Source organism: Capra hircus, chromosome 14 (assembly GCF_001704415.2).
Source record: "Capra hircus breed San Clemente chromosome 14, ASM170441v1, whole genome shotgun sequence".
NCBI classification, from domain to species: Eukaryota; Metazoa; Chordata; class Mammalia; order Artiodactyla; family Bovidae; genus Capra; species Capra hircus.
The window spans coordinates 18085860-18230038 of record NC_030821.1 but is presented as its reverse complement, the minus strand read 5'-3'; the positions used below and the strand labels follow the sequence as shown (position 1 = coordinate 18230038).

General features: G+C 40.1%; 1 protein-coding gene and 1 pseudogene across 1 annotated transcript; one reads left to right on the top strand and one right to left on the bottom strand.

Moving 5' to 3' along the window:
* Positions 80298 to 132583, top strand: RNF19A (ring finger protein 19A, RBR E3 ubiquitin protein ligase). The gene is made up of 10 exons (XM_018058303.1): positions 80298 to 80600; positions 104166 to 104931; positions 115647 to 115855; positions 117532 to 117676; positions 118482 to 118644; positions 121613 to 121727; positions 122208 to 122369; positions 128025 to 128238; positions 129362 to 129505; positions 130383 to 132583. The coding sequence occupies exons 2-10, from the start codon at positions 104258 to 104260 to the stop codon at positions 131071 to 131073; spliced, it is 2517 nt and encodes an 838-aa protein (XP_017913792.1). The 5' UTR covers positions 80298 to 80600; positions 104166 to 104257; the 3' UTR covers positions 131074 to 132583.
* LOC108637518 lies at positions 123337 to 125706 on the bottom strand (annotated as a pseudogene).

Sequence of the window (144179 nt, the reverse complement as noted above, 5' to 3'; positions counted from 1 at the left end):
GGCAGGCAAAATCACCCCTGGCTGAGAACCACTACCCTTGAGTATATCCTAGAGATTTGGACTTCCATTGCTCCAAGGGAGAGATTTTAAATATCTAAAGTCTAGGCCAAGAACCTCAAATGCAAATGCTTCCAGGAGCAGGCAGGTCATTTATATTGCTGAGGTAGACCAGATGTTTAAAAAATGATGTCCCCCACAAAACTGGCCAGAAATTGCCACAACACTATAAAGCAATTATCCTTTGATTAAAAAACAAATGAATGTTTAGAAACAATGCACATACTAGTACAAGAAATATTTCACTTTCCTCTTCACTGTAAGATAAGAAATAGGGCAAGTGTGATGAGTAGGCCACTGAATAGTCAACCCCAGTGTTGAGAAGCAATAGGGCTTGGTGAGGCTAGTGAGCTGGAGAGTCCATGCACAGTCTGTAGACAGAGTCTGTAGTCAGTCATTGTCATTTCATGGCCTAATGTTGTAGGGCTTTCAATTTGGGGGAAAAGGTCAGAAATTAATGTTTGTGTTTGTTTATAAAATCTCTTGATTTTTCATGCATTGCTAATTAAGTCAAAATGTTTAAAAACTTGTATGCAGATTATTGTGCCTGAACTCTGGCCTGAGATTTGCTTCCCTGCTTGGAGGCACAGAACTGGACTGACTTGAGGGAAGGAGATGGAAGCTGTGAGAGAAGGGAGGCGGTCTGGCTCCCAGAAGCACTTGACCCCAAGGAACTGGGTTCTGGAAAGACAGGGTCAAGTCCCTCCCATTTTGAGTAGCCCCTCAAAGGGAGTAATTGAATCCCTGCCAAGGCTCTCTGCATGTGTGTGGGGACCAGAATATTGAGGCCCAGACAGGTTAAATGACTTCTAGAGTTACTAGATTCCTGATTTTCAGCCCACTACTTTTTCTACCACAATGTTCAACATCACAAAATATGTACTAGTCTACCTTGTGTATGCGTTAGTACAGTCGTTATTTATTTTTTCAGTTATCATGTTCTCAGAAGCGGGCCTTTTAAAAGCATGTTTAGGAATTGAGATGTGTATATTCATACATACAATTCATGATTTTAAAGTGTATGCTTCTGTGGTTTTAGTATATTCACTGTGTGGTACAGCTACCACCACTTTCTAATTCCAGAACATTTCTATCACCCCAAAAGGAAACGCTGTACCTATTAGCAATTACTCCTCATTCTCCATTTCCTGCAGTCCCTGGCAAACAGTAATCTACTTTCTCTCTCTGTGGATTTGCCTGCTCTGGACATTGATGTAAGTGGAATCATAAGATACGTGACCTTTGTGTCTGGCTTCTGTCACTTAAATATGGTGTTTTCAAGGTTTATTCATGTGTCAGTCCTTCATTCCTTCTTATTTTATGGGCTTTCTATAGTGGATTCTAGACTGAAAGAAGAGTAAGGGTCTTTCCCGCTGAAGATTTTTTTCCTGGAGGTAGAACTTAGGCGTATCTGATCTGGGGATCTAAACATGCATTCCTTATCCAGCAGGCAATTTCATTGCATACAACCAGCCACGTGGACTTAATTTTCTCCCTCTTTGTACATACTTTCTTCTATTCAGCGGGAGAGGCCCCATCACAGGAAGCTTGCTTTCAAATTCAGCTAGGATATTGTGACCGCCTTGTCCACTCTTTAGCAATAATGTAACTCGGGGTGCAATCAGGCAAATGTTGCCCTGTAATTAATTCCCTTGCTGAAATATAATAAGAAGTCACAGAGGAAAATTCTGCTAGACATTCTGCTAATTGTGGCTGAATATAGCCCAGGGTTACTGAGTCCATTCTTCTCAGGCACAGTTCACCTAACAGAGTGCTCTGCCGAATACATACCTTGGAAGCAGATTTATTTAAGCTACAGCTATTAAATACAATTCATTCATTGCCTTGTTTCGGAACTTGGGTTGGGTTGGGGGTGGGGTGAGGTGAGGTGGGGAGGCTGGGCTTCCATTTGCTCTTTTTCAGCAGGAATTTGTTATGCTTTCCTTGTGTAATAAAATATCCCCCAAATGTGACGGTTCTATAAGTGGGAAAGCAGGAGTACCATGGAATCCATTCTAAGTTGACTTATTATTTTTCATATTTTTCAAATAAAGCCAAAGGCTTTATTTTTTAACATTCAAATCTCTTTTAACAGGTTATATTGATCACTCAGAATTTTTGGATTTTGCGATTTTTTTTTTTAATTTTCATTACTTTCTAGAAATTCCTTTACTAGCTGATTTTCAAAGTTATTTCTTGGAGTAGGTGAAATGTTTCAGAAACCAGGAAGTCTTTCCTCAGGCAAGTTCATGGATAATTTGATGTGTTTTCTTAGGGAGTTTAGGTAAGATTTTATTCAGAGTATTTGAGATAGGGAGGAAGGAGATGAGCTGGAGGCGAGTCGCTACTTGATGGCAGGACACTGGCAAAGTCCAGCATTATTTTTCTCTCAAACATGAAGTCCTGCTTACGCGTCTCATGTGAACGGAGAACGGCATGTTATGTAGAATTTTTCTTCAGGAACTCGTTGTTAAGAGGATCTACAAGCCCATCCACTCTCATGGTGCCTGTTGTTTGGTTGACCCACCGTGTTCTCTTGCCCACCTCCAATCATGACATGGTTATGTTCTCAGACTGCAGCTAGGAAAGGTCTTCCCAGGAGGCTCTAGCAGTAAATAACCCACCTGCCAATGCAGGAGACACAAGAGATGCTGGTTTGATCCCTCGGTCAGGAAGGCCTCCTGGAGGAGAGCATAGCAACCCACTTCAGTATTCTTGCCTGGAGAATCCCATGGACAGAGGAGCCTTGCAGGCTACCATCCATGGGGTCGCACAGAGTCGGACACAAATTAAAGTGACTTAGCACGCAGCAGGCGTGCACGCAGCTAGGAAAGGCCACGTGACAGTTAAATGAAGAAAGCATTTGCTTTCTTGGTAAAAGAGGAAAATGTTGTCACTGTGACCCACTTTTCCTTTTCTTCTTTCCTTGCAAGTTGTGTAATGCCTGGAGCTACAGCAGCCTTTGGGGGCCATCATCGTGTGATGATAAGGAAAGACTGAGAAAACTGCAGAAGTATTAGCATGCATCACTGAGCTGAGCTGATGAATCAACATCATTAACTGCCTCCTTCTACCCTTCGGGTGTTTGGAGAAATGCAAGCCCTGTTTGTTGAAATCATTTCTAGTCAGATTTTTGCTGCTTGAATGCACTGATCACTGATACAAACAATTTATGGAAAGAACTTTATTATCTACTCTTCTTTACTAATATTTACTCTAGCATTTCTTCCTGAATATCCATCCTCCCCCTCTTTTTCTCGCTCCTGAGGATTTCAGTACTAAAGTCTGTTTTCATTGTCCCCACAGTTTCTTCTCATGGAAAGAGAGGTTTAAATTCTCATTTTTTGCATGTGGTGGAGACAGATGTACAAAATCCATTTTGAAAGAAGTACATTTGTGGCTAGTTTTATTTTCAAAATCTAATGTGTATTGCTGCACTTTAAATAAGCATGTTTCCTGGGGCAGTTGCAACCTACACGTGACAGAACCAGTTGATATAGAAGCAGAAAGGGAAACAGTGACTGGTCTGGAAGCACAAAGCTATCTGACTATGGGCCTGGTTTGCACATGAAGACCATACTTTCAGAAACCCCTAACCTTTAGCAACCTCAAATGCTAAAAGCAAAGTGTGAAGTAACCAGAGGTGAAAAAAAAAAAAAAAAAAAAAAAAAGGAGCCTTATTATTGAACTTTGTTACAGTACTATACCTTTAATTTTTTAAAGAAATTTGTATTTCTTAGAAGAAAAAAATCCCTATTTTTAATCATTTTCAAATGAATGCCTTGAATACGTGCATCTGGTCTGTTTAAGAATGTCTGAGTAACTGACATATTGTTTTGTCTGTCAAGGATATTGTCCATTGTATCCCGTAGTTTCCTGTTTATGAGGGCCTTTGGGGAATTTTTTCTGTCTGATCATAGAACTGAGAATATTTATAGCTGAGCAATAGGTTTATTTTTATATCATGAATTGTAGTTGATTTAATTGTCAATGGGCTGCTGATTTTTGTTTTATTGGATGCTTTAAAAAAAGCTATCTATAATGTGCACAAGTCTCATAGCATTGGTTCCTTTTTTTTTTTTAATGTTAATTAGGTCAGGTGTTGATATAAAGGGCAAGAATGACTCTGGCTAGTCATGTCCCCAGTGCCTCCACTTCATGTTTCCCATTGACTCAGAACATGCAGCATTAACTAACATTGCGTGAATTTGATTCATCACTACCACCAACTTTAAGAATCTTTTACCATAATGATAATGAACACAGGTTAGTGGGCATTTAAATGAACAGTTCCAAATATATATAATCGCTTTAGCATCATGATTGAAGTCTATTTTTCATTCAGGTCAAATCCAGAATGAACGCTTCTGAATAACCTATAGGTCTCTTCCAGCCATGCCCCTTGCACCTCACGGCTCTGCCTGCTTTAATGTGTTGCTTCCAAGACTGCCTTGCTGCTCAGTGTCAAGCCTGCAGAAGAAGAAAGATCCTGGATGACGGAGCCTGGGAAAGCTTGATGGGGCAAGCTACTCATAATTCATTGGCCAAAAGTCAGCCCATGGCTACACCTAACTGCAGGAGAGCTGTGAAACCAAGTCTGGCTCTGTGCCCAGGATGAAGGGAAAGCAGGTGAGGTGAGGACTCAGCTGGTCCCTGCCACAGTGAAACATAATGAAGTAAGAGATACAGAGAGTTCTATAACCTGACGAGGGATGGAAAATTCAATTAAATCTGATCGCTTGGCGAAAAGATAGGCTACACCCCAAGGGGGACTGTAGAATTCTATGTACCCAAATCATGCGTTAAAAAATGAAAGAGGCTGTGATAAAAATAGGGTAAGGGTGAATTTGAAAGACACTCTGGGACACATGGCACACTCCCCATCTGGTGACACAGTAGGCAGAACCAATCCAGCTATGATAAGCAGCTCAGTGTGTTAACCCGCTGCTCAGATAGAATCATCCTGCAAAAAATATCCTAGTCTTATATATTTCACTGAGTCTTGTATATTTTACTGAGTCTTGTATATTTTACTGAGATGGCATAACAGTTCTCAATAACTCCATCCTGCCTGAAATGACTTTCTGCTCACTTTGGCTGGTTAAAGTGACTTTACTTCTACGGAAAAGACGTAGAAAAAGTATACAGATGAAGGCAATCAAACTTGCATTATTAATTTCTTGTTAAATTTAGGAGTAAGTTTTCTAACCATTATGATCATCTGTTTGTGTGTGTTATTTAAGGAGTTTGAAATGTTTAAGAGAATTTAACAAATTAACCTTGTGATTTTGTTTTGAAATGATAAACTGGTATCGATTTGTGATTTTCATTTAAAATAATTGAATATGTTTATAGTGTTTGAATGTTTAAGAGAATCCAATTTACAACCAGGTATAAGTTAGTTTTATTATGTTTAAGAATTAATTGATATGTAGAAAGATTTTACTTGCTAGGTTTCATAAGTGTTGCCCTGTCAGGCATTTGAAATATTTCAGAAAATCAAATATATTAAATTTGTAAGGGTAGTTGAAAAATATTTTAGGAAATTTATTTACATGTATTGTTCAATTCAGTTCAGCCACTCAGTCGTGTCTGACTCTTTGTAACCCCATGAATCACAGCACGCCAGGCCTCCCTGTCCATCACCAACTCCTGGAGTTCACTCAAACTCATGTCCATCGAGTCAGTGATGCCATCCAGCCATCTCACCCTCTGTCATCCCCTTCTCCTCCTGCCCCTAATCCCTCCCAGCATCAGAGTCTTTTCCAATGAGTCAACTCTTCGCACGAGGTGTCCAAAGTACTGGAGTTTCAGCTTTAGCATCATTTCTTCCAAAGAACACCCAGGACTGATCTCCTTCAGAATGGACTGGTTGGATCTCCTTGCAGTCCAAGGGACTCTCAAGAGTCTTCTCCAACACCACAGTTCAAAAGCATCAATTCTTCGGTGCTCAGCTTTCTTCACAATCCAACTCTCACATCCATACATGACCACTGGAAAAACCATAGCCTTGACTAGATGGACCTTTGTTGGCAAAGTAATGTCTCTGCTTTTGAATATGCTGTCTAGATTGGCCATGACTTTCCTTCCAAGGAGTAAGCATCTTTTAATTTCATGGCTGCAGTCACCATCTACAGTGATTTTTTTTTTTTTTTGTTTAGAGATGACCAATTGAGGAAATTCAATCTTTTAAAATGTATAAGTTAATCAAACACTAATCAAACAACAAAAAAGCAATGATTCACATTTTTACATAAATCACTGTATTTACAAATAGAATTTATAAGTTAGATTTACAGGTTAAGTTTGAAGGCTTAGGTAAAATAAAATTTTCAACTTTAATAAACTGAATATTAGAATAGATATTTGTAGTTCCTTTTACTCACAAATTTCTCACACTTAAATAGATAACTGATAGGAGTAAAGAAGAGGAAAACGAGAGAGCAGGAGTCATTTAATAAAAAGCAGGACCAACAACATTTAAATTTGTTTCGTTCAAAGAAAGGTGTCTAAAGTAGTCAGACTCATGGAAGCAGAGAGGAGAATAGTGGTTGCCAGGGACTGGGGGAAAGGGAAAGGGGAGCTGCATATCCAACTGGTATGAAGTCTCAGTTATGCAAGAATAAGTTCTCGGGCTTCCCTGCTGGCTACATGATGAAGAACCCACCTGCCAATGCAGGACACACGGGTTCAGTCCCTGGTCCAGGAGGATCCATCCTGCCCTGGAGCAACTAAGCTCATGGGCCACAACTACTGAGCCTGTGCTCTAGAGCTGCTGAGCCACAATTACTGAGGCCACGTGCAGCAACTGCTGAGGCCCGTGCACCCTGGACCCCATCCTTTGCAACAAGTGAGGCAGCTGCAGTGAGAAGTCCATGCACGCAACTAGGGGGAGCAGCCCCTGCTTGCCGCAACTAGAGGAAAAAAAGCCCCCACAGCAAGGCAGACCCAGCACAGTCAACAATAAACAAATAATTTTTTTAAATTAGTAAGTTCTAGACACATACCGCACAACACTATGCCTGTAGTTAGCAACACCGTTTCGTGCTCTTTGGGGAGGGTCTGCAACAGGAAGTGAACCGAGGGAGTCGACTGCTGGCGTGCGGAGCCAGAGGAGCACAGGGTGGCGATGACCGCAGAGCTGTGTTTCTGAGTGAGGACAGAGTTTCCATGAGGCTCACATTGTTGGGTTACAGTTCACTTAATTTAACAATGTAATGATGGTAATGGATTTACTTTCCTTTTGAAAACAACTCCGAGAGAGAGTTAACGTCAGGGTCATGAAGACCTGGACAAACCAATGCTCTCCTTGCTTTAGATACCCTTGGCCCTGGAGTCAAACCCAAGAGCGAAGGGATTATTATGTCTCAAGGTTAATCAGCATTAACATAATACTCTAGGATGGAATCTTCACTTTGAACATTCTTTTCATTAAGATCTAGAGAATAATTTTCTGCTATTATGTAGTTACAGCCTCTTAGCCATGCTTTTTAAAAAACACAATCATTCTCATCACACTATGGCAGAGAAAACCAGAGAAGCCCCTGTATGCAATTTCTACAAAATCTCCTTCAGGAACAGAACCCCTGGTTTTTCAGCTGGAGATATGGGTACTCAGACAACACACCTATTTCCCAGCTTCTCTTGTTAGATGTGGCCCTGTGGCTAAGTTCTGACCGGTGAGATGGGGGCAGAGGTACCATGTGGCAGCACCTGGAAGTTTTCCTTACAAAGACACCCAGTATCTGCTGTTTGTGTTCTTTTCTCCAGTCCCTCTGCCAGGACCCAGATGTGGCCATCCGGGACCTTGAGGAGACTGACCGCTCTAGGGGATGACGGAGTGGGTGGCTAAGAGGTGCCTGGGGCCTTGAGCACTTTGAAGAGCCTTCCACACTAGCCCTGGATGGCCTCACTGGACTGTCACCTGAGACAAAAATAATCTCATATTTTGTGTCAGCCCCTCTTTGGGGGTTTTCTGATACTTGTAGTCAAACTAATCATCACTAGTATAAAAAAATTAAAATTCTGTTCTATCATCTCTCACTCACCCTGTTAAAAATTTTCTTCATCTTTCCCCCTCATTCATTTCATTGTTTTCAGTTTGTCAAAGACTTTCTTTTCCAAAGACCACACTGTTTCTAACATAGCTTTCTCCCCCATTCTCCTTGGCATCCTTCTTTGATGGTGTCTGAAGCCAATGGCACCCCACTCCAGTACTCTTGCCTGGAAAATCCCATGGATGGAGGTGCCTGGTAGGCTGCAGTCCATGGGGTCGCTAAGAGTCGGACACAACTGAGCGACTTCACTTTGACTTTTCACTTTCATGCACTGGAGAAGGAAATGGCAACCCACTCAAACATTCTTGCCTAGAGAATCCCAGGGATGGGGGAGCCTGGTGGCCTGCCGTCTATGGGGTCGCACAGAGTCGAACACAACTGAAGCAACTTAGCAGCAGCAGCAGCAGCATCTGATTAAAACACGCTTGGTGGTTGAACATCCCCAGAAGCACATAGTCTCATGACTTAAAATACTCTGATAGAGATTTTTGCAGTTCAAAATTTATAGCTTATATCAGATTCACTTCCTCATTACGTTCTTCTACCCAGTCACACCAACAGCCCTTTTCCTCATCTATTCTGCAACTCAGGAAGAAGAGTCATGTCCACACATTCAGGTCAGACTACTCGGCTTATGGCCTTGGGTGTTGGAAGTGGTGGTCCTTCCCTGATTTCCTGCTCTCATAAATTTCCCAAAGCTCACTTTCTCCTTTTGTAAACACACACCTCCAATCCGTTCCCCTGATCTGTTTTTCCTCCTGTTCCTAAAGGCCATTGCCAGCTGTCATTCAACTTGCACTGAATCACAGTGCTGCCAGGTCTCCTCATTTCCAAAGTTTCCTTCAATTCAGCAGACCTTTACCGATGCACTGTCTCATGCCAAGCCCCACACTAGGCTGTGGGGATATAAAGAAGATTAAGGCATAGTTTCTGCTCTTGACAGGAAAGGTGTTTCGCTTCCTCCTTTCTTGCTGTGTACTCACCACCCCTTCAATCACTGGTCCACATGGACAGGGCCAGGTTTTCAGGGGTGGGGGCTACACCAGGTGACCCTGCTGCTCAAGCTGACAAGACATTCAGATGAACGTCTATCACGGGAAAGAGTGTAGCTCTCTCACTCCTCTGTCCTTACTTCAATAATTTTGTGTCAGAAAGGCCTAATCTGACTTTTCTTATATGCTACAGGAGAGATTTCAGAGAGAAGGCACTTGGCTTGTTGCTTTGAAACAAAATGAAACTTGGATCTAGGGCACTTGAACCAATGGACTGACTCCTATTGTTTCACACAGACAGAATTATTCAGGTATCTTGCATGGTAACCTGGTATGTAAAAGAAGGTCCATGGTCAAGGATAAAAGAGTGATAGAATAGGGTGTACCAGGTGTGCCAAGGAAATCAGGTTGAGAGGATGGGATGGAAGCTATGAAAATAAAGATCCATTAAAGGCTGTATTTCCTTTCCCCTTCCCCTACCCCTCCTGGGCTTTCAGTTCAGTTCAGTTCAGTTCAGTTGCTCAGTCGTGTCCGACTCTTTGCGACTCCATGAATCGCAGCACGCCAGGCCTCCCTGTCCATCACCATCTCCCGGAGTTCACTCAGACTCACGTCCATCGAGCTCGTGATGCCATCCAGCCATCTCATCCTCGGTCGTCCCCTTCTCCTCCTGCCCCCAATCTCTCCCAGCGTCAGAGTCTTTTCTTATGAGTCAACTCTTTGCATGAGGTATCCAAAGTACTGGAGCTTCAGCTTTAGCATCATTCCTTCCAAAGAAATCCCAGGGTTGATCTCCTTCAGAATGGACTGGTTGGATCTCCTTGCAGTCCAAGGGACTTTCAAGAGTCTTCTCCAACACCACAGTTCAAAAGCACCAATTCTTCGGCGCTCAGCCTTCTTCACAGTCCAACTCTCACATCCATACATGACCACTGGAAAAACCATAGCCTTGACTAGACGGACCTTAGTCGGCAAAGTAATGTCTCTGCTTTTGAATATGCTATCTAGGTTGGTCATAACTTTTCTTCCAAGAAGTAAGCGTCTTTTAATTTCATGGCTGCAGTCATCATCTGCAGTGATTCTGGAGCCCCAAAAAATAAAGTCTGACACCGTTTCCACTGTTTCCCCCTCTATTTCCCATGAAGTGATGGGACCGGATGCCATGATCTTCGTTTTCTGAATGTTGAGCTTTAGCCCAACTTTTTCGCTCTCCTCTTTCACTTTTATCAAGAGGCTTTTTAGCTCCTCTTCACTTTCTGCCGTAAGGGTGCTTTGATCTGGAGGAAGTATCTGTAGCTCTTCTCTGGGGAGGAAGAAGTCCATCAAGGCGTCAGTGTTAAATTTCTCTAGCTAGGCCATCTCCACATGTGGTCCCCTCTTCACAGGTGGCGCTCCTAAAGGTATCATCTTCTGGTTAACATCTGCAGTTAGCACCCACTAGGTCTGTCTGTCCTCCCTGTTAACCTAATTTGGGACTTTATTGTGCTTTTGAAATGTCTCTCTTCTTTCCTATTTTGAGTTCCGTTACAAAGTCTTCCTCTATGCACTTAGCCTTGGGAGGCACCATGCCTGATCCTGGCCTTCCCCCATCAGCCACTAAGCATGTGGGTGGGCTGGGGGCATCCAGGACAGTCCCCTCAAATGAGAACAGACAGGAAAGGGTGAAAGTCAGGGACAATTACTCCTGGAGACTTTTGAGATTTCCTGAAGTTTGTTTCTTGTTTTACTTCCCCTGCGGTTGTCTTTGGGTATGTGTGTGTATATGTATGTATATGACTCTATTTCTACTGTGCAGTGAAAGTGTTAGCAGTTCAGTCGTGTCTGACCCTTTGTGACCCCATGGACTGTGTAGCCTCTGTCCATGGAATTCTCTAGGCAAGAATACTGGAATGGGTAGCCATTCCCTTTTCCAGGGAATCTTTTCGATCCAGGGATCAAGCCTAGTCTCTCGCATCGCAGGTAGATTCTTTACTGTCTGAGCCACCAGGGTGGTGGCCTTTAAAAATAAAAATGACATTGTATGCTTGTTGCTGAAACAGCAGAGGGTGAAACTGAGGGGTGGAATTCATCCCTCGACACTATTCTGAAGGTCAGTCTCAGCCAAAACAGGGGCTCACGGTGAAGAATCATCAGAACCCTGGGAAGAAGAGGTAAGCAAGAGCCATCCTTGGGACTTGTGTTATCAGTCAGAATGGAAGGGCTGAGAAAGGACCCTGCTTGGGACCGAAAAGAGACGGTTTTCACCAAAAGAGAAGCCCAGCTCCCCAGTACTTCTGTGGCATTATAGCAAGCCTTTGACATTTCTGCACATTTGTAGAGTAAGTGAATGAGAGTCCAAGTACTCTAGAACAAGACTTTGGGGCTCTCTTCCTGGAAGCACCGCTGGGTTTCAAGTCGGAAGGCTAGGAGTCAAGTCTTGGCTCCTGAGACACCTAGCTGTGTGATCGTGAGTCTGCTCTTAAACTCTCTGGCTTCTTGGTTTCTTCCTCTGTGGGGGGTAATAATACCTGCCTGCCTCCTACCCAGTCAACAGGTATCTGCAGCATACAGTTACACTCCAGGCACCAAGCCAGACGCCTGGAGGAAGCAGCCGCTCAGAGCTTATGCTCTACTTTGAAATTGGATGTGAATAAGTAACTGTGAATGTGACATTGTCACAGTGGAAAACTTCTGGGACTTATGGGCACATTCGCCAGGGCACCTAACCTAGGCTGGGTGGTTGAGGGTGGGGTGGGGAGGGGAGTCTTCCTTGGGCAAGCAGTTTGAGCTGAGATGCAAAGGATGAATAGCAGTCAGACAGATGGAGCTAGAAGGTGAGACCTGGTCACAGGAAAGAAATAGTGGTAAGAAGGTTCAGGTAGGGAGAATGTTACCTGTTGGACCAAGAAGATGGCAGAGAAACCGGGAGTGCAGAGCTACATGGGGAATGGAAAAGACGGTGCTTAGCCTCATGGGCTGTAGTAGATGGATTCTAAGGGAGACAAAATGATATGTTAATGAAGTGTTAACATTTCTTGAGCCAAGTACTCTGGTCATCACCTTATGTGTGTCAGCTTATTATTTCCCCCAACAGCCCCAAGGTCACTATTAAATGGTGCAGACAGAATTCAAACTCAAACTCCTGGCCCCTTCCCACTATAATGTGCCTACATAAAAGCTCTGCAGACTCCAAGGCAGTATGCCAATGTCACATACGGAGAGTTTAGACCCATAAGGATTTGTTCCTCCCTAAGCTCTTTTGGATATTTCTATTTTTGAGGAAGGTGTTTCCCAAGGCCACAGAGAATGTGGGGGGGGGGGGAATGAAATCAGCTTCTGTTTAAAGAAACTTCTTTTAAAGGAACAAATGACTCTTGGTCAGGCTGTTTCTCTCTGGTCAACATCCTGGCAGGAAACTTCCAAGCACAAGAGACTTGAGAAGGAAGGAATGTTTTCTTTGCCTCTAATTTAACTTCCTGTTTTTGCTTTCAAAAATTTGCATAGATTTTCTTAAATGCTTTTAGGGAAAAGTGGGTTGTTTTTCCATCGTTTCCATGAGATGAGATTTTTGTTGGTAGAGATCAGCCATAGAAATTGCACAGGACCAGTCAGCTTGAGTTGCCTGGATGTAAACTCTGCCAGCTCCTCTCTGAAGGCTATTCTGTGCCCCTCCCTCCACCTGTTCACTTGGAAATACTCCTACCTCTGTGGTCTCGCTCGAGCCCCACATATTCCTGAGGCACACGGTCAAGCTTATTTGTTGATATGCCTGTTGTTCTACCAACTGTCAGCTCCTTGGAGGCAGGAACTATCTGACTCATCTGTCCATCCCAGTACTTACCTGGTGCATGGCACATAGCAGCCACGTCATAGCTGCTTATGGAGTGAAAGAGCAAATGATGACTGCTTGAAGGGTCGCAGCCTTGATGTAGTTAGTGCCTACTCTGGACAAGCACTGTGCCCGTGGGTTGCATACATCGTCTCATTAAAGTCCTACAAGCCTGCCATGCAGTTTCTCTTACTCCCCACCTTTCAGATAAGGCAAACCGGGGCTCAGGAAGCCAACAGTGGCGCCAGGATCCAGCTCGGGTGTTCTTTCCCATCACATCTCTTAGCCTCCTCCCTTAAAGTGGCAGATGGAGGAAGTCAGCAGCTCAGAGCGTTTGCTGATCCTAGCCAGTATGGGCGAGTGTTTAGAAGCTGTCTCTTATTTTGCTTTGAGGAAACTCCAGCAGGATGAAGTCATAGAGACAATAACTGCCTTGACTTTCTGCAATCTCTCCTAGGTGAGGCAGCGTGGAGTCAGGGAAGGAAGGAGGCTGCAGGTCCACCGGGCCAGGGTTCGAATCCTGGCTCTGTCACCGCCTGTGTGGCTCTGGCAAGGTGTTCAACAGCTCTGTGTCTCTTACAGAGGGATAACCACACCTCCCACATGGGAGCGAAGAGTGCATCAGAAGTTTCAGGTAGAGGGGTCAGGGCCCGATGAGTGCTGTGTGTGTATGGCAGCTGTCTTTAATCTGAAGATGCTGGAGAGTGCTGATGTCACCGCATCGGTGGCCGTGGCTGACCCTGTCCTCTGGCTTTAGCAAGCACAGGGCATCAGTTCAGCTCATTCCCCCGGCCTGCAACACCCTTGCCCTCACTCACTCAGATGGCTTGCTCCTCCATGAGACATCTTCCCTTACCTCCTTTAACCCAGCTGCATGGTTTGGCTGCTGTTTGTTTGTTTGGTGATTGATTGGTTTTTGGTTGGTTTGGTTGACTGGTATAAGGGGGATCTTGGAATCTTGACATAAACCAGGGGTTGACAAATTAGAATATGTAGGACAAATTTATCCCTCCCTCTGTTTTTGGCCACTAAATAACAAAGATTTTTACATTTTTAAATGGTTGAAAACATTTTTTAAGAGGATACAATTTGGGAATTTCCCTGGGGACCCAGTGGTTAAGACTCCACACTTCCAGTACAAGATGTGTGGGTTCAATCCCTGAGCGGGGAACTAAGATCCCACATGGCACACGGCACAGCCAAAAAAAATTTTTTTAAAGAGGAAAAAAAGATTAAAAGAATACCATTTTATGAAAATCACATAAAGTTCGAACTTCAATGTCCATAAAGTTTTATTGGACACAGCCATGCTCATTTGCTTACATTTTGTCTACATTTTGTTTTCTTGTTACAACAGCAGAGGTGAGTAGTTGCAACAGAGACTGTATGTACCCTAAAGCCTAAAATATTCCTATCTGGCCCTTCTTAAAAAAAAAAAAAGTTTACCCATCTCTGGTATAAGCAAACAGCAGCAGAAATACCCTACCAAACCTCATCCCCTTCCCCGTCTCCACCCTATCCCCCATACAGCCTCAGGTCAGAAACCCTTCCCCATTAACAAACTGAAAATACTCCCTGAGAACTTTACAGAGTGCATGCCATTCTTCACACGTTAATTTTACTGGACAGAATCACACCTGAGCTCAGTGCAGAGGAAAGAAAAAGAAGGTAGATGTAAATGAGGAAGAGAAAGGGAGATAAAGAAGGGAAAGTGGGGGCAGTGAGAAGGGTAAGCAGATTTATAAAGAAATATGTTCCAAACAAGAAAACCCATAAAAAGCCAGGGAAAGGGAAAAGGTTAACAGACATGTGTAAATTCCCCTCCTTTCTCTGCAATTGACACAATCCTATCATCTCTTCTTCAACAAGTTTTGACAAGATGGCAGCAAGAGGCAATAACATCAGTTAGAGAAAATGACTAATTGAGAGACTGTTGTTGACATAATCTGGTATTTATTCAACTAAGGAACTGACCAGCTGACAAAGATGAACTCAAAACTCCTAGTAAAATTTTGCTGTTGCAGTAACTGAGCTAAGGAGTCAGGTGTCTACCAGAAGTTACTGAATCCCACAAAGAAATAGTAGCAACTTCAGCAGTAAAACCTTACTGTTAAAAGATTATAATAATCAACAAGAAACACCTATAAAGAATAATAAGACAAGGATATTATTTTTGAAAATAGAAATTAAACAGTCTACACATTCACTTGATTAACATAATTCTTATTTTATTGATAGAAAGAAAACCCCCAGTGACTCAGATATGCAGATGACACCACCCTTATGGCAGAAAGTGAAGAGGAGCCAAAAAGCCTCTTGATGAAAGTGAAAGAAGAGAGTGAAAAAGTTGGCTTAAAGCTCTACATTCAGAAAACAAAGATTATGGCATCTGGTCCTATCACTTCATGGGAAATAGATGGGGAAACAGTAGAAACAGTGTCAGACTTTATTTTTTTGGGCTCCAAAATCACTGCAAATGGTGACTGCAGCCATGAAATTAAAAGACGCTTACTCCTTGGAAGAAAAGTTATGACCAACCTAGATAGCATATTCAAAAGCAGAGACATTACTTTGCCGACTAAGGTCCATATAGTCAAGGCTATGGTTTTTCCAGTAGTCATGTATGGATGTGAGAGGTGGACTGTGAAGCAGGCTGAGCGCCGAAGAATTGATGCTTTTGAACTGTGGTGTTGGAGAAGACTCTTGAAAGTCCCTGGGACTGCAAGGAGATCCAACCAGTCCATTCTGAAGGAGATCAACTCTGGGATTTCTTTGGAAGGAATGATGCTAAAGCTGAAACTCCAGTACTTTGGCCACCTCATGCGAAGAATTGACTCATTGGAAAAGACTCTGATGCTGGGAGAAATTCGGAGCAGGAGGAGAAGGGGACGACCAAGGATGAGATGGCTGGGTGGCATCACGAACTCGATGGACGTGAGTCTGAGTGAACTCCGGGAGATGGTGATGGACAGGGAGGCCTGGCGTGCTGCGATTCATGGAGTCGCAAAGAGTCGGACACGACTGAGCGACTGAGCTGAACTGAACTGAACTGATGGTAACACAAAAGAAGATCTGGTTTCATCCCTGGCACCTATGAAACTCATGGCAAAATTTCTAGACATAGACATGTGCAGTCATGCATGCTAAGCCACTTCAGTCGTGTCCAACTCTTTGCGACCCTATGAACTGTAGCCCATCAGGCTCCTCTGTCAATGGGATTCTCCAGGCAAGAATACTGGAGTGGGTTGCTGTGCCCTTCTCCAGAGGATCTTCCCAACCCAGGAATTGAACACATGTCTCTTACATCTACCTATAATGACAGGTGGGTTCTTTACTACTAGTGCCACCTGAAAAGCCCAAGCATACACATAGGGATTGTTAAAAAGCAGAATAAGTATAGCAAGACATTTCTACTTTTTAAGACAAAGACCAGAGATAAAGACCCTAAAAGCACAAGTGTTTGCCAAAGTCAAGTCTCTGAGGGCTTTGTTTTTTCCCAAGTATGCACTTGATACAGAGGAGAGATTTAATCTAAATAGAATTCACTGAGGGATGTGGAAAGCTAAAAAAGGCTCATTTTCTCACCTTCAAGGAACTTGCTAGTAATAAAAGAAGATAAAAAGGAGAAAGCAGAAAAGCAAAGCAGTACAAGCAAGAAGATACATGCACTCCAGTGTTTACCGCAGCACTATTTATATACCCAGGACATGGAAGCAACCTAAATGTCCATCAACAGATGAATGGATAAAGAAAGAGTGGTACATATATTCCACAGAATATTATTCAGCCATTACAAAGAACAGAATAATACCATTTGCAGCAACAAGACAGACCTAGAAGTTGTCGTGCTGAGTGAAGTAACTCAGACAAAGAAAGACAAATATCATATGATATCACTTATATGTGGAATATAAAAAATGGTACAAATGAACTTATCTACAAAATAGAAATAGGGGTGTAGAAAACAAACTTACAGTTACCAGGGAGGAAGCAGGGAAGGAGGGATAAATTGGAAGCTTGGGATTGACACATACTTATTACTGTGTATAAAATAGATAACTAATAAGCACCAATTGTAGAGCACGGGGAACACCACTCAGTACTCTGTAATGTCCCATACGGGAAAAGAATCAGAGTATATATAGAAACTAATTCACTTGGCAGTATATCTAAAACTAACACAGCATTGTAAATCAACCGTACCTCAGTAAAAACTATTTTTTAAAAAGGCAATACAAGCAAAAAGACGAGTACGCTGCTTGCAACCCTGTGCATGCCCCGGTTCATTCAGCACGTGCTTATGCTCAGGCTCTCCCGATCCAGAGATCCGTCATCTCCCATTTAGAAGCGTTTCTTCACAAGTTTATGCAAGACCTGTAAAAGGCACCCCAGTGGTTGATTTCTACCAATTAGATAGCAAAAGGGGGAAGAGGAAAATTAAACCCTTTCTAATCAGCGCTTCTCCAAACTGCCTAGGTCACACAAAAAGAACAAGCTAGTCCGAGAAACTGTCACAGCCGTGAGAAGCTCAAGAAGCCACAATAACTAAACGTATCACCGTGTCCTGGTGATACGGGGTCCTGGAATGGAAACAGGATATTGGGTAAAAACAAAAGAAATGCAATTAAAGTATGAACTTTGACTAATAGCGTATTAATATTGGTTGATGGTGACGAATCTATCACAGTAACAGAAGATGCTAAGACAGAAGAAAACTGCGCAGAGTCTATGGGGGCTCTGTGTGCCGGCTTCACAACTGTTCTGTAAATCTAAAACTGATCTGAAAAGTAAAGCTCATTTTCCCAAAGAAGGAATTATTCATTCAGTGAACATTTAGAAAATGACTCTGAGTCAGGCACTCTGCCATGCATCTCACTTGAAGCCTGGAATTCTGGTGAATTTGCATCCTCCAAACTTTCCGATTGTCTCATCACAGGAAAGGCTAAAGGAGTCATCTGTCCCCTTGACCTTGCAATAACCAATGTCAGTGTTTTACAGAAGACGATTAATTCACTGTGAGATTTAATGGGTGTTGCAGAGGGGGGAGCGGCAAGAGGGGTAGTCTTTGGTTCAACAAATTTCAGAAAAATTGTTGTTTAGTCACCAAGTCAAATCTGACTCTTATGCGACCCCATGAACTGTATAGCCCGCCAGGCTCCTCCATCCAAGGGATTTTCCAGGCAAGAATACTGAAGTGGGTTGCCATTTCCTTCTCCTAGATATCTTCCTGACCCAGGGATTGAACCCTTGTCTCCTTCATTGGCAGGCCAATTCTTTACTACTGAGCTATGTGGGAAACTCTCAGAAAAATTAGATTAAAGCAAATAAACACATTTGTTTATAGAACCTCTCAGAGCCTTGATTTTGCTTATGCATATTGTAACTATCCCCCCAAAATTTATATAGTGCAGCATGTCCCCAGCTTATTTGCGGTGAAACTTTCTTATTGCAGAACCCTTTTGGGGACTAACTTCCTCCTGATCATATTTTGGAAAGCACTGTGCAACCTAAAAAGAAGATTGCAATAGCTGAAAACTGCTGAAGGAGAGGCTTGGCACCATGAGTTTAGAACAAACACAATGAAAATGACCTCACCAGTCATTACTGATTCTTAATTGGTTGCCTCAGGGATCTCAAGAGCCAAAAATTTTGCCAAACTAACTGCTGAAAATTTTTCGTTGTATGCTCAAGGCCTGAAACAAGAGCCTAATGGACTGTGTATCTTGTTAAATGTAACTACATGAGGAAACTATTAACGTTAGACTCAGTTGATGTCCTCCGTGGCTAAACAAAAGGCATTTGTAACTCAATTCTTTGAAAAGTTACACAAATTTGAGTGGGCAATGAATATTTGGTCTAGATTAGTTAATGCTGAAATGAGTAAATCCTCCCTGTTTTGGGGAACAAAGACAATTCGGTCGCATATAGCTGCAGACACTCTAATGTACCTTGGACAGCTAGAATCTTAAGAACTCATATATGGAAACTGTACATTCTGTTCCTTTAGACATGCAACTTTCTGAATCTAAATTACGTTTTAATTTAACCAGTTTGGGCAGTTGTACCTCTTCTGCAGAGATTAAAATAATAATAGGCTCAGACCTGGCAGAGTTTTCTTGCAGATTTGTTTCAGAATAGATGACAGGCAATAAGACTTGAAACTTGACAACCCGGGCTTTGTTATGGGATACAGATGTAGCATTTTTACCAACCCCTGACTACTTTTAGCACAGTCCTTGAAGAACTGGAAAAATCTTGCTTGAGATGCATAAAAGTGGCAGAAAAGTAACTGTTAAGGAAACAGAAAAACTGTGGTAGTAGAATAAAGTAAGGAATCAGAACTCAGCAGAAAGAGTGATAGAGATGGAGGGTGAAAGAGATCGATTTGAATCCTAGGTCCATCCCATTGAAGCTGAGTTATCTTGGACAAGTGAATTTTCGAACTGCAGCTTCCTTATCAGAAACACGTGAACAATAATGTCACCTTTGCACAGTTCTTGTAAATAACAGAGATAGCGTCTGCAAAGTGCCTTTTACAGTACTCAACACCTACTATACCCTTGGTAAATGTTAATTCTAATGAGAAAATTCTGTGCTCAATCTTAAACAGCAGAGGGTTTAGCAAGGATTCAAGCGAGTACTGGAGCATCACCACAAAATAACTGGAAACCACATTTATAAGAAGAAGAGGAGGGAAAATTTTTTAGGCCAGCTAAAAATGAATGCTGTATGGAAAGAACAGCTTGATTTGCATCAGCAGAGGTTTTTTGGAAGGCAGGCAAGACATAAACTTTTAGCCTTTTGGCATATCTGAACTCAATTACAGTGGTTCTGCTTAAGTCACATTTGTCAAATGGGCTTCTCTGTACAAAACCTTCTAAAACCAGTACTTTCCTAGACTCAAACAAGAAAACTATTGGATCCTCAAAAATGAGACAATGAAAGGGAAGCAAGAAAATGTTTGCATATTCAAATCAGCAAAGCATTATCCTTTTCTTGGCTAACAGGGAAGCTTCTCACAGTACCACTGAGATGACTCCCTCCTTCCCTGATGCCAAAGCTGCCCAAATGTAAATACAATGATGAATAGCAGTTCCTGCAGATACAGCACCAAATGAGAGAAAGGGTGAATTTTATGGTACATGAATTATGGTATTGAATTGTAGCTCAATAAAGATGTTACTAAAAATAAATTCAGAGAATCATAAGTAGTAGATCTGCCACAATTAAGTAAAAGTAGGTTTTTCAATAACAGTTTGTTATGTTGAGTGCTTATTAAGGACCAGACTTTTTCTAAGTATTCTCCATGTATTAATTCATCTGATCCTTGCAATTACCCTGTAAGGTAAGTACTCTTAGCCCCCACAGATAAACTGGCTCGCTTCATATCACACAGTAGTAAATGGCAGAACTGGGATCAGAACTCGGGCCATCTAAATCCAGAGCCCTATTTCTTAACCAACTCGCCACTTATGATCTTAACCACCATACATACTACACCATGCTGCTTTCTTGAATATATGGAGTCCATTATTAGAACACAATTGTTTGGAATCCAATTCAAATACTACTATATATTCTAACAAATAAGTGCTGGGTAAGAGGAAATTAATATTTAACTCCATATAGCTGTATATTTGGCAGAACTAAATAATATAATCAAGAATAATCAGCCTACAGTTAAAGCCTAGTTTGACAAAATATGAGAGGTTATAAAATAGAGCAAGTCATTACAGACAAAAATCTCTTCCTCCCCGGGCTGATAGATGTTTGTCATTCTGCTGTATGCCCAGTTAAATTTTTATCAAGAAGAAAAATGATGCAATCAGAGAAGATGATAAATTACACATCTTGTAAACATTTAGTAGCCTAAACAAAGTGATTTGGCATCAAGATAAAATATAAATATCTTCAATAACCACTGATGTGTAACTGCCATTAGAATTTCATCATGTGAAAAAAAAAGGACCTTTTTCCTTTGCTTCTATTTAGTTAGTTAGTTAATTTAGTGGGGAAAATTGAAGTCTAAAGGAGAAATGAAGGAAGATTTCAATAGCATTTATTTTTTGTCTTCACAAGAGTAAAGGCATATCATCTGTTAAATGGGACACAAAAGAATAAGGTAGTAACCATTCATGCTTTATAGTAATGGTGACATTTCTTTGCTCTTTTGTTTTAAAATTAAGTTCAAGCATCCTGCTCAACTAACAGTCACAAACCTAATGTTTTGTGCCTTATAGGCTGCATGAAGCATAATCTTTTCAGAGATTGATGGTGCTGTTTATCCTAAAAGTTTCCTACATACAAGGACATATTATCACTTTCACCCTGTGCCAAGGTTTCATAGGCTACTGGGACAGCAGAGTGGAGTAAAAACTACATCAGAAGAACAGGCTAGCTGGCTTGGAGGTATACTTGGATTAGAATTCACATTATAAACAAGAGCAGTATGCCTGTGAACTTCTCTCAAGGACATGGAAAAGAAGAAAAATGGCAACAAGCTACTTACTGATTGAGCTTCTTCCTTTGCTTTCCTCCAAATCTCTCTTATCCAAAACCCCGGGCTTCATCTCCAGCGAGATGCATTTCTGATGCCTTCTGACATCTGTTCTACACTTCAGCACTCTGAGCCTTGGTCCAAGCTGCCCAGACCCATGGAGAACTCGTCGTCTTTCTACTAAGCCCCATCTCCCCATCACCACCCTCAACACATACACACAGGCACATTCTGTGCTTTTTCTTCTTCACCTCACCACTGAACTCACTTAATTCCAGGAATTTCTTATTAGCTATCTTCCTCATTCATTTATTTGATAATTTTGTTCAACCAAAATCCTCTCATTTAGAACAAGAACTATGTGCCAAACATTTCAAAAGCAACCTTTAAATGACATTTCTTCTAAGCAGTTTGGCAACTACCATGGCGAACGTGCCCATTTATATGATAACTCTGTCACACTCTCTGTCCTGGAACTAGATAGATAGAGGCTTGCAGGATCGTTGTATCCTCAAGCCCTCTGGACTCTGGTGCACAACTGGTAATACATTCGAGTTAACCTACGAAAAGACCGGTGCTGCCAAGAGCAGCTATTCTAGCTACACATCACAGCAAGAGAAAGTAAATGCACTTTGTCTCACATTTCTGAGCCATGCTGATCCAGCCGACTTTTGACTCATACTCCTTACCCAAACAAACATGGAACATTTATTCCCAACACACAACCACATACCCCACTCAACTTCGGCCAAAAAGAGGAACCCTGAAGTTCAGAATGCTAGTTTGTCATTTAATGTACTTCTCGTTAACTGTAAATTAAAATGACGTCTTAGAACATAGAGACAAGGAGACAGGTTTCGAGTCCCAGATCTGCCAAAAATCAGCTGTGACACCCTGGGCTAGCCACAGCTTTTTGGATCTAATGTCCTCATCTTTAAGATGAAAATGTTTTCAGAGGCTTCTTGAAACCATGAAATAAGGGGCCGCTGTAAGAAAGTGCTTGGAAAATGACAGAGGTCTTCAGAAATGTTGACAAACCTCTTACTGCCGTTCGAAAAACCCACAGCATCTTTTAAACCTGATTCCACGTTGATGATTCGGACCTTTAGTCTTTGCCTATCGGCACTAGAATTTAAAATCAAACTTCTCAAAAGACAGTCATGGCTGGTCTTCATTGCAGTCACTCCTGCCTCAACCCCCCTGCAATCGGCCTTCCATTCTCATGCAGCTGTACCCTGCCAAGGCAGCCACAAACTTAACTGGCCACGTCTGGGAACTTTTTTCCTTGCGCATCTACTGGTCACTTAATGCTTTCGGTCAATTTCTCTTTCTCCACCTCAGAGACACGATAACAGGGTGCTTTTTCTTGGACTTCTCAGATTCACCTTCTCAAGTTTTCTCTGCGTTGTTTTTCTCCTTCCACCTCGAGTCTGTGGCAGCCTTCCATGTCCTGACGGCCATTCACCTCGTAGCCTGCCCACTCTCTCCGCACGGCCTCACCCACCATCATGGCTTCAGTGACCACAGTCTAAGCAAGTGACCTCCATTCATAGCATCAGTCCTGATAGCCTTCCACGCCTGCTGGATGCTTCCACATGGATGGCCTACCAACCCCTTGACCTTGTCACATCTAAACCAGAACTTACTCGTTCTCCCCTGTACTGACTCTTCTTTCTGCTTTCTCTCTCCCTTATCCGTCATGTGGAGTTTAATCCCTTGATTCTGGCAGTTCTTTCCAAATACCCTGGGCCCATCCTAGTTGCTTCCTGGGCAGAGTTCTGCATCTGTCTTGTCCCCAGAGTGGGCTGTCCTTATTGTCAAAAGGGGGAAGTACACTTTTGATTTGTGACCTGGTTTATTTACATACTGGCTTTTTAAATTTCTGAGAAAAAAATCTTCTAGGTGACAAATTTCCACTAAACATGCTTTTATCCATTGTCTTAGGTGCTAGATTTGAATTTATGATGATGATTGAGAGTAAAAAGAGAGACCAAAAGATTATATAATATGTGGTTTTCATATCAGCAAACTGGGGATGATAATGTTTTTCCCCCAGGTATTCATGGCAAAGGTTTTCCAGTTTTGTAAACTTTTGTGCTGTGCTTAGTCACTTGGTTGTGTCTGGCTCTTTGTGACCCCCTGTCCTATAGCCTACCAGGCTCCTCTGTCCATGGAGATTCTCCAGGCAAGAATACTAGAGTGGGTTGGCCTGCCCTCCTCCAGGGGATCTTCCCAACCCAGGGGTGGAACCCAGGTTTCCCGCATTGCACACGGATTCTTTACCATCTGAGTCACCAGGGAAGTCTTTGTAAATTTCTACTCAATCCAAATTGACGCCTACTTCAAGTGGGGCTCCAGAGTCCAGGTCTTACAGATGGGGGTCTGTTTTACTCCTAGGTGTCTAGGGACCCAGTATCCCCCATAAAATTCATACCCAGCCGCCCACCTCAGTGTCCCTGCCTAATGAACATACCAACCCCAGTGAAGCGTTTCTTTTTTCTGCCATATGCAACCCACCCATCTGCTCTCTTGTATTTCTGGAACACCTTCCAGGTGTCTCTGCTACCATCAAACCCCTGCCTTCTGCTCCAGAGAAAAGGAACATGCCTGTAGTTCTATTCAAGAACCAGAACTTCAGATGCCCCCAAAGAACGCATGAGGGTTTGATAGGGTCATTTTGAATATGGCATTTGATGCTATTCACATTTTAACATTTGCCCCCCATTTTGTAACCCTAAAAGGTAAATCATATAACTTTCAGCCCCTCTTGATTACTAAACCATGTGCACCCTGTTTCACTTCTCCTGAAGGAGAAATTTTGGCCCACAGACCATCTCCTGCTTCCTTCTCTCCCTCCAGCTCTTCTCCCAGAGGATCTCTCCAAGCTTAATGAATAAATTCAGCCCCAGGACATTTGCCCCCTCTTTTTTAGAGTCTCCCATTACAGCTGCCTTTCACCTAAACTTTCACAACAACAACAAAATGTCGCGATACTCCAATTCATTTGCTCCCAGGAACTCTGTCCAGCAAACTGACACTGCTGAATTAACTGAAGATGCCTGTTTCTCTAATGTGTATTCTCGGACTATTGGTCCATCACTGTCGATTCCTTTGTGCTAGATTTTTATTCAGAATTGTAGGCATCACTGAGATATAGTTTATCTGCCAACAAGAAAGGAGGCTCATAGGGAAGGAAGACAGACAATCAGGAAACAGAAAAGTCCCTGTGCCGAGGTCCAGCCTCAGCAGAGTCCAGGGATATCCTCAGGATGGACGACATCGGCGAATGAAGAAAGATAAAGAGATAAGAAAGAAGGACACGAGGTGACAAAGCTTCAGTGAGCGAGGCCCGTTTACTTTATTTTCCTCAGGGCTTTTATACCCTGAGTTATACATACAGCAAGGTGAAAAATGCAGTCAACCCAACATTCCATCGGTAAGTTTTATCGATATCAGGTTCCTTCCTGCAAGAGTCTTATTTTTTGTAAATTATCTTCTGGCCCAGAGGCCTGTTGATATTTTATGACCTCTTTTTGATAAAGGTTGGTCAGCCAGAACAATAATTTTCCCTAAAAGTGTTTCTTCTTAAATTCCTAGCCTGCGTCACCCTTAAAGTACAGAGTTACATTTTTATGGAGCAAAGATTCAGCGGGTTACAGCAAAGAAAGAACTTATTAACTCAAAGTCTAATGTTGCTAATGCTGCTGCTGCTGCTGCTAAGTCACTTCAGTCATGTCCGACTCTGTGCGACCCCATAGACTGCAGCCCACCAGGCTCTGCCATCCCTGGGATTCTCCAGGCGAGAACACTGGAGTGGGTTGCCATTTCCTTCTCCATGCATGAAAGTGAAAAGTGAAAGTGAAGTCACTGAGTCGTGTCCAACTCTCAGCAACTCCATGGACTGCAGCACACCAGGCTCCTCCGTCCATGGGATTTTCCAGGCAAAAGTACTGGAGTGGGATGCCATTGCCTTCTCCTTGCTAATGCTAAGGCTATTACTTGTTTCTACCACATCCTGACTATATGCACTCCCAGGAACACAATGGATAAGGGATGTGAGAACTTGGCAGCAAGCATAGGCTCAACAGTGTTGCAAGAGTCTGGATAAACCTCCCAAGTAAGCTAGAATGCTAACAGGGGGTTTGAAACACTCCTTTCATGCCTAGGAGATTTATCAAATAGAGCCCTAAATTAACTCTTTGGTCAGGGACACCCCTCTGTTAATGTCAGAAGAGTTGATGAAAGTCATGAAAAAACAGATTCTGGTTTTGGGGTAGATGCTCGAGAAGGGGGGCCCCTCGAGGCCTGATCTCACCTCTTCCTCATGACCTTTGCCATGGGCGGGATTCTCCATGCTGGCTCCCGGCATCCCTGGATAGACTTGCTTCCCACCTGGAGAACAGCCTGAGTCAGGACAGACAATCATAAGCGGGTTAACTGGGGCACCAGCGGGATGGATCTCCTTCCATACTAATTCACAAAGATGTTTATGCCCCAGTTACCATGGGAAACATTTACTAATTTTTTTGACCTGGTTTTCAGTTTACCTTTTCTACCTGGTCTATAGCCTCCATATTCAAAAGCTCAGGGCAATTCCACTTTATTCAGGACAAGGAATGATCTTTCAGGACTACTCCTAGATGAGAGTCAGGAGCGGTGGGAAGAGTTCTCCTTTTTCCTCTCTCATCTCCCCACTCTTCCCCACACATCCCTGGGGTCCTCCTAACTGAAGTCGAATTATCCTATCAGCTCTTCAGCCTTGAGCATGGTCAGATAGGTTTTGCACTATGTTAAAATTGAAACATCATGAGAAGAGATACACATTAAATCTTATTAACTAGTCATTTACATTTTGATTAAAAAATATTTGATTGTATTTCTTTTCTTCTTTCCCACAGAGCAATTTTTAAGGAAAAAGAGCAAACGGATCATAAACACTGAGGAAGAACAAGTGTCATGGAAGAATCTAGAGTCCAAGTGCCTACATTACAATCTAACCAAAAGAAGGATCACAGGGGTTCCTTTTTTCCAGTTCTGCCACATCCCCTTCGTCCCATTTGGTCCTCAAAGGACAAATAGCTCACTGCTCTCATCACAATCTAAGACATGGGAGGAAGACAACATAAGTGGATTGCAAGTGGGGAACCAAAAAGAGATCAAGTCAGAGGTTTGGGCTGAAGCGCAATTCCCTAAGTGTAACCTTATTTTCTTATTAGCCAATAATCTGGTGCAAGTTCGTGTTTTCAACCAGTTTTTGTTGTCAGAGTTACAGAACCCAAGTGATGTACAACAAACACACAGTGGTTCTTGGGGTAAGAAGGGGAAGGAGGAAGTAGCCCAGGGGCCATCATCTTGGGACACTGAGTTTTATTTTTGATTAAAACTTGGCATAGAGATTTCTGAAATGTGAATAGAAAAACAGCCATTTCAGGACTGCAGGCAGTTTTCAGCCTTATGAACAAGGAGATCTACAGGCGAAAATCAAGGCAGGCTATATAATGTGTAGGGCCCAGTGCAAACTCAAAGTGCAGGACCATTGTTCATCAATTTGTAAAAATTCCAAAATGGTGACAGCAGAGCATTAAAACAAACACTCCTTCTAAGTACAGGCCCCTGTGGAATTGCACAGGGGACAGTCACATGGGGCCGATTCATTATTCAAATGTGGAATGTAGAACCTCTTCTCATGTGGAAATAGTTGCAGCATGATTCCAAGTAGCTAAGCTATTGTCTGTAAGCATATGACTTTCACAAAGGCGGCAAGCTAGACTGTTTGACTTAACCACCACATCCGTGAATACAGAGTAGGTGCTCACTAAATATTTGTTGGAGGAGGGGGGAAGTGAGCAAACAAACACAAAATAATTTGTGTGCAGTAAGTAGCTGCATCATTACAGATTTGCATCTGCTTTCAACTTTCCTCTGCAAGAAACTGACCCATTCATTTCAGTTCAGTCACTCAGTTGTGTCTGACTCTTTGCAGCCCCATAGACTGCAGGATGCCAGGCCTCCCTGTCCATCATTAACTCCCAGAGTTTACTCAAGCCCATGTCCATTGCGTCAGTGATGCCATCCAGCCATCTCATCCTCTGTCATCCCCTTCTTCTCCCGCCTTCAATCTTTCCCAGCATCAGGGTCTTCTCAAATGAGTCAGTTCTTTGCATCAGGTGGCCTAAGTATTGGAGTTTCAGCTTCAGCATCAGTCCTTCCAGTGAATATTCAGGACTGATTTCCTTTATGATTGACTGGTTGGATCTCCTTGTAGTCTCAAGAGTCTTCTCCAACACCACAGTTCAAAAGCATCAATTCTTTGGTGCTCAGCCTTCTTTATAGTCCAGCTCTCACATTCATACATGACTACTGGAAAAACCATAACTTTGACTAGACAGACCTTTGTTGGCAAAGTAATGTCTCTGCTTTTTAATATGCTATCTAGGTTAGTCATAGCTTTTCTTCCAAGGAGCAAGCACCTTCTAATTTCATGGCTGCAGTGACCATCTGCAGTGATTTTGGACCCCCAAAAAGCAAAGTCTGTCATTGTTTTCATTGTTTCTCTATCTATTTGCCATGAAGTGATGGGCCCAGATGCCATGATCTTTGTTTTCTGAATGTTGAGCTTTAAGCCAACTTTTTTACTTTCCTCTTTCACTTTCATCAAGAGGCTCTTTAGTTCTTCTTTGCTTTCTGCCATAAGGGTGGTGTCATCTTCATATCTGAGGTTATTGATATTTCTCCTGGCAATCTGGATTCCAGCTTGTGCTTCTTCCAGCCCAGCGTTTATCATAATGTACTCTGCATATAAGTTAAATAAGCAGGGTGACAATATACGGCCTTGACGTACTCCTTTCCCTATTTGGAACTAGTCTGTTGTTCCATGTCCAGTTCTAACTGTTGCTTCCTGACCTGCATACAGGTTTCTCAAGAGGCAGGTCAGGTGGTCTGGTATTCCCATCTCTTTCAGAATTTTCCACAGTTTATTGTGATCCACACAGTCAAAGGCTTTGGCATAGTCAATAAAGCAGAAATAGATGTTTTTCTAGAACTCTCTTGCTTTTTTAATGATCCAGCAGATGTTTGCAATTTGATCGATCTCTGGTTCCTCTGCCTTTTCTAAATCCAGCTTGAACATCTGGAAGTTCATGGTTCACATACTGTTGAAGCCTGGCTTGGAGAATTTTGAGCATTACTTTACTACCCATAAGTACAACCATTGCCCATGCTTATGGATATTCTTTAGGACACATTTACTCGAGAAAACCAAATAACTGTTCATGTTAAAGGGTTTGAGATAATCTGAGCACAGGTGGTTCTCTGGAGTTGAGAGTGTAGCCCCAGTTGGGAGCAGGCTCTTCTTATAACTCCTGAAAGGAACCCAGAGGCTTTTGTTCATCTCAACTGTTAGGAGAATCAGGAGTGGGTCTTGGGACATTAGTACAGTAACATGCTTAAGATGATGGGCACTGCAGTCAGGCTAGCTTCATTATTACCTTACAGGGCAGGTTACTTAATCTTTCAGTACCTCAGCTTTCTAGGGCATAAAATGGAGGATAGTAGACTGCTGTCTTCACGAGTCTGCTTAAAGTATCAAAGAAGTGTTATGTGTCAAGCCCTTAGAACAGTGCCTGGAACATGGTGAGTGCTATTTAAGTATTTGCTGCTTGCTATAAAGTGAAAAAGGAGAGTGAAAAAGTTGGCTTAAAGCTCAACATTCAGAAAACTAAGATCATGGCATCTGGTCTCATCACTTCATGGCAAATAGATGGGGGAAACAGTGGAAACAGTGTCAGACTTTATTTTTTGGGGCTCCAAAATCACTGCAGATGGTCACTGCAGCCATGAAATTTAAAGACACTTACTCCTTGGAAGGAAAGTTATGACCAACTTAGACAGCATATTCAAAAGCAGAGACATTACTTTGCCAACAAATGTCCGTCTAGTCAAGGCTATGGTTTTTCCAGTGGTCATGTATGGATGTGAGAGTTGGACTGTGAAGAAAGCTGAGTGCCGAAGAATTGATGCTTTTGAACTGTGGTGTTGGAGAAGACTCTTGAGAGTCCCTTGAACTGCAAGGAGGTCCAACCAGTCCATTCTAAAGGAGATCAGTCCTGGGTGTGCTTTGGAAGGAATGATGCTGAAGCTGAAACTCCAGTACTTTGGCCACCTCATGAGAAGAGTTGACTCATTGGAAAAGACTCTGATCCTGAGATGGATTGGGGGCAGGAGGAGAAGGGGATGACAGAGGATGAGATGGCTGGATGGCATCACCAACTCAATGGACATGAGTTTGGGTGAACTCCGGGAGTTGGTGATGGACAGGGAGGCCTGGTGTGCTGCAATTTATGGGGTCGCAAAGAGTCGGACATGACTGAGCGACTGAACTGAACTGAACTGAACTGATAACCCTCTTTGGAAGGACACCATCACCTATGGCAATAGTGAGGCCCCTTCACTTTGGGAAGGTCATGTACTGACTGCTATATTTAAAATGGATAACCAACAAAAACCTATTGTATAGCACATGGAACTCTGCTCAGTGTTATGTGCCAGCCTGGATGGGGGCTTGAGGGGAATAGAGGAGAAGCAATAAATATGTTTGTGTGGCTGAGTCCCTTCACTGTTCACCTGAAACTATCGCAACATTGTTAATCGGCTATACCCTAATACAAAATGTTTCTGGTATATAAAAAAATTAAAATTAAAAAAAGCATAGTGAGGCCCCTTCAAGCACCTTTTCCCAGACAGTAAACATTGATGAAGGGAGCAGGCAGAAGAGAAGCAGCAAGCTGGACGCTGCCAACTGGCAAGTGTGAATACTTCCATCCCCCTCCCCCTACCTTAATGAATTGCCCTAGATTGCCAGAGAAGGAGAGTTCTTTACTTGGTGGGGTCTTGGGGTAAGGGGATATCGCAGAGGTTGACAGACTGCAGGCACAGGAACTTCAGGCCCCAGTGCTATGATGGGTCTTGTATGTGTTTTATTAAAGGCAGAGTTGTACAGTGGGGTCACCTCAGCTTGATGATCATAAGCAAGGGTTCTGGAGTCAAAATGAATTCAAGTCCTAGTCTACCACAGGGGTCAAAGCTAATCTGACGCTGTGATTAGAACCCAGCCCTGCATCATTATCCTTTCAAAAGCCCAACGTTGAACTGTGCATTCTATATCCTCCTAATTTTCCACAGAAGACCAAGTCCATGTTTGAATAACCAGAAAAGTCTTCCATTTCTTGAGGCTGAGAAGTCTCAAGATGGACTTTACTCCCAATACATCCTCTTTCCAGGAGCCCTTGTTCAGTATATAATCGTTTTTAAAAATAATTTATTATTTTTTTAAATCTTTGGCTGCGGTGGGTCTTCACGGCTGTATAGGCTTTTCTCGAGTTGCAGCAAGTGGGGTCTACCCTCTAGCTGTGGTGGCTTCTCACCATGGTGGCTCCTCTTGCTGTGGAGTGTGGACTCTAGGGCGTGTGGGCTTCAGTAGTGGTGGGACATAGGTTCAGTAGCCGCAGCTCCCAGGCTCTAGAGCACAGGCTCAATGGTTGTGGCCCAAAGGCTTAGTTGCTCCAGGGCGTGTGGGATCTTCCCAGACCAGGGAATGGATCTGTGTCTCCTGCATTGACAGGCGTATTCTTTACCACTGAGCCACCAGGGAAACACAGCACATAACCTTAACACATAGACTCTGAACACAGCTAACCAATGTAGTTACTATTTTAATTTGCAGGGAAAAAAAAAAAAACTTGGGAGAAAATGTCATTTAATTAAAAAATAACGAAGTCTATGGATTTTACAGAAATTTTTGGAGCTATTCAAGAGCAGGAAGACTGAATGCTAAAAGCTGGGACTGGTCTTACTCTCCTAAGAGAATTAAGATCCTAAGAAGAAAACAAAATAAATGATGGTTCTTAGATGGAAGTGTTCAATTATTTCTCTGTCATTTCAAAACAAGGAGAAAGCAGATAAAATATCTTCTATATGTAATTTACATATAGCTACAAGGTATAATGAAAGCATTAGTAAGAGATGTGAAAATGCTGGATTAGGAGAGGAGAAATGATTTTAAATCTTCAGTTACCACCGATTGTGTGCGTTTTTCTGGCGTGTATTCTCCTATGATCTAGAACAGTCCTATCAAGAATGCTTCCCAAGGCTGGGGATTTCTCTCCCTGGTAGTATGGAAGGCTGAGGGCTGGACAGAGTGAGGATGCAGGTGCTTTAGTTTGCATTCTAGCACCAATCACCTGGACTGCCTGGAATACATGTCTTTTCATTCTCCATGTGGGAAACTCCTACACATCTCTCAGTACTCAGCTCAACGGCTGCCTCCTCTGGGAAGCCTTCAAGGAAAGACCCCCAGGGAAAGTCTCTGAGTTCTCATTTACTTCACTTATATCTCTTTTATAGTATTTTTGCTGTTCCATAATTTTGGTTTTTCATACTTGGTTTTCTGACTAAAGTATAAGTTTATTGAAGGCAAGCGGACCTGCTATCTTTATTTCTCGGGCACCTAGCACAGTATTTGACTGATTAAATGATTAAATTGAATGAAGGAGCTATGTCACCATAGGCAACTAAGTACTTTTTGGTATTGCATTTTCTTCATCTGTAAAAGGAAGGCATTTGTCTTTTTTCTCAAATTCCCATTCAGTTCAAATGCTCCTTGAATGTAAAATATTTAGTTACAGATGTTCCATCCAGCCCTTTTCTAGGGGGTAGGGCAGACAGAGTCACCTCTGTGATCTGCCATCTCCCCTTTGTACCCTCTCCACGCATCTGATTCCCCTACCCATCCCAGATATGACTCCTTTTCTAAAGACCCTTGCACACAGCTGCTTATCGATAGCGTCAAGGTTAAGAGCATAGATCCTGGAGACAGACTGAGAAGTGAAAGTGAAAGTCGCTCAGTCATGTCCGACTCTTTGCTACCCCATAGACTACACAGTCCATGGAATTCTCCAGGCCAGAATACTGGAGTGGATAGCCTTTCCCTTCTCCAGGGGAATCTTCCCAACCCAGGGATTGAACCCAGGTCTCCCGCATTGCAGGCAGATCCTTTACCAGCTGAGCCACAAGACAGCCTGTCTGAGTTCAAATACTGGCTCTAGCCACTTATTAACTATATGACCCTGGAAATGTTATTCAACCTCTCAGTTTCCTAATTTTAAAATAGAGATCATGATGATGATGGTGATGATAATAATAAATGACATCTACCTCACAGGGTGTCTAGGACAGCTTCTGATCAATCAGAATGGATGCCAGCCTTAAACAACCAGCACAGCTATGCTGGACATGGGACTTCACCCCCGCCGGAGTCTGTCGTGGCTGTTGACTTGTTTTAGAGAATGGGATGGGGACAGTGAAGCTTTTAGTAAAAGATACTACTGTTGATATTTTCAATAAGGCAGAGGGGGAGGCGTGATTCAAGTCAAGTCCAGGCCCTAGAACCCTAACCCCAAGACAGATTTCCAAGCACTGTTGATTTCACAGGCAATAAATAATGAGACTAGGCTGTTCTTTCTGGTTTGTGAGCAGAATATATGTCTATTTTTTATTACAAAATAATATTAGGTGATTTCTCAAGAGTTATGTTTCTCTGATTATATCTGAAACTTAAGAAATTGTTATTTTAAATAAAATATACTTAATAATAGAGTAACCTTCTCTATATTTTTTCCTATAAATTATTTCTTAAGATTCTCATAAGCCTGTGAGGTACATAGAGAAGTTATTATCTGTTCCATTAAAACAGTGATCACTAATCTATTGCATATAAGAGTGTTAAACATGTAAGATTTTTGGCAATTCTTTGGAAACTTACATGGACATTGATGAAACAGTAATATTCTCTGGAAAGGTAAGACAGTAACTCAGATTCTCCATCAATTTCCTGGAATTTAATTGTAAATCTCGGATGATATTAGAGTCTAATAACTTATATTAAATGGAGCCATAGCTTAGAAATTGCTGCTGTCACAAATAATCTATTACTTCACTTACTCCAAGAATATGAGGTAAGTGACTTTTTAAATTCATAGAGCAAAGTAGAAATAGACATGCCAAGTTCATAGATTAGATATAAAATGATATAGCAGCATCCCTTTGAAATACAAAGCTATTAAGAGCTCTGTAGACCATCTCTCCTATATGGAAATGAACGTGATGCTCAGTCACAAATTAGAATTCCACTTAACAGAATACATGGTGCAGAATGAATAATCTTCACTCAAGCAGTCGACAATTATACTCTCAATCCTCTCTCACTGTTCATTATATTACTACAGACTTGACTTTCAAGGGGAATGCTTGACAACAGTTAAAACTAACACCTTAAAAATGTGAGTTTGGGTACAGATAGAGATCTATGGAATAGATACTAATAAATAATAACTGGATCTTCTGTCTCGTATTCTAGCTAAGTGTTTATTTGCTGGTGATCTTATTTGACAAGTCCAGTGAAACAGAATTGTATCAACTCATCACTAAATGCAGTTCTTGTGATGCTTTTTTATTCCTGAGAGCAAATGAGGTAAGCAAGCTTTTTTTACTGAACAGATTGATGGAATAACATTTTGGAAAAATTATAGGGAGTAAAGAGATGGGAAATGGGGGGAAAGTCACATGGGTAAGAAAAGCCACAAGTTTTCACCACAAAACTATAAGACATAAAGGACAGTTCTTTGGGGAACTCCATAGGTCAGTTGATTCAACAACAGTGATGCATTTTCATTCCAGCAAAGGTTCCAAACTTTGGGAGTACAGGGATTTTTATGACATATGGCTCTCGGTACCAGCTGTGACAGAGAAAAAGGGCTGTTGACAGAATACGTCTGACTAAGATAATGAGATCCTTAGCTGGCTGCATCTAATAGCCTCACAGGAAATTCTAAGGTGGAAGTCAGCCAACAAGCCCATCTTCATTTGCCCTTCCCTTTGAGTTGGCACATACAGTAGACACTTACTTATTTCTCTGAAAAATTAATTCCTTTAAAAATGTTTAATGGGAGCATTTCACATGATAGTCCAGCCCGTATTTCAAATTAGGTAAAAGCTTTAAAATAACGCCTTATCTTGCTGGCTTATTACCTCCCCTGCTTATCCTCATTATCTCATGCACAGCATTATGTCATGACGACGAAACGTAGAGGGAACATTTAAGAATAGAAACCATTTGTGACGGGAGTGCAGGAGAGAAATGCCCCACAGGGAACTCTGAGTTCACATAGAGAATGATGGTTAAGTGGCTAGGATCAAGCCACAGATGGTCTCTCATCAGGAGTGTCAGGGATTGAATCATTGTGCCCTCTCCAAATCTACAGATTGAAGTCCCAACCGCCAACATGATGGAGGTGGAGCCTTTGGGAGATAATCAGGCCACTGTCGTTTGAGTCTCCATAAATAGGATCAGCGCCCTTACAAAAGAATCCAAGAAAACACTCTTGCCACTTCCTCTATGTGAGGTTACAGGGAAAAGGCTGCCCTTAAGGAGACAGTTGGGCTTCCCAGGTGATGCAGTGGTAAAGAATCCGCCCGCCAAAGCAGGAGATGCAGGATCCCTGGGTCAGGAAGATCCCCTGGAGGAGGGCATGGCAACCCACTCCAGTGTTCTTGCCCGGAGAATTCCTTGGACAGAGGAGCCTGGCCGGCTACAGTCCCTGGAGTCACAAAGAGCCAGAGACGACCGAGAAAATTAAAAATGAGACAATGAGCTCTTGAAAGTGAAAGCGTTAGTCGCTCAGTCTTTTCCGACTCTTTGCGACCCCGTGGACTGTGGTCTGTCAGGCTCCTCTGTCCATGGGATTTCCCAGGCAAGAATACTGGCGTGAGTAGCCTCTCCCTTCTCCAGGGGAATCTTCCCAACCCAGGAATTGAACCCAGGTCTCCTGCATTGCTTTCTTATCCATTCATCTGCTGACGGACATCTACGTTGCTTCCATGTCCTGACTATTATAAACAGTGCTGTGATGAACATTGGGGTACATGTGTCTCTTTCAGTTCTGGTTTCCTCGATGTGAGGTGGATGAAACTGGAGCTGATTATACAGAGTGAAGTAAGCCAGAAAGAAAAACACCAATACAGTATACTAACACATATATATGGAATTTAGAAAGATGGTAACGATAACCCTGTACGCGAGACAGCAAAAGAGACACAGAGGTACAGAACAGTCTTTTGGACTCTGTGGGAGAGGGAGAGGGTGGGATGATTTGGGAGAATGGCATTGAAACATGTATAATATCATATAAGAAATGAATCGCCAGTCTAGGTTCGATGCAGGATACAGGATGCTTTGGGCTGGTGCACTGGGATGACCCAGAGGGATGGTATGGGGAGGGAGGTGGAAGAGGGGGTTCAGGATTGGGAACACATGTACACCCGTGGCAGATTCATGTTGATGTATGGCAAAACCAATACAGTATTGTAAAGTAAAAAAAAAAAAAAGTCACTTTGATGACAATGTGGAGGACAGACTGGAAGGGAAAGACAATGGACTTTGTGATATTACATGGAAGATTCAGGAGATAGGCTGAGGGGATAGGAGTACCGGGGAAATAGATTCAGGACTAGTCCTCAGATCTTGCTCTTTCTCTCTCTGAAGTCAATATCTACCAGGTTAGTCAAATGTCTCAATCATGTCCTTTAGGGCAGTTGGCTTTCCTCCAGCCCAGGAACCAGTCCAGGATCACCTATTGTATCTGGTTACTGTCCCTTTAGTCTCCTTTAATCTTGGAAACATTTGTCACCTTTCCTTACCTTTCATAACACTGGCAGTTTTGAAAAGACCCGTACTTTTATGGACGGTTCCTTGGTTTGGGTTTGTCTGATGTTTGCTCGTGATTAGATTCAAGCCGTGCATTTCCAGCTGGACTAGCATGAGTGCCATGTCATGGCCTCCGCAGAGTCACATCTGGAGGCCACATGACGTCTGCCTGCTCCTTGCTGGTTGTTATTCGTCTTGATCGCCCGGTCAGGGTGTCTTCTGGTTACTCCGTTGAACAGTTACTACCTCCCTTTGTGACCAATAAGCAATCTGTGGGGAAATACTTTATGAGCATAAAAATGCTCTGCTGTGCAGCAAATGTCCCTCCCTGGATTTAGATTCTCTGATTATTCTTGTCCAGATCTATTTTCACCATGTTGGTTGCCAAATGGTCATTTTTCCAAAAGCTCCTTTTTTAGACTAGACATAGTGCTGCCTGAAATCTATATATATGAATATGAAATATATATATGATATATAGCTGTGGTTTTGTGACTAAATTCTCATAGAACTGCTCTGTGGGACTTCCAGAAGTCTCCTTAAAGCACAGGTGTCAGGGGTGGGGGGTGGTAGATGTTCCTCCATTGTCCTTCCTGATGCCTGCAACACAAACATGATAGCTGGAGGCCTGTCAGTCAGCTTAAACCACCTTGTGTCTTGCAAATAAAATCCTCAAACAGAGGATGCCAGAGCAGAAAGAAATTTGAGTCCCAGTTGATACCATGAAGCTTCCAACTAGCCCTGGACTGGCTATGTCCAAACTTCTGCCTTATTTAAGCCACTATTTGGGAGGATCTCTGTTATAGATGAGCAAAAGTTTCTAGCTAGATATGTACCTAGTAGTTGAATCTTTCAGAAATATGAGCTTTAAGCTTAGATGACCTTTCTGTGAACCTTGCTAGAAAAGGAATAGAAGCAGGTTATAACTAACGCTAAGACAATATATTGAGAGCAGAGATAAACCGTCTGGTTCATTTCAGTTCTCCAGCAGTTAATGGATGTTGGCACATAGTAAACAGTGAATAAATATTAGCTGAATGCAAACTACATAGAAAAAGTCCCTTTCCTAAGAAACCTCACAGTCAGATAAATAAGTAAATAAATAAGGTAGGAAGCATGGTAAAGGAATTGTTTGGGGTTTTTTTAGGGTATGCTTTTTTTTTTTCAGGTTTATTGATTAGGTGTACAGCTCTATGTGTTTTGACAAATAATATACAATCATGAGTCAACCATAATATGGAATATTTCCATCACCTCAAACAGTTGTCTTGTGTCCCCTCTCCCTACCCCTAGTCCTTAGGAACTACTGATCTGATTACTGTCCCACTAACTCTGACTTAATCAGAATATCAAGCAAATCAGGATCCTTTCATATCTGGCTTACGTCATTTAGTTTGATGCCTCTGAGAGTCATCTATGTTGTTGCATGCTTTAGAACTTCATTCCTTTTTATTCCTTTTATTGGTTCGCTGTAAAGATATACCACAATTTGTCCCATCTATTTCTTAGTTGATGAATATTACTTCTAGTTTGAGGGAATTATAAATTGAAATGCTGTAAATATTTGCATACACCGAGGCCACAGCAAATTAAACCCTACTGAAAGTGCATGAAGATTCCTTTTTTCCCTAATTCTCACCAACACTTGTCATTTGTTGTCTTTTTGATAATAGTCATTCTGACAGGTATGAGGTAATATCTTACTGGGGTTTTGACTGGTATTTCCCTGGTGATTGGTTCTGTTGAGCACCTCTTCATGTACCTGTTGACCATTTGTATGTCTTCTTCAGGAAGATGTCTTTTCAGCCCCCCATCCATATTTTAATTGAATTATTTGTGTTTTTATTTGTTTGCTTCACTATTGAATTTTGAGTTCTTTCTATATTTTGGAAATTAAGCTCTTAATCAGATACATGACTTGCAAGTATTTTCTCCCATTCAGTAGGTTACCTCTTCATTTTGCTGATCATTTCTTTTGCTGTGTGGGAGTTTAATATACTCCCATTTATTAATTTTTGCTTCCATTGTTTGTACAAATTTTGGTGTCATATTTAAAAGCTTTTTGCTGTGATCGTTATCAAGAAGTTACTGCCCTATGCTTTCAACTAGGAGTTTTATGGTTGGAGGATTTGTGTTTAAGTCTTTAATCCACTTTGAGTTAATTTTTGTAAGTGATATAAGATACAATTCAATTTCATCCTTCTGAATATGGTTGTCCTGTTTTCCCAACACCATTTATTGAAGAGACTATCCTTTCCCCATTGAATATTTCTGGCTCTCTTGTCAAATGTTAGTTGATCATATATGTACAGGTTTATTTCTGGGCTCTCGGTTCTGTTCTATTGATCTATGAGTCTATTTTTCTGCCGGTTCTGCAATGATTACTACTGGTTTGCAGTATAGTTCGAAATCAGGAAGTGTAAAATTCCTCCAGCTGTGTTCTTCTTGCTCAGGACAGCTTTGGTCTAATAAGTTTTCTATGGTTCCATACAGATTTTAGTATTGTTTTTAATATTTTTGTGGAAAATGCCATTGGAATTTTGTTAGCAGTTCCATTAAATCTATGGGTGGCTTTGGTTAGTGTGAACATTTTTACAATATTAATTCTTCTAATCTACACACATGAGATACTTTCCCAATTATTTGTGACTTTTTCCATTTCTTTCATCGAACTGATAGTCTTCCATGAACAGATCTCATCTTTTTGGTTAAATTTATTCCTAAGTATTTTATTGTTTTTGATACAACTGTGTATGGAATTATTTCTTTTTCAGAGAGTTTATTGTTCGTGTAGTATAGAAATGCAACTGATTTCTCTATGTAAATTTTGTATCCTGAAACTTTACTGAATTGATTCATTAGGTCTAATAGTTTTTTTGGTGGAGTCTTTAGGGCTTCCCTGGTGGTGCAGAGGTTAAAGTGTCTGCTTGCAACAATGTGGGAGACCTGGGTTCGATGCCTGGGTTGGGAAGATCCCCTGGAGAAGGAAATGGCAACCCACTCCAAGTATTCTTGCCTGGAGAATCCCATGGATGGAGGAGCTTTGTGGGCTACAGTCCACGGGTCGCAAAGAGTCGGACATGACTGAGCGACTTCACTTTAGGGTTTTCTTATATATAAGATTATATCATCTACAAACAAAGACAGTTTTGCTTTTTCCTTTCCAGTTTCCAGTTTCCAGCCTTTTACTTATTTTCTTTGCCTGCTTGTTCTGGTCAGGACTTCTTATGTTGAATAAGAGTGGTGAGAGGGGGCACCCTGTCTTCTGCCTGATGAAAGAGGAAAAACTTTTCATCTTTCACTGTTGAGTATACTGTTAACTGAGGGCTTGTGATATATGGTCTTTTATTATGTTGAGGTATGTTCTCATTCTGCCCACTTTGTTGAGTTTTTATCAGAAATGGTTATTGAATTTTGTCAAATGCTTTTCCTTCATCTACTGACAAGATTCTATGATTTTTATCTTCCATTTTGTTAATGCGGTGTATTCCATTGACTGATTTGTGAATATTGAACTATCTTTGCATCCCCGAAATAAATCTAACTTGATCACAGTGTATGATCCTTTTAATTATTATTGAATTTGGTTTGTTAATATTTTGTTGAGGATATTTCATCTGTGTTCATAAGGTATATTGGCCTTTAATTTTCCTTTTTCTCTTCCTTAGTTTTAGTGTCTTTTTTTTTAGGATCTTTTTTTTTTTTACTTTGCAATATTGTATTGGTTTTGCCACACATCAACATGAATCCGCCACAAGTATACACGTGTTCCCCATCCTGAACCCCCTTCCCACCTTCCTCCCCATACCATCTCTCTGGGTCATCCCAGTGCACCAGCCCAAAGCATCCAGTATCATGCATCGAACCTGGACTGGCGATTCGTTTCATATATGATATTATACATGTTTCAATGCCATTCTCCCAAATCATCCCACCCTCTCCCTCTCCCACAGAGTCCAAAAGACTGTTCTATACATCTGTGTCTCTTTTGCTATCTCGCATACAGGGCTATCGTTAACCATCTTTCTAAATTCCATATATACGCATTAGTGTACTGTATTGGTGTTTTTCTTTCTGGCTTACTTCACTCTGTATAATAGGCTCCCATTTCATCCACCTCATTAGAACTGATTCAAATGTATTCTTTTTAATGGCTGAGTAATACTCCATTGTGTATATGGACCACAGCTTTCTTATCCTGATGGACATCTAGGTTGCTTCCAGCACCCTGAATGCGCCCGATCTCGGCTCATCTCAGAAGTTTTGGTGTCTGTATCTGGTTTTGTTATCCTATTGGACTTGTAGGATGATTTTCCAAGTGTTTCTACCTTTTGGAATAGTTTGAGAAGCATAGGTATTAACTTGCCTTTAAGTGTTTTGTGGCATTCTCCTGTGAATTTATTTGGTCTGGACTTTACTTTGTTGGGAGCATTTTGATTGTGTATTCAATTTCATTAGTAGCAATTGATCTATTCAGATTTTCTATTAATATTTATTCCTGATTTACCATTGTAAGATTGTATGTTTCCAGGAATTTATTCATTTATTCTAGATTGTCCAGTGTGTTAGTGTATAAATATTTGTAATAGTTTCTTATCATTTGTATTTCTGTGGTGTCAGTTGTAATTTCTCTTTCATTTTTGACTTTATTTATTTGGACCCTCTCTTTTTCTTTGTGAGTTTGACTAAAGACGTCCATTTTGTTTATCTTATCCAAGAACCAGCTATTAGTTTCATTGATCTTTTCTATTGTTATTTTAGTCTCAATTTCGTTTATTTCCACTCTGATCTTTGTTATTTCCTTCCTTCTATTTTGTTCTTTTTCTGCTTCCTTCAGCTGTAAGGTTAGATTGTTTATTTGAAATTTTTCTTGTTTCCTGAGGTCAGCCTGTATTGCTATAAACATCTCTCTTAAAACTGTTTTTGCTATATTGATAGGTTTTAGAATATTGTATTTCCATTGAATACGTCTCAGGTATTTTTCATGCCCTCTTCGACTCATTTGTTGGCCTACCATTTGCTTACTAACATGTTGTTTAACCTCCATGTGTTTGTGTTTTTCCAGTTTTCTTCTTGTGATTGACTTCTGGTTTCAGACTGTTGTGGTCAAAAAAGATGCTTGATATGACTTCAATTCTTCTTAAATTTATTAAGACTTATTTTGTGACCTAACATGTGATCTGTCTTGAAGAATGTTCCATGTGTACTTGAAGAAAATGTGTGTTCTGCTCTTTGTAGGTGGAATATTATATATATATGTGTATATATATATATATATATATATATATATATATATATATGAATGTCATCTGATCTAAGGCGTCACATAAGGCCAATGTTTCTTTTTTGACTTTCTGTCTGGATGAGCTATTCATTGATGTAAGTGAGGTGTTAAAGTCCTCTACCATTATTGTATTACACCAATTTCTCCCTTTAATATTTAGTTGTTCCTATATAGGGTGCATTGATACTTATAAGCATTATATCCACTTGTTGGATTGACCCCTCTATCATTATGCAATGCCCTTCTTTTTTTTTTTTAACAGACTTTATTTTAAAGTCTATTTGTCTGATATAAGTATTGCTATCCCAGCTTTCTTTTAGTCCCTATTTGCATGAAATATTGTTTTCCATCCCTCAGCATTCAGTCTGTTTGTCTCTAGATCTGAAGTGAGTCTCTTTCAGGTGTCAAATATATGAGACATGTTTTGTTTTCTTTTGTTTAATCTATTCAGCCACCCTATTTATGTCTTTTGATTGGAGCATTTTTTCTATTTACATTCAAAGTAATTATTGATAGGTGTGTACTTATTGCCATTTTGTTCAGTGTTTTCTGGTTGTTTTTGCAGTTCTTCCTTGCTCCTTTCTTCTTCTCTTCTCGTCTTCCCTTGTGATTTGATGACTTTCTTTAGTGTTATGTTTGGATTCTTTTCTTTTTTGTGTGTGTCTATCATAGTTTCTTGGTTTTTGGTTACCATAAGGTTCATATTTAACAATCTGTGTATAGAGCAGTCTATTTTAACTGGATGGTCACTCAAGTTTAAGCACATTCTAAAAGCAGTACATGTTTACTCCCTTCATTTTATGTTTTTTGACATCATACTTTACATTTTTATTTCATGTAACAGTTATTTTAGATATATATGATTTTACTACTTTTATATTTTAACCTTTATACTGGCTTTACAGGTGGTAAATCCCCTACTTTTACTATTCATTTGCCTTTACCAATGAGATTTTTTTTCTTTCATAATTTTCTTATATCTATTTTTGGCCTTTTCTTTTTCATTTAAATAAGTGTCTTTAAAACTTTCTGTAAGGCTAGTTTGCTGCTAAGTCGCTTCAGTCATGTCCAACCCTGTGCGACCCCAGAGATGGCAGCCCACCAGGCTCTGCCATCCCTGGGATTCTCCAGGCAAGAACACTGGAGTGGGTTGCCATTTCCTTCTCCAATGCATGAAAGTGAAAAGTGAAAGAAGTCACTCAGTCATGTCCGACTCTTTGCAACCGCATGGACTGCAGCCTATCAGGCTCCTCCATCCATGGGATTTTCCAGGCAAGAGTACTGGAGTGGGGTGCCATTGCCTTCTCCAAGGCTAGTTTCAGTTCAGTTCAGTTCAGTTCAGTTGCTCAGTTGTGTCCAACTCTTTGTGACCCCATGAATTGCAGCACGCCAGGCCTCCCTGTCCATCACCAACTCCCACAGTTCACTCAGACTCTCATCCATCGAGTCAGTGATGCCATCCAGCCATCTCATCCTCGGTTGTCCCCTTCTTCTCCTGCCCCCAATCCCTCCCAGCATCAAAGTCTTTTCCAATGAGTCAACTCTTCTCATAAGGTGGCCAAAGTATTGGAGTTTCAGCTTTAGCATCATTCCTTCCAAAGAAATCCCAGGGTTGATCTCCTTCAGAATGGACTGGTTGGATCTCCTTGCAGTCCAAGGGACTCTCAAGAGTCTTCTCCAACACCATAGTTCAAAAGCATCAATTCTTCGGCGAGTTTAGTGATGATTAATTCCTTTAGATTTTGCTTGTCAGGGAAACTCTTTATCTTTCCTTCAGTTCTGAATGATAACCTTGCTGGGTAGAGTTGTAAGTTTTTTCCTTTCAGTGCTTTGAATATATCATACCAGTTCCTTCTGGCCTGTAAAGTTTCTGCTGATAAATCAGCTTACAACCTTACGGGGGTTCTCTTGTATGTAAGTAGATGTTTCTCTTTTGCAGATTTTAAGATTCTCCATATCTAACATTTTAATTATAATGTGTCTTGGTGTGGGTTTCTTTGGGTTCATCTTTTTTGAGACTCTGTTTCCATGACATAGAATGTCTCCCCTTCACCAAGTTAAAGAAGATTTTATCCATTATTTATTCAAATAGGGTTTCTGTCCCTTGCTTTCTCCTGCTTCTGGATGAGAATATTAATATGCTTGATGTTGTCCCAGGGGTCCCTTAAATTATCCTCCCTTTTAAAATTCTTCTTTCTTTTTGCTGTTCCAATTAGGTGATTCCCTCTGCCCTGTCTTCAATTAGGTGATTCCCTCTGCCCTGTCTTTGATCCATTCTTTTCCATCCCCTAGCATGTTGTTGGCTCCTTCTTGTGTATTTTTCATTTCAGTTACTGTATTCTTCAAGTCTGATTTTTTTATATATTCTATCTCTTTGTTGCAGTTCTAAGTTCATCCATTCTTCTCTTGAGTTTGATGAGCATTTTTATGGCTATTAATTTGATACCTTTATCTGGTAAATTTATCTGATATCTTTATCTGCTTATCTTTGTTTCATTTAGTTATTTTTCTAGGGTTTTATCTTGTTCTTTCTTTTTGGAAGATATTTGTTTCCTAATTTTGCCTAACTCTCTGCATTTTTTTTCCCCTATGTATCATGTATATCATCTATATCTCCCAGACTGCAAAGAGTTGGCCTTATGTAGAAGGTGTTCTGTGGAGACCACTGGTGCATGTGCCCTGTAGAGGCTGTGTGAGCCTTTCTGTTGTGTTTGGGCCACAACTGCTACCCTGCAGGTGGACTGGTAGGTGGGGCTGGCCCCCAGTGTGACCGGCTGTGAGGCCCAGCCACAACTTTTGTGAGCATGCTAGTGTACAGGGCTGAGGCAGGAGACACTTGGGAGGTTGCCAGTGTCAGCCAAGGCCACCCACCAGGTGAAGTGGGGCTCACCTCCCAGGGTGGGAGCCACTTTGGAGGGGCACTGATGCCAGCTAGGGATGTCCATCAGGTGAGGCAGAGTGAGAGTCATGTTGGAGGGGTCAGTAGGGTGGCAGTTTGGGCAGGACAGGTCCTCAGGGGAACACTGGGATGGGATGCATAGCATTAGCTAGGTTGGTTAAGAGTGACTGGAATGGTGCCTGCCAAACCAGCTAGGTGGAAGGAAAGTTTAAAAAAAAGGAGCAGCACCTGCCAGTGCTTCTTTCCCCCAGAGGAAGTTCCAGCAGATCCCTATCCCTCTGATACCTTCCTTAATATTAACCGGTGGACCGTCTCATATGACACAGATGCTTTTCAAGCTATTGCCTCTGTCCTGGGACTTGAAGCAGGTGAGTTTGTGTGTGTGCCCTTCAATAGGTAGAGTCTCAGTTTCACCCAGCCCTTCAACTCTCCCAGATGTAACCCCCACTGGTTTTCAAAGCCAGGCTTTATGCAGGCTCATGTTCTTGCTGCAGGTTCCCTGGGCTGGGGAGCCTAGTGTGGTGCTCAAATCCCTTGCTCCTTAGGGTGGACCTCCATAGTTGTGATAGCATTCCCATTTTGGGGTTGCCACACTAGGAGTATGGGTTCTAACTAGGCTGCATCTCTGCCCCTCCTACCCGTCTCATGGTGGCTTTTTCTTTAAAGTTTTAGTTATAGAAAATCTGTTTGGCTTACTCCCGGTCATTCTTAAAAAGTTGTTCTATATGTAGTTGTAGTTTTGGTGTGTCCATGGGAGGAGGTGAACTCAGGATCTTCCTATTCTGCATTTTGGTCTGAACTCAAGAAATAAACCAGAAGGAGGAAATTTGAACATATTTGGAGAAGGGGGGTGTTGGAAGTTAAGTAATATAGCAAGATTACAAAAAAGGTAGAAGGAGATTGGGAAAGGAGTTTATGAAGACAAGAATGAATTCTTTCTCCCTCTAAAACAGAAAAGAAAGAAATTAAAACAAAATGTATTGGTTTGTGGGGGTTTGGGTTACTTTAATTTTTAAATTTTTACTTGTTTATTTTATATTGGAGTAAATTTGATGTACAACAGTGTATTAGTTTCAGGTATACAACAAAGTGATTTAATTATACATGTACATATACTGTTCTTTTTAAGATTCTTTTCCCCTTTAGATTATTACAGAGTATTTAGTAGAGTTCCCTGGTCTATTCAGTAGGTCTTTGTTGATTATCTATCTATTTTGTATATAATAATGTATATATGTTAATCCTAGCTTCCTAATTTATCTCCCCTTCCTTTCCCCTTTGCTAACCATAAGTTTGTTTTTTAAGTCTGTAAATCTATTTGTTTTGTAAATAGGTTCATTTGTATATTTTTTATATTCCACATATAAGTGATATCATATGATACTTGTCTTTCTCAGTCTTAGTATGATAATCTCCAGATCCATCCATATCATTGCAAATGGCATTATTTCATTCTTTTAACGGCACAGTAATACTCCATTCTTTATCCATTCCTCTGTTGATGGACATATAGGTTGCTTTCATGTCTTAGCTATTGTAAATAATGCTGCAATGAACATTCGGATATGTGTATCTTTCTGAAGTATGGTTTTCTCTGAATATATGCCCAAGAGTGCGATTACTAGGTCATATGGCAGTTCTCTTTTTAGTTTTTAAAGGAACTTCCATACTGTTCTTCATAGTAGTTGTATGATTTATGTTCCCGCCAACAATGTAAGAAGATTCCCTTTTCTCCACACTCTCTCCAGAATTTATTGTTTGTAGACTTTTTGATGATGGCCATTCTGACTGGTGTGAAGTGATACCTCATTACAGTTTTATTTACATTAATAACATATTTGAGTTGAGCATATTTGCATGTGCTTTAGGACCATCTGTATGTCTTCTTTGGAGAAATGTCTAATTAGATTGTCTGACCATTTTTTTATTGGGTTCTTTGTTTTTCTGATATTGAGCTACATTAGTTATTTGTATATTTTGGTGATTAATCCCTTGTCAGTTGCTTCATTTGCAATATTTTCTCCCATTCTTTGGATTGTCTTTTTGTTTTGTTTGATTTCCTTTGCAGTACAAAAGCTTTTAAGTTCTGTCAGGAATATTAAGAAACAATTGCGAACAAGCAACAAAGTTTTATATGAACCATTTTCTCCTGATTATCTTCATGCTAAAGCAGAAAACAAAATTAAAACAAAATTTGTATTTGAGGTAGTGGCAAGTTATATGGTCTCACACTTCTGGCCTCCAAAGGGACACAAAATTATCTGATGAAAGGAGGACAGCAGGGGTGTAAAATAGGTTGGAGAAGAATAGATCTGGAACAGATGCTAAGGAGAATGGGAAAGAGAACTAACTAGTAACAAATGAAGAGCAAGCTAAACGGTGTTGGGACCCAAGTGAGTCTGGAAACCTTGAAATTGTAGCTGTTTCAGTTGCACAGTTGGGCAACTTTCCTTACTTCTATTGCTCAAACCAACAGTTTACAAACAATGAAGGCCAGCACAAGGAGGGACTTGGCAGTGTAAAAAGGGTGAATTCACTGAGAAATAAATGAGAAATTTAGACGGAAAAAGAGTCCATGAGGGATTCATGGATTAGGGCAAGAAGGAAAGGCTGCAGGAACTAGGGATGAAGTTGAAGAGCAAACTTCAAATCCAATGATTATTCTGTGCTTTTTGTTTATGGGATCAAATTATATATTCTATATGGCCATTAGGGTGTATTTGGTTGCAAGTAAAATCTAACCCCTCAAATGACTTTCAATAACGGGACATAACAAAAAATCTAGAACTAGGAAGCTCTGTGAGTAGTTAAATAAATGGCACAAAAGTATCAGGAATCTGGGCCAGTGTCTCTGCTCTCGTCTCCATTACTCTCACAAATTGTAAAATGGCTGCCAGAAGTCACCACAGGATTCCTGTCTTTGTAAAACGCTACCCCTAGCCAGCCTTGGTGTGATTGCTGCTGCTGTGGGTGTGGTCTCCCCCTAACACCAGATGGGGTAGGCTTCTGCTAACTATGACAACAGTGAAGAGTGGTCTGTGAGAATCACAAGTCATTATTCTTTAGAATAGCCATCAAACAAAAACTCACTACCGTCAAGTTCCCAAGTGACTGCACTAGTGCTTCAAGTATTTTTCCTAGAGATCTTTACATCAGTGCAGTAAGAGATAATTTCCCTATTTATCGGGTGTGGAAAATGAAGCCCACTGAAGGGAAAGTACTTGGCTGGGGTCACTCAGGACTTCCCCAAGTTCAAGGCAAGTGCTAATGACCCTGATGGAGGTTATGACCAAAATGCATAAAATCCTTTGAATCTTTACTAAAACATTCACCTCCTCAGGACAGCTAAATTTCTACTGTCTTTTCCCTTTATCTAAGAAAAAAGATACTTCTACCTACCTAACCTCTTGTTTTTCTCATTAATATACATCCAAATACATGGCAAATATTTCCGAAAAAATAGTTTCCATGTTAGGCCTTCCATGTACTTGACTTTCCTGACTTCAATTCACAGTCATATACTGGCTAATGCTTCTAAGTTTCCTCCATGTGCTGAACCTGGATCCTTTGTGTTTCAGCTAAACGAACATTTGAGGTTGAAAAGGGAAGTGGGCTGGTAGACCACAGTCTGCCTTACACTGTTTGGACAAATTTAACAGTTCACTGTATTTTACCTTTATTTTATTAAAAGAGTATAAAATATAGATAACAACAGTATTGATGATAGGAATAAGAAGCATTAGTCTTATAAACTTAGTATAGTTATGACAGAAAGGAGCAAATCTTCATTCTCTTCTGATGCTTTTTAGACTTCAACTGATTAATTTTTATCAAGTTGTGATAGAAAAATGCAAAATTGAGAATATGAGTAAAATGATAGAGCCATATTATCAAAGATTATATCCACACACACACACACACACACACACACACACACACACACACACACACACAGAAATAAAATCCTCCTTTCAAATATATAATTCTATTAATTAGCATTCATGCAGTTTACTCTAATTCACATTTTCACGAACTCATATGTGAAAAGGGGACTATCTACTTCTCTTTATATTCACAGTTCTCAAATCGTGTGGTCTTCTTTAAATAACTTTTCTCATTTCTTCCTAACACCCACCTTGATCCTCTTACTTTTAACAGAAGTCTAACGCTGCTGTTCCTCTATGTTTGTCTCTGACTCTTCCTCTCTGTCCTGAACTGCAACTCTCACACTTTCATTTTTTCTCTATCAGTCGCACTTGCTTTCCTTTCCCCTAAAATGTTCCTAAATGTCTCAGTGATTTTTCTTCCCAAAGTGATCCTAAGTGCCTCTAAGCAAAGAGAATAGGAATACAGTCAACATAAAGAAGTAAGAATTAGAAATAGAAATAACGTATGTGTTGGCAGTTTCTTAGTATTTTTTTTCCATGTGGATTATTTCTTATTTGTGCTCTTTAGACCATAATAACTATTAGAATTCCTCTGCCTGGCACAGTCTTGAGAATCTTGTTATAAGCACTGAATGTTGTATTAACCAATAAAATTTAGTGAACAGTGCACACAGAGGACCTAAATTCCAATTTAATATCTGCCTTTGGATAATAATTAACACCACAAGAGTTTGCTCATTTTAGACTTAGTAGAAGGAAAAACAAATCTAAATTCACAAAAAATCTGAATCATAGACCATTTTTAAAAGCTAAATTGCTGGGACTTCCCTGGTTGTCCAGTGGTTGGGAATCTGCCCGCCAGTGCAGGGGATACAAGTTCCATCCCTGGTCTGAGAAGATTCTACATGCCCTGGGGCCACTAAGTGGTCACTAGCCCATATGCAACAACTACTGAACCCAAACTCTAGAGCCCGTGCTCTGCAACAAGAGAAGCCACCACAATGAGAAGCCCGTGCACCACAATGAAGAGTACCACCCCCCCCACCCTGGCACAACTAGAGAAAACCTTTATGCAGCAGCGGAGACCCAGTGCAGCCAAAAGAAAGAAAAGCTAAACTGTTGCGTTGTTTTCCTATATCTATCCCCCGGAGAAGGGAAAGGCAACCAACTCCAGTATTCTTGCCTGGGAAATCCTATCGACGGAGGAGCCTGGAAGGCTATACAGTCCAAGGGGCAGAGAGTCAGACATGACTTAGGGACTAAACAACTTGAACTGCTAAGCAAGGTTTGCTAAGTTTTGCCTACCCTAATAACTGAATAACACTTCAGGTAGTTAGTAAGATCAGTTTAAATATAAGGACTTCCCTGGTAGTCCAGTGGTTAAGAATCTGCCTGTCAATGCATGGGACATGGGTTCGATCCCTGGTCTGGGAAGATCATACATGCCACAGTGCAGCTAAGCCCCTGTGCCACAACTGCTGAGTCCATGCTCCGAAACTCATGAAGCCCGCATGCCTAGAGCCTGTCCTCTGCAACAAGAGAAGCCACCTCAATGAGAAGCCTGAGCACCATAACAAAAGGTAGCCCTGCCTCATCGCAACTAGAGAAAGCCCTTGAGCAGCCACGAAGACCAAGGTCAGCCAAAAAAGAAAAAAACAGAAAGTAAACGTAAATAGCAAAAGTGTATATCTCCTTGAAAACCTTTCTACTTTTAAGTAGGCTAACATCCTAACCACACAGTCACAGTCTCACTTGGGACTAATTTTTTCTTGCGATAGCATTGAGAGTTATTCCTTCTAAGAATGGTTTCGCTAGAGATTTACATTTTATTTTAATCTCAAAAATTAGGGTTACATCTCTGATAAAATTAGTAAGGGTTAGAAAGGGATTCACTGAATGAAATAGCATATGTGATTTCAACTGTGAGGGACAGGGTCAAAGATTGTCATAGGTGGTATTAATCTTCAGTCTATTGCTTCTTCATTTGTCATAAGTAATTAGGTGGTACTTTATTATGTCATCAAGTTCATGGGCCTTAATTAGAAAAACAAATCTGCATTATACGGAGAATTTGTAGATTTTGAAACACTTAGATATAGCACTTGGCGGTGGCTTAGTCGCTAAGTTGCGTCCAACTCTTGCAACCCCACCAGGCTCCTCTGTCCATGGGATTTCCCAGGCAAGAATACTAAAATGGGTTGCCATTTCTTCTCCAGGGGATCCTCCTGACCTAGGTTTCAAACTTGGGTCTCCTGTGTTGCAGGCAGATTCTTTACCAACTGAGCCACCAGGGAAGCCCAGATATAGCACTTAACTGATGCCAACTCCCTCCCCCCAAATTCTTAGGGAGAAAATAAAGGAAGAGCAAAGTGCCATTCAAAACCCACAAGATTTGGAGTAAAATGACCAGTCCGTATCTGGAGCACAATGTACTGTGATTTTGGACAAGTCCTCTAACCTCCCTGAGCCTGTTTTCCAGTTGCATAATGATACTACCAACCTCAGAATGTTATTTTGAGTGTTAAGTTCAGTCATGCATAAGAAAATGTTTGAACCCTGTTTAGTAGCATTTCAAATGCTAGACTAAAACTGGAGGAATGTTTAATTTGCATTTGATTGTTTTTAAAATGAAATTGTTCTCATCTTGGTCTAAGAGAAAAATTTCCTGCAACACTTGGCATCTTTTGAAAAACTAATAATAAACTCTTCCACCCATGACTGACTCACAATCATTTTATACTTTTGTGAAAAGAAGGAAACATGGTTTCAAAAGTAGTGATTTTAGTCAAACTGTCAAATCATCCCTACTTCTGGGTCAGGAAAACGTCTCCATGTGAATGCAGTGTGGAGTTTAAAGTGGTTTTTCACTGAAACATCAACAATAATTTTAGCTATGTTGTTAAAAGTTAAATTTTCATTATGTTTGGTTTAGCATGAACTAAAGTTTTACAAAGAGTACTAGGATCATAACAGATGACGGGAAAGCACTGAAGGAAAGAATTGCTTTTGATGTATTTTGCATTTATACATGCAGGAAACCAAGACAGTGACTCTTGACTAGGCTAGATCATCTAACTCCCGATGGTGACAGGTAATATGTGTGTTGTGTGTTGAGTTGCTCAGTTGTGTCCGATTCTTTGCTATCCCACAGACTGTAGCCCATCTGGCTCCTCTGTCCATGGAATTCTCCAGGCAAGAATACTGGAGTGGATTGCCATTCCCTTCTCCAGAGGAACTTCCCAACCCAGGGATCGAACCCTGGTCTCCTACATTGCAGGCAGGTTCTTTACCATTTGAGCTACAGAGACGTTCTGATAGGTAAATCATCATCAATAAATAATTTGTTTAGTATTCACAGGACTCTAAGCACTGAATGGAGAATAACAAAGAAGGAGAAATGTAAATATGTAATAACGCATCACCTATCAGAGTTTTGAAATACAGAAATTGTGCTCAGGCTGAAATGCCAGTCACTTTCCCCTGCCAAAGTCTCCTCAGCCTGTTGCCTGCAGATTAGAAGAGCCTTCCATGAAGAGGAGCCATCCTGCCCTGCTCTCTGACCACTTAATTTGGCCAGGGACAGATTCTTGGCCCAAAGTGAGTCAATCATATTTTCAGAGATGGAAAGGCTGAATTGGAGGGTGCTGGCACTGAAGATGCGAGGTCATGAAGAGTTGTTGCCAAAATCGACAGCATGGCTGCCCAAAGCCAGTGTTACGAAGGAAAAGAAACTAAAAACTTCACAGAGAAGCAGAATAACTCATCTGCAGAGAGGAAGATGGAACAACTGTAAAACAGCTGAAGGATGAAGAGACGTTAGGGAACCAAGTAGCGAGAAGGAGGGGAGAATGAGAGAGAGAGATCTGACCGCGCTTCCTTCAGCTGGGTTCTGAATAATGTCTTAAAATAAATCTCCTTTCCTTTGTTGTGCTGTCTCCAGTGTGTTTTGGTTTCTGAGAATCAAGGGACACTTTACTAAGCCTTCACTGATTGGACTAGAGCCCAAAGTCAAAAGATAAACAAGAAAGGCACTAGAACAGTCAAATTACATTTCCAAAATACTATGGACTAAAGCTCACAAGACACTAAGAGTCTTTGATTGCTTATTTAATTTCTTATAGCAGCTTTATTAAGATAATTCACTTACTATAACACTCACCCTTCTTTAATTGTATGTTTACTTTAAATTTCTTTTAATCCCACCAATCCGAATCTCACGTCCAAGTCTACCAGTATTCTTAATAACCAGGAGAGAATGGCCAGTAGAAACAAGCACACTAGGGCAATAAAAAGTGACAGTTGACGGCATAGCAGCAAAAGAGGAAATAGAAAAACTATAAATAGGAGAACAATAATTCCAAAGAAGAAAAAAAAAATAAAAAGAGCAATCTGGGGCGTGTAGCGTGTTTTCATCAGGCCCTTCTAGTTCCGAGGAGCAGCTCAAGTTACATCTAATATTAGGGGAAGGAGTTGTAAGGAATGAAGAAAACAAGAATCTCAACCCCACAGGCCTCGTGGGAACTACCAAAGGCCAAATCACCAAGCCTTTGGAAGAACAGGCGCTGCAGCGAAGCCAGACCTCAGGAAGACTGGAACCAGGACTCCATGGAGAATCCAAGGTTACCCCAGGACTTCGGCAATGGAGTTCGCACATCGTCACCTCTATGATCAATTACCTACGGCCTCCCTTCTCCCCTCTGGCTGCGCTTGGCAGTGGCTCGCAGCTTCTCTGCTTCCCTCCAATCCACTTCCTCAACCCCTCTTTGGAATTTGTAAACTGCCAGCTCTTGACCTATGGCAACCTGCAGACTCATTCTGTTTGGCCGGCGTGGAGGCTTCACGTTTAGAATTCAAAGGTCCTAGGGTGGGGCATGAACTAGGCAGTCACCCAAATCTTTGCAAGCCCGGCTACCTTCCCCACGCCCTCTCCCCTCATTTGCATAGGCCGTCCCCCTCCTGCTGAAGGTGTCGGAGTGGGTGATTTCTGCTCTCGACCTCTTTTCTATCTCACAGCTTAGCATCACATTTGCTTCCTCGGAACTTTGGCTTATTCTACCCCATCGGCTCCCTCTGTACATCTTTTTAGCTCCCACTACTAATCAGTAATTTCCAGCTCAGATCCCCCAGAGGCAGAGATCTGAACCACAATCTCCAGTTTTGGCTAAACTTTTCCCATCGGTTCATTCTGTAGATGCTGGCCAGCCTAGAGCACGGCTGCTTTAGGATGGGAGTTGAGTCCCTTTCATCAGCGGTGACTGAAGAGTTACAAGGCCTGCAGAGAACAGAGCACAGCTGTCTGGGGCTGACACCTCAGCACGGTCCATGAGCAGATACCTATATTGGGGCTGAGGAAAAAGTGGCTGCAGTAATTGTGTGACCTAACTCTGGAAACCTTAAAAAGCCTGAGAGAATCAGGTTCCATGTAGCTTCCTTAGATACAGTCTATGACCCTCACATGGAGTCTTTAGCAGTAGTATCAGTCGCTCAGTCATGTCTGACTCTTTGCGACCCTACAGGCTGTAGCCCACCAGGTTCCTGTGTCTATGGGATTCTCCAGGCAAGAATACTGGAGTGGGTTGACATTGCCTTCTCCAGAGGATCTTCCCGACCCAAGAACTGAACCCAGGTCTCCTGCATTGCAGGTAAATTCTTTACCATCTGAGCTACAAGGAAGTCCTGTAGCTTGGAGTCTTTAAGAAAAGGTTAAATTGTGTTCAGTGTCCTCTAGCTAAGGAATCAAATGATGTGCATAGTACATTCTGGAAGCATTTCCATGGAAAATCATGAAAGTAAAAATAATGGAAGGTATTTAATGTGTATTCAGATATTTGAGAAACCTTGGATGGTTTAAAAAAAGAGAAAAAAAATAAAAACCTCATTTTTCACTGAAATAAGAATTAGTTGCCAAACTTAAGAACAAAAGCTGCAGAAAGTTTTCTAATCCTGGTTCTGCCATTTTCCAGCTAGCAAATTCTTTAGTAATTCGGTTCCTCGATTGCCTCATCTCTAAAATGAGGGTAATAAAAGTACCTGTCTTATAGAATTGTGAGGTTAAACAAAATAATCCAAATAAAACCTTTAGTGTGGGTATCTGGTGCATAGTTGGTGTTCAAAGTTAATTAATTACTGCTGCTGTTATTTTGTTCAGTTCAGTTCAGTTCATTTCAGTCGCTCAGTCGTGTCCGACTCTTTGCGACTCCATGAATTCGCAGCACGCCAGGCCTCCCTGTCTATCACCAACTCCCAGAGTTCACTCAGACTCGCATCCATCGAGTCACGGATGCAATCCAGCCATCTCATCCTCTGTTGTCCCCTTCTCCTCCTGCCCCCAATCCCTCCCAGCATCAGAGTCTTTTCCAATGAGTCAACTCTTCGCATGAGGTGGCCAAAGTACTGGAGTTTCAGCTTCAGCATCATTCCTTCCAAAGAAATCCCAGGGCTGATCTCCTTTAGAATAGACTGGTTGGATCTCCCTGCAGTCCAAGGGGACTCTCAAGAGTCTTCTCCAACACCACAGTTCAAAAGCATCAATTCTTCGGTGCTTAGCCTTCTTCACAGTCCAACTCTCACATCGATACATGACCTCAGGAAAAACCATAGCCTTGACTAGACGGACCTTAGTCGGCAAAGTAATGTCTCTGCTTTTGAATATACCATCAAGGTTGGTCATAACTTTTCTTCCAAGGAGTAAGCGTCTTTTAATTTCATGGCTGCAATCACCATCTGCAGTGATTTTGGAGCCCCCAAAAATAAAGTCTGTCACTGTTTCCACTGTTTCCACATCTACTTCCCATGAAGTGATGGGACCAGATGCCATGATCTTTGTTTTCTGAATGTTGAGCTTTAGGCCAACTTTTTCACTCTTCACTTTCACTTTCATCAAGAGGCTTTTGAGTTCCTCTTCACTTTCTGCCATTAGGGTGGTGTCATCTGCATATCTGAAGTGATTGATATTTCTCCTGGCAATCTTGATTCCAGCTTGTGTTTCTTCCAATCCAGTGTTTCTCATGATGTACTCTGCATATAAGTTAAATAAGCAGGGTGACAATATACAGCCTTGACATACTCCTTTTCCTATTTAGAACCAGTCTGTTGTTCCATGTTCAGTTCTAACTGCTGCTTCCTGACCTGAATACAGATTTCTCAAGAGGCAGGTCAGGTGGTCTGGTATTCCCATCTCTTTTTTTGACAGTTTATTGTGATCCACATAGTCAAAGGCTTTGGCATAGTCAATAAAGCAGAAATAGATGTTTTTCTGGAACTCTCTTGCTTTTTCCATGATCCAGCAGATGTTGGCAATTTGATCTCTGGTTCCTCTGCCTTTTCTAAAACCATCTTGAACATCAGGAAGTTCACGGTTCATGTACTCTTGAAGCCTGGCTTGGAGAATTTTGAGCATTACTTTACTAGCGTGTGAGATGAGTGCAATTGTGCGGTAGTTTGAGCATTCTTTGGCATTGCCTTTCTTTGGTATCGGAATGAAAACTGACCTTTTCCAGTCCTGTGGCCACTGCTGAGTTTTCCAAATTTGCTGGCATAATGAGTGCAGCACTTTGACAGCATCATCTTTCAGGATTTGAAACAGCTCAACTGGAATACCATCACCTCCACTAGCTTTGTTCGTAGCGATGCTTTCCAAGGCCCACTTGACTTCACGTTCCAGGATGTCTGGCTCTAGATTAGCGATCACACCATCATGATTATCTGGGTCGTGAAGATCTTTTTTGTACAGTTCTTCTGTGTATTCTTGCCACCTCTTCTTAATATCTTCTGCTTCTGTTGGGTCCAGACCATTTCTGTCCTTTACTGAGCCTATCTTTGCATGAAATGTTCCCTTGGTATCTCTAATTTTCTTTAAGAGATCTCTAGTCTTTCCCATTCCATTCTTTTCCTCTATTTCTTTACATTAGTAGGATTTTTATATTGGTTGAGATTTTTCTCTTTGTACATATGTATTCTATCTGACATTCTGTTTTAGCTCTGTCATATGAATTATGTATTGTATTTCCACACGAAACAAACTGCTTCAATTGACTTGCTATACTCTATAACAACAGTGGTTTGTTTGGCGGGGTGGCGCGGAGCTGGTTCTGAGCTTATTTTAACCCTATTGCTGGTCTGCTATCCAGACTAGCACTATTAGCCTATCTTGGTGCCTAGACTGAAAGGCAACCCAGGCAAGGCACCCTTCAGAGCAGGCTCCAGTCAGACAGCTGTCAATTTGAAAGTAAACACCTTTGAAAAACAACAAAGGCTAGCGCTGATGCCAAAGGATTTATCTAAAGTCAGTCTGTTTGGATTCTCTGGCCAGTTCTAAGATGACTTCCTGCCTGGAAATAAGACAGGAAAGTGCTGGAATGGGTGCACGCCAAAAGGACTGAGGCCTGAAAGAAGTAGAACTCAACACAACCGTGAGAGCTTTAGAAAAGAAATCAATGCTAGTCCCACCTTAGACCATTAAATTCTAATCCTCAGGGTTGGGGGAGAGGATAGAAGAGGGAAAGCAGCCATATTTGTTTTTTTACTTATTTATTTTTGGCTGCACTGGAGTTTGTTTATTCCTTGCTCTGTGCAGGCTTTCTCTAGTTGCAGTGAGTGGAAGCCACTGTTCTTTGTGGGGCATGGGCTTCTCATTGCAGTGGCGTCTTCTGTTGCAGAACATGCACCCTAGAGCACTCAGAGTTCAGTAGTTGTGTACAGGGCTTAGTTGTTCCACAGCTTGTGGAATCTTCCCAGACCAGGGATTGAACCCATGTCCCCTGCATTGGCAGGGGGACTCTTATCCACTGTACCACCTGTGAAGTCCTACTCAGCCTTTGTTTTAAAGCCTCTCAAATGCTTCTAAAGTGTAGCCAGGGCTGGAACGCCGCTAGTTCAGTTCAGTTCAGTCACTCAGTCGTGTCCGACTCTTTGCAACCCCATGGACTGCAGCACGCCAGTCTTCCCTGTCCATCACCAACTCCCAGAGTTTACTCAAACTCATGTCCATCAAGTCGGTGATGCCATCCAGCCATCTCATCCTCTAGGACTTCTTCTAATTGGCTTCTGCCATTGGGCAAGCCCTCCTCAGAAGACAGCCTCTGGGCAAGAACAGAGGAAAGGAGAAAAAACATTGCCCAAGGACCTGCTCATCGTTGCAGCCTCCTCAGGAGTCAGCCAGGCCTTTACCCTCTGCTGAGCACTGCATGGAAACAAAGGGAAAGGAGGCAAGAAGATCGTAATTACCACTGACTGCCTTCACAGAGCTTTCGACACAGCGGGGAAGTCAATATTAGCACTCAAGAGATGGTCGAGCGACTTCCCTGTTAGTCCAGTGGCTAAGACTCCATGCTTCCGATTCAGGGGGCATGGGTTTGTCCCTGATTGGGAAATTAGATCCCACATGCTGCAACTAACTACTACTAAGTCGCTTCAGTTGTGTCTGACTCTGTGCAACCCCATAGACGGCAGCCCACCAGGCTCCCCTGTCCCTGGGATTCTCCAGGCAAGAACACTGGAGTGGGCTGCCATTTCCTTCTCCAGTTTTCCTTTAAAATTGGAGGAAGTTACAGTTCAGTACACACAGGCAAAGAGTTCACACTTAAAGATCCCTCATGCCACAATGAAGATCGAAGATTCGTGTGCCACAACTGAGACCCCGTGCAGCCAGCGAAAGGAAGAAATAGTCACAGAACTGCAAGACATTAAATACTTTGCGGCTGTGATTGAAGGGACATGCTCTGAGAGTTCAGCCAAGGTTGAGGGGAAGGTCAAAGTGGAGGAGAAAAAAAAACCTCCTGAGAATGAATAAGACCTTGGCATGAAGGGAGCCTGGGGAAGGCAGTTACGAGAACAGAGAACAGAAGGAACAAGCCAAGGAAAGGGTACAGGGTGGCACGAACAGTGACGAGACTGCTGCACTGAGGGTGAAGGATATCCAGGGCAGTAGTAGGAAATGCACTTGGATGACTCAGGCAGAGTGAGGCCAAGTTATGGAGGGCTGGTGTACTAGGCTGAGTAATTTAAATGTTATGCAATAGGAATGCGGTCCCAACAGGAATGGGGTCTTCAGTAATGATAGGCAATGTTTTTGAGTAATCAGATGGAATATTGGAGGAGACCAGAGATAGCAAGACTAAGTAGTATTGAGGGTTACAGTTATCCTAATGTGGGAAATTAAAAACAAAAAAACAAACAAACAAAAAAAACTGAAGGCCTATTGGCCATAACAGAAACAGATGAAGAGTAAATCCTAATAATAGTTTTACAGTGTGTGCTTATTTTGACCTTTGTCAGATTATATAATATATGCACATTATATAATTTGAGAAATCACAGAAAAGTAAAAGAAAAAATGCATAATCTCTCTAAACACAAGCAACAACTTCTCTGGCATTTCTTTCTAGTTTTTCATATACTTTTATGTGATTGTGATCTCACTGTCTAAGCAATTTTGCATCCCATCTTTAATATGTGTGAGAATTTTCTACATCATTAATAGCTTTAAACTTTTATTATTGTAGCTGTGTTGCCTCTATTAATATGGATGTACTGTGATTTATCTATATGGCAATAGATTTCAATTTTTTTTTCAATTCTTCCCCTGTTAAAAAAGTGCTGTGTAGAAGTATGTCTCTATGTATTATTCTACAGATTCCTAGAAGACATTAATGAATAAAAAAAATATTTTTACTTGCTGAGAATTTCCTTTTCCAAGTATTGAACTAATTTGCACTCCTGCCAACAGAGTAGAGCAATGCTATTTTTTTACTCTAATTATCTTTCCTAATTGCTAGAGTTAAAAAAATGAAATTTAACTTGTATTTTTTAATTTGTGAAGTTGAACTTTTTATGTGCCTATTAACTGCTTATATAAACGATTTGTCCCTTCTCTTTTCCCGTCTAGAAATAGTAAGAAGGAACAAATTTTAGAATTAGCAAAATACCTAAGGATGAAAAAGAGTGAAGATTCAATGTTCTTAGTCAAAGATAAATAAGAGAAAGCAAATAAATAAATAAATAAAATGAAAGATTAGATAACAAACTAGAAAAAAAATCCACCACATGGCAGAAAACAGTCTGCTTTCAGAAAATACATAGAGCTTATACCAATCAATAGGTCAACAGTCTAACAGAAGAATGGGCAAGGACATGACAAATGGTTCTAGAGAAGGAAATACAAGTGGATTTTAAACACAAACTGATACCCAGCTTTCCTGACAATAAAATATGCAAGTTAGAATGAAAATGAGATTGCATTTTCACTTAGATTTGCAAAGGCCAAAATGTTTAATAAACAGATGTTGTCATGGAGGATATTAGACAACAGGCACTCTTCCGCTGTTAATATACTGCTAATTTATGTGATCACTTTGGGGGATAATTGGACAATAGATTTCAATGTGGAAAAGAGACATGTCCTTTGAACCAACAATTCCGCTTTTGGAATTTATCCTACAGATGATTCACAATATGCATGAAATAATATAAAACCCAAATCATCATTGCAAATTTTGTTGTAGGAGAATAATATTGGAAACAACCTAAGATATGTTCAGTTCAGTTCAGTCGCTCAGTCACGTCCGACTCTTTGTGACCCCATGAATTGCAGCACGCCAGGCCTCCCTGTCCATCACCAACTCCCGGAGTTCACCCAAACTCACGTCCATTGAGTCGGTGATGCCAACCTGCCATCTCATCCTCTGTCGTCCCCTTCTCCTCCTGCCCCCAATCCCTCCCAGCATCAGAGTCTTTTCCAATGAGTCAGCTCTTCGCATGAGGTGGCCAAAGTATTGGAGCTTCAGCTTTAGCATCATTCCTTCCAAAGAACATCCAGTACTGATCTCCTTTAGAATGGACTGGTTGGATCTCCTTGCAGTCCAAGGGACCCTCAAGAGTCTTCTCCAACACCACAGTTCAAAAGCATCAATTCTTCTCTGCTCAGCTTTCTTCACAGTCCAACACTCACATCCATACATGACTACTGGAAAAACCATAGCCTTGACTAGACGGACCCTTGTTGGCAAAGTAATGTCTCTGCTTTTGAATATGCTATCTAGGTTGGTCATAACTTTTCTTCCAAGGAGTAAGCGTCTTCTAATTTCATGGCTGCAGTCATCATCTGCAGTGATTTTGGAGCCCCCCAAAATAAACTGTGACACTGTTTCCACTGTTTCCCCATCAGTTTGCCATGAAGCGATGGGACCAGATGCCATGATCTTAGTTTTCTGAATGTTGAGCTTTAAGCCAACTTTTTCACTCTCTTCTTTCACTTTCATCAAGATGTAATACATGTTTGGACTCTGAGGGAGAGGGCAAGGGAGAGGGTGGGATGATTTGGGAGAATGGCATTGAAACATGTATACTATCATGTAAGAAACGAATCACCAGTCTATGTCCGATGCAGGATACAGGATGGTTGGGGCTAGTGCACGGGGATGTTCCAGAGAGATGATATGGGGTGGGAGGTGGAAGGGGGGTTCATGTTTGGGAACTCATGTACACCCCTGGTGGATTCATGTCAATGTATGGCAAAACCAATACAGTATTGTAAAGTAAAATAAAGTAAAAATAAAAATTTAAATTAAAAAAAGAAGTGATACATGATGTACATGAAGTATCTGTACAGTTGAATATTATGCATCCATTAAAAAGGACAATGTGCCTTTGTGGGTACTAATATAGCATTTCTCCAGGATATATTGTTGAAAAAAAGTAAGATGCAAAGACTACCACTCTGTAAAAGGGGTGAGGAGCATAGGTGTTCATTTGCTTGTATATGCAAATGAGGGAACTGAGAGAGGCCGAGAATTTTCCCTTTATCCTTTTGTTCCTTTTGAACTGTGTGTTCTCTATCTACAATGGGAAAAGGTGACTGTTAAGAGGATGACAATGGGTTTCGTACATTGTGTAAAATCAAGGTTCAAAAGGGCAGCTGCTTGGATTCTCTCCAGGTTGTGATCTGGATAAAGCTGTACTGTTAGAGTCTCTCTGGATGGTAAGCCCAAGTTCATAGTGGCTGTCAATGTTGACTTCCCTGTTGAATCATCACCATCTAGCCCAGATGGTAGGTGCTTTGTAAAAGTGTCTTAGATGACTTAAAGATTCTAAAGAATAGAAAACTGAAGCAGCCATAGAGAGAATCAGAGAGAACCATGTGAAAAAAAAACTCAGAGACAAAAGCATTTATGAGTGTAAAGAAGGTAACTTGCAAAAATGTTGCAAGGGAATCAGACTTCAGAAGGAGTGGCCCAGAGCCAGCCTGCCCCTTCCGTACCAGTGCTGTTGTAGATAGCAGGGTCAAAGCTATGGAGAGGAAGCTGGAGGGATGGGCGGGGCCAGATTGCCATGAGTCCTAGACACTGCGCAGTGGAGGGAGAAGAATGAATGAGAGAAGTCAGAAAGAAACTGAAAGCCCAGACTACTTTGGCTTCAAGAAACAGCGATCTAAACCAAAGCAGGAATTTATTGGCTTGTGTAACTGGAAAGTCCAGAGATTTGACAATATCATCAGGATATTCTTTCTCATTCTCTACTCCCCCCCTCACCCCCACTACATTTCTGTGCTGGCTTCATTCTCTTGTAGACTCTTGACACATGCTGGCTTCTGACAGCTCCAATTTTGTAATTAACAAGTAAGTGGCCCCAGTAGTTCCTAGGAATTTTAGTAAAAATCTCAGAAATTATATTTATTGGACAGCTTGAATCACTCACCCATCCCTGAAATAATCCTGTTCAAAATACTAGTAGACCAGGCAAGTGTCATATGATCACCCCTAAGGAGATCAAACCAGTCAATCCTAAAGGAAATCAGTCCTGAATGTTCGTTGGAAGGACTGATGCTGAAGCTGAAGCTCCAATACTTTGGCCACCTGATGCAAAGAACTGACTCCTTGGAGAAGACCCTGATGCTGGGAAAGATTGAAGGTGGGAGGAGAAGGGGATGACAGAGGTTGAGATGGTTGGATGGCATCACCGACTCAATGGACATGAGTTTGAGCAAGCTCCGGGAGTTGGTGATGGACAGGGAAGCCTGGCGTGCTGCAGTCCGTGGGGTTGCAAAGAGTTGGGCATGACTGAGTGACTGAACTGAACTGAACTAAAGGGTTAACGGGAGAAGGCAATGGCACCCCACTCCAGTACTCTTGCCTGGAAAATCCCATGGGCAGAGGAGCCTGGTAGGCTGCAGTCCGTGGGGTCGTGAAGAGTCAGACATGACTGAGCAACTTCACTTTCACTTTTTACTTTCATGCATTGGAGAAGGAAATGGCAACCCACTCCAGTGTTCCTGCCTGGAGAATCCCAGGGGCTGGGGGAGGCTGGTGGGCTGCCGTCCATGGGATCGCACAGAGTCGGACACGACGGAAGCGACTTAGCAGTAGAAAAGGGTTGGTTCAGTTCAGTTCAGTCGCTCAGTTGTGTCCAACTCTTTGCGACCCCATGAATTGCAGCACTCCAGGCCTCCCTGTCCATCACCATCTCCCGGAGTTCACTCAGACTCACGTCCATCGAGTCCGTGATGCCATCCAGCCGTCTCATCCTCGGTCGTCCCCTTCTCTTCCTGCCCCCAATCCTTCCCAGCATCAGAGTCTTTTCCAGTGAGTCAACTCTTTGCATGAGGTGGCCAAAGTACTGGAGTTTCAGCTTTAGCCTCATTCCTTCCAAAGAAATCCCAGGGCTGATCTCCTTCAGAATGGACTGGTTGGATCTCTTTGCAGTCCAAGGGACTCTCAAGAGTCTTCTCCAACACCACAGTTCAAAAGCATCAATTCTTTGGCGCTCAGCCTTCTTCACAGTCCAACTCTCACATCCATCAGTTCAGTTCAGTCGCTCAGTCGTGTCCGACTCTTTGTGACCCCATGAATTGCAGCACGCCAGGCCTCCCTGTTCATCACACCATTCTAATCTTATGAACTAAGAGTGAGGGAGGGGTAACTCCTCCAAAGAAATCAGGATGCTGTTTCCAAATACAAAGATGCTAAATAAGTAAAATCAATAATAGCATTCCATTCTTCAGCTCAGTTCAGTTGCTCAGTCATGTCTGACTCTGTGATCCCATGGACTGCAGCATTCCAGGCTTCCCTGTCCTTCACCAACTCCTGGAGCTTGCTCAAACTCATGTCCATTGCATGAGTGATGCCATCCAACCATCTCATTCCCTGTTGTCCCCTTCTCCTCCTGCCTTTAATTTTTCCCAGCATCAGAATCTTTTCCAAGGAGTCAGTTCTTTGCATCAGGTGGCCATTCCACTCTAGGCAAAAACAAAAGATCAAATGAATATTGTTCCATTCTTTAGAAATAAAAATTGGAAAAAAATCTTTGGATAGAGGAAAAAGTCAAGATCCTAGATGTGGTGGGGGAAATTATGGGAGCAAACTCTGGAAGAAATGGGAAGGGATAGTGTTCAGATGGAAGTATTTGTGGTAGAGAACTAATTATGGATTCCAAGGGCTGGGAAGGGTCATGGAGGCTGCCCAAAGAAGCTCCCTTAACTTCTCTTCTGGGAGCTTCTACACATAATTTAGGACCCCTTACAAGACCATTTGAATTCTACTTGAACATACTCATAATGGATAGTTCATGATTGTGGAAAGGATTTAATTTTGTTTTAATCAGATTTGATTCTTTAAAATGTCTGCTTTTCTTTGAGTTAAAATTTAGTTTTCAGTTTGCCCTCTGGATTAATGAACCTCAAGGCTACTCTTTTCATTGGACAGTCCTTTAATCATTGGGAGACACATTCCTACCCTAGTCTTTTCTCTTTCAGCCAAGCACAACCAGTTCTTTTGACCACATATCAGGCAACATGGTTTCCAGCTTTTTCTACAGCCTAATTGTCTTTCACTGGATTCATGATGATTTATATTTGTCTCTCTTTATCTTTATTGCCTCTCTTTATCTGGACACTATACTTTGTTAATACAACCTAGGATTTCATTGGCTTTTTTTTGCAACACTGTTCAAACTCACCCATTTTGAGCTTGTTACAAATGAAATCCCCAGGTCTTTTTTCTCATGAATTGTTGCCAAGTCAGGCCTTTTGTAACTATGCAAGCAGTACTGTTTTTTTTAGCCAGAAGAATGGAGCTTCCTAATTTTTTTCTTTTCAATTTCTTTTTGTTTCTTTCAGGCTCCATCCTGTTACTTCCCTGCCAAAATGCGATACTTTATAACCAGATGGTATGAGACCTATAGATCTTGCTGCAATAGAAGAGCCCTCTGGCATTCCATTCACCCAAATGGTCTTTCGGCTTATTCATGGGTCAACTCTCATGCTTGATTCCTAAATAATCTGGCTTTTATTCTTTGCTGATGCTTTGGTCATATGTTACATCATTAATAAGTGGGCAGCCTTTCTAACTCATAGCTTGTGTGTATGTGTGTGTGTGTGTGTGTGTGTGTATCAGATGATGAGCTTTGACCTGTGTTTTAGGTCAGTCACTGCCAGCTTTGTGCCAGCTGTTCTAGATGAGCAGACACTGGTCCCAGTAAGCTGACTCTCTCTCCCACATGGCCAATGAAATAGTAGCATCTAGGTCAGCTCCAGAAGGATTTATAATTACTCACATCTGGCCTGTGCTTTAAAGCAGAATTCTCAGAGCCCTAACTAACCATTACCCCAGAGCCAAACTGTCTAAGGAGCCTTTGATTCCTGATTTCTAGATGCCCCCTGGCCCCGCCCCAATCCTTACTAGAACTAAAACCCTTCTGATTCCCTTTTGAATCCCTCATCTGGTTCATAGAAGACTCTTTTCAAGGAGAAACACATCTGCTCCAGAATTTGGAAAGGCCTCCTTGATCTAATATTTGCATACCACTTAGTGTCTTAAGATGCTAATATCTATAAACTTTCTCCTATACATCACCCCAGGCGCCCTGGAATAGAGCCTTTGCATACAGACACTCCAAAGTGATCTAACATTCACCTTGTCCGTAGGACTTGAGGATTTTGACCGCTGACCTCTCCCGGATGGAGGCTAGCTCATTTTCTTTAATTCACCTCTACTGCTGTCTCACTCAGCTGGTAAAGAATCCACTTGCAACGTGAGAGACCTACGTTCAATCCTTGAGTTGGGAAGATCCCCTGGAGAAGGGAAAGGCTACCCACTCCAGTATTCTTGCCTGGAGAATTTCATGGACTGTATCGTTCACGGGATTGCAAAGAGTCAGACACGACGGAGTGCCTTTCACACTTCACTGCTCTCTTAGCCCCAACTCCGCCCTCCCAACAGCTTGAGCCTGCTTCTGCATCAGGAGATGTTAAGTCCTTGAGCCTCTGGGAAAGTGCCAGTTATGATAACTGAAGAAAATGTGACACTGAGGGTGTGGTCACAAAATGGAGTTTCTTCTCTGACCCAGAGAAGAGAAGGCGGCTACCTTGTGTCAGGACTAGATACCAGCTGCCCTTTCAGCCTGTCTCTTGTAATGCATGCATTCAGGACCCAACGCAGTCACCCTCAAAGAAGAAGGCCTGAGGTCTCAGATTCTCACTGCGGTGTAGGACCCACACTTCAGACGTTTGAAGGGCCTACCTGTTTGCCGGGATTTATTTCTGTTTTCCCACAGGTCTCTCTAATAGCTCATTGTCAGATTGTATTAACAGCAATAAAGAGAAGACATATTTGTGCTTCTGGCTCACATATTCTGTGTCCCTGAAGAAGAAATGCTGGCTTGAAGAGCAATGGTAAAGCAAAACCATCAGCGATGCTCTCATCACCTTTCTAAACTTGTTTTGTGTGATGCCTTTTTCGTATTATTTTAAAAAGGGGAACCAGATGTTTTCCTAAGGGGAAGTTTTTAACACCTTCCTTCTGAAAAATAAGGCCCTGGAATTGAGGGGCCATACACTCAGGATTTTCCAGGTTATGACCGCACTAAAGTACTAATGGATGACATTATCTATAGGAGAGAGGTTTTCATGAATCAATGCAGTAAATAGTGTGTAAGAAGTAATTACTAAATCTAACAGGAAATTTTCTAATTCCTAGGTACTGAAACAATCTTCCTTACCAATCCAAAATTAGTAGATCACAAAATTAAAATATTTTTTCTTTAGATTTGCTAGTCAGTCTAAGATTAAAAACTGAAAAACCAAGCTTTGATGTGTGGGACTTTTTCAGGATGAAATAGAAAGTACCTGGAAGAGGATCCAAACGGAATCATTTAACAAGAAGTAATGCTGACATATCTGCTGAGGAACTATTCACCAGAAACTTTAGACCGGATCCAAGAATGTCAGTCCCCTGGCTCCTATGCTGATTATCTTGGGACAGAACACAAGTTTCAAAAGAAAAAAGTGAAACACGAGATAGCATTCAGAGAAACTCTGCCAATCCTGAGTTTGAAGATATTAGCAAAAGTAGTCAGCATTTTTTTCACCAAAGTACAGCTTTATGTTTAATACAGGCTGTTTAAAGGATTTAAGAGAAATATCATTTATTTCAGAGTAAAAAAAAATTGAGAATGACGGAGAGTAAGGTCTTGGATGAGGGAAGAAGGGAATAAAATCAAGAATTCATGGGAAAGGATGTAATTGGCTCTTTTCCTGAGATAGGAGGGAAGGTGAAAAAGACTTGAATAAGAGGCAGAGAGAGAGAGCACAGAGAAAGGGAAGGTGAGAGGGTTAAAGGCTCCCTCAAGGCCTGGATGTTTGCAGTAGAGCCAGGAGGGTGGGAAGCTGCCTTTTCCTCTCTCTAGACTAAAATCTGCTCTGTTCCCTGCTGTATCGCCTGCTGCTTAGCACAGTGAGTGGCACATTACTGTGTCTCAGTTAGCCTTCGTTGAATAAAATGAATAAAAGAGTGTGGGCATTAGGCAGTTAGAACAGTGGGGCCTGCTGGGGAAAGTTATGTTAGGAATCAACCAGAAATGAATAAAGGGGTTGCTAATCTGAGGTTGGGTGGTATGCATTTGAATCGAATCTGCATTTCTCTGAAGTTCAGAAGCAAGAACAGAAAAGCAGACAGGAACGGGTGTGACCGAGAGAGTGAAATGGAAAGGGGATAAGAGGACCTAGTGTGCATGAAGGCTCCGAGGGCCAGGCTGGAAATGGGGTCAAAGGCGACAGAGAGACCGAAAGCAGCACGAGATCACCAGGGTCATGAGATCACAAATACTTCTGCATTCTTTAGGCAAAGAGACTCTTCATAACATACAGCTTTGTAACAGGCTAAGGGAATGGCAACCCACTCCAGTACTCTAGCCTGGCAAATCCCAGGGATGGAGGAGCCTGGTAGGCTGCAGTCCATGGGGTCGCTAGGAGTCAGACACGACTGAGTGACTTCACTTTCACCTCTCACTTTCATGCATTGGAGAAGGAAATGGCAACCCACTCCAGTGTTCTTGCCTGGAGAATCCCAGGGACGGGGGAGCCTGGTGGGCTGCCATCTATGGGGTCACACAGAGTCGGACACGACTGAAGCGACTTAGCAGCAAGGGTCCAACTCAAATTTTTACTTTAAGTCCTGTGAATATTCAGACAAGAATTGTGTCATATAGCCCAAATTCGTGTAGCCCAGTTTGTTCAAGTAAATGAATAAAAAAGGGAGGCGAGAAAGGAGGACATCACTGGCATCTGTTATTAAAATTATGAACTATTCATATTTTATGTGTCTATCAATGTATATAAAATTTGGATATGTGTCCCTGGTGGCTAAGAGGATAAAGCGTCTGCCTGCAATGCAAGAGACCCAGGTTTGATCCCTGGGTTGGGAAGATCCCCTGGAGAAGGAAATGGCAACCCACTCCAGTATTCTTGCCTGGAGAATTCCATGGACAGAGGAGCACGGTGGGCTACAGTCCACGGGGTCGCAAAGAGTCAGACACAACTGAGCTACTTTACTCACTCACTCACTCACTTAATAATACAAATATTAAACAGAATATTTTATAGAATATTGTATTTAATAATACAAATAATACAGACAGAAGGGAAGGGAGCAGGGCACAACCTTTGAAAGAATGACATAGCTTGAGGACATGACATTAACTGATTAGGATCACATGAGTCCAAGATGGCAGACAAGTCAACTTCCACCAGACCTTGAGCCTCAGTAACACATCAGCAAGCTAAACGACACACCCACAGGCACCATGACAGTTCCAAGGCTAACCATCAAAGACAAAAAAGTGGGCGGTGGCCCCATTCCTGGAAATCTCCACCCCTCCCCCAAAATAGTTGGAATAATTCTCTCACTCATCAGCCTATGAAGTTACCCAGCCCATAAAAGCTAACTACAGCACATTTCGAGGCCACTCTCATCTTCTGAGATGGTCTACATCCTGTCTGTGGAGTGTGTTTCTCTCTAAATAAATCCACATCTTACCTGTCACTTTGTCTCTCACTGAATTCTTTCTGCAACAATACATCAAGAACCTGAGCTTCATTAAGTCCTGAAATGAGGTGTGTGATCTCAGGTAGAAGACTGTGGGTTTTGACTAGATTTGAGTCTGGCACATGGGTTCAAGTCCCACTCTGAGGTGAATGGTTTCACATATAAACATTCCATCATAAACCTTCTGAGATACTTTCTGCACTATTGTGGTTGACAGCTGTAATTGGAAAATCTGTCGGTTCACTGAGTTCTGTTCCACCTTCTGTGTGGCAGGATGGGACCAAGAGCAAGCAAATACTGAAGTTGAAGACCCAAGGGACAGGCTGGATATGTGAAGCTACTGAGGGCAGAGTACCAGAACAAAATTTCTAGGTATAGGCATCTTGTTCAGAGCCCACGTACTAAAAGGAAAAGGCCTAGAAATGATACCATTTCACCAGGATCAAAGACTGATCCGTTAAACAGAGGGACAAATTGGCAGGTACCATATAGAAAGTAAAAATCAAAAATTACTGTGTATTTGCCTCTTTGGAAGGCCCCAGAATCAAAGCTTTTGCTCAAACCCATCAGCTGTTTAATTTCTCTGCCTTCAGTATCAAACATATTTTCCTTTCTAGGACTTTCTATTTAAAAGATGAATCTTTGGAATTAGTTTTATTGTCTCTTCCTGGAAATGTTATGTTTCTTTTAATTTTGTCTGTTTCCAATTTTGTTCATGTTTCTCTCTCTCTCTCTCTCTTTTTTTTTTTTTTTGCAAATATATATACTCGTATACTTAGGAATCTCAGGTTGGAAATTCTTCACTTATGGAATATCAATGCAAAGGTACATTAGAAGCCTAATTAAAAGAAACAATGACTCATTGTTAGATAGGAGTGAGGTGGGAGTAGAGACTGAAGGGAGAAGAGAATGAAAGGAACTTCCATTCTCCTCCAGATTTCCTAAGTCTTAAAAATGTAATGTTTCAAGGGAATCCATTGTTCATTTAAAAGGAAAACAAACACTCTACACTTGTCTCTGTTGGGTCTATAAACCAGTAAAGATTAAGATGGAGACAAAATAAATACCTCTTTGCAATTGATCATCTACTTTAGTCATACAAGTCCTTAAATTTGATGGTACTGCAACTTTATACTTCTAAAAATAGTATGTCTCAAGTATTCTTTCTAAATTCCAAAGTGCTTGCTATGAAATTATTTCTCTTCAAGTCAACGCTGAATCACAGAGAAGATCATTTAAAAGAGCTTGTGTGAAGTGTGGAATCAACATTGTACAAAATCTGTATTGGGCTCCCTCATGTTCTTGGTAAAAAGCAAATTATAATACAACTTTAGTGTGTGGCAATTTTGATTTGAACAAAGCCATCTCAAAATCACAGCACTGTAGCAACCGTTTTCCCTTCATGTCCTTGAGATACATTGTTTAAAATTTTTGCTTTTATCACAGGACATAAAACCCCTTAGAAACAGTTTGAAATTGAATACAGATCTCTGGCCCTGAGACTACAGATATTTTTCTCCCTTCCTTAGTTATCCAACTAGTTTAAGATCTTATTCTCTTTGATCATTGACAGGAGTGTTGGCTTGGCACAGTCATTTTAGCTCCAAACTTGTGATCATTATTATTTTATTTTTTTGCAGACTCCCAAGTATGAATTTCAGCAAGTTAACAAAGTTTGATTCTCCCCTTTAGCCCTAAATATCAGTTGATGCATTCAAGGTATGGTATGTCATCTCTTTTCCATCTTTTTACATCACACAGATTTTCAATTAGCTATTTTGGAGTCTAGCCACATTTGCTAGGAAATAACTGTTTAAATATGTCCTCTGCTAACATATTTCTGATGGGATTCCCCTGGCAAAGGTAGATGGGATTTTTAAAATTGGAAGCATACTAGAAACAGAATTGCTTTTGGTAATTGCTGATGAGTTTCCTGGCTAGCATACGTGGAGCTGAAGTGACAGTTCCATTGAACAGCATGAATGGCGAAAACGGTGAAAGACAGCACCTGCAAAACAGCTGTCTACTCCCAGCGAGGCTGAGTTCGGCCTTGGTTTCCTCTCCCCAGTGCTTTCTCCCTGCGTAAATGTTTGGTACCTTCTTACTTTCTGCCAAAAATACTAAGCCCAATTTGAAAGGAAAAGAAAAACTTAAAACTTGCCCAAATGGTGTTACAGAGAGGAATAAAATTTTCTTTCTTCCTTACAAATCTTCTTTACTATAACAAAGACTATCTTCAAACAAAAGCCACTGAATCCAATATCCACTCATCTTAAAATAATTAATAATACTATTGATAAGAACTAATATTTACTAGATTTGGACTATAAAGAAAGCTGAGTGCTGAAGAACTGATGTTTTTGAACTGTGGTGTTGAAGAAGACCCTTGGACTACAAGGAAATCCAACCAGTCCCTCCTTAAGGAAATCAGTCCTGAATATTCATTGGAAGGACTCATGCTCAAGCTGAAATTCAAATACTTTGGCCACCTGATGCGAAGAACTGACTTACTGGAAAAAACCCTGATGCTGGGAAAGATTGAAGGTGGGAGGAGAAGGGGATGACAGATGATGGGATGGTTGGACGGCGTCATCGACTCGATGGACATCAGTTTGAGTGAACTCCGGGAGTTGGTGATGGACAGGGAGGCCTGGTGTGCTGCAGTCCATTGGATCACAAAGAGTCAGACATGACTGAGTGACTGAACTGAACTGAATATTTACTGAGCTATTAGTAAGTGCCAGGCACAGTGGTAAATACTCTATATTTATTATTTCATTTAATGCTCCCAGAAACTCTAAGGAGATATTTTCATTGCCCTGTTTACAAAATGAGAAAACAGATATAATGGAACCTTGATCATGAGCATTTATCTGCCTCTACTAGTAATTTTAGACCTTTTGCTGGAAGGACTCTGAGAATCCAAGTGCACATGTGTTTTTTTTCACCCACTGAATATTAATACCTACAAGTATAATCAAAATGGAGGCGGGGGCTACAAGGTGAGTTACAGTACTTTCAAACCTTGAAAAGAGCATCTTCAGTAATTCTGCTTATACTTAATATACCCCAGAGAAACTCTTGCACACATGCAAAAAGAGATATGTATGAGAATGCTCACTTATATAGCAGTTAAAATGAATAAACCAGATTTTCATGTATTAACATGGATAGATCTTAAAAACAATGTTGTTTAGGAAAAAAAAGGCTGTAGAATGATATGAATTTACATACCATTTATGTTAAAAATCTGTTTAGTAAAACTTACATTTGGAAGAAAAAAACAAAATATGTTATTTGGAAGTAAGCATTTTTGTAGTAAAAGGATAAAAAATGTGAACCAGAAAAGTAGAGCTTTCAGGATAACAGTTACCTTGGGTGAGGGGTAGGTACAAAGTAGAGTTCAACTCTATAGTGTCTCATTCCTTTTGCTTTAGGAAATGATACAAATATGAGGAAATGGTAACATTTGTTCTATCAGGAGCTACATGAGTTTGTTACATTATTTTCTGAAAATTCTTTGTATTTTAAAAATAATTCCAGCAGATAGATAGGTAGCGTGATGCTGCTGTATGACACAGGGAGCTCAGCTCAGCGCTCTGTCATTACCTAGATGGGTAGATTAGGGGTGGGAGGAACACTCAAGAGGGAGGGGATATATGTATACATATAGCTGTTGTTGTACAGCAGAAACTAACACAACCCTGTAAAGCAAGTATACTCCAATTTTTAAAAATTCAAAGATTTCATCTTAAAAAACATAAATAGGTATATTCATGCTGGAAAAGGGTAGGGATCACCATATAGAACATTACCTCCATAACACATTTTTCGGAAGCAGATTTAACCAGATGCCCAGTTTATTCAAAAGTGGCTCAGTATACCATCCATAGAACAGCTAGCTTTGAGTTGTATCAATTCAGCGCAACGTCTAAACTAGTTATAAAACATATTCTTCAGTTATTTCATTAAGGTGAATTTCTTTATGTGGTTTATATTAGCTGCAAACCACAAAGAGCCAGCCCCAAAGGCCCCTGCAATATTATCAAGGCCAACAAAAAGAACAGTCATCTGGGGACTGTTATCAGCCACATGCTTCTGATCACAGACTCCTCCTTATGGTCGTCATTATTACCTGGACTGTACATCCCCAAATCTGATTTCCTGAGCTCCCCTCTTCCTCTCCCTTTCTTCATCTCTCAGAGCACAGGGTTTCACTGTGAAGGTAAACACTCCTGATTGCTGTCTAATTAGGCCACATGGTTTCCTCAGTGAGCGTTCTTCATTACACTATTTAGTATAAGGTTCTGGGTCATAGCTAAAAATATTTCAGCTTGAAAACTAATCTAGTCACTTGTTTGCTTTTGTTTGGAATCTTTTCACTTTCTAGATAATACTGTGGTTGAAAAATGCTATACTCAACATTACTTAAAGTGCCATTCATTTGTTAACATTATATTTTGTAAGTGAGAAAAACATTCTTTGTGTAGATTTGCAAATGATTCCTTCCAGTTATATAACTAGCATTCAGTACCAGTTTGCGGGCATATGTTCATACACATTTTTTCTTTTTATACCTGCCTTGTTTCAAAAAGGATAAAAGCTGGGTTACAGGTACACATAACACCTGAAAAATTAGATCCAAATTCAGTGAACAAGTGGAAACAGAGGATTTAAATCAGAAGTGAGTTAAGTATGTAAAGTGTATCCTGTTCAATCACAGACTGGAAGGATGCCACATACATAGCTCCAAGCTTCCTCACAGCCGAGCAAAATACTTTCAATCCCACAACTGGATATCCAGAAGACATAACAAATGGGTATAATAAACAAGGGAAACATGACTATACCAGGTGCTAAAACTAAAGAAAAACATTTTCCAGAGATTGTCAGTAAGTGTAAATACAGCAACAAATTTCATGGTGCTTTCTTATAAATCCCTTAATGTAGGCCCAAAGCATGATACCAAAGCAAGTTCATTAAGTAATTGGAGGGAAGAAAAGGAACTATGGCATGGGACTGGAGGATGGGAAGGTAGGAAGGTGGTAGTCTAGGCACAATTCAGGGGCTACAGCAATGCAACCGATGGTCTTGACATGAGGCTTATCACCAAGATGACCGTACAATTCATTGCCTAACCCAGAACCCTTCAAGAGTGAAAGGTGGTACTATTAATTAAGCTCACACACAGGTAGCAGGCCAGGAGTGTCCTGAGCCAACTGGGATATACAATTACACTAAGTCCTTGTCTATCATCCACTGACATCCTGCTCCCATTGCAGCCCACGACTATGGACCTAGCCAGCCAAACTAATTCTGTCCAACATGGAGTCTAACCAGCTCAAGTCATAGAGGACTCAGGGATTATGGTCCAGGTCAGCAGCACGCAGTCAGCTTGCTTAGGAGTCAGCCAAACGGGGAAAATAATCACGAAAGACTGAAGTAAGCAATGGATGATGGTGCCCTGAGAATCCAGTCTCCAACAAGTAACAGTTAAAGGAAATGGCACATTTGGATAATGGGTAGGAGGGAGAATGAATCAGGTTTCAGGTAACTGAATAGATACCACAAAGAGGAAAGAGATACAGTCCTTTCTGAAGGGCCCAACGAGAGATCTAATAGAAGAAAACTGCTTGAAGTTGGAATGTTGTCATAATGGCTGAAGCATGTAAGCTACAGTTCTCAAACATGTGATATGAATTATCTAGGGAGCTTGTTAAGAAGTAGATTCCAGGACCCCCCAGGAATCTAGCTTAGTAAGTATCCCAGGTGATTCTAGTAATGATGGTTCTGACCATCAGAGACTTTGAGAAATACCACCACAAAAACTGATTGAACAGTCCTTTGGGGAGTCTAGCCTTCCCACAAGGAAAGGTATCGGGTGGAATTTGGAGACGATACCGTGCCAGCTCCCCTGTGCAAGGTCAGGTGTAAGAGGCAGAGCAGTGGGACAGGTGGCTCACAACCACTCAGCCTTCAGCCACCCGAAGGACTTTTCCAGTGAGAGGCCTCGGTTCTCAACTTGGAAGAGAAAAGGCCCTCTCTTTCTGGATTCTCTATATGGTCCTAACAGTTAAGAGAACCACCCAAGCTGGGACACAGATGACCTCAGTTTTAAAATCCTAACAGGACTATCTCCCACTCTAGTGAGCTTCCCCTTACCTGGTAATAGTAGCTAACACTTACTGATGATTTACTGTGTGCCAAGCCCAAGTACTGTATCTGCATTTCCTCATTTAATCCTGAGAACAACACAGTGGGGTTCAGTTCAGTTCAGTCACTCAGCCGTGTCTGACTCTTTGTGATCCCATGGACTGTAGCTCGCCAGGCCTCCCTGTCCATCACCAACTCCTGGAGTTCACTCAAACTCATGTCCATTGAGTCGGTGATGACATCCAACCGTCTCATCCTCTGTCGTCCCCTCTCCTCCCGCCTTCAATCTTTCCCAGCATCAGGGTGTTTTCCAAGGAGTCAGTTCTTCGCATCAGGTAGCCAAAGTATTGGAGTTTCAGCTTGAGCATGAGTCCTTCCAATGAATATTCAGGACTGATTTCCTTTAGGATGGACTGGCTGGATCTCCTTGCAGTCCAAGTGACTCTTACAGAATAACATAGTGGGGTAGGTCCTGTTTTCACTGTTTGATGGTGGGGTGCGTTAGCAGGGCCGCTGGGAAGCACATCCTCAGGGCAGCGTGCACAGTGTGGTCTACGTTCCTGGCACTCTCTTCACAGCCTCACACACTGGGCCCCACATTGTGGGTCACAGACGTTCGGTAAGCAGCTAGAACCGAGGCTCTAAAGCCTCACTGATGAATAAAAGAAGGGAACTGTCTAAGGAGACATTTCTGTGACCCTGCCAGGAAGAAACTGAACCAATTTGGGAATCAATATATGTATTCACAAAAGGACAGGTGAGAGTGAGGAGGCAGGAAGTGGCACATTCCAGTGAATCAACTGTGTCAACTAAGAATCTCCAAGTCTTCCTGGCTGAGGTCCCAAGACTGCCTCCCCAAGCCATATTAAATGACGATGGAGAACAAAGCGCCCAGGATCCCCTTCCTGGTTGCATTTTTTCCCAATAAAACGATCCTAAAGCTGAGCTTCTTCCCTCCAAAGTCCTGTCCAGTGCTCCTACACGCTTTTATCACTCTTTGGGTCCTTGTATTACGAGTGATTTTCTATGTGTCTGTTTCCTTGCCAAATTTACAAGTTTCCTGAAAGCAGGGACAATGCTTTAACCGTGTTTGTATCTCCCACTGCCCAGGGAAGGCATGCCATGTGCACATGGCTAGGCATCATTGATTGCTTCCTTCCTCTCTTCCTTATGTGTCAGGAAATAAGCTACCTGACTTCAGAGTTTAGTGGAAAAGACCTACAAATAATAATGAGTGCTTTACACAGAAAGTTATAGATGTAAGGGTTGTTGTGGAGCCAGAGAAGATGTGCTTAGCTTAGCCTGTAAGGACCAGTGATGGTTGATATATTGAGGCAGATGGAGAGAAGGGAGGGGGTGTTCTAGGCAGAATAGATAGCAAATGCAGAGAAAAGTAGATGCTTAAGTGTCAGAGAGACAGAGAAGGAGCCGAGGGAGAAAGGAGAAAGGTTTTGTGCAAGCAGTTTTGTGTGGCTAAAGAAATTTTCACTTTGTGTCACCAATGGAGGGGGCTGGGGTAGAGGTGGGGGAAGGTTAGGAGCTCTGGAGCTGGACAGCCTGTATGGTCCAAAGTTCAGCTCTGCCATTTATCAGCTATGTAACTTTGCGCTAATGACTTAACCTCTTAAGCCTCAGATCCTCATTTGTTAATGGTATATTAATAGCACCTACCTTTTGGGACTCTTATAATTAACTGGCCTAATACTTATAAAGCACTTAAAATAGTGCCTGTCATGTAATATGTATTCAATATATAGGAGTTATTATTGTTACCTCCCTGCTCTCTCTCTCATTCCCTACTTTTACTCCATTCCAAGCAAGTCTTATCAATTCTTCCTCTAAAACAAATACCAAAACCATCCTTTTTTGTCTCCACCTTGGTCCAAAGGACTATGACTTCTTTCCTGAATTCTGGTAGTAGCTTCCTAAGAGCTCTGTTTCCATTCTAGTTCTGTTATAATCTGATCCACAAAAACAAGGACAGTGACCTTTTCCAAAGGTAAGTTGGGGGTCACTCCACTTAATCTATTGTTTTTCATCACACACTGCCCCAAATATTTAGAATTCTTATCATGATCTTAAAAGGTCTTAATAATCTGACTCCTTGCCTCTCTAAACCTACATCATATTCCCTCTCACTATACTTTAGCCTCTGTGTGTGGGTGTGTTAGTCTCTTGGTCGTGTCTGACTCTTTGCGACCCCATGGTCTACAGCCTGCCAGGCTCCTCTGCCCACGGGATTCTCCAGGCAAGAATACTGGAGTTGGTAGCCAGTCATTCCCTTCTGTAGGGGATCTTCCTGACCCAGGGATCAAACCCACATCTCCTGCATTGCAGGAGGATTCTATATTGTTTAGTTGCCTTGAACTTGGCAAGACTGTCTTGCTAGAAACTTTGCATCTGCTGTTCTCTCTGCCTTCCCCAGCCCTTAATTTGTTTCCCTCCTTATCTTGTAGAAACCAGCTCAAATGTCAGAGGAGTGGACTTTAGTTTGATACCCCAAACTGAAGTAACAAGCTCCCTGGTTTCTACATTACTCTGGTAAATTTATTTCCTTTTATGTCTTTTTTGTTATTTATTCTACCTTCCCCAAATCTGCCCCCAGAATATGTGTTCCATGAGAACAGATGCAAGACCTTTTTCATTGCTATAGTCCTACTTTCTATAATAGCAAAACCCTCTGCCTGATATACTAGGCACCTAAAAAGTATTTACTGAATTAGTACTGAATGAATTGGAAGAGAGTAGGTAAAGAAGGGAGAATGCCAAAAATTAATTATTACACTTCTTCAGTAATCCATTGAGAAATTATGAAGCCCCAGCACATGGGGTTGCAAAGAGTTGGACACGACTGAGCGACCGAACTGAACTGAACTGAACTGAGCACTGGATTTCAATCTTGGTTCTGCATTGGAATCACCTGGAGAGTTTTAAAACTTTTGAGTGCCATCCTCAGTACTCCTGATTTAATTGGTAGATGCATCCTGGACATTAGGATTTTTAAAAACTCTGCAGGAGATTCTAACATGCAGCCAAAGTTGAAACCACTGCTCCAAATGAAGAAAGGGGATATAGAAGAGAGGGTGAGTGCAGGGCTGTTTAGAACACACAATAAGCAGGACTTGATGGTTAATTATGAGTTGCAACTGATCAAAAAGAGGGTGCCTAGGAAGAATCCTAGATTTCTGGCATGGTCCTGCGTAAAAGATAGAGGCAAGAAAAAGATAGCAAATTATGTCTTGGACAGGCTAAATTTGAACTGCTTTGGGGGATTTGAGTGGAGCTTTTCAATAGATTGTTTAATAGATTTACACTTTCCTAGTGAAGAACAGGGCTTCCCTGGTGCTCAGCAATAAAGAATCCACCTGCAGTGCAGAAGATGCAGGAGACATGGGTTTGCTCCCGGGGTTGGGAAGATCCCCTAGAGGAGGAAATGGCAACCCGCTCTAATAATTCTACCCAGCAAATCCCATGGACAGAGGAGCCTGGCAGACTACAGTCCATGAGATCGTAAAAGTCAGAGACTGAGCAACTAAACAACAAGAAATGCAGGAAAAGGCATCTCCGGAAGCTGTGACAATTAGAACACAAGACCATTCCCATTCTGCAGAGCCTCTCTACTCAAAACTCCCTTCCAAGCCAATGCCCCATCTATTCTGCAATGTTGCTCAACATGTTGACATAATTACAAGAAGAATTATATAATGTGTGGGTACCATTCTGGCAGGGACAGAGTAAAAGGACAAAGTAGGTGATTAAATGGTTAATCCCACTTAGGGGACTATAAGTAGAAAAAATATGGGAAACCCTTGTAAGTTAATGATTACTCAAGAAAGCAGGTTTGCTGAACCACAAAACCAAGCAGGCTTGCCTAGCAACAAAACCATGCAGCAGAAACACTAGACAGACATCCAAAAAACAAAACAATGGTGGCATGAGAGCCACATACTGCCTAGTGAGCACAGTAAGTTAATGATCCCCAGGTCATGTTCTCTATACACATAAAAACAGCAATTTGTGCACCTAGCTTGACCATGCAGGGATAAGAAAACTCTCCTGAATAACGAGGAGGAGTTGATGATGACGGAAGCACAGCATCCACTCAGGAAAGACAAAGAAGCTCTTCTTCTCCTCCCCAGTTTTTCTTTGATTATGAAAAGTAGCCCAGTAAGTTCTCAGGGCACAGCATTTCTCATCTGCCACTTCTAAACCTCATTGGTTTTCTACACTAATAAATCACTTGTCTATCACTTTGCCTCTCAATTCTTTTCTGCGCTGAGACATAAGAACTATATAGCACCAGAGCTCTTCCGAGCCCCTGAAAGACACCGCGGTTTCAATTCTATCAATCCATTTAACTTACTATTCTTGTGCTACCTATAGGCTTAAACTATTCCACTTAATAAATTGCTGGCAGCCTTCAAATAGCACTGAAAGGAATATATAACAGCTTTAAAACATTGGATAAATGAAAACGAACATATCCATGATTACTTCAAGATTTGTGGTCAAAGATACTTAGACCTACACTGCCTAGATTGCTTAGTTTTGTAATTGGTAAACATTTACTGGGTTACCAAAGATACCAAGTACGCTCTGAAAGACGACTGCTCCTTTGTGTCTAATCGGGCACACTAAAACAAAGATTGATAGGGTGATATATTTAGTTAAGTAACAGATGGCAAAAAGACACACTGTCCAGCATGTATCACATCCCTGTTTCTCAGTATTCCAAAGAGTGACTGAATCTTGAAATCAGCTAGGAAGGAAAGGCCTGAATGTTTATTCAACTAAGAACTGATAACCAGTCATGTGGAGGTTAAAAAATTCAAAGAGGGTATGACTAGCTTTTAGGACGGGATGGACAGAAAAAGTGGATTAAAGTCATTTAGAAGGTATCAAATAGGACTGAAATGTGAATTCTGAATACTTAAGCGACTTCGTGATTACAAAGAGGTGGAAAAAAAAAAAGAGGCAAGTGGTATGTATATATTCTCCGAACTCTCACACAGGGTGTTAAATTGTGGCTAAAAAGCGCTGCTTTTAGCAGTGCCCGCGCTCTATTAAAAGAAGGTGAGAGGGGGAACTCTGAGAGGACGTTTCCTCCAGCAGAGCGAAGCAGCTCGCTGCAGCACCCCCTCCCTGCTCTCCCTGGGATTTGCCACTCTAGCAGGTGAACCGCGAGAAAACAAAAGGACTGAATAACGGCGTGCGGAACGCCGAAAGCCGGGAGGTCCCCAAGTCCATCACCTCCCTACACCTCGAGAGCGGCTTTTACGCAACCCCCCAACCCACCCCCCGACACCGGTCCTGAGACACCTGCCCCACAGCCCGGGAGAAGTCCTACGGGCTGAGGGGCAGGAAGGGCCGCTGACGGCCTCGGGCGGAGGTCAGCCAGGAGGTGGCGGGAGCGCCACACTCCCGACCACCCGAGCCGCAGGCGGGACGCTCCCGTGAGGGTAACCGGGCGAACGTGCGAGAGCGAACGCCCGCGTCCCCGCGCGTCCAGCGACGGGCCGGGGTGGGCGTGACGCCATGACGCAAGGCACGCGGGCGGCGCTCCGGGGCGGGGCGAGGCGCGGCTGGGCGGGGAGGGGGCGGGAGGAAGCAGTGGGAGGAGGGGGCGGAGACAGCGGGGGCTGAGGGAAGCGGGGCCGGGGGGAGAGAATGGCAGTTGCGGCGCTGATTCCCGGGAACCGCCGTCAAGACAGAACTGCGGAGGAGGAGTTCGGGAAAGCGGCCGTCGGGACCCCTCCTCTGCGTTCCTCCCGCCCCAGCTGAGAGGCGCCTGGGCGGCTCTGAGGAACCCTCCTCCGTGCTTCCTCTGGCCGCCGCCGCCGCCGCCGGGAGATGGGCCTGCTCGCCCGCAGCCCTGCGCCCTGCCGAGGAGTTGAAGGTACGGGCGGGTCCGGGGTGGGGTGAGGAGGGGAAGGCTGCACCCGGGAGCCGGAGGGCAGGGGCGCGGCTCCCGTTTCCGACGCGGGACTCTGCGGCCGCTCCCTGGGACGGAAATGGACTCGGAAATCCCACGGGAGAGGCGCCCCTTCTCGCGCTTCGCGCGGCAGGGCCCGGGCGGCGCCGCGGAGGGGGGTTGTTGACGGGCTGGTTGGGGGTCAGGCCTCACGCTGGATCCGCGCGTCCCCCCGGCTCGGCCCCGGCGCTGGCGGCCGCGCGGGCGGGAGGCGAGGCTTGGGATCCGCCCCGCAAGCCCTGTCCTCTTGGCCCTGGCAGTCTGGGGCGACGGCGGCCGACCCGGCGGTGTTGTGACTGGGGTGGAGGCGGCGCTCCCCTCCAGCACTTCCCCGGCCCCCCGGAGCAGGCGACGCGGAGGGCAGCAGCGGCGGGGAGGCGGGGGCGGGGGCGGAGCGCATTCCTGATGGGTGAAATCGGCTTTAACGGGACCGATTTCCGGGCCTCACTGCAAAATTCGGAGCCGGGGCCAACGCCCCCCACCCCACCCCCACCCCCCACACCCGGTGCAGCCGGGGGCCCCCCGAGGAAAAGAGAGAGGCATGCCCCGGGGAACGTTCATCCGGGGGACGGCCACCCCCTGCAAAAGCAGAAATTAAACCGACGAAAACTGGTGTGGCCTTGGGATAAAGTATGTCTTACGAGGGTTGTCTTCCAGGATTGTCTTCTTCATGCTAAACCTTGAGAGACTTCTCTGTCTTCATCCAGCAAGTAATGCCACTGTTTTTAATTTCCAGTTTTTCCTATCATTTTTATTCCCCTCTGTCGTTCACCACCCCCTTTCATTAATAGGAAGGAAAGTAAGTTTAGGGTTCATTAACCTCGCGACAAGGGCAGTAAATAAAAGAGGGAAAAGAATGGCTATATATGGGAGGAAAAAAAGATCTTATTTTTTTTTCCCCATTAGCTCTTGAAGATAGAAATATACGAACGATGCTTTATTCTGGTTAATATTTAGTATTCAAAATGTTGCTGAAAGTCCTGTTGGGTGGACGTTAGAAAGGACAGCGTTTAAATGCTGCTGCAATTTTCAAACCCAGGTGTTGGCTGCAAATGCTTGTGTTAAATGTTAGTAAACAGTGGAGGAATAAAGCAATTCTTTCCTCTGATCGGTTGCTTTAAAATGTTCCTGATTTTTCCTTTCCATTCCTTTTTTTGGGGGTTGGGGGTGGGGTAAGAACATGACTGTGTTTTTATTTATACATATGTATTTTTTATTTTAACTGAATTCCTTGACCCATTTTGTTATGTGAAGTCTGATGGTATGCCCAAGTTTCATTTTCAGTTTTGCATTAACCATCTTAATAAGCATCTTTCCACTTCGGTTTATAAGTCAAGCCATTTTTACCGTATTTGCCAGTTTATGCTTCCTTAACACCCAGCTGTCAGAACTGAATCAAAATGTAAATATTTCTATTTAGAAAATGGCGATGATCTATTGTTAACACTTCTTTTCAGATGTTCGTTGCCTGCTACTTACAATTCCATAGTAAAGATTTTTAGAGTCTTGGGACTTAATAAATGAACCAAATTATGCAACAGCAATAACAACAACAACAAAACCCCTATTTGTTAGCTTTATTCCTCTTTTTATTATTGTATACAGTGTAACTGAAATTTAAATTTCATATATCCTCAGGAACTGTTTTAATATCTTAACAAAGGGTCTTTCTGAGGAAAAATTACATTTGGCCAACTATTGTTAGTGTGTGTGCTTAGTAGCTCAGTCCTGTCGGACTGTTTGTGAGTGACCCCATGGACTGTAGCCCACCAGGCACCTCTGTCCATGGGGATTCTCCAGGCAAGAATATGGGAGTGGGTTGGTAGTTTTTCAGTATCTGTGACTTCCAGGAGGATTCCAGTAAAGTTATATTTTAAAACCGTAAGATTATCTTAGGAGTTGAAACACAACTCAATTTTTAGTCTTCAGATAGTAGCTATTTGAAATATTGGTGTTTCCTTTGGATGGTGCTTCACCTGATCATTAGAGTTTATATAAAGAACAGCCCAATTTTACTGTCTTTAGACCAGTATTGGAATTTTTAAAATTTTGGTGGTATTTATAGAATTTTTGGTGCCTTTTTACTAGATTAAATGAAACAATGTTTTTTTCCTACTTAATATGTGAAAGATGCTAAGTGTTTATTTATAAAGCTACTTCAGCATTTTAGTGGAAAATAAATAAATGCACATCACAAATTTGAAATAGAGGAAGTTGTAATATTTTTGTAGTTGTTGATTAAGACACGTGGGGTCGCCTCTCTTTAATGGGATCAGATTGAAAGATATTATTTGCATGGGGTTGTTAGATGGAATTAAATATAGGTAATTTGAATCAAACTTAACATTTGAAAGAATGTCTTGTATATTATGGCAGGTTCTGATTTTAAAGCACTTACACTTATCGCAGAAATTCTTTGGTTTCTCATCATCCCTGCCCACCCTTCCCCTACCCCTCCCCAGTTTGGAGGGCACTGAGGATTGAAATGTAGTTTCCTTAATTTTCCAAAGAGGAGAAGGAACAAATATTTGTGATAACATGTAAAAATCCTTAGTCAGGTGCTAGGCAGAAAGTAAGCTGGGGATAAATTTTGTCGCATTTATATCTGAATTGCCTTCTTCCATTTCTTCTCTACCCAGGTTATAAAGGAAATCTTAGAGAATTCTTATTTGTTTTTCTGATGTTTCTGACAAGTGACAATTGATTGTCAAACTCAGGTTGTTTTCCTGCTTACCTAGCTTTATGATCTTGTATTATTTAAGGCCCATATAAAAATTAGGCCATTTTGGACTGAAGCCCCCCCCCGCAAAAAGTTGCATTTCCAACTTTATATTTGATTGTATTTGCATTGTGTATGGCAGACTAGCACTAGTAATTTAATGATGGTCTGAAAGGACTCATGATCATATGTGAAGTACTTTAACTTAAAGGTTTGGGTTTGATCTTTTTTAAAAGCAAAATGTTATTTTACTTATGGAGATCAGCTAAATTTTCCTAGGTAATTTTTTTTTCTCCAGTCCAGAGTAATTATTATTTTTCTTTGGCCTTTTAGTTTTTAAGTTATGAGGTATCAGTTTGTATATGTAGCGTTGTATCACCTTGAAGCAGCTATATATAACCACACCTGCACAGCTAAAACCAAGGGATAGTATTCCTTTTCTAAACACATCTGTATTTCAAGTGATGGTAGATTTCAACCAAAAACATCAGTGAAATCATTTTGGGTGTTTCAAACTTGGAAACTTTGTTTCTCAATAGCTATGGTATGTTGGTAATACTTTCAGTATTAAGAAAAATTAACACTTTTTGATAAAGTAGTTTCTGCTTTCTCTTTGTAGCTGTCAATAAAACCTGAACAATTATTGTTTATTAGTAACATTTTCTTGAAAGTTATTAGCCTAGAAAACATTATACATTTTTGTCCTGTTGATGGTACCTAATATTTTGTTTTAAAAGTCATGTACTCAAGAAATGGTACTTGTTAATTTTTTTTAAATTTCTATACGATAGTTTTTTATGTGAAAGTCTTAGTAGGACAAAACCAAGAGTTGTTTAAGTCCTCAAATAAATTTGTGCGTTGAATTTTGACGCAAAATCCTCAGAAATCAGCCTGATTTGTTGAAGCTGAAAGAAAACTTTAAAACTTGGTCTTCTGTCCAAAAATCTGAACTCAGCCTCTTAAAATTATGTACACTTAACATTTTCAGCCTCTGTCCTCTCTGGAGACCCGTGAATACTTACATAATAATGTAAGTAATATATCTCAAAAATAGATGACCAATACTATAAATGTACTGATGATTCATATTTTGTGATTTTTAAGTCAGGTATTGGCATTTGCTCCCCAAATGGTGTTCTGTTATTCTTATGCATTACCATAAGTGAGATAATACATACGACATGTGTAGTGAAAGGTAAGAGATAATGTAAACTCTGTCATGGCAGGGACCATTATCTTTGTTTATTCTTTAAGTCTCAGCACTTAGCATAAGGCCTGACAGTGATAGATGTTGGGTTAAATATTTGCTAACTGGATAAAGTATGTATAATATAATTATATCATACCTATAGTAGGGATATCTAATGAAAATATAATGTAAGTCATAAAGATTTTCTTTTAGTCACATTAAAAAAGTAAAAAGAAACAGGTGAAATTAATTTTCGTAATATGTATTATTTCAAACAACATATACAAAATACCATCTCAGCATGTATTAATGAATGACTTTACATTGTTTTATTCATACTAAGTCTTTGCTCCACTATGTGGTTACACTAGACAGCATAGCTCTAGGAATATTTTGTTTGAAATGTTTGTTCCTTTGCACAGAAATCCCTTGGTCTTTTTGATACTCTTTTTCTAACATGTCTTTTGAATCCAAATACAGAACCACACGTATCATTGAATTGAAATTACTGAGTTGAACTGAAAGTCAAAATACCTGACTTCTTATGTTCATACAACTTTCTCAAAGTGACTCTGCCTCACTTTCCCTGTTTATAAAATGAGGGAGAATATGCTATCATCTATTTCATTTTATTAGTATAAATTATGTCTTTGAAGGTTCCCTGGTAGCTAATTAGTAAAGAATCCTCCTGCCAATGAAAGAGATGTGAGTTCAATCCCTGGGTTGGGAAGATTCCCTGGAGAAGGTAATGGCTACCCACTCCAAAATCCAATGGACAGAGGAGCCTGGCGGGCTACAGGCCATGGGGTTGCAAAGAGCCTGACATGACTGAGCAGCTGAGCATGTGTGTGCATGCACACACACATACACCATGTCTTTGAAACATTTAACTTCTCAGACAAGATTGTTAAAAAAGAGATTTTTTCATTGCTAGTAACTTGTCATAGCAGATCTCAGTGTAAAAACAGAAGGAAGAAGTACCCATGAGGCTACTGTATGTGGAGGTCCTGGTGACTCCCACACTGGAGTAAGTTACAGTGGATAAATCAATACAAAATGCTCGTATATTGAGTCAAGAGAGGTGACTAGGTCTACTCCAGAACAAAATATTGAACCTCTTATCTATTTAAATATTGCCTGAGCTAGTTTATCCTTCAGTTTTTTTTTATATGAATAACCAACACTTCTTATATAGGCATCCTTAAAATCATGAAATAAAGTCCTTTGGAAGTAGATGGTGGGAACTGATTACGTGCATATAAATGGGGAAGATAACTCTGTCATCACAGGATATGTACAGTATAGCACAATGACTCATTCTTTTATCTAAACTAGCGGTTGCAGTGGTTACCTGGTAAGCAATTATGCATAGCCAAATATAGCTAAGTCGAATACATAGCCAAACCGAATAGATAATCTCCTGATAGCCATATGCTTTCATTAAAAATAACGATTTATTAAAATTATAGATGAACACCCCTTAACTTTTTGCATAAACATAACACACTTTTCTGATAATTTCTGGAATCCTGCAGTAGATTGTGTGGTAGCCCTCAAAAAGGTATGTTCACATACTAACCTCTCAAACCCATGAATGACACCTTATTTGAAAAAAGACTCTTTGCAGATGTAATTAAGGATCTTGAGATGAGGAGATCATCCCAAGCTATCCAAGGGGTCCAAAATTCAATGACAAATTGCCCTTAGAAGGGAAAAGCAGAGAGAAATTACAGACAGACAAAAGAGAGGGCGATAAACAGAAGAGATGGAGATAGTTTGACCGTGGTGAGAGAAATTGGAGTGATATGGCCCCAAGCCAAGGGATGCTTGTGATCACCAGAGGCTGTAAGAGGTGAAGAACAAATTCTCTTGTGCCACCCCAAAAGGGATTATAACCCTGCTGGATTTGAGGCTTTTAGCCTCCAGATCTGTGAGAACATAAATTTCTGTTGTCTTATGTCACCCGCTCTGTGGTAATTTGTCACAGGAAACTAATATACGGTCAAAAATAAAAAGATCTGTGCTTATCTTTATTTTGTATCATTTATTGTGACTATCAGAGATTAGACAGCCCTTCCTTTGGAGTGCTAATCCATTCTTAGAAATATCAGAGGAAGTGTTTTAATACCGTCAAGTCTGAACAGGCCTAATAAATAGTTTATATTCCGTAACATACATTGTTATTGTCTCTCATGTCATTCTTCACTCCTCCTGCCAATTTGCCCCTGTTTGCTTGCTCTTGACTTTTTAAGATACAGTCTTTTATACTTAGGGGAAGGATGAAAATATAATACTGATGGGATAGACCAACAGGTTTTGTCTTACGAAGGTGTGATTCCTTCTGCCTTCCCTGTCTTCTTTACTGGATCCTCCTGTAAACCGTGTAGCTTAAGGATGGAGTGCCACAGGGCTCAGTACTTACCCTTCTTTATTTACTCCTTTGGCGAGTTCATCACTACTTGTGATTTTACACACCATCCAGGTAACAACTTTTCTCAAAATTTTATCTCTAGGCCAAACTTTTCCCTGAATTCTGTGGTTGTCATTTGGGTATTTGGATGTACATTCTCCCCTAAGATTTAAAGGGAACCCCTGCTCTTAGCTTCTCCATAAAAGTTATTCTTTTCACAGCCTCTCCATTGCAGTGGACAGCAGTTTCAGCCTTCTGGTTAATCAGGTCAGAATCCACTTGGAATCCATGTCAGTTCTGTCAGTTCTACTTTCAAGATGTCCTTTTGCCCATCATCATCTCTCTCCTAGGGTACTGCAGCCGCCTTTAAACTGTCCTCCATGTTACTATCTTTAACTCTTCTTGTTCTGTTCTTCTGCTTTATTGACGATGCCAAAGCCTTTGACTGTGTGAATCACAATAAACTGTGGAAAATTCTGAAAGAGAAATACCAGAATACCTGACCTGCCTCTTGAGAAACCTGTATGCAGGTCAGGAAGCAACAGTTAGAACTGGACATGGAACAACAGACTGGTTCCAAATAGGAAAAGGCGTACGTCAAGGCTGTATATTGTCACCCTGCTTATTTAACTTATATGCAGAGTACATCATGAGAAATTCTGGGCAAAGGAAGCACAAGCTGGATAGCAATAACCTCAGATATGCAGATGACACCGCCCTTATGGCAGAAAGTGAAGAAAACTAAAGAGCCTCTTGATGAAAGTGAAAGAGGAGCGTGAAAAAGCTGGCTTAAAGCTCAACATTCAGAAAACTAAAATCATGGCATCCAGTCCCATCACTTCATGGCAAATAGATGGGGAAACAGTGGAAACAGTGACAGACTTTATTTTTCTGGGCTCCAAAATCACTGCAGAAGGTGACTGCAGCCATGAAATTAAAAGACGCTTCCTCCTTGGAAGAGAAGTTATTACCAACCTAGTTCAGTTCAGTCGCTCAGTCATGTCTGACTCTTTGCGACCCCATGAATCGCAGCACGCCAGGCCTCCATGTCCATCACCATCTCCTAGAGTTCACCCAGACTCATGTGCATCGAGTCAGTGATGCCATCCAGCCATCTCATCCTCTGTTGTCCCCTTCTCCTCCTGCCCCCAATCCCTCCCAGCATCAGGGTCTTTTCCAATGAGTCAACTCTTCGCACGAGGTGGCCAAAGTATTGGCGTTTCAGCCTCAGCATCAGTCTATGGGTCACAGAACACCCAGAACTGGTCTCCTTTAGGACGGACTGGTTGGATCTCCTTGCAGACCAACCTAGATAGCATATTAAAAAGCAGAGACATTACTTTGCCAACAAAGGTCCATCTAGTCAAGGCTATGGTTTTTCCAGTAGTCATATATGGATGTGAGAGTTGGACTATAAAGAAAGCTGAGGGCCAAAGAATTGATGCTTTTGAACTGTAGTGTTGGAGAAGACTCTTGAAAGTCCCTGGGACTGCAAGGAGATCCAACCAGTGTATCCTAAAGGAAATCAGTCCTGAATGTTCATTGGGAGCACTGATGTTGAAGCTGAAACTCCAATACTTTGGCCATCTGATGCGAAGAGCTGACTCATTTGAAAAGACCCCGATGGCTGGGAAAGATTGAAGGCATGCGGAGAAGGGGACGACAGGGGATGAGATGGTTGGATGGCATCACCAACTCGATGCACATGTGTTTGAGTAAACCCAGGGAGTTGGTGATGGACAGGGAGGCCTGGCATGCTGCAGTCCATGGGGTCGCAAAGAGTCAGACATGACTGAGGGACTGAACTGAACTGAATTCTACTCTTAACACTAGAATTATCCTTTTAAATGACTAATATCCAGATTCTAAACTATCTTGTTTAGAAGCCCCTTAAGCCTGCTAAGTTTTCCCATCTCGCTTAGAAATAAAAGTCAGTTCTTAAAGTGGTCTGTGAAGCCCTACACAAGCTGAGCTGTCTCATATATTCCTTTCTCATTTCCCTTAGACCTCATTCTGTCCTCTGGGCTATTCCTTGAACAAATCAGGCACATTCAACCTTAAAGTCTTTGCAGTGGCTGTTGCCCTTCCCTTGGATGCTCTTCCTAGATTTCCTCATGGCTGCTGCTGCTGTTAAGTCACTTCAGTTGTGCCCGACTCTGTGCGACCCATGGACTGCATGCAGCCCACCAGGCTCCCCGGTCCTTGGGATTCTCCAGGCAAGAACGATGGAGTGGGTTGCCATTGCCTTCTCCAATGCATGAAAGTGAAAAGTGAAAGTGAAGTCGCCCAGTCGAGTCTGACTTTTTGAGACCCATGGACTGCATGCAGCGCACCAGGTTCCTCCACCCTGGGATTTTCCGGCAAGGGTACTGGAGTGGGTGCCATGGCCTTCTCTGTCCTCATGGCTAACTCCCCTCAAGTCTTTGTTTAAGTGTCATCTTCTCAGTTAGTTCTCATCACCCTTAAAAAAATTGTCGTGGGGCACTTCCCAGGTGGTCCAGTGGTTAAGAATCTTCCTGCCAGTGCAGGGGACGCAGGTTTGACCTCTGCTCCAGGAAGATCCTGCGTGCCTCAGGGCAACCTGTGTGCCACAGCTCCTGAGCCCACGCCTCACAACTAGAGAAGCTCCTGCAATGAGAAGCCTGTGCACTGCAGTTAGAGAGTAGCTCCTGCTTATTGCAACTAGAGAAAGCCCAAATGCAGCAATGGGATTTCAGCACAGCCAGAAGTAAACAGTCTTTAAAAATTGTGATCTGCACCACTCTTACATACTCTCTCGATTACCTTGACTCTGCTTAATTTTTCCCCCACATTTTCTAGCAAAGAATGACAGTAAAATATTTAGGTGACATGTTTAGAAACTGTTAACTTCTATATAAAAGTATGAAATAATTTTTAGTAGTTTATCTATAATTGCTGATCTAGGATGATTTGTGGACATGAGATGGGAGTTGGGCCTCAAAGAGTAGTAGGAGTTTAAATAAGCAGAGCAGTGCGGCATGGGTGTGTGTGCTCAGTTGTGCCTAATTCTTTGCTGACCCCATGGACTGTAGCCCACCAAGCTCCTTTGCCCATGGAATTTTCCGGGCAAGAAAATCCCTTGGGTTGCCATTTCCTACGCCAGGAGATCTTCCCAACCCAGGAATTGAACCTGCATCTCTTGCATCAGCAGGAGGCAGGGGGCTTCTTTACCACTGTGGCGCCTAAGAAGCAGAGCAAAGAGGGCAGAAGAGCGTATTCAGGCAGAGACAAAAGACATAGGAAGTGTCAATGGAGGTGAAACTGTGTTTTATTAATATATTTAACAAGTAGACCAGTTAGCTGGAGTGTGTTTTTATGTCAGAGAATGGTAAGAGACTGAGGTAAGATTGTGGAAGACTTTGAATTCCATGCAAAGTTTAAAATTCATTTATCTGTGGGAAGCAAATGGATGTTTGTAAGCAGAACTTAACAAAAAGCCAACGTGATCAGTCAGAAACGAGGTGATTAATGAAGGTCTTGTTCAAGGAAGTAAAATAGTAGAAAGAGGACTAAGAGTTTGTTCTGGCACATTAGCTGTATGGATAAATCAAGTAATCGCTAGACCAGCACTGTATAATAGATCTTTCTGCAATGATAGAAATATTCTAGACCTGCACTGTCCAGTATGGTAGTCAGTGGCCATATATAGCTATGCGTTCATGCTAAGTCGCTTCAGTCATGTCCAACTCTCTCTAACCCTGTGGACGGCAGCTGGCCAGGCTCCTCTGTCTGTGGGATTCTCCAGGAAGGAATACAGGAGTGGGTTGCCGTACCCTCTTTCTGGGGATCTTTCCAACCCAGGGACTGAACCCGCATCTCTCATGTCTCTGGTAGGCAAGTTCTTTACCACTAGCACAACCTTGGAAGGGCATGTATGGCTATAGAGCATTTGAAATATGACTAGTTTCACTGAGGAACTGGAGTTTAGTATTTTTTTTTAATTAATTTAAACTTAAATAGCCTCATATGGCTAGTGATGATGTGTTCAACTGAGTAACTCTAGACTACAGTTTTCTCTTATAAAGTTTAACATTAGATTGGAACATTAGTGTCACTAGAAGTACAGGTTCCACAATCAAATGATGTTGTTCTGAGGAACTCACGTGCGTATCTAGCAGCTTCACCTGTGTATGACTAGTATTTGTGGAACAGTTCCAGTTTGTAGCCTTTTCATTTTTTGAATCTCCATGACTTATTTGAGATTCCCTCTGTCTCTTGATTGCTGATTTTTAAATTGGGGTTTGTTTATGTTTCCTATAGCAAGATATTTATAGTAAAAATATCTAATATGTCTAATTAAATACTGTGTTGTATAATTATAGTTAAACCCATTTTGTTTCTTTTGAATTCTTAATGAGAAAGCCATAACAATGATAAACCTTTGTGATTGTTTACCTGTTGTGTAATTCTTACCTAGATTCTCCTGCTTTCTTTGAAAATACTCCCTTAGTTGTTATTCTTCTCCTATAAAATTAATAAATATTTCATTTGTATCTCAGTTCTGACTTTATTTTTGGGGGGGAAGCTCTATAAATGCAGTGTATCTGGAGCAAAATAGACACGTTTTGCTTATCGTGCCTCTTGTTTCCCAGGAGATGCTATTGCTTCTGAGAATTACTTAATAATTGGAAGAAAGTTTTAAGGATAGTTTTTAGGACTTCTACCACATAGCTCATCCAGTCTGTGCTCTACCTCATCATGTACACATGCTGTAAAATTACATATACACACAAACACACACAGAATGATTTACCCTAACCAGAGGTCTCTGCCTTCCCCACTCCTCACGTTCTTTAGGAGAAAGAGACAAATGAATTTCCAAAATTGGAGAGGCAGGATACTGCTCTTATCAATACTTTTTTAAGTAACTTACAGAAAAATTGGTTAGGACAAAATTAGCCCAAATACTTAATATTTGTAATTGTCCAAATATTAGTAGTATTTAGATTAATGATGAAACTGGTAAAATTAAGTTTGCAGTTTATTCCACTGGATTTACTAAGACCAAAGAGTATACCAACACTTTAGAGAATTTGGAGATATTTTTAAAAGAACAGAAACAAAAATTATCTCAGAAACTATTAATTGTCCACTTTTAACCCTAGAGTATGTATGTATTGGGCGTCCCAGGTGGCTCAGTGGTAAACAATTCACCTGCCAGTGCAGGAGATGCAGAGATGTGGGTTCAGTCCCTGGGTTGGGAAGATTCCCTGGAGAAGGAAATGACAACCCACTCCAGTATTCTTGCCTGGGAAATCGCGTGGCTCAGCGGGCTACAGTCCCTAGGGTTGCGAAGAGTTGGGGACGACTAGGCACACATGATGTGTGTTACAGCTGTATATGTGTTTGTCTATTAGAATCAGTCTTTTAGAACTAAGACACCTTAGACATTACCTCATCCAATCACTTTAGCTTTCAAATAAGGAAGTTGAAATTCAAAAGTATACAAACTTGACTAATATCTCAAACTAGGTTAATATCTCCCTTCTGTTGATGTATAGCAGTGAGTATTTTAACCAGTCAAAAAGACTTTTTTTTGTTTGTTTTTTTTTTTTTTGACAGCTCGGTCTTTTTTTAACCTGTTTAAAAACTTTTTTTCATGTGTCTGGGCACTCCATCACACACATCATTTTGCACTATGCTTTTCCATCCTTTTCCTTATTGCTGTGTTGTTTGCCCTTCTAAATAGTTCCTGGAAGGAGCTAGTCAAAATGTTTTATGTATTTTTTTGTTGGAAAATGGAATGAATAATGCCTTTTCTTTCTGCAGTAGTTTAAACTGTCTTTTGGGGGAGGTTTTGTGGCATATGGGAATAGTTTATTCTGAACTTTCACTTTATGTTTGTAGGAGATCATAGACATTATCTAGAGGCAGAACTCAAGGTAGTATATTTGAGTCTTGATAAGCATTCACTTTCCAGAAAACTTGCTGGAAACAATGTGCCTATGTTAATCATTTGTTGAGCTTCCTCCACCTCCCCTGTGTATAAAAGTAGTTAATTTGAATTTACTTATTCCATTTTTAATGTTAGACCACTTATTGTAGGTTTACAACTATATAAACATAAGGGTAAAAACTATATTCATCTTGGAGAAATTTATGTTCTATAATGATGTATTCCAAACTTGCAAGTGGCTAAGTATTCTGATTACATTAGACAAGCTGCTTCAGAGCCAACAGTTTGTTTCATTTTATTTCTAACCTTAAGCATGATAATCTTATTTTAAATAGCTTTATCCAATAAGTGGCTTAGTTACATTTGTATCATCTTCTCAAATATTTATAATGGCTAATATTTGTCAGGTGATTAATATGTCATACTAAGGACTTCCCTGGTGGCGCAGACAGTAAAGCGTCTGTCTACAATGCAGGAGACCCGGGTTCGATCCCTGGGTCAGGAAGATCCACTGGAGAAGGAAATGGCAATCCACTCCAGTACTATTGCCTGGAAAATCCCATGGACAGAGGAGCCTGGTAGGCTACAGTCCATGGGATCACAGGGAGTCAGACACTACTGAGCGACTTCACTTTCACTTTCACTAATATGTCATACTAGTGCTAGATTCTTTACATATTTTATTTACTCCTAGTATAATTCTGTGGACTGTAGGTTATTTGTTATTCCTACTTTACAGTGTAGTAAACTGTCTTAGTAATTTAACGCAGTGTCACACAGCTAGTGTCAGAATCTGAACTTGAACCCAAACTTTGTGACTCTGAAGTCCCATGCTTTACTCTCTGAATAAAAATAAGCTATTATTACCTTATATTTGTTTTCAGAATTTTCCTTCCAAGCTACTCTTAAGTTATTCCCTTATTTTATCTTATCTTGGGTAAGGTAGTCGTATCTGAAACAAAAAAATCCCAAGTCTTATGGCGGAATTCTATAAAAGTTAATTTTTAACTCACACAAAGAACCATGTGGGTGACTCAGGTATCCCAGTTCCTTCCATCTTGTGACTCAGCTGTCCCCAAAGACCTGCCTGGAGTCAACCACTGGAATTACTACATTCAGCCAGCTTGCGAGGAAAGGGAGAGAGCTCAAAGGATGATTGAAAGGATGATTTAGGGACTAGTTCTGGATGTGGCATGCATCATCATCCTCACATTGCATTGGCCAGAACTGGACACATGGCTGCATCTAGCTGCAAACGGAAGGAAAATGAAACAGGCTGACACTATCTCTACTTAAACACTATCTCTATTTAAAATGGAACAGCACAAAAGAAGTGAAATGTTTGATGGCCAGTGAGAAACAGTCAGCAATGGTGCTAGAAATACAACCTAAAAGCCTTTTAATTACTGGAATGTGTCCTCAGAAACATGAGCATATTATATACAGATCTAAGAAATCTGGGTTCTTGGGATAGAGATAGTGTTATTGACTTACCTTATGAGGATTGATGAACTTAAAAAAATTTTCAGTGGTAACTGCTGTTTTAAGTGAAGATGACATAATAGCTCCGTAATATCTTTATACACAGCTGTCCTTTGGTATTTGATTCCCACGAAATTAACAGAGCTTGATAAAACATTTGTGCTCAGAGATGCATTTTAAAACATAAAACCAAGCCTCCACAAGTTTGACTTTATGAGCCAGAGATTTAACTGCCAGGTGTACTAAAAATTTTCACTCTTAGGAGAAGATATCTCTACCGCATAATGTCCACAATACCCAGTTTATAATAGACAACTGCTAGACATGTGAAGAATTGGGAAAATGGGATGTCATGACCATTGACCCCAGAATGATAGCAGGCCCTAAAATCAGCAGAATTAACAGACTTGAAAGCAACTGTAATATATACAGTGACCTAAAGGGAGATGCATGATCATGATGACTGAATATAGGTGGGCAGTTTGAACAGAGAAATAGAAACTATAGAAGAATAGACAATCCAGAACTGAAAAATACAATTGAAGTAAAAATTTTACTGAATCGGTTTAGCAACAGACTGGAGAAGGCAGAGAAAAAAGTTGATGAACTCGAAGGTGGATCAATAAAAATTTGCAAATCCAGAGAATGGATAAAAATACAAAAAATGAACAGAGCCTTGGTAGAAAGAGAGAGGAGAGACAGACAGACACTAGAGTAAAAAAATATGTTAAGAAGTAATTGCCAAAAAATTAAATCAACTTGAAATTGAAGAAGTTCAATGAACCCCAGCTATGATAAATACAGAGAAAATATCATCTAGGTATATTTTGATCAGACCTGCTGAACATCAGAGATGGAAAGAAAATGTTAATACAGCCAAAGGAGAAAAAACACACATTACTACAGAGGAATTAAAATATCAGTGAATGATGACTTAATCAGAAATGATTGGTGATCAGAAGAAAATGGAATGATCTATTTTAAGTTCTGAAAGGAGAAAGTTATCAACCTGGAATTCTGTATTCAGAAAAGAATAGTCATGAAAATGAAGGTGAAATAGGACATTTTTGAAATAAACAGAACTTGAGAGAATTCATTGATAGGAAATCTGCAACATGAAGAAATGTTTAAGGAAGTTCTTCAGACTAGAGGGAAATAATATCAAGATATCAGATGAAACTTGGATCCACAAGAAGGAATAAAAAGTACCACAAATGGTAAATGTGTCAATAAATAGATTTTATCCCCAGAAAATGTTTTATAAGCATATAAAGTAATGAAAGAATTTATAGAAGAACTGGTAGATGTGATTAAATAAACATTTTAAACCTCTTTACTTTAAAAATTACAAAATTAAAGAGCAAATATTAAGAGGGAATAAATATGAAAGTTTTAAAATTGAAGAAGACCATTAATATTCCAGTGTGAAAAATGGTCAAAAACATATGAACAGATAAATCATTGAAAAAATAAAGAGGGCTGTAAGTGTGAACAAATGTTTGATTTGTTTAGTAACCAAAGAAATAGAAATGAAAGTAGCTTACTTTTTTTTCCCCACGACTTAGAAAAAGCTATTGAAATAATATAGAATGTTGATTAGAATCCAGGGAAATAAGCACCTTTCCAATTGGTGGAAGCAAAAATTGGAACAAATCAGTTTGGTTGTTTATTTCAAGAGTGTATTTTGGAGTCGCTACCACCTAGATAGCCACAAGTATTTTGGAAGTCCCTACCACCTAGATAGCAGCAAAAATTGGAACAAAATAGTTTGGTTGTTTACTTCAAGAGCGTATTTTGGTAGTCCCTACCATATAGATAGTAAGAAATTTATACACTAGAACTAGCTTATCAAATTAGGTCAGAGGTAGGTGGAAAGGAGATAATTATTCTGTAACCGGTGTTGAGAACACTGGCTAGCCATTTAGAAAAAAAATAAAACTTTGATCTCTACTTAGTTCTAACATGAAAATAAATTGAAATGGATACATGATATAAGCAGTAAACAAACAAAATATAGAAGTACCAGAAAGAAATATAAATGAATTTTTAAAATATGATCTTGAAGTGAGCAGGATTGTTCCAATAATACAGAATCCAAAAGTCATAAAGAGAAAAATATGTGAATTTGAACACACACAAACACACACACGAAAGTTTTCATTTCTACATTGGAAAATTGCCATGCAGGTTTTTCTTTAAAAAAATTTTAATATATTTGACACGTAATAGTAGAGTTCCTTTATATAAAAAAACCTTATACCAGCAGCAGAATATGAACATGTGGTTAGTTCACAGAAAGCGAAATGTGACTTATAAACATGTGAGAACCATGTTTAATACCAGATATTCATTAAAATTTTTTCTTTTATTCATCATCTTCTCTCAACCTCTCTAAGTATATATTGCTGAAGAAGTTTAATGACCTGTTATGCTTTGTAACATAAAATAGTTTTTTAATAGAATCTAAAATAGAAAGTCTTACTTCTTTATCTCCTTTCTTGACTCTCACTTGAATATGAAATAGCTTGGGCTTCAGTAGTGACCAGAATTAATGATTAATAGAAACTGTGCTGGGAGTCTCTTTACCTGCTCCCTTCTCACTTCAAACAAACAGAAACTGCTTTATACTTAGTCCTCTTTTTGTTTTCGTCAACAGTGCTAGTGTTTTGTGCTACTTTTATTACCATGTGCTAGAGGTGCTGAACTGGGGGTCAGACATCAGTAAAAGAAATTAGAATCAGAAACTGGTTACTTATAGTGTTTATCAATACAAAATTATTGGGTTTTCTCCATTTTTTTACTTCTGTGAGAAGTAATAGAAGAAACCCAATTTTAGCTAAATAATAGGCAAAAACAGATATTCCAGAGTTGAGTGGGATTTTCTCTTGGGAAGTAATTTCTTTATTGTCCTTTTCTTTTTTTTGCCCAGCCTACTTTCTGCAAAATATCGTTTAATGAGTCTTAAATCACTTAGGCATGTGGGTGCTTAGTAGATGCTACTAAAACGTTGGTGGTTGGGAGATGTTTATTGGTTGAATGTTTTAAATCTGTAATTCTTGAAGTTGTATATTTAACATGATCTTATCTATCCTATAGCACTTGCGGAGTAAAGATTCTTTTTACAGTTTAAAAAGCTGAATGTAGTAAGGTTGTATCACTTAAAAAGAACCTTACAGCAGTAACAAGCCAAAAGCAAAGATATGAACAAATCCTCAGTTCCCTTACTTCCACTTATGTGTGTCATGCATCATGATTTATTTATCCAGTGTGTCTTAGGCACCTACTGTTAAGTTACAAGTTGTGTTAGGTCCTAGAAATATAAAACTTGTCTTACATTTCATTTCAGCTAACATTTAGGATAGTGCCAAATTTTAGCCTGTTCCAGTTTCACTTTGTTGTCATAACATCTATTTGAAATAAGTGGAGATCACATATTTTGTAGTGGAGCTCACAGACTCAGGAATGGACATTATCTAAGATTTTTATAATTAGCAGTGTCTGACAAGGTCTTGACTCCCAAATTCTCTTCTTTATACATCCAGACTGAATGTTTTTATTTGCTCCTCCAGACCCGCTCCTCATCCTCCCCTTGCTTGCTCTGTGCCCCATAGAAGGCTGACTTACTCTAAGGACTGCCTCCCTTGGCTTCCTTTGTTGGTTTCTCGTTGGGTTTAGCCAGTGTGAGGCATTGGTGGATATTAGAGATCTCCAGAAGAGAGAAGCTGTATGTTTATTCTTCCGACTGCCATTGGACAGCTCCACCCCCCGCCTCTTTTTTCCAAAGGGTAACAATGGCTTTCTGAGTACTCTGCCATCACTGTTGGTTCCTTTAACCCTATCCACACCTTTGCAAATGAGCACTTCAGTTACCTCTTTGAAAATGCTTCGAGTTTTGGCCAGGATCCTAAGTGATATATACAGCTTTTCAAACATAGGCTGCTCTTTGTACGGATTTGAGCTTTCTAATTGCTCATTATCTATCCTGTGTTTATAAATTGAGCATTTAAAATCTACAACACATTTTCACTTAAAACAATATTGTAATTATTGATTAGATACTTCACCTGGAATGTTTAACTTCCATAATTTTTATGAAGTATAAAAAATAGCATTCTGCCAAACTAGATTATTTTTGATGTGTCAGTACAAAGTTACCAGCACTTATACTACATCTTTGGTTCACAAGGCTTTGGCATATGTGGTAGAAATACCAGTTGTGGACCATTCCTATTTCTCGTTGCTGTTCAGTTGCCAAGTTGTGTCCGACTCTGTGGACTGCAGCACGCCTAGCTCCCCTGTCCTCCATTATTTCCTGGAGTTTGCTCAAATGCATGTTCATTGAGTCAGAGATGCTATCTACCCATCTCATCCTCTGTCGCCCCCTTCTCCTTTTGCCTTCAATCTTTCCCTGCATTAGATCTTTTGCAGTGAGTTGGCTCTTCGCATCAGGTGGCCAAAATATTGGAGCTTCAGCATCAGTCCTTCCAATGAATATTCAGGGTTGATTTCCTTTAGGATTGACTGGTTTGATCTTGCTGTCCAAGGGACTTTCCAGGGTCTTCTTCAGCACATAATTCAAAAGCATCAATTCTTTGGTGCTGTTTTCTTTATTGTCTGACTCTCACATCCATACATGACTGCTGCAAAAACCATAGCTTTGACTATACCGACCTTTGTCGGTAAAATAATGTCTCGTTTTTATATGCTGTCTAGGTTTGTCATAACTTTTCTTTCAAGGAGCAAGCATCTTTTAATTTCATGGCTGCAGTCACCATCTGCAGTGATTTTGGAGCCCAAGTAAATAAAATCTGTCACTGTTTCCATTGTTTCCCCATATATTTGCCATGAAGTGATGGGACAAGATGCCATGATCTTAGTTTTTTAATGTTGAGTTTTTCAATAACTTACTGAAAGTTATTGATAAATAAGTTAGCTATCAATAACTCTGACTATATTATTTTTAAAAAGCTAATCCTGCAACTATTAATCTGGTATTTGTCTTGTTCCAGATCTTAGAGGAAATGTTTTCCGTTTTTCATTGTTGAAAATGTTTGCTGCGTGTTTGTCATATATGGCCTTTATTTATTATGTTGAGGTAGGTTCCTTCTGTGACCATTTTCTGAAGAGTTTTTATCAGAAATGGGTGCTGAACTTTGTCAAACACTTTTTCTGCATCTATTGAGATTATCTTATTTTTATCTTTCAACTTGTTAATATGTTGCATCACATTGATTGATTTGTATATGTTGAAGAATCCTTGCATCCCTGGAATAAACCTCACTTGGTCATGGTGTATGATCCTTCTAATGTGTCCTTGGGTTCTATTGGCAAGAATTTTGTTGAGGATTTTTGTATCTGTGTTCATCAATGATATTGGCCTGTACTTTTCTTTTTTGTGTGATGTCTTTGTCTGGGGTGATGGTGGCCTCATAGAATGGGTTTGGAAGTGTTCCTTCATGAGGTTTTTTTTGTCTTTTTTTTTTTAATGAAACTTTTATTTTTAGTACCTAAAGTAATGAAAAACAAGGAGCCTTGTTTTGGAGACCAAGCACACAGAATTCTGTTTTTAAGTGCAAGAGTTTAGCAGACTCTTTAGTATTAATGGTTCTTGATCAGTGTGTGCAACTAAATTACTGAGAACATTTGCAAAATATACAAGTTCTGGACCACATTCTCAATTTGATTGGTTAATTCTAGAGTGGAATATGGTTTTTTTTTGTTGTTTGTGGGGTTTAATTAGGGTTTTTTTAACCTGTAAGCAATAGATGCTCATGATACAATTGTAAGTTACACAGAAGGCACAAAGTGAATACTAAAGATTATTCTCCCCAATGTAGCTGCTATTAATGGTTTAATATTTTTCCAGATATTCTGTAGGTACCTGTAAACCTCTGTGGGTGCATTTTTTTTCCCACAAATACTTTCATACTATACATACTACTGTTTTGCAGTTATTATTGCTCATTCAGTGTTATAGAGAGAGATCTATTCCTTATCATTATCTGTGAGTTGTGGTTGATTCTTTTATTTTTACCAGTTCCCTGTTGGACACTTATTTCCAAGTTTTGTATGGGGTTTGTTTGCCTTGTTTTATTTCCTTCTGTTACCTAGGCTGCAGTGAGTTTCCTTGCACACTTTCTTTGCACACTTGTGTCCTTATAATTTCTGAAGGATAGATTTTACGCGTAAGATTGCTGGTCAGAGAACAGTTCCATTTCGAGTTCAGTTCAGTTCAGTCGCTCAGTCCTGTCCGACTCTCTGCGACCCCATGAATCGCAGCACGCCAGGCCTCCCTGTCCATCACCAACTCCAAGAGTTTACTCAGACTCACGTCCATCTAGTGGGTGATGCCGTCCAGCCATCTCATCCCCTGTCGTCCCCTTCTCCTCCTGCCAGCATCAGGGCCTTTTCCGGTGAGTGAGCTCAATTGGCTCCGCAGAGTCGCGCTGCCTGCTCCTCTGAACAGAGTGAGGTGCTACGTGCACGCGCTCGTCCCCCGCCCCCCCCCCCCCCGCGCCCCCCGCCGCCCCCCGGCCCCCGCCCCCAGCGTGTGAGGTGCTGTGTTGGGCGTGCGCCCCGCTTAGCCGTCAGCCTGCTGTGCACAGGATGCTGCCTGCTGTTTGAGTTTCATTTCTGGCGTGTTGAACACTGTTTCCTGTCTTCCTAATGTTTGTATTTTTTTTCCTCCAAACTCTTCCTCCTATGTCCTTGCTCATTTTACCACTGAGTTGTACATCTTTTTCTTACTAATGTGTAAAAGCCGTTTGTATACTAAAGAAAGTTGTTCATTGTTATATGTAAAATATTATTATATTTTACTAATTTATCATGTCTTCCTATTATACTTTTTACCATATAAAAATATTAAATTTTTTAGTATTCAAGTTTGTTTATTTTCCTTTAAGGCGTATTTGTTTATTTGCACACTGTTTTGGAAAGGCTTCCTCAGTGGGATCACCATATGTTCTAGTTTGTCCCCATTATTCTATTTTAAGGGCTTCCCTGGTGGCTCAGATGGTAAAGAATCTGCACACAATGCAGGAGACCTAGATTTGATCAGGAAGATCCCCTGGAGAAGGGAATGGCCACCTACTCCAGTATTCTTGTCTGGAGAATTCCAGGGACAGAGGAGCCTGGCGAGCTACAGTCCGTGAGGTGCAAAAGAGACGGACATAACTGAGCAACTAACCCACACACATCCTATTTTAAATATTAATAGCACCTTCATTCACTCTTACTAGGTTCTGACATAGATAATAAATTATGTGGGTATCAAATTTCTAAAAGTATGTTTGAAAAATTCTCCCAAGTGACCACTGGTTTAATGTTTTAAGTGATAAATTCTTAGGATCCCCAAGATAGTCTGTTTTTTGATACGTATATTGAACCCTGGAGTAGAGAAAGCATTTTGAGATGCAAGAGAAATTAATAACTGTAGAGAAGAAAATATGCAGAAAATTTTAGTCTACCATTACACTGTATTTCCCTCAGAATTAAGGGAATATGCAGCAGATGATGGGAAGGTATAAACTGTTGGACATGAATAAAGTTTGCCTGAGTGAAATGGTTTTCTAGATTTTGTGTTAGAAAAGTAAAAGTGACTTTCTTAAGAATATGTGTGACTGTCACCTCAGGGAGCTTTTTTCTTTTTTTAACCTTTAATTCTGATATAAAGATCCCCAGAAAAATGCATTAACCATGAGTCTGTAGGTCAGTGATTTATCACAAAGTGAATATACCTTTGTAACTACTGTACATGTGCTATTTCTCAAAAGGTAGCTATAGTCCTGACTTCTGAAATATATTAGAGATTAACTTTACCTGTTTTTGAACTTTATTTAAATGGAATTATACAGCACACAGGCTTCCCTGGTAGCTCAGCTGGTAAAGAATCCGCCTGCAATGCAGGAGATCTCTGTTTGATTCCTGGTTCAGGAAGCTCCCCTGGAGGAGAGCATGGCAACCCACTCCAGTATTCTTGCCTGGAGAATCCCCATGGACCGAGGAGCCTGGCGGGCTACAGCCCATGGGGTTGCAAAGGGTTGGCAGAACTAAGCAACTAAGCACAGCACATACACACACATCCTTTTATGAGAGACTCATATTTGTTTTATGAGTAGCAGTCTCTTGTTCATTTTCATTGCTTTCTGGTAGACTAGAGTGGAATGAATATACCACAATTTATTTATCCATTCTACTGTTGATAGAAATATGGGTTGTGTCCAGTGTTTGGGCTTGTTATAACTAGTGTTGCCATAAATATTGTAATGTGAGTGTTCTAATGCATGTATGCATTCATTTCTCTTGTGCATTCGTATCTAGGAGTATCAGTATGTAATAGATACTGTTACATATTGTAGTAATAGAATTTCCATATGTCCAAATTTGGTAGATACTGTTGAACAGTTTTCCAAAGTAGTTATGCCATTTTACACTCCTCTCAACAGTCCACATCTTTGCTAACACTTGGAAATGTCTTTTGGAATTTTAGCCATCCTGCCGGGTGTGCAGTGTCTTCCAGTATGGCTTTGATGTGTACAACAAATGACGTTGAGCACTTTTTCATATTCTTTTGTCAAGAGCCTGTGAACGTCCCTCACGCGTTTTTCTATTTTTCTACTTTGTCTTGATTTCTATATTCTTTATATATTCCAGTTACTGGTCCTTTATTAGTTTTATGTGGCAAATGTCTTCTCCCACTCCCTTAATACTATCTTGTGATTTTATTGTAGTCCAATTAACAGTCTTTTACAGCGGGTACTTTAGTATGTTTCATTTAAGAAATCTTTTCATTGAAATAGTCTCTTCTACTGACTGCTAGAAGTGTTAGGATTTTACTTCTCACATTTCGATCTGTTAACCATCTGGAATTGATTTTTATGGAGAGGGTTACCTATAGGTTAAGTTCCTTTCCTCAGATGGTAACCAGTAAAACAGTACTATGTTGTTTTTGTTTTGTTTTTGACAAGGCCATTCTTAATGCTCAGCAGGGTCACCTTTGACAGTAAGTCAGGTGTTCATGTGTATAAATGGGACTTTTTTCCTGGACTGTGTTTTGTTCCCCATTGGTCTTTATATCCATCTTTGTGTTGTACCACACTGTCTTCCTAGTTACTGTAACTTTATAATGAGTCATTATTTCTGCCAGTGTAAGACAGTCTGGTCCCTCTCCACATACACACTGTTCTTCAGAGTTGCATAAGCTCTTCTCAGCCCTTCATATTTGCATGTACATTTTATAGTCAGTTTTTAAAAAACTCCTAAAGACAGTGGGAATCATTGAGGTTTGAGTGTAATTAAAAAATCAGAAGTTTTATACAAGATTTTAATAATAAGGTCAACTCAAATTAGATTCTTAAGATTAAATAATATCTTTGTTATATCAGCATTGGTTTTATATCTCTTGTAGCTAACGTGCTATGTGCTAGGTCTGACTCTTTGCGACCCTATGGACTATAGCCCGCCAGGCTCCTCTGTCCATGGGATTCTCTAGGCAAAAATACTGGCGTGGGTTGCCATGCCCTCTCCAGGGGATCTTCCTCACCCAGGGATTGAACTCACGTATCATTACGTCTCCTGCATTGGCAGGCAGGTTCTTTACCACTAGCACTACCTTAAACTGGCCTTATTTTAAAAAATCAAAACCAAAAACCAGTGATTAAAGTACATACTTGTTTGACGTTTCATAGAGAGTTTGTAAGTTTATTAAAAAGACATGCACATGGTGAATACAATTAAATAATCTTGGTGTTTTGTTTTCTTCTGTTTTTCAGAACATCCATGATAAGTCTTCTATAAATTGAACTCTTTCAAGAATTCTCTGAAGGAACCAAGTAGGATTTTCTAACATCATGACTTAATCTGAATGCAAGAACAAGAAATAGATTTTATCTTTAAATATAATGAAGGGCTGTGTGTAAACACAGACCCTGACTCAATTCTAATGAGTATTTTAGACATGAGTTTACATCGGCAGATGGGTTCAGATCGAGATCTTCAATCTTCTGCTTCATCTGTGAGCTTGCCTTCAGTCAAAAAGGCACCCAAAAAAAGAAGAATTTCAATAGGCTCTCTGTTTCGGAGGAAAAAGGATAACAAACGTAAATCAAGGGAGCTGAATGGCGGGGTGGATGGAATTGCAAGTATTGAGAGTATACATTCTGAAATGTGTACTGATAAGAACTCCATTTTCTCTACAAATACCTCCTCTGACAATGGGCTGACTTCCATCAGCAAACAAGTTGGAGACTTTATAGAGTGCCCCTTGTGCCTTTTGCGGCATTCTAAAGACAGATTTCCTGAGATAATGACTTGTCATCATAGATCTTGTGTGGATTGCTTACGGCAATATCTGAGGATAGAAATTTCTGAAAGTAGAGTTAATATCAGTTGCCCAGAATGTACTGAACGGTTTAATCCCCATGATATCCGCTTGATATTAAGTGATGATGTCTTGATGGAAAAATATGAAGAATTTATGCTTAGACGGTGGCTCGTTGCAGATCCTGATTGTAGGTGGTGTCCAGCTCCAGACTGTGGGTAAGAAGGTTTTGTTTGATTTTTCTTGAATTTATTTTTTTCTCTATGGATAAAATATGAATTTTCTGTTACTTAAAAGTTTTAACATGCCAAGCAGTTAATTCACTCAATAGGCAAAAATAGATTGAGAATATACTGTGTGTCAGGTACAGTGTTAGATGTTCATTTTTATATTGTCTTTCCATCATGTATTCACATAGGCTATTTTCAGAAGAAAAGGATAAGATGGTAGAATACAGGATCTAGTCATATTGATTTTCCCCATCCACTTGGAGAATTTTTACTTGGTATAATAGATAAAATGGTCAGACATTTTGTTGGTTGCTTTTGCTGGGGGAGTTATTTGTATAAACTTAAATGACCCTTTCAAAAGGCCTCTTAATGTGTGCCACAGTATGAGTATTCCTGTAGGAATATGTAAGTACTTACTAGTCTCAAGATCTGGAGGTTATATAATACTTCATTTGCCTCAAGTTTGTGAACTACAAATATTTTCCCAATATTTAAAATAAAATACTTTTGCTTGTATCTTTGGTTATTATGGTAACAGCAGCCCCTGTTAACAGCACTTACCATGTATGGCTGTCAGGACTAGGAAGAAACAGTCATAGGCTTTTCAAGAGTAATGAAAGCCCTGAAGACTAGGTAAGATTTAGCATTCCGTTAGTAAGCCAGAGATTATAGTTAGGAGTTTGGGAAAACCCAGAACTTCCAAGATTATCTGGGTATCATCAGAGACAAGACTGGAATGTAATTTATCAAATCACTTTATCAAATGACAATTTGAGGACTCTGACTAATCAAATTCATTATAAAGCTTACTGAGCAGCAAATTTCATGTTGCATCTAGTCTATGAATCCTGTAATTTTAAATAAGAAAGTAATAATATGTTTATAGCCTGTGCAAATTCCAACCAGTTTTCCCAGGTCTCACTAGCACTTGACTATCCACCAAGGATTTCTGGGTAACATAAAGCATTACAAATATTATCTAATTATTTAACATTTTATGAGTTCATTAGTTGTGTGAAAGACTCAGAGGTACTATTCAGTATCAGATACGTATTATGATCTTCTATACTGCAGGATGCTCATACTGTAACATAAATCACAAATAATATATTAAAATACTATCTAAACTGGGCCAAAGTTGCTGTGCTTCCAGGTCTATGTAGAAGCAAACTCTGGGACCTGTGAAGGGTTAAATTCTCAAGAAAAAGATGGGAAGAAACTAGAGGTAACCTTTAAAGAAGTTGAACAAGCAGAGAACAGTTTAGGTGCGGTTATATCCCTCTTGATCCTATGGACCCCTGTAGAATAGTTTTCACTATGCAGGTGTGCACGTTCAGTAGAGTAGATTGAAGTCAATTGCAAATTTTAGGTTAAAAAAAAAGACTTATCCAAGTCATTATAGCAAATATCCCTATAGCAGGAGTTCAAATAGGGAGAAGTATATTGCATTTCATCTGGAGAAAGTGTGATTTTCTGTCTTTCATGGAACCCCAGGATAAGTTGTGCTTCACAAGTTCCTTTAAGCATTTAATACTTTAAAAGAAAATGATGTAACAAATTGAAAGGATGCTTATCTGTAACAGCCTGTGACCAGGAGAGATTGAGAGAATAAATCCAAGAGCATAAGCTTTCTGGTCACTAAATAGGTGTGTTCTCTTGTGCTGGGTTGATGGATCATGTCATCATAGAAGATAGTATCAACACTATCAGCCTGAAAGAACACAGTGAGTAGGGCTGACATAGATTTTTGCTTGTGTAAGAACTTGATCTGGGGGGAAGCATGCCAAACCAACTGGGAAAGGATTGATATTCACTATATAGAATTGTGAAAATTACCTATTTGAGGGGAAAACATTAGATTGTCACAACATATAATAAATCAAAACAAAGTCAAAACAGATTATAGAGGTAAGTTATATAAATAAAAGGAAAAAAATTAAACTATAGGAAAATATGGGTGATTGGTTAGCTCACCTACTATTATATTGATAAAGTTGAACACACATTTACCCTATAACTTAGAAGATCCATTCCTAGTTAAAGACCAGAGGGAAACTCTTTAACTTTTGTGCCAGGAGACATCTATTTAGGAGACATCTTTAAGAATGTTCTTAATAGCAAACAAACAAAAAAATATTCATTAACAGTAAAGTGGATAAAATACATTTAGTTTCATGGTTACCTCTTATGAGGAAAAAGAAGGGATATGAACTTCAAGGGATAATCAAGGAACTTCTCAAGCCACAGCTAAGTAAGGTAACAAGAGATTCTGGTTTGCCCAAGGTAGTTCCAATTCATGATTATGATGAAGTGAAGTGAACCTAGATAGTATATTCAAAAGCAGAGACATTACTTGGCCAACTAAGGTCCGTCTAGTCAAGGCTATGGTTTTTCCTGTGGTCATGTATGGATGTGAGAGGTGGACTGTAAAGAAGGCTGAGTGCCGAAGAATTGATGCTTTTGAACTGTGGTGTTGGAGAAGACTCTTGAGAGTCCCTTGGACTGCAAGGAGATCCAACCAGTCCATTCTGAAGGAGATCAGCCCTGGGTGTTCTTCGGAAGGAATGATGCTAAAGCTGAAGCTCCGGTACTTTGGCCACCTGATGTGAAGAGTTGAATCATTGGAAAAGACTCTGATGCTGGGAGGATTGGGGGCAGGAGGAGAAGGGGATGACCGAGGATGAGATGGCTGGATGGCATCACGCACTTGATGGACGTGAGTCTGAGTGAACTCTGGGAGTTGGTGATAGACAGGGAGGCCTGGCGTGCTGCGATTCATGGGGTCGCAAAGAGTTGGACACGACTGAGTGACTGAACTGGACTGAACTGAAGTGAAGTCGCTCAGTCGTGTCCGACTCTTTGTGACCCCGTGGACTGTAGCCCACCAGGCTCCTCCGTCCATGGGATTCTCCAGGCAAGAATACTGGAGTGGGTTGCCATTTCCTTCTCCAGGGTATCTTCCCGGCCCAGGGATCGAACCCAGGTCTCCCGCCTTGCTGGCAGACGCTTTAACCTCTGAGCCACCAGGGAAGCCCCATGATTATGGTACTGGTGTACATTTTAATAGCATTACCTTTCTTTTTCAGGTGTTCCAGTTAGATTGCAAATTAAATGATCACCCTACTGATACTGTTCTTAACTTGTGTGGTAGATGCAGGGGGTATTCATTTTATTATTCTTTATAAATCTTTTGATAGGTATGACTTTTCTCCATAAATTTTTAAGTATTTTGCACATTTTCTTGTTGAGACTTCATTGGTAAAAAGTAAAATGGCTTAGTATTTTCAGTATTTTGGAGAAGATGACATGAATGTTAACTCAAATATAAACTAACAAAATAATAGAAACACTTACTTTAATAGATTGTTTTATTATGAAAACCACTTGATTTGTTATATAAGTTGAACAAGAATTAGCCATGATTAATTTGGCTGTAAATTAATTTTTGGTTTTGGTGGTTGTCAGTCTTACCCACAAAAGACAAAGAAAATGCCACAGAGATTATTTTCATTTGTTTTCGCTTTATGCTAATACACTAGATTGTTGAGAGCATATTTTGTATACTTGAGTATGTTGTAGATTTTCTGGTTGTGTTATGTGGAAAAGGTCACCTTGTGACAAAATTTATACGTATGCTTTGATAACATGGAATACTGCGTGAGATCGTGCAGTATTAAAAGTTACAGTTGTACTTAGCACGAGTGTGGACAGAAACCATTTAATGTACCTATGTGCCAGGAACTGGGCATTTTTAATAATTAACAAAAGATGAAAATCTCTTTGCTCTTGGAACTTACTAAAATCTTTGGATTTGCAGAGGGAAATTTTTTTATTTAAACTACATTTATTGCTGAAATCTGGAACAGGGGATACTGATAAATATCTGGCTGTTGGCAGTTATTCATAGCAATGCTTAACCCACAGTATATGTTAGGACTACAGGCATGCTTATGCATGTTGTATTTTAATCCCTTTCATTGTATTCAATACATTATACTTAAAAGACTCTTTCCAGAAATGCTAGATGTAAAATTTTGTCTTTTCTCTTGCATTTGATGCTTATCAAAATGACCATTTTCTGTATCTGACACCAATTTTACTTCACCCTGTGAATTATTTAACACACTGAGAAATAATTCTTTTTAGCTCAGAGTAAAAAGAAAACCTGATCTGGTTTCTGTTTGAGATCTCTGAGGGTTTCTGACTTAAAATTCTTTCTACTCTTCTGAGGACCAGAGAAGATTAAGCTTGTTTAAAGGACAGTATGTATTTCTGAAAACCTCTGTTGAGAAGGGGTCTGGGGGGGCCAAACCTCTGTGGTGATCTAATCAGGGTGAAGTTAGCTGGACTGCTTCTTGAACATGCCGGTCTGTGCAAGTTCAGAGAAAAATCTGGCCGTGGCCGTCGCTGAGGAAAAGGATTGTGGTGAGGGACATGTAGGAGGAGAAGCATAAAATCTGTCTTGGATAAAAATATCTATTACCTTCTGCCTCGGAGACTTAGTTTGTACATTGTCTAGGTAAATGGCAAAAAAATTGGCATTTTGGTGTCTGTCATCACTTGTTTCAGTTGGCTAAGACTACCCTACTATTAGCACACATTATCCATGTCATCTCCTGTGACTACTTCTGACTTTACTGGGGAGCTTTGAATATGCAGGAACATGTATTATACTAGAATATAAAAAGTGATTTAATATTTGTGAGCAGGAAGACAAATACAAAAATAAAAGTGTTTTTTTCTTTATAACCACAGGTTCACCCCATGATCGATAAAGTTATTGAATGAACAAATCTGACTATATGCATTAATATAAATTGTTTATCTTAGGAACAGTTAATAAACCATTTTAAAGTAATGTGCTCAACTGTAATCAGGTTTGTGAAGCTTTGAGTGGATTTTCTGACATTTAAATGGCTCTAAATACTAACTTACTCTGGTGGAAGAAACTGTTAATAATGGATAAAAAAGAATTGCACCATGGGCTTAGGAACTAAAGAATATGTATTTTTACAGTTTTATGCTGTCTCATTCCCATCCTCTTTGGGTTTTAGCCATAACTTGCCCAACTTTCAGCATGCTGGAAATGCTTTTGTAAGCTAACCTTTTAGAAATTTTGTAACAGAAAACAGATCCAACTTTGATTTTCTCCCAAGGAAACAAATACATGTGCCTTAGAAAACAAGAACTGAGTTGATATATAAGACACAGGAGGCATATCAACTTTCTCTTACTAATTAGTCAGCTAAAGAAGTTAGCTTTAGATATGGATCCTAAATGGCTTGGTAACACCCCATCCTGAAATTAGACAGACTTCTGCAAATAGTTTGGGCAGTTCTCGACAACTGTAGACCTTCCCTGCAGCATGTACAGGAAAGCAGAACAGAAAGCATCCTATCTAGGAAAGCAGATCCTGAAAGGAGGAACCAGGAAATGAGCTCACTTTGTCTAGACTGTCTCTCAAATACATAAATTAAGTCACTCCTTTTCCACGGAATAATAATAACTTCTTGCTAGTGGAATCATGAGCCTTTTGATTTGAATGTAAAACCTGACTTTTCCCCTTAACTGGACCAACTGATTTCAGCGTTTCTGATTATATTTTTTTGTTCTTTAAAGATTTTGTTAATTAAGGCTTTGTGCTTTTGGGGAGAAGTTACCTTGGACTCCTGGATTAAAGTTTTTTCCCCCCTCATTTTTTAATTAAAACATTTATTGAGATTATTATATCTTTCTTAGGATTACATTTCATGTTAGGTATAGTTTGTTCTTCTTACTTGTTCCTTCATAAAGAATTTGCTCTAGGTGGAATATACAACCCTAGTTGGTATTCCTACTTCCTCAGTGCTTTTTTTATGGAACCTCTAGTATTGTGAAACACTCCCAGGAAATAGATGTCTTGGTCAAATAAATTTAGAAAACAGTGTTTACTATTTATGTACACAATTGGTATGTTAGTAGCATCAACACATATACACTATCGTGTGTAAAGGGGATAGTTGGGGAGAAATTGCTGTATAACACTGGGAGCCCAGTCTGGTGCTCTGTGATGACCTAGAGGGTGGGGTGAAGGTAAGGGAGGGAGGCATAAGAAGGAGGGTGTGTATGTATCATGGCTCATTCACATTGTTGCATGACAGAAACCAACACACATTGTGAAAATTAACAAAAAATAAAGAAAAAACTATCTTAGCAAATCCTATAGTAAAAAAAAAAAAAAGTACTTTAATTTTGCTCAGTGTGTCCTAACTTTACCACTGAGTTCTTTCTTAGTATGGATCACCTATAGTAATCCAACAAATAGAAAATATTTCTGAAAAAACTCTTCTGTTTCAGTTCCTTTCTCTCTTCCCCACTTTCTTCCTATCCCTCCACCCCTGCTAAGTAGAAAGGTTTAAGCATTTCAAGTAACTGGAGACCTTTAGCTGAAAAATAGAGATGGAAAGTTAAGATTTGAGTTAAATAAGGAATCATAAAAGGAAACAGAACTGTCTTCTGAACCATGGTTTGGGTACTGTATAAGCTAGAGATCTTTTAGTTGGTTAACTAATATTATTCAGTTATTTCTGTGAACTGCTGAGCGTGTTATTTTCACAAATCTTACCTAATGCACTAGAGCATTGAAAATTTTCTTTGAAGCAAATACTTTACCATTTGCTTCCATTATAATTTGAGAGTTATTTTCTAATGGAAAAAAAGCATGGCTCCCACACAATGAAAATCATCTTCAGGAGTCCTGTCATTCTGTTTTCAAAATATGTGAATGCTCGGGACATTTAATTCCTTGATATATTATACAATAAAATGATGAAATGTGCTTAACAGTTACTGTTAGGATTGAATATGTACGAAGATGGAACACTTACATAGTAAACACTCAGTAATTATTAGCATAAGAAAAACTTTCTAGACAAAATACCCTTTTATGATTATCAGAATTCACAGTCATTAAAATATTTGGTTAAAGGTAATCCTGTTTTTTTAGCAATCAGATATTAAATGTTTGACATCATAATGCTAGGACTGATTATTACTCTAACATGTCAGCTGTTAGTTTTCTCCTGATAATTACTGCATATTTTTAAATGTTCCAAATAGATAAGCACTATCTACGAGCAGTCATTTTCAACAAACTTAAGTCTCTAGACTCAAAACTATAAGAAATTTTCATCTTAAAGGAATTTATAAAGCTGTTTGAAAATTTGATTATTGAGAAGAAACTATGTTTTTGTGTCCTCACTTTTCTTGCTATAGCATGTTTTTATGGATATTTTGCTAGATTTTGGAACTTGTGAAATTTTGAAATGGCAAAATTGACATTCTGCTTTTAATTCTCCTCATCATGATGTGAAGAATTTCCAAAAAAGGCTTTTTCTTGAAAGACTATCTCTCAATAGCCTACGTCACTAATTAGAAATTGTCAGTTCTTAAAAGTTCTGCTTAGTGATATACTAGTATACTGAACAGCCTCTACAAAGGTTAGAATTATGATTTAGCCCAATTTCTGCTAAACTGCTTCATATATTTTATATATATTTGTTTGCTCAGAAAGAATATTTTCTTCCTAAATTTATCTAGTTAAAACAATCTTGACATTCATATTTACTATAAATCTGTTTCCCTGTTTAATAATTTGAAAGCTCTTAAGTTTGTATCTAAATTTGGCTTTCACAATCATCACTAAATATTACATTTTCTTCTTGCAGCACAGTGTACACTTATATACTTAAGTTGTCTAGTAAAATTTCATCATTTAAAGTAATTAGATTTCTACTGTGTTATGTCTTAGAAAGGCTTTCAGCTTTTATTTTAAAATGAATATTCACATATTAATGTTTAATCTAAATGACATATATTATTTATATGGATGTAGAAATGATAGTGGTCATTCAGTTCAGTTGCTCAGTTGTGTCTGACTCTGCGACCCCATGGACTGCAGCATGCCAGGCTTCCCTGTCCATCACCAGTTCCTGAAGCTTGCTCAGACTTATGTCCATCAAGTCGGTGATGCCATCCAACCATCTCATCCTCTAAATACAGAGGTACTAGAAATGTCACTGAAGCAGTCATTTGCTCATTTGGCCTTGTAAAAGGTCAAGGCCAAAGCTGAAGCTGTTCTTGGCTAAATACTGAGGCTAAGCCATACTTTTGTTGTTGAGTCACTAAGTCGTGTCTGACTCTTTTGTGACCCTATGGCCTGTAGCCCACCAGGCTCCTCTGTCCATGGGAATCTCCCAGAATACTGGTGTGGGTTGACATATCCTTCTCTAGGGGAATCTTCCCAACCCAAGGATCGAACTGGTGTCTCCTGCATTTGCAGGTGGATTCTTTACCATTGAGCCACCAGGGAGGCCAAACTTTAGTGAATCCCTATTAGATGTTTAAGAACTTCCCTGGTGGCTCAGACAGTAAAGCTTCTGCCTACAATGCAGGAGACCTGGGTTCAGTCCCTGGGTTGGGAAGATCTAGAGAAGGAAATGGCAACCCACTCCAGTATTCTGGCCTGGAAAATCCCATGGATGGAGGAATCTGGTAGGCTATAGTCCATGGGATCACAGAGTCGGACACGACTGAGTGACTTCACTTCATTAGATGTTTGGAAAAACTCAGTTGTAGGCAGTTTATGTGTAACTTTAATTCAAGTAATAAGTGGCAGAAGTGGAGTCTGGTAGTTTAAAATTTTCTTCTGCTTTTGTAAATTGTGATTGACTTAAAAAAATACTTGGTCTTACCATGTGCCCTGCACACACAGGTCTCCCCATTCTGTCCCTCCTCTTCTTTCCTTTTTTCAAGAAAAATTAGGGTAGAGAAGAGATTTAGAAGAGAATACCATTTTCTTTTCACCAGAATTACTACTTTTACAAAGACTGCTTAAGGTTATAACTTGGGAGAAAATAAAGAGTCTTTGAAGAATTGTTTTCTTTTTATTGAGACTGCAGTGAATAAGTCCTCAGGGAAATCTTAGAGCTCAGGGAAACAAAATTTTCCTAGATTACCCTGTGTTGATTTAAACTGCCTTAATTCATTCATGTTTGAACATGTTTATGATAGATGATGGTAATTAGAAAATGGCCTATCAGAAGTAAGTTAGAATTTAATATATAAAATTTAAGTTTAAAGGTGAGATTCTAAGGGGGCAAGAGGTCCAAAATTAGAGAAGCTTCCTTACTCTTAATATTTTGCATAATTTAATAGATTATCTTGAAATTCAATAAAAATCTCTGTTACAGCTAGTGTTTAAAAGCCCTGAAAACTCCCCTAAATTTCTAGGCAAAAATATTTGATATTTACAAAAGCCTCTTATACATAGATGACTTGTTTTCTTTCAAAGAGAACCAGAAACTCTACACTTTTTAATTGAAAGGTCTATGTAGATAATTGATAGTACTTATGTGTAGTTGTAAGAAATAATACAGAGGTATTCTGTGTATCCTTCAAACAGTTTTCCTCAATAGTATAATTTTACAAAGCTGTAAAGCAACATCACAACCAGGATATCAATATTGACACAATCTTCTTGTTTAGATTTACTTAGTTTTACTTGTACTCATTTTTGTGTATATATTTGGTTATATATCCTTGTATCACCTGTAGGTTTGTGTACCCACCATCATAGTCAAAGTATTGAACAATTCCATCACAGAAGGATCGCTCATATTAAAAGATCTTGCTTTTTAAATACATCCACCTTGCGTCTGCCCACTCCTTTCCCCCACCCCATTTCTATCTTCTGGCCACCACATACCTGTTTTCCATCTCTAAAATTTTATTTCAAAAATGTTATATAAATGGAATCATAAGTATATAACTTTTTGAGATTGACTTTTTTGACTCAGCGTAATACCCCAGAGAGATTGATCCAAGTTGTTAAGTGTATCAACACTTTTGTTTTTGAATACTATCCCATTATATATATGTATCATAGATTGTTGAACCATCATCTGTTGAAGACATCTGGGCTGTTTCCAGTTTGGAGCTATGACAGAGCTGCTCTAAACATTTGTGTATAGGCTTTTGTATAAATGTAACTTTTCACTTCTCTGGGATAAATATCTGAGAGTGCCCAGAATTTATTTAAGTCAGAAATTCTTAAAGTGCCAAAAATTTTAACTCAGAGAAGAGATATTAGTCACAAATCTGCTGTTCTCAGTCTTTTATCTACAGCAAAAAACCCACACATTTCCTGATTGAGAATTGAGAAATTAATTGGGACCAGAGACTATTTCTCCATGTATCTTAAAAACAAAAATACGAGAATTTATGCATAAATACAAGATACACACAAATGTATGAATTGGCCTCATAAGTATATAAAGAGGAAAAAAACTCTAATACCAGGGAAACTACTGTTGAGATTTTTGGTGTATTTTTAGTCTTTTCTATGTGCATACAATGCTAATTTAATAGAATTTTTATAAAATTAGGAATAGGCTTTATATACAGTTTGGTGTCCTAGTTAAAAGTTGAAAATTAAACTTTAACAATGTTTTTTAGCCATTTCTATGTCTTTTGTGAACTGTGTATTTTTTCCCATTTTTTTATTGGTGGGAAGATAGTTTTAGTTTTCATGAGTTTATGACTGTCAGCTCATGCATAAATATAAAACTTTTTCAAGAATAGCATTTAAATTGGATAATTTTTTTACTTAATGAATATCTCTTATTTTACATCACATTTTAAATCATTTTTCTTATTCTTTACAGGTATGCTGTGATAGCATTTGGATGTGCTAGCTGTCCAAAATTAACTTGCGGGCGAGAAGGCTGTGGAACAGAGTTTTGCTACCACTGTAAGCAGATTTGGCACCCCAATCAGACCTGTGATGCTGCTCGACAGGAGAGGGCTCAGAGTTTACGTCTGAGAACTATACGGTCTTCATCCATTAGTTACAGTCAGGAGTCTGGAGCAGCAGGTATTTACAGCTAACTTCTTCTAGTAAAATGTTTGACACATACAGAACACCTGTTATTTTAATTCAGAAATGCAATAAATATTCAGTCCCTCGTCTCCTTTTAATTGTGTTCTACGTGTTAGCGCTTCTGTCCCAGAAGCACTCATTTTTTTCTGTAGAAGAAAGTGGTATTGAGTTGGAAAGATTTTATTGTCCAGAAATAGAAAGGGAAAAAAAGAAGTGTCACAGATGATTTATATGACTGATAGCTGAAGGTGGTCCAAAACTGTTGTTTATAATAAAGGTGTTTTATGCAAAGCTTAGCAATTATTTTAAATACTAATATTCCTTAGAGATTATTTCTTATTGTACTAATATCACATAGTTACCCATTTTAAATAGTATTTTTTGGATCCTTTTCATTTACATGTTTTATGAAATACAGTTTTTATTTCTCAATATTACCAATTCCAGGATAAGGGATTCAAAATCATACCTTGGTGAGGAGTACACTAAGAAAACTTTGTCTTTGGCTAGAAATTTAAAGTTGCCTGGAAATCTATACATGAGCAAACATACATCATAAATCTTAAAAATTAGAAAAAGTCTGACCATCGTACATTCATAGAATTTTCACTTTTTATTGGAAATTCAGTCATTTTTAGAAAAATACTTTTTTCATTGATTATTAAAAGAAAAAACTTGGAAAATACAGAAATTTGTTAAGAAAGTAATTTATATTCCTACCAGCAGCATATTAAGAGTCATGTACTTTATGCTACTAGAAAAAGAAGTCTTTCTCAGTATTTAAAGTTGAATTTAAAATTAAATAAACTTTAAATTCAACACTTGATATTTTATATAATGGACATGGATTTTCTTGCTCGTTCACTGATTCACTTGTTTTATTTCCTTGCTTGAAGATTTTAGGGTAGAACTCCAAAGGTATTATTCATAATAATTTGTAGGTATTGTTTCAGAAGCATTTCGGGGAAGAGCCGAATATACCTGAACTGTCCTCTGTAGAATCAGCTAAAGCTATCCTGGCGTGCCTTACTGTTTATAGCCTTTAGCTACTTACGTGTGTGCTCAGTTGCTCAGTCATGCCTGACTCTTTGTGACCGCATGGCCAGGCTCCTCTGTCCATGGAATTTCCCAGGCAAGAAATTCCCACTCGAGTGGGTTGCCAGTTCCTTCTCCAGGGGAGCTTCCCAACCCAGGGATTGAACCCACATTTCCTGTTTCTCCTGCATTGCAGGCAGATTCTTTACCACTGCGTGACTGGGGAATATCTACATTTTATTTAAGTGGAGATGGTTAAAAATGTTATAGGACTTGAAGTGCTGCTCATTGAAGACAGCTGTGGGGGAAGAACAAAGACAAACCTTATATAGTTTCCAGTTTGCCTAGAGCTGCCTTTGGTTCTCATTTCTTTTTTTATTATTTTGCTATTCTTTGTTCTCATTGTTCTGCTGCTGTTTGAAAAATGTTTACAACTTGAAAATTTAATGTAAAAGTGTTCCTTTTCTTGAAAGGGGAGAAAAAAGTGCTTTATATACTGAAAATAGCAGGCTAAAGCTATCAGTTAACAAACTATACACGTTAAGAATTTTTGGCAATGCTATAGTTGATTATCTACTAGAAATTATTATTTTTAGGTAAGTTTTATATACTAAACATGTCTATTTTCCTAATAGCTGATGATATAAAACCATGTCCACGATGTGCTGCTTATATAATAAAGATGAATGATGGGAGCTGTAATCACATGACATGTGCTGTCTGTGGTTGTGAGTTTTGTTGGTTGTGTATGAAAGAAATCTCAGATTTACATTATCTAAGGTAAGCTTATAGAAGGGGCTACTTATATCTAAATATAATTTTATATTGTGAGACAAAAGGACTTTTTCTTTTGAAAAAGCATTATCCTTAGTATTACTTAAAGAGATCTATTTTATTCTAGCTACTTAAATTTAACAGGAAGCCAATTATTATGCCAGTCATTTGAGATTAATAGCTAGTCAAAAATAGGAAACGGAAATTTTTTCTTTTTTTTGTTTGGCTTTGTGTTTTGTTTTGTTTTGTTTTGGCCGTGCCACACAGCTTGTGGAATCTAGCTCCCCGACCAGGAATTGAACCTGGGTCAGTGAACTCACCAAGTCCTAACCACTGGACCTCCAGGAAATTCCTGGCTTTGTTTCTGTTAAACTAGAAAGTTAGCATTTAATATCTAATTATGCTAGGTCACAAATATTTCCATTTGATTTTCTCATATATAAATTTCCTCATTTAGGTTACAGAGTGAATTTATGATATATTCAGATAATTTTGTGTCTTAAAACAGGGATAAAATAAGCGTATTTTGCATTAATTTACTCTTCAAAGACAAACCTAAGGTTTTGAGGCCAGTGGAAGACAAGGAATGAATGTTTAATCTGAATCCCAGCTATTAGTATCCTTTTAATATAATTTATGGTGGTTCTTACCTTGATTTTTTAGCTTTTAATAAACCCAGAATTCAAAGAAAGGGGAAAAACCCCTCATTCCTAAATTTGAGAATTTTTATAGTCATTGCTGAATGTACTGTAGTCAGTTGTTACTGTGATGTTTTGCAGCAGTTACTTTACATTGTAATTTTTTCCTTTAGTCCATCAGGATGTACTTTTTGGGGGAAGAAACCCTGGAGCCGAAAGAAGAAAATATTGTGGCAGCTGGGCACACTTGTTGGTGCTCCCGTAGGAATTGCCTTAATAGCTGGCATTGCTATCCCTGCCATGATCATTGGCATTCCTGTGTATGTGGGCCGGAAGGTAAAATGCTTGACTCCTTGTTAATTTATTATCTCATCTTTAATCTTTAAATTTAAGACTGATGGTTTTGCTTTGTGTTTGTTTTGTTTTTCGTTTGTTTGAAAGACAGGTCATTTTTAGCATCTTAAATATCAAATAATTACCATTTTTTCATAAGATAATACATTTTCATTGTTTGGCAAGCTTGTATGTTTGCATGAAAAGTAGACTTACTTGAAAATTATGTGAATCTGAACACTTCAGCATATTTGCATTATAAACTTTACATATAAAATATTAAAGGATACACATCTGACATTTTTCTCATGTGTGTGTCCTTGTACATTCAGGTCTGTGAAGTTAATAGATAAATAATCTATGCCTTCAAGGCAAAAGAATAATCAGTTCCTGAGTTATTTCCACTTCAAAGGTTTTTTTCTTATTGCTATTAGTAAATATGCAGTTTCATAGATTACAGTCATTTTGTGAAAGTCTGAATGCCCAGTATTTGCACTGTCTTGAGTGATGAATTATACTTCATTAGCTAAGCAAATGATTTTTTATTGAAAGGTTAAAAGAATAATTTATGAAGTGGTTAAGAAGTTTGCTGCTCCCTAAATTAGTAGAATCTCAGAATTGAGAACTAACTTCAGAAATTATCTAATCCCAACTCCTCACCAAGCAGAACAAAGTACAGGAATATTTAAAAAGGGAGCTAACATTTGTTGAGTTTTAACTGTGTGGTAGGTGTTTTATATACTTTGACTCATTTTGACCTCAATTTATGTTAGAATATTGAAGTTTTGAAAAATTTATGTAATTTATCTTAAGTTACACAGGAAGAAGCAGAGCTAGGATTTAAACCCAGATGCCCAAATTCTTTATGTAAGATCCCTGATAAATTTCAAGCTAGCCACTTGGGTACTTCAGTAGTGGGGAAACCACCAACAGCCCATCGTGCTGTCAGGGAACTGTACTGAAAATTCTTACGTTGAGTCAGAATCCATTTTCCTTTAAATTGTTTCATTTGATTCTAGATCTGACTTTTGGAACAAAACTCAAGACAAGGCTGATCCTCTTTCGTAGAACAACCAGATTTTTTTTTTTTTTTTGGTAAGGTTCATACTTTTATAGTCAGAAATAATAGTACATGTTATTTTTTAATTAGCTCGAAACTGAGGCCAAACAGAGATATTTATGGGCCAAATGTTTATTTCAGAAGGTTTTAAGTAACTAAACTTAATTGTTAAAGTCCCAAACATAATAACAGATTTTAATTTTTCATAGAGTTGTCCAAGCAAGGTTTTGCTAAAAACAAAACTATTAAGATACTTTGAAGTAGAAGGGGAAGAGAGACTGTTGTACTGTACATACCTACAAATAATTTATAAAGGAGAGATTATTTACCTCATTGTTCAGTCTTAGGTGCAGTAACAAGTCTCCTTATTTCAAATGTGTCCTCAAATGGTTGCAAGTTGATGCATTAGTTTTCCATTGAAATCATGTTCTCTGTGGTGTTTACGGATACAGACCAGCCCAGGAAAACCTATAAAATTGATAAAGTACTTAAAAGTGAGCTTTTTTTTTTTTTTTACAATAACAAATAGAAAATGTAACACAAAATAGTAAAGCAGAAAAAATTGAGCCAGAAATTAGTAGGATGATATGATCACTGTAATTGAACATTAGTGCTTGAAGATGCGGAATTTTCTGGAAGACTCAGCTTCCTGCTTTTACAAATCTGTTCCATCAGTTTTTAGCTTTGGCTTTTTTCTGCTTCACTGCTAAGTTTTTTAGGAATGGGAGTGGCAAGGAATACTGGAGAATAATGAAAGGTGCCTTGGGAAACTTTGCCATCTCTGCCTGTATGGACTGTTCGGGAAGTATAGAGGCCCATTCCTTGAAACATACAGTCCATTCTGGAAAACAGGATTCTGACTAGAATATAGAAATGTTCCTTGTTCATGCCTTCTTTGCCCATCTTCCCACCCCAGCTTTCTCACTGTTTTAAACATCCCACATGATTCATTGTACTTTACAGCCTTCAAAATAACCACATGATAATGATAGACTATGTTGTTTCATCTGTAATATTGTTTTTAAGTCAGGTATTTTACTTTAGAGACTGCCTGTACACTTTTGAGGCTGTTTTGAATCTGTCTTGAAACAGGAGGGAATGTACTTTTATTAGTTTTAGCCCTTGGAAATCACAAGAACAAAGGTACTGAGCTATTTCCTGAAGTTCATATATCTCACAAGCAACTTCCATGGTGATATTAAGTTCTGTTTATTAGTAATACCTATACTCTGTAGAGATGCCAAGTAGATAGGACTGCTGTCCTCTGGCAGGATTATTTGTTCTTTTTGTCTCTCTGTACCCCTTATTTTGAGCTGTAAATAAGAGTCCAGGAGCCTGAGTCATTTGATAATATTTTTCTTCATAAAAAGGGATCTGAGAAAAAATTCATTCTTTTTAGTGATGTTTACTTATTAGTACTGCTTTTTAAGGTCATGTTTTTTCCTTTTTTCCAAAGACTGTGTAAACCTCTTCCAAGAACCAGTTTTTACTTAGGGATGCTTATTTAGAAGGCTGTGGAATGATACATTTGTTAGAAGTAATCCTATTGGTCAAATATCCAGCTCCTAACTATGTTGAAAATAATGTTCTTAATGTTGTCTTTGTTCAAAACATGATTTATCCTATTCCTGAATAAGATTATAAGGACTACTTTTACTCAAGACTGTTTAAAAATAAACACAAAGTAAAACCTATTAAATCACTGTTTTTTGTAAACAAATTATTAATAAAGAGCAAATGATAAGAATATGATTTAAGAACAATAATATATGTACCTTGAATTTGAACACTTAACTATGAAGTTATAAATCACTTTACACTTCCAGCAAATGTTGGTCTATTTCATTTAAATTAAATATGTAATATGATTTTTCTTTAATCCATCATCTCCATTTTTATTTTTAATTCAAGATTCACAATCGCTATGAAGGCAAGGATGTCTCAAAGCACAAACGGAATCTGGCCATAGCAGGTGGCGTGACATTGTCCGTAATCGTGTCTCCTGTTGTAGCTGCAGTAACTGTAGGTAAGAAATCCTTAAAAGTAGTTATCACCTCACATTTTATAGAATTAAAATTTTGTGGAAGAATTTTGAAAATTAGAGCATCTTATTGTTAAAGATAAGAGAGTTACTTTTATTTAGGGACAGTAAGCTGAGCCCTTAGAAAGCCTCTCATTTAGTAACCAAATTGGTTACAAGTAATATAAACTTAAGAGGCTAGCTATAGGGATAGTTGTTAAATTACTAATGGTTCCCCACCAAGAGAAAGTTTAGAGCTCTGGCACATGAAAGATTATATATATATAACCTCATATGTGTCACCTGATGGGCTAGAAGCTTTGAATCTGCTTGCATCCTTTAATAGTTGAGTAAATCTGCTTTGGTCAAGAGTTACAGACCCCTAACACTTTTCCCCTGTACACTTTGTCTTGAAAAAACTTTCTAAAATGTGTGTTTCTGTGATTTATTTTTTGGTTTGTAATGACCGATTTAATTCCTCTTTAGGTATTGGTGTTCCTATTATGTTAGCTTATGTCTATGGTGTTGTTCCAATTTCTCTCTGTCGAAGCGGAGGTTGTGGAGTCTCAGCAGGCAATGGCAAAGGAGTCAGAATTGAGTTTGATGATGAAAATGATATAAATGTTGGTGGAACAAATACAGCTGTAGGTAAGTCCTTTCAGCAAAGGAAGAAAATGTACTTACTAGTGGTAAATGGGAAGCTGTAAGTAATATGCTTTGCTCTCTTACTAGTCCTAATAGTATTCACCCAGAAGTATATCAGAGAAGAGCTGCTGAGGAAAGATTCACAGATGAAAGAGGGTGGAATGGTTCTGGGTACCTGTAACCTCCAAAAGGAATCTAGTATCTTAGAAAGTCTAGACTTTTAGTCTTTAATTTTGTGTAAAGCATTACAAATCAGTGATAAAAGGGTAGAAGAGAACTGCAGTTCATAAAAGAAGAAATGCAGATACCCGATGAGTAGAAAATACCTTCAACTTAATGTTATTCAAAGAAACAGGCATTATTTTTTTTTTAATGGATCATATAAAGGCCATCGTAGACTACCAGTAGGAGTAGAAGTTACACTTTTTAAAGTGTGGAAGTTTTTCTTAAATTCCAAAAGTTCTTATTAAAGAAGTTGTTTCATGGAAGTACAGGCATACCTTGGAGGTGTTACACATTCTGATCCAGACTACTGCAATAAAGCAAACATCACGATAAAGCAAGACATGAATTCTGGGGTTTCCCACTGCATCTAGAAGTTATGTTTATACTATAGTCTATTAAATGTGCAATAGCATTATGTCTAAAAATAAGTGTATATATCTTAATTTAAATATACTTTCGGAGAAGGCAATGGCACCCCACTCCAGTACTCTTGCCTGGAAACTCCCATAGATGGAGGAGCCTGGTAGGCTGCAGTCCATGGGGTCGCTGAGAGTTGGACACGACTGAGTGATTTGACTTTCACTTTTCACTTTCATGCATTGGAGAAGGAAATGGCAACCCACGCCAGTGTTCTTGCCTGGAGAATCCTAGGGACGGCAGAGCCTGGTGGGCTGCCATCTATGGGGTCGCACAGAGTCGGACACGACTGAAGCGACTTAGCAGCAGTAGCAGAAAATATACTTTATTGCTTAAAAAATTTTAGTCATCATGTGAGTCTTCAGCAAGTCATACTCTTTTTGCCTGTGGAGAGTCCTGCCTTGATGTTGATGGTTGCTGACTAATCAGGGTGATGGTTGCTGAAGATCGGGGTAGCTGAGGCAGTTTCTTAAAATAAGACAATAAACTTTGTAGCAATTGACTCTTCCTCTTCCCTTCCCAAATGATTTCACATGCAGTGCAGTTTGACAGCATTTTACCCACAGTAAAACTTCTTTCAGAACTGGAGTCAGTCCTCTCAAATCCTGCTCCTGCTCCATCAGCTCAGTTTATGTAATGTTCTACATCCTTTGTTGTCATTTCAGCAGTTTTCACAGCACCTTCACCATGAGTAGACTCCATCTCAGGAAGCCACTCTCTTTGCTTATCCGTAGGAAGCAGCTCCTCATTCACGAAAGTTTTATCATGAGATTGCAGCAGTTCAGTCATCTTCAGGCCCTGCTTCTAGTTCTCTTGCAATTTCCACCACATTTGCAGTTCCTTTCTCCACTGAAGTCTGCTGCTGCTGCCGCTGCTGCTGCTGCTGCTGAGTTGATTCAGTCGTGTCCGACTGCAACCCCGTAGACGGTAGCCCACCAGGCTCCCCCATCCCTGGGATTCTCCAGGCAAGAACACTGGAGTGGGTTGCCATTTCCTTCTCCCATGCATGAAAGTGAAAAGTGAAAGTGAAGTTGCTCAGTCGCCACTGAAGTCTAACCCCTCAGAATCATCCATAAGAGTTGGAATCAACTTTTTTGTTATTTCTTTACAACTCCACTTAATGTTGATATTTTGACCACTTGCCACGAATTGTGAAAGTTCTTAATGGCATCTAGAATGGTGAATCCTTTCCAGAAGGTTTTCAGTTTTCTTTGTTCAGATTCATCAGAGAAATCGTTGTTTCTGATGAATGGCATCTATAGCCTTAGAGAATGTGTTTCTTAAATCATAAAGTGTTAAAAGCTGAAATGAACCCTTGATCCATGAGCTGCAGAATGGATGTTGAGTTGGCAGGCATGAAAACATTAATCTTGTCATACATCTCCATCAGAGCTTTGGGTCACCAGATGCATTGCCAGTGAGCTAGTAATATTTTGAAAGGAATCCTTTTTTTTTCTGGGCAGTAGGACTCAATAGTGGGCTTAAAATATTCAGTAAGTTATGTTGTAAATAGATGTGCTGTCATTCAGGCTTTGTTGTTCCATTTATAAAGCACAAGCAGAGTAGATTTAGCCTAATTCCTAAGGGCCGTAGGATTTTTGGAATGGTAGATGAGCACTGACTAGCTTCAAGTCACCAGCTGCATTAGCCCCTAATAAGAGAGTCAGCCTGTCCTGTGAAGCTTTGAAGCCAGGCATTGACTTCTCTCTAGCTATGAGAGTCCTAGATCGCATCTTCTTGCAATAGGAGGTGTTTCCTCTATATTAAAAATCTATTATTTAGTATAGCCACCTTCCTTAAGTATCTTAGCTAAATCTTCTGGATAACCTGTTGCAGCTTCTACATCAGAACTTTTTGCTTCACCTTGCACTTTTATGTTACAGAGACAGCTTCTTTCCTTAAACCTCATGAACCAACACTGCTAGCTTCAAACTTTTCTTCTGCAGCTTCCTCACTTCTCTCAGTCTTTGTAGAATTAAAGGCAGGGCCTTGCTCTGGATTAGGCTTTGGCTTAAGGGAATGTGGTGGCTGGTTTGATCTTCTGTCCGAACTACTACAACTTCCTCTGTGTCGGCGATAAGGCTATGCTGCTTTCTTATCATTCATGTGTTCACTGGAGTAGGACTTTTAATTTCCTTCAAGACTGTTTCCTTTGTGTTCACAGTTTAGCTAAATGGCACAAGAGGCCTAGCCTTTCAGCCTGCTCTGACGTTCAAAGAACGTTCCTCACTAAGTTTAATCACTTCTAGCTTTTGATTTAAAGTAAGAGATGTACAGTTCTTTTCACTTAAAAACTTAAGGGCCATTGAAGGGTTTTTAATTGACCTAATTTCAATATTGTTGTGTCTTAGGAAATAGGGAAGCCAAGGAGAAGGGAGAGAGAAGGGGGAACAGCCCATCGTCAATGGAGCTGTCAGAACACACACTCATTTATCAGTTGTTAGTACATATGTGTCATATATGGGCACAGTTCATGGCACCCGAGAACAATGACAGTAGTAACATCAGAGATCATTGAGCACTGATCACTGTAACAAATACAATAATAATGAAAAAGCTTGAAATGTGACACAGAGACACCAGGTGAGCAAATGATGTTGGGAAAATGGCCCTGATAGACTTGCTCACAGCAGAGTTGCCACAAACCTTTTATTTTTTGACTTCCCTGGTGGTTCAGACGGTGAAGTGTCTGCCTACAATGCAGGAGACCAGGGTTCAATGCCTGGGTCGGGTAGATCCCCTGGAGAAGGAAATGGCAACCCACTCCAGTATTCTTACCTGGAAAATCCCATGGACAGAGGAACCTGGTAGGCTACAGTCCATGGGGTCGCAAAGAGTCTGACACAACTGAGCGACTTCACTTCTTTATTTTACTTGTGTATATATATATCTTTGAAGTGCAGTAAGCTGAGGTTTCTCTGTAATCAGGCATGTGTGCAAAGATAATGTTCTATTTCCTACCTCCCATTTTCTCTTGGACTCACTCCAATTAGATTTTGGTCCCTACCAGTCTAAAATTTCCTCTCTACCACTCCACCAAAGCAGAGTCACCAGGCACCTCCATGAAGCAAATAGAGTGGTCAGTTCTTGATTTTCATCTTACTGTGACATGATAGAGCATGCCCTCCTTCTTAAAACATTTTCTCTACTTGTCTTCTCTTATCTTGCAGCCACTCCTTCTCAGTCTTGTTTGCTGATTCATTTTCCTCTCCTAACCTCTGAATTTTGGAGTTTCCCAGGGCTCATTCTCAGATTTATCTATATTCTTTAGGTAATCTCTATTAAATAATATATATAGACAGAGGACTCTTAAATTTATATCTAGGCTAGAACTGTCCTCTGAACTTCAGTTTGTACATGTAACTCTTCTTTTTAATCTGCACTTGAGTGTCTTAATAAGAATTGCAAGCCTGACTTCTCTATAACCAAACTTCACTCTAAAACTTGTTGGCCTCTCAGTCATCCTTACCTCATTAAGTAGTTTCTTTATTCTTGCTATTGCTGTGCTAAAACCTTTACTTAAGATTACACTCCCCTTTTCATCAGCAGATTCTCCTGGTTCCTTCAATGTTTAGCCATAATTCAGCCATTTCTCACCATCTCTGTTCCACTAGTACAAACTGCTCTCTTCTTGCCTGTGTTATAGTAGTAGCCTCTTACATGATCCATTAGTTAGGTCTAACTTATGTCCAGAATTCTCTCAGTGCTTCTGACTGTACCAGGGGTGAGGGAATGGAATCCACAGCCCCTCCCATGGCCCATAAGTCCACCTGTGGTCTTTCCTGAGCTACATCTTTGAACTCTTCCCTTGTCACTCTGTTTTATACCTCCTGTCCTTGATGCTGAGATGCCAAACATACTTCCACCTCTAGGCTTTTAAACTTGAAGTTTCCTCTGCCTGGATTCCCCTTCGCCCAGATAATTCATGGCTCACTCCTTCACTTCCTTCAGAGAGGGCTTCTCTCATCACACTATACAAAACAGCAGACAGGCATGCAGGCTCACGCACACGCAGACGCACGCGCTGCTTATCACTCTCTCTGCCTTTTACTCACTCCGCTTTATTCTGATTTATTTTTCCTCATAGCATTTGTCACCATCTAATTGTATTTATTGCTCTCCCCAGTTGGAGCATAAGCCTTTTGAGGGCAAGATGTTTGTCTCTTTGATTCACTGTGTCCCAGCACTTAGAAACAGAGTTGGGTTATATAATAGGAGCTCAAATATTAGAGCAAATAAGTAAATTCTCCAGTATAAAGCATGTGAAAAAGTACTAAAAGATTGGAATATAATGGTATCAGACCTCATAATAACTTATAGACAATTGGAATTATGGAATATATTCAGAAGTCAACTTTTGACCCATTCTTACTGACCTCAAGACACCCTTACTGAAAACCATCACATAATTTTCCTCCAAAATCAGCTAAATTTTTCAACAATTAGGTTCTTTATAGAATTCTTCAGTCTTTTAGATTTTCTTCTAAAGTGCAGGCGTACTTCATTTTATTGCACTTTGTAGCTCATTACATATTTTTACAGATTGAAGAAAGTTTGTGGCAGTCCTGACTTGTCAGATGATGGTTAGCAATTTTTAGCCATAAAGAATTTTTTAAATCAATGGTATATACAATTTTTAGACATAATGCTATTGCACACTTGACCAAGTATAGTATAAACATAACTTTTATGTGACTAGGAGGACCAAAACTTCCTGATTCACTTTATTGTGTTATTTGCTTTATTACCATGGTCTGGAACCAAACCCACAGTTCCTCCAAGATATGCCTGTAGCGACCATTTAAAACTAAGGCCCAGTCCTTAATCCAGCTTGGCTCTGTGAAGTGTTTTCCTTTACTGTTAGCCCATAGTTGTCCCTGACTCCAGACATTTTTTCTATCCCTGTGTATGTTTTACCCTTTATATGAAAATGGATCCTATCTGAAAATCACGACAGACTCTTAAGGAGAGGGAAATTAATAATCACACTAATTTCTTTGAAACATTTGCATTTAGACACAACTTCGGTAGCAGAAGCAAGGCACAACCCCAGCATAGGGGAGGGAAGTGTCGGAGGCTTGACTGGCAGTCTGAGTGCGAGCGGGAGCCACATGGAGCGGATAGGAGCCATTCGGGACAACCTGAGTGAGACGGCCAGCACCATGGCGCTCGCCGGGGCCAGCATCACAGGGAGTCTGTCGGGAAGCGCCATGGGGACCTGCTTCAACAGGTGAGGAAACTGCGCACGGCTTCATTTTGCTTTGCCTGTGAACTGGTTAGCTGAGAATTTTGAACACAAAGCACGATGATTACATGTAATCCTACTGCGTCAGGGTTGAAAACAGTAAGGCTTCAAGTAAGTTTTAAGGTTTCAGAAAATGAAATTTAGTGGTAAACAGTGAATGAGGAGATCTGATGAGGTAAAAACCAAATCTTAGGGATAACATTATGCCATTTTTTTGTTCACTACACTTGTCAGATTTTATGAGTCAGTGCTGGAGCTTCCCTGGTGAACGCTGTAAAGGCAGTGATTGAGCCTGTAGTTACATCTGTGGGGGGCAGCCACAGCTGGATGTTCGGAAGTGAGACACTGGCTGAAGCCTGAGGGGACGGGTGGTGTCAGGATGTCTGGAGTGCATGGGCTGAGGCCAAAAGAGTCTGCCTGGGCCCTTTTCTGTAGTAATGGGTATTTAATTCTCACAAAGTCTTTTACCAAAAGCTACGTAGATAAGTAGGATAAGTTAAGCATTTTTATCTTCTCTTGTTTTTTCTTTAATTCACTTTTACTAGCTTTAGGGGTTTTTTAAATGTAGGGGAAAATACATGAATTAAAAGATAAATCAGTTATAGTTATTTTTAGGTAGTGTACTTTTAAACACAAACTCTTAAGTTACAGTGGTATATATTATTATTTTTTTAGGAGTCAAGTGTTAAATTTAGAACCGTTTTTAATATACAGATGCCCAGAATTTTTTGATTCATTGATCTTAGAATGGTTTTTAATGTATTCAGATTTGGTGTTTTGCACTGAAATAGGGGAAGCAGAGTGCCACACCCTAAGTGAGAATAATGGAGCATGTTTAAGTTAAAATCCTTTCTATTCTGTTTGTGTTACTCTGTAACTACCCTACTTGGCAGACAGCTAATTTTCCCGTTTTATTCGGATGACTGGTACTATTCAGTGTACTGCAGTAGAATTTGAATAATCAAATAAAAGGAAACTGAAAAAAATAATGTTTATAGTTGTCTCTAAATTAGCTTCTTGTTACTCAGTTATTTGAAGATAAGCATTCTCATAGTAGTGCTGATATTATGTATAATTTTTGTCTTTTTCTGATACCCCACTCTTTAAGGTTGGAAGTACAAGCAGATGTACAGAAAGAACGGTACAGTCTAAGTGGAGAGTCCGGCACAGTCAGCTTGGGGACAGTTAGTGACAATGCCAGCACCAAGGCAATGGCAGGATCCATTCTGAATTCCTATATCCCACTGGACAAGTAAGGAAAAAGTTGTTGTAGAGTCAAAAGTATTTTTAGATTAATTTGTATCCCTGTCATTAAGCAGAAAGTGAAAGTGAAGTTGCTCAGTCGTGTCCGACTTTTTGTGACCCCATGGACTGTAGCCTACCAGGCTCCTCCATCCATGGGATTTTCCAGGCAAGAATACTGGAGTGGGTTGCCATTTCCTTCTCCAGGAGATCTTCCCTTCCCAGGGATTGAACCTGGGTCTCCTGTACTATAGGCAGATGCTTTACTGTCTGAGCACCAGGGAAGTCAGAATTAAGGTGAATAATTGTTATCTCTTCTGTTAGGTTCTCTGAAAAATGTAAGTGGTGAGAGATGTCCAGAACAGGCAGAACCATAGAGACAGAAAGGAGATTAGTGGTTGCTTGGGGTTGAGGGGAGGGGGAGAATGGGTACTGGCTGCTAATGGTACAGGGCTTCTTTGGCGGACAATGAAAATGTTCTTGAGTTCGATCGTGGTGATGATTGGACAACTGTGAATATACTACAAACCACTGAATTGTGTACGTTAAACAGGTGAATTTATGATATGCAAATTCTCTCTCAATACAACTGTTCTGGAAAAAAAAATGGAGAAGGTAGCATAGTACCTGGAACAGTGTAAGAAGTGAGCGTAGTTGCTTTTGTTTTTTTCTTTTTTCCCCTAATTGAAGCATTGTTATAAAGACAGTTCTCTTATTTCGAGCAGCTTTTTTCCATGAGTAGGATGTATCCTGCATTAATTTGTTCTGATGCTTTTATACAGTCTTTAACATTTCACCCAGAAATCCTCCCCCTTTGATACATTTGTATTTAATTAAAAAAAAAAAAAGGAAGTCAGAAATTTATATTTGTTTCACTTATGTTCCAGAGAAGGCAACAGTATGGAGGTTCAAGTAGATATTGAATCAAAGCCATCCAAGTTCAGGCACAACAGTGGAAGCAGCAGTGTGGAGGATGGCAGTGCCACCCGAAGCCATCCTGGGGGTTCCTCCAGTGGCTTGCCTGAAGGTAAATCCAGCGCCACCAAGTGGTCCAAAGAAGCAACAGCAGGAAAGAAATCAAAAAGTGGTAAATTGAGGAAAAAGAGTAACATGAAGATAAATGAGACCCGAGAGGACATGGATGCACAGTTGTTAGAACAACAAAGCACGAACTCAAGTGAATTTGAGGCTCCATCCCTCAGTGACAGTATGCCGTCCGTAGCAGATTCCCACTCGAGTCACTTTTCTGAATTTAGTTGTTCTGACCTAGAAAGCATGAAAACTTCTTGTAGTCATGGTTCCACTGATTATCACGCCCGCTTTGCTACTGTTAACATTCTTCCTGAGGTAGAAAATGACCGACTGGAAAATTCCCCCCATCAGTGTAGCATTTCTGTGCTTACCCAAACTGCTTCATGTTCAGAAGTTCCACAGTTGAATCATATTGCAGAAGAACATGGTAACAGTGGAATAAAACCCAGTGTTGATTTATATTTTGGCAGTGCACTAAAAGAAACAAATAACAACCACTCACATCAGACAGTGGAATTACAAGTTGCAATTCAGACTGATATATAGACCTATAAATGCTGCAAAATAATTACCACTTGAAAAACCTTGTTTGGAGCTGGCTGAATTACAGATGGCTGTTTTAAGTTTCAAGTTGCCAGCAAAGGCCGGGTTACATAAGCATAATGCAGATAACGTTTTCTGTGTTCAGCAAAGCATTGTGTTTCATGTGGATCTTAATTACCAAACTATGAAATGAAAGCTTTAAAAGTGCATTATCGTAAGGACAATAATTCTTAAGAGAATTATGTTTTGTGTGTTTGCCACAAATCAGTGCTTGAAGCACGTACTTGTGTATTTAGATAGAAATTTGGCTTAATTTATAATCAATATAAAGTACTAATGCAGTTCTACAGCATTCTTATGAAGAGAACTTGAGGCTTAGGGATAAGTGGTTAGTGACATTTTATTGAAACCACTAAGGGATACTGTTTAAAGAACCTTGCAGGTTATTCTCAGTATATGATATTCTTTGTAACATTTCTGTTCATAACTGGGCATAAATTTCATTTCTTCTTCATATGCAATGTGGATATATACAGCTTAACGCAGCCCATTTGCTACCATGTGGATACTTAGACACCTTGAGCAAGATTGTGGCAGTTTTGCACAACTTTGAAATAGAAATACCTGGTACTCTATTTAGCTTGTATATTGTTGCCATCTTAGAAGACAAGTGTAAAAGTAGGTAATTAAGTATGCTGACAGCACCAAATAAGATATACAAAGCTGCGAAATAAAATTCCATTAGTTTATAAGTATTACAAAAAGTCACCTTTCCCAAGGGGAACTTTGCACCCCATTGATCCTTGGTGCCTTGGGAATAGACTGGATTTAAGGGCCTACGTGCTTGAGAGTTTTGCTGTATTGTTTTCTATAATGTCCTCCTAGTCACCTTGGATTATGTAGAAAAATACAGGATAGAGAAACATCAGTATAATTACAGTAACAATGCTGAAAAAGTATTAGCCTACCAAAGACACACTCAGGCTTTAGTGAACAACTTTACATAATAACCTCAGTTTTTAGCACATATCTTCTCCAATCATGAAATCAAAGCATGGCGCAGAGTTTGTACCAAGTACTAAGGAGGGGTCCGTGTATGGCTGGCTTTATTTTCCCTTGCTTTTGTTTATGGAACATATTCAACTGACATAAACAAAAGTTGGCCAAAATATTGCCTGTACTGTTAACTTCCAGTATAATTCACTTAAGTAAAACAGGCTCACCTCAGTGATCAGCAGTTAAAATATTCCATCCTATATGTTTCTATTGAGTATTACCATTATGGTGCTACTAAGCGTTTTCTTTTGATAAAAGGAAAAATGCCATGGGCTGCAGTCTTCTTTCATCATTTTTCTCACCAGGCCCATTAATATGCTTATAACACTAGTGCCAGTTATTTTATTTGATAATGCTTATTATGGTATTTGTATATTTGTCTGCATTCCAATTTTGTTCAATAGTGAGTGTGTAAACTGCATACATGAAATAAATGTAAATACTAATGTATCGCTGCTGTATGGTTTGTGCACAGGCGTTTTTATAAGAACAGGAACATTCATTTGCCGTGTGGTAAATTCATAAATATTGCAAGCCACTGAGAGGATTCTACATTCTTGTCTCAGCCCAGAGGGAGGCATCTGCTGAAGTTCTCAACAAACAATGTTTGAAAGTATCCTTTCTTCATGTGAAAGACCTGCCTTCCTTCAGAAAGAAGCTGCTTTCTTCATCCACAGAATTTCATTTTTTTTTAAAGTAGATTCTTTGGAAAGTAGATAGGTCTGTTACTAAATTATGAAGAGAGAAGCATTATAAATCCTCATCTGAAAACTAAAAAGATCTTAACTTTTAAGAGATCCTACTCTGGCAACATTAGGTTATGAAACTACAGTCAGTTAAATTCAAGCTAATAATTGGAGCAAAACACTTTGTATTCTTACAACCTCTATAAAATACATGGATGGTTTTTCTGTTTTCCTGTTACATAGTTAATACATCATGAAAGTAACATGTATGAATATGTTGACTGCCTTCTCGACATTTCATAAAAAACTAAAGATTAAATGGAAAGCTAAATGATCTTAGGAGGAATACGGCAAAAGTGGTGCTACGTCAGGAGGCCTGTGTGTGCAGCTCATTCCGTCCCCTCTCCTGGTTGTACCCAGCCAGTACCACCTCAGTCTCACTTTAAAAATGGTCTAAACCTTTCAATTGACTTCAGAAGTTCCTTCAAACTTGGGTTAATTAAGGACCAAATCAGATTCCTCTGGAGCTCAACCTTGGGCTACCATAGCATGAGAGAATACAACAGAATTAAGACAGGCCTTAACTCATCACCTCCAGTATTCTTGCCTGGAGAATTCCATGGATAGACGAGCCTGGTGGGCTACAGTCAATGGGGTCATAAAGAGTCGGACACGATTGAGTGACTAATACTTTCACTTTTTCACTTAATTCATTAGACTCTTTTAAAGACCCTTTATACTTTGCTTTTTTTAAGGCCTGTGGGGAAAATCACATCGTAGTGAGAGAATACACTGATTACGATCATATACCCTACTGGTCATTGTGTGTGCTACCAGTTTACCTGAATTCTCTTACATGTACAAATTAGCTTTTTATATTAAATTTACACAGTTCATTCTTTTGCTAGAAATCAGGTTAATTTGTAAATATGAAAGATTTTCCATAGCATATTCTCTAGTTAAATATAAATTTTGGAAAGGTTCTTCATGATGATGGAGAAGAAAGACTCCAAGATCACCTCCTCCCACAGGTACACCACAATTACAACTATTTACAGAGTAACCATCTATGGAAACCACCTAAAGACTAGCAGAAAAGAGTCTCTACAGCTAAAGATATAAAGGAGGAGCCACAACAAGATGTGTAGGAGTGGGAGAGACTGGTATAGTCCAGACTCACACCCCCAAGTCCTTGGCCCCAAATGGGAAAAACATAACATACGCAGAGGGCTCCCCAAGGAGCGAGGCGGGTCTGAGTCCATGCGGGGTCCTCGTCCGGGAGTTCTGCACTGGAAAGATGAGCCCCCAGGACATATGGTCAGGGATTTAAAAACAGGCTAAAAAACTGAGCTTACTTTTCTGAAAAACTGGGCTTACCTTTGAGACCTGGGGGGCTGGGTGGGACGGGGTGCTCCTACAGGGCACATGCAAAATCTCAACACGCTCCAAGTCCCAGAGCAGAGGGAGAAATTCTAAAGGAGCCCAAGTCAAACCCATTCGCTTTTGCACAGTGAACGAAATCATCTACCATGTGAAAAGGCAGCCTACTGAATATCAAATATCAAATCAAATTTCTTACCAATATAAAAAAAATTCCATTTAAAAGATTGGCATTTTTCTGGAAAAATGTTCATTTTTCCAGAAAAGACATACAGATAGCCAAAAAGCATGTGAAAAGATGCTCAAAATCACTAATAATTAAGGAAATGCAAATTAAAAGCACAAGGAGATATCACCTCACACCTATCAGAATGGCTGTTATCAAAAAACAAGTAAGTATTGGCAAGGATGTGGGTAAAAGGGAACCCTCCTGTACTGTTGGTGAGAATATAAATTGGTAGAACCACAATGGAAAACAGTATGGAGGCCCCTCAAAAAATTGGAAATAGAATTACCAAATGATCCAGCAATTCCACTTCTGGGTATTTTTCTGAAGGAACCAAAAACACTTTTCCGATATATGCACTGCTGTGTTCATAGCAGCATTATTTACAATAGCCAAGATGTGGAAGCAACCTAAGTGTCCATTAGTAGCTAAATGGATAGAGAAGGTGTGATATGTGGATATGTGTCTGTGCATATTTGGGTGTAGATACCTATATACATGTGTGTGTGCTTGCGTGTGTGTCTGTATGGAATATTAGCCATAAAAATGAAATTGTGCCCTTTGCAACAACTTGATATAGAGTATTATGCTAAGTGAAGTAAGTCAAATACGGTCTCATTCGTATGTGAAAACTAAGAAAACAGACTCATTGATACAGAGAGCAAATGCGTGGTTGCCAGATTTGGAGGAAGAAGGGTGCTTTGGGCAAAACAGGTGATGAGGATTAAGAGAGACAAACTTCCAGTTGTAAAATAAATAAACCCCAGAGATGTAATATACATCATAAAGAATATGGTCAATACTATTATAGTAACTATGGAGAGAGATCATTACTAGGTTCATCACAGTGATGATTTTGTAGTGTATGGAAATGTCAAAACATGATACAGTACACCTGAAACATAATATTGCATGTAGACTCTATTTCAATTAGAAAAAAAAAAACTTAGATTACCAAAGGATAAGATAAATGTTGAAAACCATCAGAGCTATTGATTTATACATAACATGAGCAAAGTAGGTAAACTACTGCCATTTTGCCAATTTTAGAATCAGTTAAGATTCTCAGTTCTGTTTTATATGGCTCTTTTAATGGACTTGTTTCATTTATTTCCCTTAAGTATAAAGCCTTTATTTACATATTGGTTGTTTCTGGAAGCCCAAAATAGTATTCTAAATCTGGGGAGAGTTATAGTACTTTAGTAGCCATCATTTAGCAGATAAATAATTAAGGAGAATTTGCAGTGTATACATTTAGTTCAAATTGAGTCACTACATTTCCTATGCCAGTCAGAATGTCTGTGACTTCAATTTATTCATTCATTCATTCAATGAAGAAAGTAAATCTGGAGATATAGCATTATACCAAATAACCAGATTCTCTGATTTCAGCAAGCTTATAGTCAGGAGAGTGGCATAAATAATAAACATATACAGATACATTAAAACATTGTCAGATAGTGGATGTTATGAAAATATGAAGTTAGGGGAAAGTGACTGGAAATATTGGGTATGCTGTTTTATCCAGGGCAAATTAGAAAGAAGTCTTCTTAGGTGACACTGGTGCAAAGATTTTTTAAAAAGTGAGGGACAAACTATGAAGACAGACCTATTGGATGAGCATTCTAGAAAGAAATCTTTCCCCAGGTGAGTTAATGGACAATTTAGACATCAGTGTTGGAATTTGTTTGATATCTGGAAATCTGTTAGCCACCTTGTTTTCCTTGGAGAGTGTCTTGACCGTTTTTAGCACTTTCCCATAAACATTTGAGAATAAGCATGTTGCATTCCACCAGTTTTGCTTGGGACTGCACTGAATCTATAATTATCCCTTGAGATCTTTCACATCTTTTCTTAAATCTTATCCCCAGGTACTTAATTTTTTTAGATACCATTTTCTGTTTGTTTCAGTTCAGTTCAGTTCAGTCATGTCCAACTCTTTGCGACCCCATAGACTGCAGCACACCAGACTTCCCTGTCCATCACCAACTCCCAGAGCCTACTCAAACTCATGTCCATCACGTCAGTGATGCCATCCAAGCATCTCATCCTCTGTCATCCCCTTTTCCTCCCGCCTTCAATCTTTCTCAGCATCAGGGTCTTTTCCAATGAGTTGGTTCTTCTCATCAGGTGGCCAAAGTATAGGAGTTTCAACTTCAGCATCAATCCTTCCAGTGAATATCCAGGACTGATTTCCTTTAAGATTGATTGGTTGAGTCTAGGTTTGATGCAGGATACAGGATGCTTGGGGCTGGTGCACTGGGATGACCCAGAGAGATGGTATGGAGAGGGAAGTGGGGGGGGCTTCAGGATTGGGAACACGTGTATACCCGTGGCGGATTCATGTTGATGTATGGCAAAATACAGCATTGTAAAGTAAAATTTAAAAAAAACAAAAAGATTGACTGGTTGGATCTCCTTGCAGTCTGTTTGTTAGCGTATAGAACCACAGCTTAATTTCTCTGTAATGATTTTGCTTTTTTTTATCTCTAGAGTCTTTGAGATTTCTTTATACACAATCATAATCTGTGAATTTTTTTATTTGAAAAACACTTTCACAGTGCTTTAAAGTGTCAAACAGTTTCTATGTACTTCTAAAATATTGTTCCTTACTCTTTGGAACAACCCTATGAAGGAGATGCTCATTATCCCTATTTTACAGATGAGGAAACTGAGATACAGAGTTATTAAGTGTTTTGCCCAGAATTTCATAGCTGGTAAGTGGCAGAACAAGGATTCAGATCTTTTTGATCATCACATCATATATTTCTCTTTCTGGCCATCTCAAAGGGAACCCCTTCAATATTTCAACCATTATGATACTTATGTTTCAGTTACATTTGTAAATATATAGATATATATATTCAGTTCAGTTCAGTTCAGTTGCTTAGTCGTGTCCGACTCTTTGCGACCCCATGAATCGCAGCACGCCAGGCCTCCCTGTCCATCACCAACTCCCGGAGTTCACTCAGACTCACGTCCATCGAGTCAGCGATGCCATCCAGCCATCTCATCCTGTTTCTCCTCCTGCCCCCAATCCCTCCCAGCATCAAGGTCTTTTCCAGTGAGTCAACTCTTCGCATGAGGTGGCCAGAGTACTGGAGTTTCAGCTTCTGTATCATTCCTTCCAAAGAAATCCCAGGGCTGATCTTCAGAATGGACTGGTTGGATCTCCTTGCAGTCCAAGGAACTCAAGAGTCTTCTCCAACACCACAGTTCAAAAGCATCAATTCTTTGGCGCTCAGCCTTCTTCACAGTCCAACTCTCACATCCATACATGACCACAGGAAAAACCATAGCCTTGACTAGGTATTATAGATATCTATTATAGATATCTACCGGGAGAAATATCAATAACCTCAGATATGCAGATGACACCACCCTTATGGCAGAAAGTGAAGAGGAACTAAAAAGCCTCTTGATGAAAGTAAAAGAGGAGAGTGAAAAAGTTGGCTTAAAGCTCAACATTCAGAAAACAAAGATCATGGCATCTGGTCCCATCACTTCATGGGAAATAGATGGGGAAACAGTAGAAACAGTGTCAGACTTTATTTTTTGGGGGCTCCAAAATCACTGCAGATGGTGATTACAGCCATGAAATTAAAAGACACTCCTTGGAAGATAGGTCATGAGCAACCTAGATAGTATATTCAAAAGCAGAGACATTACTTTGCCGACTAAGGTCCGTCTAGTCAAGGCTATGGTTTTTCCTGTGGTCATGTATGGATGTGAGAGTTGGACTGTGAAGAAGGCTGAGCGCCAAAGAATTGATGCTTTTGAACTGTGGTGTTGGAGAAGACTCTTGAGAGTTCCTTGGACTGCAAGGAGATCCAACCAGTCCATTCTGAAGGAGATCAGCCCTGGGATTTCTTTGGAAGGAATGATTGCTAAAGCTGAAACTCCAGTACTTTGGCCACCTCATGTGAAGAGTTGACTCATTGGAAAAGACTTTGATGCTGGGAGGGACTGGGGGCAGGATAAGAAGGGGACGACCGAGGATGAGATGGCTGGATGGCATCACTAAATCGATGGACATGAATCTGAGTGAACTCCGGGAGTTGGTGATGGACAGGGACGCCTGGCGTGCTGCGATTCATGGGGTTGCAAAGAGTTGGACACGACTGAGCGACTGAACTGAACTGAACTGATTATAGATATCTATTATAGATATTAAAAGGGCTTCTCTGATGGCTCAGAGGTTAAAGCGTCTGCCTCCAATGCAGGAGACCCGGGTTCGATCCCTGGGTCAGGAAGTTACCCTGGAGAAGGAAATGGCAACCCACTCCAGTATTCTTGCCTGGAGAATCCCATGGACAGAGGAGCCCGGTATGCTACAGTCCATGGGGTCGCAAAGAGTAGGACACGACTGAGCGACTTCACTTCATTATAGATATTATAGATATCATTTATCAGATTTATTAAATTCTTACTTAACTCTTAGTTGCCAAGAGTTTTTACCTTGGGAAATATGTTATTGGCTACTATTTTGGGGGGAGGGCCACCTATCATATAATTGTGGTTTATTCCTTTAATGTTTTTAACATAGTGAATTTGACTCCAAGTATTAAATTAACCTCCTGGGATAAACTTCAATATCAGAGTATGTAAGACTGAAATTATGTCTTCCGTGAATGTTTGGTAGAAATTACTATTAAACCTGGCTGGACCTTCTGAGTTGTTTTTCAGTTCCATGGAGACCCATGGTATGTTTTTAGGGTTAGTAAGCAGTTCCTTTTCATTTATATATGAGCAGCATGGCATGGCATGTTCGTTCCTCTTTGAGAGTTTACTAATCCTGGAGCATGGAGATTAGCAGTTGTCTGGTGCCAACAATAGTCCTGATTTTCTTGTTTTTCTTTCCACTTCTTGCGTAATAATATTGGAGCACCTGTTTCTGCTACCTTTTATCCTGCATGGAGAAGGTAAAACTTGGATATTTCACAACCCCATGTGTACCAGGTGCCTCCAAATTCTGAATTCAGAATACTAAGAAAACAGAAACCTTTAAAAGAAAGAAACTATAGGCTCTCGAGGGCAAGAATCCTGTCTTTACTTTTTCCTATGTGTGCTTAATAAGTACTCCATCTATGGAGAGGGCTTTGAGGCTGCTACAACAGGACAGAACGACAGTAAAGGCATGAGAGTGTGGACCGAAACCTCAGAGTTGGTGGCTCACTTCATGCAGTTGACCACTAGAATAAATTTTGAAACAAAACAGTGGCAGTCACTTTTAACAAGGTTAACCAAATAGGTTCATGGGGTTCTCAAGGCAACAAAGGTCTGTATAGTCAAAGCTATGGTTTTTCCAGCAGTCTTGTCATAGATGTGAGAGCTGGGCCATCAAGAAGGCTGAGTGCCCAAGAATCGATGCTTTCAAATTGTGGTGCTGGAGAACACTCTTGAGAGTCCCTTGGACTGCAAGGAGATCAAACCAGTCAATGCTAAAGGAATTCAACCCTAGATATTCATTGGAAGTACTGATGCTGACACTGAAGCTCCAATACTTTGGCCACTTGATGAGAAGATCTGACTCATTATGAAAGACCCTGATGGTGGGAAAGATTGGGGGCAGGAGGACAAAGGGGTAACAGAGGATGAGATGGTTGGATGGCATCACCGACTCAATGGGCATAAGTTTGAGCAAACTCGGAGAGATTGTGAAAGACAGGGAAGTCTGTTGTGCTGCAGTCCATGGGGTCACAAAGAGTTGGACACAGCTTAGCGACTGAACCACCACCACCACCACCACCAAATAGGTTGATTCATAAATTTTCTAGGATGTATGGCAATCACCAGAAAATCTTTTCTCAGGGTCAGTATAAACTGTGTAAAAGTTAGTCACTTAGTTGTGTCCAACTCTTTGTGACCCCATGAACTGTATGTAGCCCACCAGCCTCTTCTGTCCATGGAATTCTCCAGGCAAGAATACTGGAGTGGGTTGCCATTCCCTTCTCCAGGGACTCTTCCCAACCCAGAGATCGAACCCAGGTCTCCCGCATTGCAGGCAGACTCTTTACCAATTGAGCCACCAGGGTCAGTATAGCTCAGACATTTTTATTTTCAGGGGCCTTTTGTTTTTCCATTTAAGGAAAATGCAATACATTCAGCTAAATAAAGAGACCATTGTTGCTTTAGAGGTAAGGTGTGAACTGATGTTTTAGAGACAAGTGCTATTGAGAGTTTTTGGGTTTCCCACGTGGCACTAATGGTAAAGAATCTGCCTGCCAATGCTGAAGATGCAAGATCCTCAGGTTTAATCCCTGGGTTGGAGAGATCCGTTGAAGAGGGAAATGGTAACCCACTCCGGTATTCTTGCTTGGAAAATTCCATGGGCAGAGAAGCCTGGCAGGCTACAATCCATGGGGTCCTAAAGAGTTGAAATAAAATATGCACAGAAGATTATCTTTCCCCTTCTTCCCCTTTTCCTTTCTCTTTTTTCTTTCTCCCTCTTTCTCTTCTCTGCCCCTCTTCCCACATTACCACTTCAATGACCAAGTTATGTGTGATAGCATAGCTTTCTCCACATTTATATAATCTCATATAGTGCATATATGTATGGATTATTGTGATTTTTCTCAGTGTCTTATAGAAATCAGTCCAAGTCAAGGGATAAAGCTCCAGCTCCTCTCTGCTGGCTTCATATTCATGGGTATTCACTGTGTGTCTCTTTTGTTCTCCTCTCCGCAAGAATCAGCCTCATCCATAAGCCCTTGTTTCCTGGTACTTTGGAATATGCAGATGGATTCATAGAAATCAAATAGCTACGTTAAAAGTATATGTATTTTTAATTTTAATAGGATTATCAGACTGCCTTCGCCAGAAGGCTGTCATAATTTCCAATTGCACTAACAATACATGAATCCCCTTTCTGCTGTATTTCACAATAGATATTAGGAGCTTCATGGTTTTTGCAAGGATGTTTGGTGTAAAGTAGTATCTATTACTTGATTTTTCATATCCCTGACTATGAATGAATTTGTACATCATCTTGTGTGGCCTTCTTTTTACTAGGGGAGGAAAATAGTGGTATTAAATTTGTGGTTATCTAAATTGACTTTAATGTTTTTGCCTGTTTTTTTGAGTTGTTTTCTCATTGTCAGTTTGAAAGATATCTTTATTGCAATAAATATATATATATTATAGTTATCATAATAGCTATATGTTACATATTGTAGCTATTAAGATATTTTTATTACATTTTTTCCAAAGCTAGTATGTGATTATTGACTTTAAATTTTCTTGCTGCGCATTTTTATTCTGAAATTTTATCTGGAATATTTTTAAAGTCACAGAAAAGTTGTAAAGATAACTCAGAGGCTTCCCATACACTCTTTACTCATATATATATATATTTATTTATTTATTTATTTATTTTATTTTTTTTTTTTTTTGCCATATGATAGCTCTATTTAAAAATACGTCTAATAGTATATATTTCAGGCCTCTAGTTAAGGGTAAGGTCTTCCCCTCCTCCTAAAGAATACTTCAATTCCGTTTGGTCACTCAGTTGTGTCCGACTCTTTGCAACCCCATAGACTGCAGCACGCCAGGCCTCCCTGTCCATCACCAGCCTGATGTCCATTGAGTCAGTGATGCCATCCAACCATCTCATCCTCTGTAGTCCCCTTCTCCTCCTGCCTTCTAGCTTTCCCAGCATCAGAGTCTTTTCAAAGGAGTCAGTTCTTCACATCAGGTGGCCAAAGTACTGGAGTTTCAGCTCAACATCAGTCCTTCCAAAAATATTCAGGACTGACTTCCTTTAGGATGGACTGATTGGATCTCCTTGCAGTCCAAGGGACTCTCAAGAGCCTCCTCCAACACCACAGTTCAAAAGCATCAATTCAATTCTTTGGTACTCAGCTTTCTTACAGTCCTAATTTCTTGTGAGATTATTTAATTTTTAAAATTTGCCTTAATTGCTGTTATTAATATATAATCTATTGTTTCCTAGTGATCTGAATACTGCTTTTATGATGGAATTTCTAGATTCCCACCAAAATGTCTGCTGGGATTTTTATTGTGTAGGTCAATTGGGGGGAAATTAGTATCTTAATATCGACTGTTCTTACCCATGAACAACACATTTTATCTGCCCATTTATTTAGTTTTTAAAATTTCTTTAAACAGTGCTTTTTAGTTTTTAGAGCGATCTTTTTTTAAAAAAAATCTCAATTTCTAATTATTCATTAATAATATATAGACATACTTTGTTTTTATTGCACTCTGCTTTGTTGTGCTTTGAATATATGGTGTTTTTACAACTTTGAAGTTTTGTGGCAGATAATGGTTAGCATCATTTTTTTGCAATGAAGTATTTTTTAAATTTATTTTTAATTGAAGGATAATTGCTTAACAGTATTGCATTGGTTTCTATCAGACATCAACATGAATCAGCCATAGGTATACACATGTCCCCTCCCACTTGAACATTCCCCCTACCTCCCTCCCCATACCACCCCTCTAGGTTATTACCAAGCCCTAGTTTGAGTTCCCTGAGTCATAGAGCAAATTCCCATTGGCTACCTATATTACATATGGATGAAGTATTTTTTAATTGATATGTACACTTTTTTAAACATAATGCTACTGCATACTTACTATAGTATATTATAAATGTAACTTTTGAGCAAACTCGGGTATATAGTGAGGACGGGGCAGCCTGGTGTGCTGCAGTTCATGGGGTCACAAAGAGTTGGACATGACTTAGGAACTGAACAGCAACACCTTTCATATGCACTGGGAAACTCAACAATTCATAGAACTCACTTTATTGTGACACTCATTTTATTGAAGTGGTCTGGAACAAAACCTGCAGTATCTCCAAAGTTGCTTGGGTAGAAATACAATAGATTTTTGTAGATTAATCTTGAATCCTACAAATTTGTACATCCCTTATTAATTCTAATAACTTTTTGTCAGATTCTGTAGGATTTTTCTACATAGACAATCATGTCTACAAATAAAAACAGTTTTATTTCTTCCTTTCCTCTTTTCCAATCTGGAAGCCTTTAGTAACTTTTATTTTTTGCCTTATTTCCCTGGCTTCCGCCCCAAATACAACATTAAATGGGAATGGTTAGGAGCAGGCATCCTCACGTTGTTTCCAGTTGCAGCACAGGATAAGTTAGTCTTTCACTCATCCTTAGCTTTCAGTCCTTCTGGTAAATTTTTTAAAATTAATTTATTAATTTTAATTGGAGGCTAATTACTTTACAATATTGCAGTGGTTTTTGCCATACATTGACATGAATCAGCCATGGTGTACATGTGTCCCCCATCCTGAGCCCCCCTCCCACCTTCCTTCCCATCCCATCCCCCAGGGTCATCCCAATGCACCAGCCCTGAGCACCCTGCCTCATGCATCGAACCTGGACTGGCGATCTGTTTCACATATGGTAATATACGTGTTTCAATGCCATTCTCCCAAATCATCCCACCCTCACCCTCTCCCAGAGTCCAAAAGACTGTTCTTTACATCTGTGTCTCTTTTGCTGTCTCGCATATAGGGTCATCATTATATCTTTCTAAATTCCATATATATGCATTAATATACTGTATTGCTGTTTTTCTTTCTGACTTACTTCACTCTGTATAATAGGCTCCAGTTTCATCCATCTCATTAGAACGGGTTCAAATGTATTCTTTTTAATGGCTAAGTAATACTCCATTGTGTATATGTACCACAGCTTTCTTATCCATTCATCTGCTGATGGACATCTAATTTGCTTCCATGTCCTGGCTATTGTAAACAGTGCTGTGAT

Excerpts from the sequence above, each read along its gene's own strand:
- RNF19A (XM_018058303.1), top strand. The coding sequence starts at position 104,258 with ATGCAAGAACAAGAAATAGATTTTATCTTTAAATATAATGAAGGGCTG. Across the intron at positions 104,932-115,646 it reads TGTCCAGCTCCAGACTGTGG|GTATGCTGTGATAGCATTTG; the intron begins GTAAGAAGGTTT and ends TATTCTTTACAG. Across the intron at positions 128,239-129,361 it reads ATGGGGACCTGCTTCAACAG|GTTGGAAGTACAAGCAGATG; the intron begins GTGAGGAAACTG and ends CCACTCTTTAAG.